The 144,179-nt window shown below is 37.3% G+C and overlaps 7 protein-coding genes, 1 long non-coding RNA gene and 1 pseudogene across 10 annotated transcripts; 7 read left to right on the top strand and 2 right to left on the bottom strand.

Moving 5' to 3' along the window:
- The first annotated feature begins 39,935 nt into the window (after positions 1 to 39,935).
- On the top strand, positions 39,936 to 69,682 carry ppfibp1a (PPFIA binding protein 1a). 2 transcript variants are annotated; one of them, XM_058416761.1, is made up of 25 exons: positions 39,936 to 40,120; positions 48,439 to 48,511; positions 49,686 to 49,891; positions 51,908 to 51,997; positions 52,113 to 52,226; positions 53,282 to 53,392; positions 54,157 to 54,249; positions 54,572 to 54,689; positions 56,037 to 56,098; positions 57,338 to 57,422; positions 59,684 to 59,796; positions 60,119 to 60,204; positions 60,790 to 60,832; positions 61,437 to 61,608; positions 62,582 to 62,708; positions 62,809 to 62,937; positions 64,978 to 65,125; positions 65,215 to 65,326; positions 65,435 to 65,523; positions 66,789 to 66,911; positions 66,987 to 67,112; positions 67,204 to 67,392; positions 68,076 to 68,234; positions 68,354 to 68,419; positions 69,024 to 69,682. In XM_058416761.1, the coding sequence occupies exons 2-25, from the start codon at positions 48,448 to 48,450 to the stop codon at positions 69,102 to 69,104; spliced, it is 2,706 nt and encodes a 901-aa protein (XP_058272744.1). In that variant the 5' UTR covers positions 39,936 to 40,120; positions 48,439 to 48,447; the 3' UTR covers positions 69,105 to 69,682. The 2 variants fall into 2 exon arrangements, with proteins under 2 accessions (XP_058272744.1, XP_058272743.1); XM_058416760.1 differs by having other exon boundaries at positions 59,669 to 59,796.
- A 370-nt stretch (positions 69,683 to 70,052) lies between these two features.
- On the bottom strand, positions 70,053 to 77,927 carry LOC131369871 (NADH-cytochrome b5 reductase 3). The gene is made up of 9 exons (XM_058416763.1): positions 77,766 to 77,927; positions 77,273 to 77,398; positions 77,106 to 77,178; positions 75,915 to 76,021; positions 74,574 to 74,703; positions 74,264 to 74,347; positions 72,954 to 73,039; positions 72,706 to 72,805; positions 70,053 to 70,990 (listed from the first exon to the last, which is right to left on the bottom strand). The coding sequence occupies exons 1-9, from the start codon at positions 77,784 to 77,786 to the stop codon at positions 70,818 to 70,820; spliced, it is 900 nt and encodes a 299-aa protein (XP_058272746.1). The 5' UTR covers positions 77,787 to 77,927; the 3' UTR covers positions 70,053 to 70,817.
- Positions 77,928 to 78,073: 146 nt separating this feature from the next.
- On the top strand, positions 78,074 to 81,582 carry LOC131369873 (uridylate-specific endoribonuclease C-like). 2 transcript variants are annotated; one of them, XM_058416765.1, is made up of 3 exons: positions 78,074 to 78,198; positions 79,740 to 79,839; positions 80,763 to 81,581. In XM_058416765.1, exons 1-3 carry the CDS (start codon positions 78,188 to 78,190, stop codon positions 80,985 to 80,987), a joined length of 336 nt encoding a protein of 111 aa, XP_058272748.1. In that variant the 5' UTR covers positions 78,074 to 78,187; the 3' UTR covers positions 80,988 to 81,581. The 2 variants fall into 2 exon arrangements, 1 of the variants encoding a protein (XP_058272748.1); XR_009207349.1 differs by lacking the exon at positions 78,074 to 78,198 and adding an exon at positions 79,252 to 79,589 and having other exon boundaries at positions 80,763 to 81,582.
- Positions 81,583 to 82,648: 1,066 nt separating this feature from the next.
- On the top strand, positions 82,649 to 89,686 carry LOC131369872 (uridylate-specific endoribonuclease C-like). The gene is made up of 7 exons (XM_058416764.1): positions 82,649 to 82,758; positions 85,251 to 85,350; positions 86,159 to 86,270; positions 86,690 to 86,811; positions 86,922 to 87,034; positions 88,238 to 88,388; positions 88,817 to 89,686. The coding sequence occupies exons 1-7, from the start codon at positions 82,748 to 82,750 to the stop codon at positions 89,075 to 89,077; spliced, it is 870 nt and encodes a 289-aa protein (XP_058272747.1). The 5' UTR covers positions 82,649 to 82,747; the 3' UTR covers positions 89,078 to 89,686.
- An 8,001-nt stretch (positions 89,687 to 97,687) lies between these two features.
- Positions 97,688 to 101,986, top strand: LOC131370484 (intraflagellar transport protein 46 homolog). Its single transcript, XM_058417826.1, has 12 exons — positions 97,688 to 97,893; positions 98,809 to 98,905; positions 98,985 to 99,061; positions 99,396 to 99,541; positions 100,095 to 100,169; positions 100,273 to 100,366; positions 100,512 to 100,640; positions 100,811 to 100,929; positions 101,110 to 101,176; positions 101,437 to 101,497; positions 101,578 to 101,663; positions 101,831 to 101,986. The coding sequence occupies exons 1-12, from the start codon at positions 97,891 to 97,893 to the stop codon at positions 101,984 to 101,986; spliced, it is 1,110 nt and encodes a 369-aa protein (XP_058273809.1). The 5' UTR covers positions 97,688 to 97,890.
- Positions 101,987 to 102,042: 56 nt separating this feature from the next.
- Positions 102,043 to 108,758, top strand: LOC131370483 (nucleolar protein dao-5-like). The gene is made up of 18 exons (XM_058417825.1): positions 102,043 to 102,084; positions 102,320 to 102,441; positions 102,540 to 102,645; positions 102,816 to 102,934; positions 103,146 to 103,212; positions 103,659 to 103,792; positions 103,891 to 103,996; positions 104,167 to 104,285; positions 104,462 to 104,528; positions 104,755 to 104,815; positions 104,896 to 104,981; positions 105,149 to 105,245; positions 105,326 to 105,402; positions 106,637 to 106,773; positions 106,872 to 106,977; positions 107,148 to 107,266; positions 107,478 to 107,544; positions 108,753 to 108,758. Exons 1-18 carry the CDS (start codon positions 102,043 to 102,045, stop codon positions 108,756 to 108,758), a joined length of 1,638 nt encoding a protein of 545 aa, XP_058273808.1.
- A 3,088-nt stretch (positions 108,759 to 111,846) lies between these two features.
- LOC131369768 (uncharacterized) lies at positions 111,847 to 120,068 on the bottom strand. The gene is made up of 4 exons (XR_009207328.1): positions 119,568 to 120,068; positions 116,073 to 116,209; positions 115,862 to 115,958; positions 111,847 to 115,576 (listed from the first exon to the last, which is right to left on the bottom strand). It is a non-coding gene; the product is annotated as an uncharacterized LOC131369768 (long non-coding RNA).
- Positions 120,069 to 123,702: 3,634 nt separating this feature from the next.
- On the top strand, positions 123,703 to 130,106 carry LOC131370482 (intraflagellar transport protein 46 homolog; annotated as a pseudogene).
- Positions 130,107 to 133,645: 3,539 nt separating this feature from the next.
- Positions 133,646 to 137,984, top strand: LOC131370481 (intraflagellar transport protein 46 homolog). The gene is made up of 12 exons (XM_058417824.1): positions 133,646 to 133,875; positions 134,789 to 134,885; positions 134,965 to 135,041; positions 135,376 to 135,521; positions 136,075 to 136,149; positions 136,308 to 136,401; positions 136,547 to 136,675; positions 136,846 to 136,964; positions 137,145 to 137,211; positions 137,434 to 137,494; positions 137,575 to 137,660; positions 137,829 to 137,984. Exons 1-12 carry the CDS (start codon positions 133,873 to 133,875, stop codon positions 137,982 to 137,984), a joined length of 1,110 nt encoding a protein of 369 aa, XP_058273807.1. The 5' UTR covers positions 133,646 to 133,872.
- The last annotated feature ends 6,195 nt before the right edge of the window (positions 137,985 to 144,179 follow it).

Raw genomic sequence — 144,179 nt, 5'->3', positions numbered from 1 at the left:
AGCACTGCTGCCTATAAACTTCATAAATCATGGCTCGGTCTTTCAGTCTCGGTTACTGTTTGGATGAAGGTCTTCCCAAGTCAGTCTGGGCTTCCTCCACATTCTTTTATATCATATCACTATCCCAAAAAAAACAACATATAGGTAGGTGGCTATGCTGGGGGCAGTAGTGGTTCAAGTGGTTAAGTCTCTGGGTTGTTGATCAGAAAATTCGGGTTCAAGCACCAGTACTACCAAGCTCCACTGTTGGCCAATTGTGCAAGGCCCTTAACACCCCACCCTGCTTCAGGGGTGCTGTATCATAGCTGCCCCTGTACTCTGACCCCAACTTCATCAGCTGGAATATTTAAATAATTCCACTGTGCTGTCATGTATGTGTGGTGATAATAAAGGCTTCTTGCTTCCAGTTCTTCTTTTTGCCCTCTCCTTAATCAACCCTAGGTGTTAATGATTGGGGGATGTGGTAGCTTAGTGGTTAAGTTGTTCTACTACTGAAGGTTGTGAGGTCCACCTAGCTGCCACTGCTGGGCCCTTGAGCTAGGCCCTTAACCCTCAATTGCTCTGTTGTATAAAATGAGATAAAAATGCAAGTCGCTCTGGATAAGGGTGTGTGTGTGTGTGTCTGTTCTGCCTGATGGACTGGCATCACGTCACAGAAGATTTCCTCTGCATATACTTTTACCCATCAGATTTGGAGTAACTATGCCAAAGCTCACAAACTAACTGCTCCATCCAAAGAACCTTCATTTGCCACCTGTTTCCATTCAGAACATTTTCAAAGATGATTGGGTTATACTGGTTTGAAAGAGAACCAATATATTGTAGATAAAGTTATTTCTAACCATTTATTATGTTCCATGAAAACTAGAAATTCTTAGACTGTCTGCTATATATAAAAATAACTGCAAATAATGATTTGCAGTGGGTGGCATGATGGCACAGCAGGTAGAGATATTACTGTCAACACTATCTACAGATAACGTCTGTGCAGATTCTTCCATATGCTCAGCATGTCCACTCGGGATTCCTCTGTGTTCCCTGGTTTCATCCCAACCCCCAAAACATGTATCTTCCAATCCAGGGATAGACCTCATTTACACCCTGACCCTGACCAGGAATAAGTAGTTATAGAAGATGAATATATCAGTTAATTAAAAATAATAGATGGCATTATTTAATTCTGTGTCCTAATGAACGAAATATATCAGGGGAGAGTCGTGATGTAAGAAAATACAAAAATATAGCACATGTTCCAGTGATTACGCAACCTCTTAATTAACTGTGTCTGTACTGTATACTGCATCTAAAAGGTTAAATTTCAGAAAGTTTATCTGTTCAATCTTTGAAAAAAATAAAGAAATCAGTGCTCACCCATAATTATTTTGAGCTAACTGGCTAAGTGCGCTTGTTTTGATCCCACTCCATCTAACAGATCTGTGTGCGATGTGACCACCATTATAGGACTAAACATAGTAAATGTGGAAACCCTGCACAAGAGCTTACAGCTTGGATCAAGGGGTCAAATCTGAGTTACCCTGAACACATCCTGAATGCTAATGTGCATTGCTATATTTCACATCCATGTTAAAATGCACTGTGTCAAATGAATGCTACTAAATAAATAAACTGGGTGATGGAGTGAATAAATGGGTTGACCTATCTCTTATGTGTTTGAACACAATGTGTGTGAAGGTGTGTATACATGCATGTGTGGGTGTGATGGTAGGCACTCATCATTCATCAGCTGTGCTGTTTGATTGCACTGTTACCACAGCAACCCTGTTACTAGTCGATAGTGGTGGGCTTGAGGGGTGCGGTGGAAGGGTGTTGGTTGTGTTCCTTCCGCTTCACACGGCTGTAATTAAACCCCAATTAGAGCTGGCATCCATCACAGACCTCTACTACAGCCTCCAGTGAGACGTGTGTGAGCAGCAGTCATGTGGAAACAGGAATAGCTTCAAATGAAATAGAATCGGGGATGCAGATAATGGATCTGGATGCACTGCAGGGTTCTCTTACAAAAGTTAAAAAATGAAGAAGGGTCTGAATTTGAATTAGTCATATATGGCCTTGGAAAAGACTTCATATGGTGAAATTTTGTGGAAAAGGAACTACAGGTGATCCTAAACTTTTTCATTTGCAAAGTTTTTTTTTAAGTAGCATTTTAAAGTCTGGTTTTGTCCAGAAGTTACATGGGTGAAAAGTGCATTTAAAGATTCTCATATTATTTTATATAAAAGCAACTGCTATTTAGTGCCATTTCATTAAATCTGATCTTTTTACTAAGAGATATTCATTCATTCATCCATCCGTCCATCAATATATTTCCCATATATATATATATACCTTCATTCATCCTCAGTAAATGCTTTATCCTAGACCGGGTGTCACTGTGGGATCCAGAGCCAATCATGGGAAAATTGGATGCAAAATGGAAATAAACCCTGGATGTGACATGAGTCTGAAGCAATTCACACGCTGAGACAATTTAGCGTACCCATTCCACTTAAAGACATGTCATGGAACAACGTGACAAAACTGACGATGACGAGAAAACACCAGGGACACAGAGAGAACATATGAAACTCAGTGCAGACAGTCACCTGAGTTCAGGATCGAACACAGGACTCCAGAACTGTGAGGCATCAATACTACTGTCTACGGTGACCTGCCAGACTTACCTGTATTACGTTTTCAATTCTTCAGTATTCCTAATATGTTTTTCCATTTTTTCCAGTTCCGATTTCTTTCTAGTTGTAGGTGTTCTTGTTGCTCTATGATTTTGATTTTAGTATGATTTAACTTTGAGTGTTGCTTTACTGACAGTGTCTGACTAATTTTGAAAACCCATGAGTGGCATAACTGTAAACTAAATAAATGCACAAAAACTATGGAATCTTTTTAATAAGCATTTTTTTCTGGGTTTGACTGCTTTTTAGCATGCTGTGCTCAATAATTTAACCAGTTAAACACTGAAACGGAAAACAGCACTTTATCTGCAATCAGTAGATTCTTATCCTCCTTAGAAAAGGACTCATAAAGGATCTTTTATGTGTTTGACTGGTTAAATTGTTGAGCACAGTATGCTAAAAACTCAAAAAAGGACTCTTTGGCTATGGCTTAACTTTGCTAAACTAGATTACTAAATTAGACAATTTAATTGCCTGAACATAATAACTTTTCAATCTCAATCGGAAATCTCAAATTCTAATTTCTTTCATTCATTATAAATTACGTATTTTATGTTTTATTTTACACAGATAATATTAAACAAAGTGTGACCTTAATATATCTAATAATATAATTTATAATAGTAAACTAAAACTAAAAAAACATTTAAAAAGTGAACACTTACGTTGGCTGACACAACTTCTGGCTTGACGGAAGACAGAAGAGGAGGGTGGGTGTGGAGGAGGTTATTGCGCAGAGGGAGAGCCCCCCCATATCCAGGTAGGGGAAATCTCGTTCCGGAGATTCATCTCTTCTGGGGTTTTTTTTTTTTGCACTTTTAATCACAAACTTATCCAATGTCTGTTGCCTTTTCCTTGCTAGCATAACTGTTCTAAAATGATTCATTAAACTTTCATTGACCATATTGACGATCCTGTTCATAACAAATTTGTTTGGATGGTACAACTCAAGAAAACACTGGACATCACTCCACTTTTCCATTACTCAAGACCGAAATCAAAAACAGACTAAGCGTGGGTGGAAGTGCGTGGGAGATGTACAGTACCCTACAATAACAAGATGGCGGCCCCCATAGCGGCTCGGATGCACCCACATGAGATGCGCGATTGCCCACATTTTTCAAATTTTGGCCATCGGACCATGTTCGTGAATCAAAAATGAGTTAGTGAATCAAACAGCATTTTTATATATATTTTTGTTCGTGAATCAATTTGTTCATGGGTTAATGTGTTCGTGAATCAAGGTCCTACTGTATTTAGCAAAATCATTATTTGAAAATTATGTTTGTTAGAGGCTGGTCAGGTTGGTTCTCCAGATGTTTGGGTGTAAAATTTTACATAGCTGAGTCTAAGTTTTATTTTTTACATTTTTACTCATTCACTTTTCCTAACTCCAATTGTAGTCCTTTTTGTATGGAAGTAAATTTCCAGGCACATTTCCAGCTTAGTTACCACAGCTCCATTTTTGTTTTCTTTCATATTCAGTCCCTTGAATTTCTCCAGCTCTTGATAGTGCATTCTTTTGATGTTACCATCACTCTAGATTTACACATCTATCACCACTGCTGTTTTCTTCTCCTTATTTATTATAATTGCATGTGGTTGGACTCAGGGGCTCCTTTGCACCCATCTTGTTACACCTTTGGTCTTGTTTGATGTGACCCTTATTTAACTAATTTAGCGATGAATGCTTGTTCTTGTTCTGCCAGGATTAATGCCGCTGTGCAGTCTTTCAGCCCTGCTTTGTCCAGCTACTGGTGTGATTTTCCTGTTTCAGCCACCTCTATTATTTGTCAGGGTACATTCAGTAGAAAGCCTTAACCTGTTATGGCATTCTATCTGTTTGCACATTATCCACACCCTAGTTTATTTTCTGAGTATCTCACCCTTGGGTACCATTTTTGGTTGTACTGGGGGATGTTATATTTGATCTAAGACATTGGATTTGACACCCTCTTTTTTCAGTCTGGATGTGTGGAAAAGTGCTAGATGCATGATGACAAGCTTCTGGGTCTTGAGAGCAGCAGCTTAAGGTTCTTCTGTTGACCAACATATTTTGCTGGTATATGATGACTGACAGGTCATACACATTATTTTAGCATATATCTTACTCTTTCTGTTGATTTAACTCTTAAAGGACCTGCTTTACTCTCTAGAGATACCCTGTTGTTTCTGTTTTTCTACTTTCTATCTCATGGCCTTCATGTGATTAAGGAATACCTGTGATGATTAGATTGTGAGGGAATCTAAAGAAAACCCAAATATTGGTATTTCTATTTGTTCTAAATGTCTGTTATATGGTATTGTTTAATTCCAAATAATCACTACATCTCTTTGTACTATCAAATGAATATCCTTTTTGCAGTCTTCAGGTGAATAAGTGTTTCTGTCTCTGTCATCCATGTACAAATGGTTGATTTGTTGCCCCATCTGTATCCAAACCATCTCTTATTAGTTATTTTGTTGAGGCTTGTGTTGAATAGCAGTGTGGATAGTGCATTTCCTTGGTACATGTCACACAGTTATGATAACCTGAGCGGTTGTATTGTAAATGACAGGTGCAGGTTGGTCCAGCTGATCCTGTAATCTTAAAGGGTGGCTCTGGATGTTAATGGCTGGCTGTTTGAGTCTCCAGTGTTGTTTTCAATGGCCTTCTGGGCAGACTTTGTACAACCTTCAACCAATTTCGGCAGAAATTGACAGTGCCCATCGACCAGTCAGCTTTCCTCTATCATAAACACCTACCAACTAGAGGGTGGGTGAGGGCAAAAATGTGCTTCCTCGAATACAGGTGAAGCCACCACAACTTTTCAGACAGTTGTTTATGTTACATCACACGTCCAGTAAACAAACAAGGTCTATTTGCAAATATACACATCATGCCAGACAGAACCTTACACCTTGCTGAAATTATTGCTCAGTAGTAAGTTATGAGGCAGGGATGGCTCAGGCACTAGGGCTCTGGCCTACTGATTATTAGGTTGTGTGTTTGAATTCTGACACTACCAAGTCTCTACTCTTGGGTCACTGAAGGCTCCTAACCTTCAACTGCTAAGCACAAATCTAAGTCATAGTAGAAACTGGATAGTGCTAGCTCCTTGTTGGGGGATTTCATGACCTATAGTACCCTAAACAGCCAGGCTCAGATCCTTGAATAGGTGAAGGTTTATTTTATACTACTGGGTGGTCATAGAGAGTTGTTCAATACTTTGGCAGTATCACCCCAAACCCAGGTGCTATTTAGTGCATTTTGGTTTTGATATGTTAATAGATACCCACTATTGTGATGGTGATTGACCATGGGAGATAGTGGTGCTCTTCAGCTTTTTAGGTTTGAGGACATTGTATGTTATGTAATGATTCTTTTTACTAAATGCTAGTCCAGTGCTTTTCTGTTTCAACCCAGATGCCAATCACTACAGGTGCATTGCTGGAAAATAATTGAGAATACTGTAATTGGGTAGTACTATAGTGAAGACAATCCACTTACCATTCTTCTGACCTTCTTTCATGTACAGTACAATGTCTTGCTGGTGTCTTTATCCAAGTACACATGATTTCAGAGAAGATATTAAATCTAGTTTGGAGGTATTGTCATGTATTTTTATTTCTGCTCTGGCATCAGTTGTTTTTTTAGTTTCAGGAAATATCTATCTATCTATCTATCTATCTATCTATCTATCTATCTATCTATCTATCTATCTATCTACCTACCTACCTACCTACCTATACATGTAATCTTAACCAGCCTCACAGATCTAGCAGCTGTAAACACAGGAATGTAAAAGGTATAAACAAACTACAGGCACTGCAAAAATATCATAGTAATAACCCCTATTTAACTGCTCACCCTCTCTTCTTTTCATACTTTGCTCGGTAAAACCCTGCTTGGATCATCCACCGAAGTTTTGCATGTTTTTCATGGTATTCTTTATCCTCTACTATTTTTTTTAATCTATACAGAGAACAGGCTCAGTGAGGCTCATTAGACAAGGCTAAATGTTGCTGGAGAATTTGATTTCCATCCATCAAATAGGTTCTAGTGACACTCGTTTTCTTGCCAGGGTCTTAGGCCAGAATACCAATTATTCTCCATTAAAATGGTCTTGTGAGACCTGGTCAGGGTTTATTAGTTTGGTGCATGGGTGTTATTTCTGGGGAAACTGAGACTGAAAGAATTAATGCTCCATCTATTCCTCAATGAGTGTTATGCAACCAGATACACCACGTTATATAATAATATAACAGGAAAATCCTGACATAAGATCTCTGAACTAAAGGATGGTGAGTGAAGCTCAAGCAGATATGATTTATGCCAAGATAAAAGGAAAATATGATGGCATTTTTCTTCTTTTTGTCCTCATTGACCAGTGCTCTATACCCCAACTCCCCAACCTCCCAATATCTCTCTCTCTTTCTCAACCAATCTCTCTCTCTCTCTCTCTCTCTCTCTCTCTGTCTCTGCAAGTCTTTCTGATGCCTTGAAGAGTGTCTGGCTTTAACAGGTAAGAATTCACAGAATAAAGTTAACAGAGCTTTTAAGACATACACACACACCCACTTCCCCCACCCAAAAAAACACAGTGCACAGTGTCTAATGGAACACACCTTCATCCGTTAGCTTGTCTCAGCTATTTGTTAATGGGCTAATTAGCATATGTGTTATTACCTCCTTGTCCACCTGTGAACATTGTGAATTGGTCTCACAGGACTTCCCAGGTATGATCCTGAGCTCAGTTGTCTGTCAGTGAAATTGTGTGCATGTTCTTCCAGAGTTTCTGTCTGTTATATATAGTAGGTGATGTGTATTATATGATTACTACATATATACTATGTATGAATACTGTATGATATGATACAATACAATACAATTTCTATGTGAAACAAATTATTAACTTGTCGTAAGCAAGCTCCTTTAAACTCATCATCTTCATCAGGTATGGATACATAGGGTATATATAAACCCAAGTAAACCCAAAAGTACTCTGAATGTGATACAGACTGGTAGAATTTGTGACAAACTTTTACATTATGGTATCTCTGTTGGACATGTCCCCAGTGCAATATCAATATCTCCAGATGGCTGTGAATGATCCTCTTGTCGCCCTCTGTCTATCTCCACTGACCCTGTTTGACAGACGATGTTATCATTCTCATTTCTCCCGCCTTCTGCATTGCAGCTAACATTGAGTAACAGTCGAAGGCATGGTGTTTCAGTACTGGAGTAAAAAGATCTAATAATTCGGGGGATTAACTTTATCTGATTTCTTAGTTTCATGCACGGATAGTTTCTGGTAGAAAAGAGCACTGAGTGAGGCAGATGGCTGTCTGCTTTACAGCTTCTATTTACTTCCTGCTGATTATAGAGACCACAATCTAGATCTAAGGACATTTTAAAACCCATTTACTGTTGAATATAAGCTACAATATATCCATCCATATATCTATACATCCATATATCTATACATACATCCTTCTATCCATATATAGTATACTTGCATAATTGGATGAATGGGTACAAAATACATAAGACATGTGCTACAGAAAATAGACGTATATGCCATTTCATTGAACCCAGAGGTATGAATCGATGCAGCTCATTTACATGTGGCAATTCAAAGAACATCTTAGTGACCTCTCAGTGCACATGTAGGCAGAATAAGATAGAATGCACCACAAATCTTGCATTGATCTCACAAGCCTGTCCCCGTAATTCAGAGCAAAGGGACAATCTATGCACATCTGAGACATACATTCACCCAGAACTGAAGACCTACAGCAACTGGAGATAAATGAAATAGGGTCTCACAGAGAGAGGTGAGGACAAAGCATCTGGGACAGTCTAAGCCTCTATCCAGCTTTCTCTTTTTGTTACCATTCATGGGGCATAAAGCAGCGGGACTGCCGAATGTCACCCCTGCAGTGTATCAGGTTCATTATCAGCTGAGACAGCATACTGAGAGCCAAGAGATGAGAGTCACACCTCACAAGTAGCAAACTAAGAAGAGACTGGATTTTTTTTTTTCAGCCTTCAGAGTATTCTTGGCAAGCTTTCATGTCTTTTAATAGGAATTTACAGCCTGTTAAAAGGCCAAAAAGTAAAATAAAATAAAACTGAGTTTGGTTTTAAAAAGGGGGGGCTATTTTCTGTCACTTTTGCTGTTTGAAATGTAGCATTCAGCAAAAAAAAAACCAAACATCGTGAACAAACACAATGTCATCTATTTTTTAAGTAATGTATTTATTACATGTTAAATAAAATAAATCCCAAAATGGCACTAGCCTTTAGGCAACCATTGTGTGTATGTGTTTCACTAGAGCTAGAATGAAATCTTAAAAATGTAATTTTCTCCCCTCTCTATTGTTTCAAAATACACCGGTGGCCAGGTCACAACAACATGCTCTATAAATGATAGTTATTGACCAGAAACTGAAAAGACCAACATGTCACATAGACCATTGTTAAACAGTCAAAGCTGTCCAAGTAAGCTTAAAGTTCATTTCCTGTTTTTGTTATAATGTTTAAGGGTAGTGTTCATCATGCTATATAGCACCTACATGAGCCCTCCTACAAACTGTACAAAAGTACATAAACCTTTATAAGGAAAAACTCCAACAAACTTTCAGCTGATGATGTCAGGTACACAGGGCATCTAATTAATACAGAATTATCATAAGTATTTATAAAAATTCTCCCATTATTTAAAGGGCAGGAGAAAGTATACATTACTATGTAGTTACAATGTCATTACATTGCAATAACTGCTGCAGTGTCATTACATTGCAATAACTGTTACTCTGTAATATTGTTATATGCCAGAATTTTATGCTAATTACAGTATTTCTTCTAGGTAGTCTCACTTGGTAATTTGTTTGTCACATCCTCGCAATTATAGTATGTAACTCTGATATAACAGGTTTTATTTATCTTTACTCATCTTTAGCAACTGCTGAAGGTGGGAATGCAGGAAGGACTGATGGAATGTCAGTCCATCACATGGCACCATGCACATAAACACACACACTCACACAACATTAATATAAATTTAACCAATCCCCTAACTGCATAAACTCGTGGAGTTTAAACCCCACACAGACAGTAATTTGTGCTTAGCATAAATTAGCTGCCATGACATTGTAACTTGGGTGAGCCCAAAAAGTGTCTTTATAAATACTCATGTAGGTTTACGTCAGGTGTCATGTAACCTTATGAATACTTCATACTTAAATTAATAATTATCATTCTTTTTAAATGAGCATCATTGTGTTCCTTAAACTACAATCCTCTCTATTCATAATGAATAATATCAGTTTTTTTATTCATATACTTTTCATATACTTTTTATATATATATATTCATATACGATTTAGGAATGGTGTAGGGGCCAGTACTGTATCAGCTCTCTTGAAATATTGTAATAAAAACACAGTTGAGAAAAATGCACCCTGAATAACCGGTCTTCATGACCAAAGCTGCACATGCTTGGTACAGTCCCCTGCTGTGCTGACCCTCATAGTGTGAATAGAGTGAATAGTGTTCAAGAACAAAGGGTTCCTTGAATTTGGACCTTTACAGCATGAAAGAACACAAAGTTAGCATGAGGTGCTCCTGCTTTAACCTGAGCTCAGGGATCCTAAAGAGGTTTAACTGCCTCCTTCATTAGTGAAGAGGATGGCTTGAGTGCTGAACCGTTTGATTTAGATACAAATACTGATTATGAGCCATCTGAAAATGGTAATTAATGGTAATTAATAGCTAGTTATATATATGATTGAAAACAGATGCATGAATAGATTCGCCTTTGGGCAGTATGAGCAATGGGGAGTGGGAATTAACATTTCAGCTGCCAGTGGGTAGGTCTTATTTATAATTCACTATAGTTGAATTGACATCGATATCATATCATAAGAGCTGTTTAAAGAAGCATGGATTGTGAGTCATATTGTATTGAGTCGTGCTCTGAGTCAGCATATCATTAAACACACACTCTTATGGAGACTGATCAGCAAGGTGGAAGTGTATTCACAGCAATACTCATATGAGAACAGCTCATCCGGACTCATGATGGAATGATCCCACACAGCAAAGTGATAGATGAAGTTATATTTAGGCATATCATCATCTCGTGTCTGAAGGAGTTCTCTCAACAGAATATATTTCCTGTAATACCAAAAGAAGTATCCAATCTTAAAACAGATCAAGTGGTTCATGTCACAGTTCTGACTTTGCTAATGTATTTGAGACTCAGCACCTGCTGCTCCCTTCCTGTCTGCCTGTAAATTACTCTAATGTGTGGTTTAAGGATTAGCCATTAACTTTCCTGATTAGCCAGGGTCTCAAATTAGAAGCAGATCTGCTATAATGAGTTGGTAGGAGCCTACTAATCCACAATTAAGCTTTAACTTGCTAAAAATGAAATATTAACATTTCTGAAGTTAAATGATGAAACAGCCTTTATTTGTCACATATACATTACAGCACAGTGAAATTCTTTCTTTGCATATCCCATCCTTGGAGGTTGGGGTCAGAGCGCAGGGTCAGCCATGATACGGCGCCCCTGGAGCAGAGAGGGTTAAGGGCCTTGCTCAAGGGCCCAACAGTGGCAACTTGGCGGTGCTGGGGCTTGAACCCCTGATCTTCCAGTCAACGACCCAGAGCCTTAACCACTTGAGCCACCACTGCCTGATGACTCCTTTATAGCTAATAATCCCTTAGTTGTGTCTATAATCCTGGTAATAATACATAACATCCAACTCACTTTATTTTGCATAATGCAATATGAAAATAAATACGTCTGAAGCTAAAGCCTAAAATCTATCAGTACCTCTAATAATATAACGTAATGAATATATGTAGTAAATAATATAATGTTTTTGCTGAATTCTTAATGAAATTCTAGAGGAATTGCCAAATTGTCAAAGTTTTTCCATGGATCGGATTTGTTTGTCCAGCACATCCCACAGATGCTCGATTGGATTGAGATCTGGGGAATTTGGAGGCCAATTCAATACCTCAAACTCGTTGTTGTGCTCATCAAACCATTCCTGAACCATTTTGCTTTGTGACACAGCGCATTATCCTGCTGAAAGTGGCATCAATGAGCCTTGGTTGCCCATGACCCTGACACTGGTTCACCACTGTTTCTTCCTTGGACCACTTTTGATAGATAGTACTGACCACTGCAGACCGGGAACACCCCACAAAAGCTGTAGTTTTGGAGCTGCTCTGATCCAGTCGTCTAGCCATTACAATTTGGCCCTTCGTCAAACTCGCTCAAATCGTTAGGCTTGCCCATTTTTCCTGCTTCTAACGCATCAACTTTGAGGACAAAATGTTTACTTGCAGGTGCCATGATGAGGAGATAATCAGTGTTATTCACTTCACCTGTCAGTAGTCAGTAGTGCTGCTTAAAAACCTTATGAGCTTATGTTAGGTCTTCAGATGACTTGTCCATCGTTTCACATGGCTCAGCTTGTTTGGACAGCCAGGAGAGCTTCATTTCAGTCTTCCAGGACAGATTGTTGATGAGTGTTTTCCTTGTATCTTGAAGGATGGCGGGTCAAGTCCCGGCGTGCTGGAGTCTTGAAGGGAGTGTGGTGCAGAGCAAGATGCGATAAGTGTCTTCAGGAAGCTCAGGGGCTGATTTTGTCTTGTGTCTCCGTGCACGAAATCAGATGCTGATTTTGATTTTTGATCTTTAGATATTACAGTAAACTGAATTAAAATTTTATTTAAGTTGTTGCAGCAAGGTTTCGGTCAAGATATGAATGGGAGAAGGAGTTGCAGGGAACAAGTGGGTAAGGAATGAATGCACACACAATAAAAAAAAATACCGTGTGCTTTGTGTCTTGCAATAAGCAGCTGAAAAGCTGGAATGGGAGAGCCTGTGTATGTGCTATTAAATTGCTGGTGTTTTCTTTCTTTCTTTTCTTTCTTTTTTTTCTTTATTTTTTATTCCTTTCGAGAATTTCATAAGAGTGCTGTGCTGAAAGGCATGTGAAGATAAACTTGAATAAATAACCCTGCATTTTGACGTCTGCCTCCAGAATATCAATTCCTTCACACCCACCAGGGTATCACTTCAATTTCATAGTGAATTACAGTAATCTTTTAGCAGCAGTTTGTCAGAAAACTGCAAAAAAAAAAAAGCAAAGTAATAGCATGCTGTGTAGTAATTACAGTTAATTAACGGCTACAGTTAAGTGAAGGTATTTAATTCAAAGTATTTCTAGTTTCACAGTAAATATTTAAAGTGTGTGTGGGGTTTTTTTTTTTCAATCTGTTATTTCCATAGAGAGAGAGAGAGAGAGAGAGAGAGACAGAGAGAGAGAGAAATCCGGAACCTTTTCATTATTGTATACTGCACACTGGTTGCTGTTGCCTATATCTACCAGTTTAAAGGTTAATTAATTTCCCCTCATCACTGACAGAATTCACCAGAATAGTGGCATGAATAATGCAAAGGGAGCTGCACTGAGTTCAGGTACATGCTGCGGGGTGTTCACTGGGACCTGACAGTGTACAGACCATTGCGAACACACTCCTCTACTCATGTGGATAAAATCGTTTTTGATATTTACACATGCAGACAGAGACACAGACATACACACACACACACACACACACTTGATTTTCTGACTCAGTGAAGACACTCTATTCAGGAGATTAATTTAGAATGTCTAGCTAATGTATAACTAATTATTTCCTGCTAGCATTTAATCCTAATTCAAATTTCTAAGTATAACTAATGCTAAGCATGACTTTCACAAATGAAGTATGTCAAACCATAACCATGACTATAAACAATCAAACAGTAGGCCGTCAGTGGCCGCAATCCCTGTCACATCTAAAAGACGAAAATCTTGCCCTTTGTGCTGCGATTAAAAGGTCAGCACAGCCAGCACTACTCCTGTAACAGGGTAAGAAAAATGTCACAAACAAGGGTAGCAGATACTGAATTCGTGGTGTTAGGTTCCTGTGACTGATTTCTAGCTTCATACACTCACCTGCTTTTGAGCTCGGTGAATTCATCTGTAGAATCAAGCAGCAGGTGATCTTGCCAAATCAATTGCTGAGATATATGGTAGCCGGTTTTAAACTGAATGGGAAATATTATGCTTTTACATTTGACTGCACAGGCTGCAAAGACAGACACAGAGCTTTACAAAAAAAGCAGGGCACAGATAAAAGATGCGTGACAAGCATTGAGCCCTGGCCAGCCAGTGGAAAAGCAGGGAAAAGAGGGAACAGAGAGACACACACCAAGCAAATTGATTTTCTGACTCTCAACACCTGGAGCATGATGGTGCATGATGGGTTACATAAATGCCTCAGTGCCATGAACTAGCACAGTGGGAAAAGTTCCTCTTGCAACATTGACAGTGAAGCTGGAGTGCAGTGGCTTACATGTAGCCAGTGAAACACATCTAATCTTGCTTATGACAATGAAACAGTAGCGAAGCATGAAGAAAATGTAATTGTGTGGAAAATGTCTGGAGCTTTAATGCAGAATAATGCCAAATGTCAGGCAGGAGGTTGAATGTACTTAAATCAGGCAGGGGGTTAAATGTACTGAAATCAGGCAAGGGGTTAAATGTACTGAAATCAGGCAGGGGTTTGAATAAACTCAAATCAGGACGGGGGTTAAATGTACTCAAATCAGGCAGGGTTTTAAATGTACTCAAATCAGGCAGGGGGTTAAATGTACTGAAATCAGGCAGGGATTTGAATGATCTCAAATCAGGAAGGGGGTTAAATGTACTCAAATCAGGCAGGGTTTTAAATGTACTCAAATCAGGCAGGGGGTTAAATGTACTGAAATCAGGCAGGGGTTTGAATAAACTCAAATCAGGAAGGGGGTTAAATGTACTCAAATCAGGCAGGGTTTTAAATGTACTCAAATCAGGCAGGGTTTTAAGTGTACTCAAATCAGGCAGGGGGTTAAATGTATTCAAATCAGGCAGTATTTAAATCAACTCAAGCAAAAAGGAGCTACAAAGAAAATATTTAAATTCGGAAGAAAGAAATTAAAAGAATTAAATTAAATACTTTTTTTTAGACCTTTAATTATTTGCTTGAGTAATTTACATACTTATTCATGAAAGATTTGAATGCATTTGAAGTATTTGAATTCAAAACAATGCCATTAAACCACACCTGTATTCAGAACATTAAAATGTATTATTTTCAAAACTATATAAGCACATAAATTTATTTGTATCTATGTGACATCTTTCTAATCTCCTGTTACATAAATCCTGAGTGAACATGTATCCCAAACACCTTTTCTTTAAATGATTATTTATTATTATTTACCTGAGCACTGTTTTATATTTGAATATATATTTTTGCCTCCCTTTTCAGAATGATTTTGGATTGTGTTTTGGATCCATAATTGATTTATTTTTTATTAAGCTCCCTAAACTAGCTTAGTAGCAACTCACAGGTTTATATTTTAAAATTTTATATATATATATATATATAAATTTAATATAATTTTAATAATATAATATATATATATATATATATATATAATATAATATTTATATAATATAAATTTTTAAAAAATTTATTTTTTATTTTTAAACTGGAACAAACGGAAACAGAACATTTTAGAAATTTTGAAATCTTAAAACAAAGAAAGTAAATGCACAATTCTAGTTCCGTCAAATGTCAGCCAGTGTGTGATATTGGTCATGTTAACTGCTTTGAACAAAAGGTCAAATTCTCATCTATAATATAAGTGTGTTCAAGTTCAACTTCAACTCCATTCAAGCGCAAGTGCACACTGTTATTAATGCAATAAGGGGAAATAACAAATACTGAAACAAGAAATGTTTTTAAATATATATGTATATTATTTACGTTTTAAGTAAGTTATTGCTGATAATTATTGCTGATAATCATTTACAATAAAAATAAATATTTAAAATTGTTGATTTGAAAATTGTTACATTTTGGTCCACATTCAAATAGATTTTTTTTCAGCGTTCACATAAAATAATTCAGTTTTCCGATATTTAACCAGTCAAATGCAGTTCACAACTTCAGTACTAAGCTTTAATAAGTATATTTCAATGCTCTGAATTTAGTGGTGTTTCATGTTTAAGAATGTAGTGGCCTTTAACAGTAACATTTTGTCAATTTTATTTTTCTATCTACAAACTTCATGTTCACTGATATAAAATAAAAAAGCAGAAAAATACAAAGGGCAAATAAAGAATCAAAGTTATATCCAAGCAATGGTTTTTGTAATCAGCAAGTGGGACGGAAAATGCAAAGCAAACTCAGTAAATTAAATAAACAGCACCCAAACCTGAACATAGAGTCCACTCCATAATACAGGAAGCGCAATCCTTTGAAATAAATTAAAATTTGTGGTGTGTATTTGTACTGAACCAGTGCATTTGTGACTAAATGTATGGGAACTGGAAATGGGTGATGTGATGGATCAGTTGATAAGCGTTGTAATTTTTAGCAGTTGGAGGATTTCAGGAAATGGTGTTTGTGATAGAAAAGGACTAGGGGTTTTACAGACTACATATTTTAAATGAATGTTCCTGCAATGAAAAATTTAATAATCAGAAAAAATTGCATTTTACCCAAATAAACCCAATGTAAAATGTCATCACTGCTCCAATTTTAACCTTACCAGGACCCCTGTATCATGGTAAACCCTAGACAAAATTGAAGGTGACCTGCCACACATTAGGAAGGAAATGAAATCAAGTAGGGGAAAAGTAAGCTGTCTCTTCATGACAGGCAGTACAAATGAAAGGCTGAGCCTGCGTTCCTGCACTCTTTGGCTGTTTGAGTGAAAAGCCTCTAGACAACCGCATTCAGATTTTGACGTTCAGCTTGACAGACACCTGGCAAAGAAGAATGTCAGGGTCCCTTAGTGGCCATCTATCTGTCTAACGTGGAGTGGCACTATAACACAGCTGCCCCTAAGTGCCTTGGAAGATGAAGACTACAGGATGAAGGCCACAGTCTGGCATTAGGAAGGATTCAATCAGTGCTCCTGTTCACAACGTGGTATTTACTGAGGCACACATTTAATGTCAGGGTTAAAAATACATGCAGGGGCACTATTCTAAGCATGTTTTGGGACTCAAAGATTACAACACAATAGAGGGAGGATTGTGCTTTTTGCTTTAACCCTTTAAAATCCCAGTTAATTATTCAATTCCTCATATTAAATCATATGGATCAGTAACTGTTATGAAATACAAGGGAGCACAGTTAAATGCTTTAATCTGAAAGGTAATGTATTATAGCATATCCGAGCGTAGTTCCATTTGTAACTGAAGCGACAGGCTTTTATTAACAAGCTTGTTCTAATACATTGTCGTTTCTGTAGTAACAGTTTATATACCATACATTGGATGCACCACGTAATCTAAGACTAATAATAAATAGATTTAACAAAAGTGTTGTTGCTTAACAAAGTAAAATGTATAATTGTGGATATGGTGATATATTTGTTAGGAGACATTTATTTTCAAATCAGTCCCTCCTTCATTTCACGTTTTTTTGTGGTCACAGAAATTAATACATCAAGCAAACTTCGCAATATTTTCTGCCAAGAAATCTAGGTCAAGATGCATGGTGCGACATCATCACAACACACATTCAACCAAAGCTCTCTTCCATTAATGTGTATGAACATGAATACAGCTCTCATAGAAAAGAATTTCACATGTGTCTTCATTGGTCGGAGTTTAAAAGAATAAGCCTGTGCTTGCAGATTTGCCAATTCAAGTAGTTTTCTGCAAAAAAAGCCCCAAAAGTCTGCAAGTTGCAGTACAAATTCTTTTAAAAAGGCACACAAACACACACACACTCAACTATTCGAATTGAACTGTACCGAACTCAAACACACACTCATTCAATATACATCCATGTCTACAGCACCACCCATATTAAAACTGTTTACATGCTGTTTTTGCACATGCTGTCTTGCACATTCACTCAATTTTTATTGAATGTGCACACCACATTTCATTACTGCCACCAACTGCTGCTATTCCATAAGTGTATATATGTTTACAGAAACTCTCCTTGTTTACAAGCCTCATATTTTTTGCACACTATACGGAATGTACAATGGTCACTATTGCACACTATTATTATACTGTACACACAATTTTGTGTAACTGTCCTGTAGTGTTTTGTCTTGCACTGGTTGTAGATGATGCACTTTATGCTTAACTTACTTTAAGTCCATAGCTCTATGTTTTTGTGTGTAGCACATGGTCCATCTCACTATGTACTGCATCAGCTACATATTGTATAAAAGCTTCTTGACTTGACCTGAAAATCAAGCATTTTTGGGTATTGTTGGCTGCAAAAAAAAAAAAATCACAAAAAAATTTAAGCAAAATCCTGTTGGGACAGTGTAATGACTATGTAATGTTGTCACACCCTTCCAATAAGCATTACTTTCATATAACAGGGTGGTCTGTTGTTATGTTATTTATAAACATACTGTGTACTGTTTATACATGTACAAAGCAGAATAATTAAAAAGAAAACGAATCCATGTACACTAACAATTTAGGTCATCAAAATTTAACAAGAAAGAAGGAATCTCAGGTCATCCCTGTCTATGAAGAAAGATAGAAATTACATCCTAGATAATCCTAAGCATCATAAGCATGGCAGATAATCACAGATTGTGTAATGTGTACATTCATTTTCATTGCCATTATACTCAGAAGAATAGCAGCATAATTACACAAAGACATGAACAAACAGTGGTGTTCAAGTTCACACACATTCACTCTCTCTGTTAATTAACCTTCCGTCTCCCCTCAGATCTATCCATCCTCCAGGGAATAATCTATGGATAACCTGTTGTTGCAGCACGCTCTCCCATGATTGGCTGGCTCAGCACTTCCTTGGTGACAGATGCCTCGGCAAATGTTAATGAAGGCAACTGTCATGGCAGCACTGCTGCTATGCACTGATGGGATAATGGAACATGTTCTGATTATAATGGTGCAAAAACTGTAAGACATTTTTGAGGGTATGGCCATAAATATAATCATCACAAGAAGTGCTATAATGTGATATATTCCAGGATTAGATTCCTATAATTTGCCTAATGTGAATCCGTTTTACCTTTTATTGTCCATTTATCTTCTCTGTTGCTAGTGCATATCTAGCAGCACTCCTGAGCTATTAGAGTAGATTGGGATCTGGGGTTAATTGTGGGGTAGCTTTCAGGAGCATGGGGACTACCACCAATTACTGCCTCTACTGTATATTATGGTGTCGAAATGTATGAAAGAAATGTGGATGAGCTTTACTGTAGCAATTTGAATCATGCTTACAGATGATTACAGAAAGTTGTCCCAGTGCAAAGCCTTTTGGAAATCTCATTATTTGAATATGCAATATTACTTAAAAGTGTTGCTTGTTTTTGCCAACACTTTTTCATTGTGCGCTGAACTAAGGAAAGGTAAGGGAAAGGGTAAGCATGTTCTTTTTGTCTTCCATAACCTTCTGCCATCATTGCATTCCAGGCATGATTAGATTATCTAAACTAAACTCTAAAATGCATCTAATCACTCAAGCACTTGGGCCAAGCAAAGATAGTTCAAGGACACAGCCAGATTGCATTAAAACGCTAAACAAAGTTTGAGAGATTGTTAATCTAAATTCCAGTGCATGAAGGCTGTGTGTGTACATTTCTGATGCCTAAAATATTCTGTAGAGTGTTTTAAGTTCCACTAACTGCAAATAAATTTACATTTGATGACAAGTGCAATCATGAAATTCATTCATCTTCAGAAACTGCTTTATCCTGGTCAGGGTCACTATGGGTGTCAAGCTCTCGCAGGAATACTGGGTACAATGTAGGTATGCAGCTTTTAGATTAGAATTAATTTCCTTCCATATATGTGTGGATTATATGGTCAAAAAGTACAATTATGTAACCAAGTAATTAACTCTAGTTTTAACATGAAGTCTATCTTGAAGTTGAAGTTATCACCTGTTCACTGATGGAGACCTCAGAGCAAAACTGGCCATGGCAATTGCAGTCCAAATCCTTTTTCATGGTTTCTAAGTAGAGCTGTGTGAGATTTAGAAATGTCTACAAAAAAATGTATGTTTGAAAGGTTGGACCTAAACAAGGGTGTGATTTTAACGATATTGTCAGGAACTGCTGGATTGTTCCCTGCCAGGCCTGAGGAAGGCGCTGGCAGGTGAACCCGAGAAGCCTGTTTGTTCGTGTGTCTTGTGATTACCGGTCCTATTGTTCTCTCCCCTGATTGTCTCACCTGTACCCAGTTTACCCTAATGTCTAGCCCTATAAATAGGGATCCTTTTGTGCCTGTCTTTGTCCGTGATTGTTTTACTGTTACTTGTGCCGTGGTTCCAGTCCGTCTCTTCTCCTGTCCGTCTTTAGTATTTTCAGTTAACCACGCCATGTCTCGTCACCCGTCTGTTTCCCCATGTCCTGTCTTTATGTAATAAAGCAGCGCTTCGCTGAATCTTGTGTCTGGGTCTGCGTTCAGCCGCGTGCTAGCGTGGGCACGCACACCACGGACGGCCTGGGTTCGAGCCCTGCCTAGGGCGAGGATCCCGGCCGTGACAGATATACACAAGAGAAAGTAAAATATCAAACCTAGTTTCTAAAAAAAAAGATTTAAGTGAGTGTAAGTGAGTGAAACTTCAAGTGTGTGTTTGTAAAAAGCAAGCATTACATTAACTATACTGAATGATTTTCTGACTCTAATTATATAAATTGAAATAGATCATTAGTGTGATCATAGCTTTATACAATGTGCAGTACACTGTGAGATGAATCGTAGCATAAACACTCCAATAAAAAGAACATGACAATAAACCATTACAGTTTAAGGGTCTTCCCCATTCGTTCTTCAGCCATATAGGCCACATTTTAATGCTCAAAAAAGGGTGATTTTCCTTTAATGACCATAATTAATTTAAGTGAATACAGAATTCAGTGGTAGTGTTCTAAGAAGATAGGAATAAGATAAAACTTATAAAACCCCATTCAAGTGTGAAATCATATAAAGAAATTTTATTCCCTATATGTAGCTTCAGCAGAACCTGCACATACAACCTGACTAAAAAGTATTTTTCTACACTCAGTCACAGTGTCCTTGAAGAGAGTAGACACAGATGCAAATGCAGTTCAAAGCTTTCAATGAAGATAAAGGCAGCGGTGTCCAAAACGTCAAATACAATCAAAGTCAAAACACAGGTGTGGGTCAGGTGATGAGCAAACAGAATGGACTGGGCAAAAACTATTTGTAAAACCAGAATCAGGCAAAAATCCATAAAAAAAAAAGAATGGCAAAAATTACAGGCCATTCAAATGATTGGGGATTGTACCACTGATTGTACTGATTGTGGTGTCTTCTGGGCAGTTCTCAGGGCTCTGCCCAGAAATATCTTTAATAAATAAACATAAAAAAAATATATAATATTCATACTTGTCATAGCAGAAAATGAAAGGTGACTGGTACAGGAACAAATTTCTGGCATTTAATCCATAAAATTATATTGCACTATAGTTTTTTCAGCTTACAATCAGTATTTTGATTAAAAATGTTTTGTTTTTTATTCATGTTGGTTAACATCAAATTCAACCAAACCTACCACATTTATAATATGTAACAATTTTAATCAAGTTTATTATAGAAGCTTTCTGATTATTGTAGTTTGGCATAATTTAGCTACACTGTCCCATCATTAAGAATTAATACATTTTATTATTTTATATTTAACTGGTGGATACATGCTTCTGAAAATTTAATACATACTCTCCAGATATATTAATTTAATACATCCATTATGCTGTGAAAGAAACTGTATATTTCTTATTACTAACATTAGTACTTGCGAAGGAAACAGCAAACAGGAAAATACTAGATCAGAAGAAATCAGCCCTGGTGGTCTTCATGTCAGTTATGGAACCATGGCTACATGCACAATGCACACATCCAAAAGAAAAGTATTTATAATAATAAAATAATAAAGTAGTAATAATAATAATAATAATAATAATAATAATTGGCAAGATATGTTTTTCACAGTGACGCTAAAGAAAGCTGAACTCATCAAGTTAAGTTCAACATTTTGCAGGAATCAGGTGGGAATTTGAGTCAACAAATTGTATTCATTGCATGCAGAACTGTTCAGAGATCTACTTTACACTGATGAAACCCTCTTGACTCATCAACCTCATAGACATTTGCAAGCCAAACGTAAAAAGAGAGACAGCTGCATCGTCTCCTCATGTTCAGGTTTCCCCAGACTCAGGCAAGAAAAAATGTCCTCCAGTAATTTGGCTCAGTCTGCTGTTCTATCAGAAGCGGATGGTGTCTAAATTCCCAGTGTAGAAGTCTGCTTCTTATGGAGTAAATGAGATATTGCATCCCACAAGACTTATACTGTGTTCTCTCCCAAATGAGAAATGAACACTGATGATCCTGATGCTACAGCATTTGGTAAGTGCTACCGTTCTGCCTTGGACTCTATTCAACCTAAGTCTACCTTGAAACATGCTGATGTTTTCACCATCCCAAGACAGCTGTGACAGCCTTTTAAATGGTTTACCCTTAAAGAAATTGTCTGTTCCTCAAATCATATGAGGCAAATATCCAACCAAATTATTGGTGAATCCAGGAGCTGAAGCTAGAACACATTCTGAACAACTGGGATTCGTTCAGCCGCAGAGCAGCAAAGCAATCATCAAGCAGAGCTGCAAGCTAAAGTTACTAAGCTAATAGTCAGTGTGGAAAGGCCAGAATTCACACAGATCTCAAGGTTTTGCTTATTTTAAACTAAATATTGATGCAGCTAGTCATATTCAGTCAAAATACAGTATACAAAAGACATACATTGTTGTCAAAATTCAGTATAGTGTTCTTCCTCCCATGCATGAGTTTTCCACTAAATTTGTGGAATCTTCTCAATGAGATCTGAGTCTGTCATCAGAAGTAGGTATATAAAGCAAAAAATATATAAAATAAACATATATATGTATATGTATAGTATTTGTGTAGCCTTTACATTTAAGTATTTGTTCATATATGTCATATGTAATATACCCATAGTATATATGTGATACAGTACATGCTTTTATTCGAAGTGTACAAAATAAATGGATAAGTATGTAAAAAAATATCTGGCAACGTTTTATGAAGTTGCACTGTATATATGTTTGGAAATATTACAGCACATGTAGAGGTATGGGAAGATAGTTTTACAACATGAAACGTTGACCTTTTCTATTAACTATAAATGGGTATAAGATATCTTCAGTCTTTAATCTTCAACACATAACAAGCAGCAGCCACTACTATACCCCTTTCCACATGCTGAAGTGTAGGCTTAATGCTCAGACTACACAACACATAACAAGACTTTATGTGCTTTGATAAATTACAACAAGGTGCTCGCAAGTCCAAGAGCAGACACCTGCTGAATTATAGATGCCATCATGCCTCGCTTACAAATCCACTCAATTACAAACCACCAGCTTCCCCTCCAGGCAGGATCAATAGAGTCTCTGCCAGGAGCATATCTTCCACCTGGGTACAACATGACTCTCAACCTGCAACTTTACCATCCTTTCCTTCATCTGCATATTAACATATATAAAGCAGTCATTTGTCCCAATGTGAGATAAAACTGATACATCACTAGATATACTTTAGTTTTATGTGTTTGTCTCTCCTCATCGATTTCTCTTATATGTGTTTAAAATATCCCCAAAGATAACCAGACCCTCTCTCTTGATTTCTTAAAGCTGTATAAAGCAGATCGATGCTAGCAATACAAATGTTGTTTTTTAGTTACAACAAATATTATAAATATAAAAAAAAATCTAGAACATTTCAACTGCACAGATTTTATTAACCAAAACAGGTTTGGTTTCCAAAAAATAACTAGAACTAACATAGAACTAAATTCCAGTGTTATGGAAACTTTCTCTGTTTGTTGGGTGAAATCCTGCATATACTTACAAATTCAGTGGATTCTAGGATTACTGTGTCTTTCTGATGTTTGTTTTCTGATCTAATCTGCACATGTCCTTCATGGATCCTTGACCCATCCTGCTGTTCTAAGTTCAGTTTCACCTCTCCATATGTCACTAGCCTGGCAAAAATCCTTGATCGACTAACACAACCAGCTCAGATACTGCCCAGAATCTACTGACCTTGTATTGGTTCCATCCAGATTTAAAGCCCTGGTCATGAATAATAAAACAGTAGTCAAAAGTGCAGCTGTGTTTCTGTTTAATATAGCAAATCTTTATGTTTGACATTCCTAGACATTCAGCTTGACTTCGTAAACTAGTGTGTTTCACCCAATGAAAAATATCAATCCTAACCATCCAACTAAATCAATCAAATAGAAAAGTAGTTCTATGCTGATAGATAGATAGATAGATAGATAGATAGATAGATAGATAGATAGATAGATAGATAGATAGATAGATAGATAGATAGATAGATAGATAGATAGATAATGGTCACACAATGCTCAGTGACTGAAATACAATATTATATACCTATATACCAAGACTTTTTAGTCACTACTATATTATTCAAGAATTAGAAATGTCTTTAAACTGAAAACAGTAACATAAATCAACCTCCACATTTAAGAATGCTGTTTCTACCAAAAAGAATTAAAAAAAATTAAGCTCAGTTGTATGTTTTACATGTATTTGATTAAAAAGTAACATAGAGCATATAAAGATTTAAAATGTCTGACCTTTATTATTAACATTTTCTCTATATAATGTATGGCCTTTCAGATTGCTTATATGTACATACTCTATTACACAGTTTAACAATAAGAATTATATCCATTATCACTTTCCATCAACATTCGTTTGCACGCTTGCATCCGCCCACTTTGAGTCTATAGGTTTCTTTATACTTCACTTTGCTTTACTTCCCAACTATGTTTTGAATAAATTGAAGATATTCAGAACTATTCCTGGTACATAAATGCAAATGCTGTACTATAATCATCCACACTGGAAGAAATGGTTTTGAATGGAATACAATTTCAGAATCATGGTGCTAAATACACAGCATACAGAAAAATGCGGTAGCTAAAATGATAAAAAAAAAAAAAAAACATCATTTCAAGTTCCACCCAGATTTTGAGAAATACTTTAAATTCCAATCAAGATTCTAATTCAAGAGTACGATGTTCCTGAAAACAGAGATATAGAGTACAATTTTTTATATGTATATAAACCACAGGGTCGGCTGAGTTCAGAGTCATCATCAGGACTTTGATATGCATGAAACCTACAGTTAGACTGTATGTTGTGAATAAGTTACCTGCAGGATAAAATGGGGGATGATTTCAGGTTCTTTTCAAACCTGGACTGTTACAGATGTTTAAAATGAAAGGAAGATTCTTTTTGAGGTGGCCATATGTGAAGAAGGTTAATGTGCAGTTGCCCTGTTTTATGGCACTTGTGATTATTCTCAAATGAGTCTACTTAGTCCCAGAAATGTGAAAGGCATGACCTCATTGACTGAAATCATGCTCACTCATTAATATTCTTTTCATGTTGTCATATGCTGACATTTCAAGGATCCAACAAGCCAAAACTTATTAAACTATAATAAAATGCTCCATGAACCAGTAAAAAATACATAGACAATTTGTTCATGTATGATCCACAAGCATGATCCTGCATGGAAGCGTGAGTGACTATTATCAGACATTGACCTCAGAACTTAAAGTTTGCTTAACTGAAATTCCAGGTAGCAGACTTCAGTTTTTTACATTTCAGTGGGGAAATAAAAGAAATGGACTAGTGATCCAACAGGATTTGGTGTCCTCTAATATTTCATTCGGCACAAAAAAAAAAATGGCACAAACTGTACTTTCTCTCTGTCATCAAAGCAAAATCTTACAACAAACAGTGAGATGAAAAGTTTTATGTGGGGAACATGGGCATTTTTACAGAAGCAGAAAATGCTAGCAGTAGTAATATGTAACACAACAGTTTGGTCATTTTAAGATATCAGTGACATTTAATATTTTAGATCCACAAAATAAGTTAATCACTATGTTATGCTGTATATAACTTTTACTAAATATAACTTATGAGACATAAACAGACTATAAACGGTTGTTTCCTCACCAGCTTCTTTTAAAATGCAACATAAACTGTCACTGAGAGAAAAATTCCCTACCTTGATGTCTCCCTTGACTGTTACAACATTGCACATGACGTATTTCATGATTTTTTCCTCACAGTAAATTTCTTGTAAAGTTTATATATACACCACCAGTCAAAAGTTTGGACACACCTTTTAATTCAATGTCTTTTGTTTAGGGATTTATTTTCTCCATTCTAGAACAATACTGGAGATTTCAAAACTATGAAATAACACACATGGACTTGAGTAATCCATATGTAACGACAACAAAAAACAGTCAGTTGTTATTTTAAGACACGAAGGTCAGGTGTTCTGGAATAGTTCTTGCAAGAATAGTATTGTCAAGTGCATTTGCAAAACCAAGCACCATGATGAAACTGGCTCACATGAAGACCATCCCAGGAAAGCAAGACCAAAACTGACCTCTGCGGCAGAGGAGAAGTTCATTTAGAGTTACCAGCCTCAGAAATCACCCATTAACATCACCTCAGATTAGAGCCGTTATGAAGGCTTTACAGAACATCAGTAGCAGACATATCTCAATATCCACTGGTCAAACGAGATTATTGTGTATTTCGGCCTTCAGCATTGTTTTACAATGTAGAAAGAAAGAAACATCAGGAAAGACCATGGAATTAGAAGACTGGTAGTGTACTTTTTTTACGAACGATCACACAAACTGGCCAATTAGATTTGAGAACTCAACAGTGACATGTCTTATACTATTAAAGCACAGGGCTGTTTTAGGGCTGTATGACACATACAAAAATGTTAATAATAATAATAATAATAATAATAATAATAATAATAATAATGGAATAACAGAGCTACACTATACAACCAAAGAATGTGATTGTATAGAATGACTTGGTTTATTGTAGCCTTAAGATTTCCTTTAACTGTAACTAAAGTTTTGGAAGCCAAACATAACAGCTTAAAACAGCTTAAAGCAAGGTACATAAAGTCATGGCTTGCCAAAGTTGCCATGAAAGAACTCGAGTGTCCTGCACAGATTCCTGACCTAAAGTGTTCAATTTTAGGATGAACTGAAACCCTGATTGTGAGCCAGACTTTTGAGTCTGACCTCACTAATGCTCTTGTGGCTGATCCCCACAGTCAAACTAAAAGATCTTCTGGAAAGCCTTCCCATAAGAGTGTAGCATTAAATCTAAAGTGAGATGTTTGATTAGCATATATGGGTGCACTGTAAAAAATAAATAAATAAATAAATTGTGAAAAAATGGAAATATTCCGGCAGCTGGGGTGCCAATAACATTTTGTAAAATAACAGGAAAAAACTATCTTATGAAATTACAGTAATATTCCATTCCATTATTAAAATACAGGTTTTTTTGGTTTAATTTTACATGAGATATTGTGTATTTTTGTTTGGTGTTTTTTGTTTGGTTTTTTATGTTTAAAGAACAAAATTTCCTCATGTAAAAACAACAGAGGTGGACGAAGTACACAACTTCCTTACTTGAGTGAAAGTACAAATACTACTGGTCAAACATTACTCCATTACAAGTAAAAGTTGTAAAGACAGATTTTTACTTAAGTAAAAGTACAGAAGTACTGTAAGTATCAAAAGTAAATGTGAACGCATTGTTTTATTATTGTTGCATTGTTGTATGCAATACTTACTAGCAACCTTATTTCTTGAAATTGTGATGATTATGGCTTACAGATAAGGAAAACCCAAAATTCTGTGTCTCAGAAAATTAGAATATTACATAAGATCAATAAAAAAGGATATTTCAAAGAGAAATGTCAGACTTCTGAAAAGTATGTTCGTTTCTATGCACTCAATACTTGGTTGGGCCTCCTTTTGAATCAATGCGGCGTGGCATGGAGGCAATCAGCCTGTGGCACTGCTCAGGTGTAATGGAAGCCCAGGTTGCTTTGATAGCAGCCTTCAGGTCATCTGCATTGTTGGGTCTGGTGTCTCTTATCTTCCTCTTGACAATACCCCATAGATTCTCTATGGGGTTCAGGTCAGGCAAGTTTGCTGGCCAATCAAGCAGAGTAACACCATGGTCATTGAACCAGCTTATGGTACCTTTAGCAGTGTGGGCAGGTGCCAAGTCCTGCTGGAAAATGAACTCAGCATCTCCATAAAGCTTGTCAGCAGAAGGAAGCATGAAGTGCTCTAAGATTTCCTGGTAGATGGCTGCGTTGACTGTGGTCTTCAGAAAACACAGTGGACCAACACCAGCAAATGACATAGCAGCCCAAATCATCACTGACCATGGAAACTTCACACTGGACTTCAAGCAACATGGATTCTGTGCCTCTCCACTCTTACTCCAGACTCTGGGACCTTGATTTCCAAATGAAATGCAAAACTTACTTTCATCTGAAAAGAGGACCACTGAGCAACAGTCCAGTTCTTTTTCTCCACAGCCCAGGTAAGATGCTTCTGACATTGTCTCTGGTTCAGGAGTGGCTTGACACAAGGAATGCGACATTTGTAGGCCATGTCTAGGATTCGTCTGAAGCTCCCCCAGATTCTTGAATGGATTTTGCCTGACAATCCTCTCAAGGCTGCGGTTATCCCTTTTGCTGGTGCACCTTCTCCTACCACACTTTTTCCTTTCAATCAACTTTCTATGAATACGCTTGGATACAGCACTCTGTGAACAACCAGCTTCTTTAGCAATTACCTTTTGTGGCTTACCCTCCTTGTGGAGGGTTTCAATGACTGTCTTCTGGACAACTGTCAAGTCTTGAGGTTGTTTTGAGGTAATTAGCTGATTAGGGTGTGACACCATGACTTTCCAATATTGAACTTTTTCACAATATTCTAATTCTCTGAGACACAGAATTTTGGGTTTTCCTTATCTGTAAGCCATAATCATCACAATTTCAAGAAATAAAGGCTTGAAATATTTTACTCTATGTGTAATGAATCTATATAATATATAGGTTTCACTTTCTCATCTGAGTGACAAAAAATATTGACCTTTTTCATGATATTCAAAATTTTGAGATGTACCTGTACACATCTATGTGTATCCACTCATGCACATTTCAATCAAATGGTCTGTAAATGAAGACTGGTCAGAAAAAAAAATCTAACCTGCTTTAAAACCCAGCTACACAACTGTAGCTGTACAACCACCCAATAGCAACACTGCTTTAACAAAGAGTTATATATATTTCCACAATTCATTTACACCGTTTTAATATGCATTTACACCATTGTCCAGGCTCCTCCCTCCTGTGGGCAATGCGTTGTGGGCAATATTACCCGTTAGAGTGTGCATTGTTCTGCACTTTGAATTTCTACCGGAAGTAGTAGACCATCCAGGAATTTTTGGAATACTCTTTTCAGTATACTGCGATTTGGAGCATACTAGTTCTATTTTTGAATACTATTTAGGACACATAGTATGAGAATTTGGACACAGCATACGTTTTTGTGTGTTAACTAACATCATTACCAATGCGTTGGTGGTGTATAATATACAAAGCATATCTTCGTCCATTTTGTCAGAAATTGATCAGTTGAGCAACTGAGTTAAAAAAATTATGGAAAACCACTGAACTTTACAACACGTGATGCTACAAGAGTGAAAAAAATCATCCTATGATTAATGTAAATAATTTCTACTCAATGACCTTGCCAGAAATGTAGTGGAGTAAAAGTAGAGTATTTGTCTTTCAAATGTAGTGAAGTTAAAGTAAAAAGTATCCAGAAAAAATAATACTCAAGTAAAGTACAGATACTCAAAAAGTGTACTTAAGTACAGTACTCAAGTAAATGTACTTCTTTACTGTCCACCTCTGAAAAACAATGTGGTTAGCTATAAATATGGTCAAACACTGCTATAATACAAATAATGAGCCTTAAACAGTGCTGTAATTAGTTGGGTTTTAAAAAACGTATATTTAATCAGTATATCCTAGGTTTACTGAGTTTTTCCTGTAATTTAACCTCTGTCAGGTGGGTTTGCTGTGATAGGGATGATGTCACCTGACAGAAAGTACATTAAATAATGTTCCGATTTTTAGATTGCATTTATTTTAATGCATCCATGTCCTACATAAACTGTATTTCATCCATATTTAAATGATTTTGGTTAATGTAGATAGAAAGCAGTGCATAGATTTCGAGTTTCCTAAGCATCTAGGAATGTTAGATTAGACATTATAAACTAATAAAACCACATTTATTCAACGTTTTGTTGTGAAAACATCTACGTATAATAATACAAGATGCCTGTCAAATATGAAACAAATCTATGTAAAATTATAGAACCATTATTTTTTATTGTTAATTGTCACTAATTGTATCTTATTTTAAAATGTATTCCAAGTATACAAGTAGAATATAACATTTTTTCTGTTAAATAAAAAATAAATATTTGTGAAATTCTGATACATTTAAGATGTATTTTAACATTTTAACAGTGTGAAAGAAAACAAATTTCTTTAAAAAAAAATGGAAATTTTATTGTTATTCACAGTTACAAACTTTCCGTGGTACTTTACCTTAGACATGTAAATTCACAGTATATTTTTGTAAAATTAATAATATTCTGTGTATTTCAAAAATACAGGAAAAATCTGTAATAATTAGCAGTAAAAATTCTGTAAAAGTGCAATTTTTTGTGTGTGTGATTGGTTAGATGTCCACACACTTTTGGCCATATTGTGTAGGTCTATTTTTCTCAATCTTAGCTTTCTTAACCTTAATTAGAGTTGGGTTTTGACACGAGCTGCAAAATCAGTTGTCATGATGTTCAAATGGATGTCAGCCTGGAAAATGTCATCACACAACCTTATGTCAACATAAACCTATATGCCTTGACTTGGGTGTTATGTCAATCTTATAAAATCAAAACAAAAAAAAAGTCTTTTTTGTCAGCTAACACACAGAAATTAGCCTTTATAAACGCTTCTTTTGTCATATAAGCTTTCATAATGTCTTTATTTGTCACATCAAATTAAAATTGGTATCAGTTCCTAGAATAATCACTACCAAACTATAGAATAAGACTTTCAATCATTGTTCAGAACAAAGAAACAGTTTCAATCTTTGAGTCTAGACTGAAGTTCAATTTGTTTAGTCAGACATTTTATAGTAATTTCCTTTTAACTAAAGGCACCAATCTCACAAAGAGATTGGCCGAAGACAGTGATAAATTATTTAACTTTTCTGATTCTGATGCTCCCTACACTCACATGCAGTCATTCATGTTTGTCATTCATGTTTGTCATTCATGTTTGTCGATGGTTGACTGCTGATGAGGTGACCTCATGCCTTTGTTACTCTTTGGCTCCCTGTTTGTAGTGCTACCAGTAGCTAGACCTGATAGAATCCCTGCTTGTATCATGATATAAATGTACACCCTTTTAAACCACTGTCGAGTAAAAGCACACCCTCTCTCTCTTTCTCTCTTACTCTGTCAAGCTCTATGTGCACTCCTGCTGCCTGATGTGATGCCATTGCCAGATCTTCACCTCTACTGCTGTGACTCCTTTCGTCCTCATTGCCTGCCTGATTCATCCTAATGCTCTACTGCTGCTCAGAGCTCCTTCATGTCCAATCTGCCTCTTCAACGAATAATCTCCAGTATGTACTAGGCACTGGGTACTCTGGTACAGGTAGTGTAATCATAAACAGTGTCCTGCAATCATCCCAGGACTTTTTTTTTTACAATCTGCTCATACTGAACATCCTTTAATGATGCTAGGTGTTTTGACTATGAACGCTATTGCATAATTAATATACATAATTCAGGAGATAACATGCAGTTTATAACAGCTCATGCATCACAACTAAGAGGGTTAAATTATATGAAGCTACCTAAATCCTCTTATATTTGCAAGACTTTTATAAAGAATTATAAAGCAGGTGCTTTCTAGGGAAAACATAGTGAATGCCATATGAAATGAATGAGTCATATCAAATTATTCCAGTTAAAATTTCTGTTTGTTTTTGAGCACCAGTATGTTGTTTTTTGGACATATTTTTTTTTCTTTCTAAGAAATAGATGAGCCAGTTCTGTCATTACACACAAATGCAATCACCCAAACCCATAGGAATTCTTTCATACAAATGTCACAATGTCATAAAAGCCACAACAATCATGACCTTTCCTCCAATCATGCTAATTAAATGCAATGTACTGAAAGGATTAGACCATGATTTGAGAGGAATTGTGCACACATAAGATTGAAATAACATATGTCTTATGATCCTCAGATAAAAGTGAAATATTCTGGGACATTTCTAGGTTTCATATTTTTTTCCCCCTCAGAATAATATTGTCCACACATAATCACTTTCTCACCTTTCTGATCCATTTTCACTGATATTCTGAGGTAAATTTGTTAGCATGTCTAACTATTTGTTTCTTTCTTTGTCTTTTTCTGAGGCAACTCGGATGTCCGTTATGTTTCTGTTGATCATTCTGAGGTAAAATATTAGCATTTCTGTGTTTCCTCCAGTTACACTGTGCTAATTTTTTAGGCTGGCAATGTTTTATGTTGCTTATTCTTAGGTACCTTGTTAGCCAGGTATGTTTCTGGGGCTTTGTGTGAGACAAACTGTTATCCTGAACTAGGGTATAGTGAGGAAATAAATAACATACAGTAGGTATGACATGCTCAGGCAGTTCCAGTGAATGTCACAGAGAAGTGTTATTGGTGATGACATGGAGTTATTTAATCTTTATTTAATTAAGACATTTTTCATTATCCAGCCGAGCATATTTTGAGGTATCTTGTCAGCTAGTTATATTTCTGTTACTAATTTTGATGTTAAAAATAAGCCAGGATTACAGCATTATGTTTGTGATCATCAGCCCAAAGTCAAACATTTAGTGACAGCTTCAGCTTTCATATCTTTTCCCCTCTGATGTCCGTGCGTGATTACTTTCTGATGTGCTAAGAATCATTTGAGCTGACAGGTAACACAATATCTGAGCAGGTGGCCTAATCTGCACTCTGAAATAAATATAATTATATTTATTATGTGCTCACATAAGCATGGATAACTGCTGCTGTTTCATAATGTAAGATAAATCGTTTCGACCTGTGCAGACTAAGTGAAGTTGCCGTTCCATTACCGTCCCTTACAAACACAGTCACAAAAACACCAGACTGTGTGACCTTGCGACAAGGTTTTCTCATAAATAACATAACATTACTCTTTTACTCTCTAAAGGAATAAATACAATACAGGATTAGTGCCACGTGGCACCTTTTTTCATTTGTTGCAAATAAGGGAGTTGATTAGAGGTTTACAGAGCTGAATGTATTTTAGTTGCTTACCAACATGAATTTAAGATAAACTGACTGAAAGTGTGTGTGTGTGTGTGTGTGTGTGCTCAGAAATTCATCAGAGGAACATTACATTGTCTGCTGTTCATGCGCACCTAGCAACAGATATTTTCATTTCATATTCTCACTTCCGGGCAGAATATACCTTCAAGCTAGACACTTCTCGCTGGTTTGCTCACATTTGCTCTAAGTGTCCTGCTTACATTACTAGCTGTTGTAATGTATAATTAAATAATAACAAATAGCAAAAACAAGCAAAATTAAAGTTGAGTATGATTGGTTTAAGGTTGTAATTATGTTACAGTTTTAACAATAACCATCCTGATCAATGCACATAATATTAATCCCATTCTCATGCCTCAACCTCTTTTCTATAAATGTAGACAACCTGATGGAAGCCAGTATAGACATTGGGAGAACATCTGCACAGCCAGTAACCCAAGCTCAGGATCGAACCAAGCAGTCAAGCTATTTTTTTTTTTAACTTTCTTTTTTTAAGTATCTGCTTACGTTGTTTATTACGTATACTGTTGGTGACTCTCAGTAGTAATTACAATCACTCTTACTCTTAAGTTGATCCATTAAATGAAAAAGAAATGATGCAGGAAACAAATAATGCACAAATTGGAGTCACTTAAAGTAAAAATATGTTCCACTCTAGGTGTCAGTGTGACGCAGAAACAGGAAGGAAGGAAAGAAAAGGAAAACAGCTTGAACTTGAGGCAATGACATACTAACTACATAAACATGAGTCATGGCTTGAGTCACTCCACACTGTATTGTCTCAGTCCTCAGGGGAAAATTCATTCACAATTCAAGTGGCTTAGAATAGCTAATAATGCAATATACACATGTCATGATTGCATACGTGAATTGATTTCCTGTCCAGCTGTCTTTAATGTCATTGACAGTTGAGGGCATAATTGTTATGCGACACTTGAAGATGCAAATGTGAAGATAAGAGAATTTGAAGGGCACTTAGGTAGTGACTTTCTAGCACAAATAATGTGTTGCAATTGGAAAGTTGTGGAAATTACAGCGTTTTGGGAGTTATCTAAAAATATCTCATTTAATTTCTATAGAGACATGAATAGGAACTCAAATGCTCCCGCAGGATAATTATGCATTGTTCTATAAGACATGTACTATATGAATCGTATAGGAATGGTTTAGGAATATAATATCATATAGGAATCCTATTGTTTTTGTCTGAGGGCATTAAAATAATTTATACCACAGCAAAGATTTATGCAAATCTTGTGAATGTGTCATGAAAGCCCTTTATATAAAACATCACAGATCTATTTTACTTTAATAGTAAAAGATTAGTACAATATTAAAGCATGGGCTGATTAAAAAGCAAATAATATTGATGCAGTGACTGGGTGTTGTACCTCAACTTCTCTGAAAGACATTCAAGTCCTCAGTTTCAGTGCTGCTCTCTTTATCTAGTGCCTCTAAATGCATCCCCTAACCATTCATTCCTGCCATGCTACGGCTTCTTCACCAGCTGCCAGTTACTCGACATAATTAAAAGATGTCCTGTGGCCTTCCATGGCATGGACACTTTTTATGGTGCCTGAAATGTTTCCACTGAAGTGGCTTTTTTAAGCTGCACTTTTCTTAGAAGCATTAAGCAAGAATTGTTCCTCGAATGTCAAAACAGACCTAACCATCAAAGTAGTCCACCTCCTCCCTTCACACGGATGTGAAGTTACTATTTAAGTCCTTGTTTTCTTTTCTGATGCCTAGCTAATAACACATTAGCAAAGATTACAACCCATATTCATTCTTATATACTTAATATATACTATTCACATATAGTCACTACCACTACCTAGCTCCAAGCATTGTTTAAGTCAAGGTATATTTGTTTCAGCAGACTTTGTTGCAGCAGAGTTGCCTTCTTTTTGCTTGTTTATAGCAAAACTGCATTTTTACAGCACTGCATTTTAACTACTGTAATTGTATAGTTATATACACATATCCAAATACATAATGCCAAATGTACATGGCAAAGAATTTTAAAACATCCGAGAAACAACAGCTGTTTTAGGTCCATAACAACACTTCTGTCACTGACCAGTCCTCTGATAATAGGTTTAGCTTAGAATATATAGGTCATCAAGTCAAAAGTCAGTTTTTAAGATGTTTTTATTGTCATTTCAACTATATACTACTAGTACAGTAGACAGTAAAATGAAACAATATTCCTGCAGGACATTTGGCAGACACCCTTATCCAAAGCGACTTACAATTTGTCTCATTTTATACAACTGAGCAACCAAGGGTTAAGAGCCTTGCTCAGGGGCCCAGAGGTGGCACCTTGGTGGACCTGGGTTTCAAACTCACATCATTTGGATCAGTAGTCCAACACCGTAACCACTAAGCTACCACATTCTAAATACAGTACATATTTCTACATAAAGTGCATGTGCATACAGTGCAAGAGAGTTCAGTATGAAAAATGTAAATAGTAAAAAATGCTGCGAATGTAAACATATATGACAGTTAACAGCAAAAATGATGCAGGTGGTCTATACAGCAGGGTCACATGCTCATATACAGCCAATATTACTTCCTATCCCACTTACATAATATATAGTGCTCATTGAAAATAAATTGAACAGAGTGTTATGTTGGTATCCAGTTCTGCCAAAATTCAACTGTGGTGATCAGGTTCTTTTGTAATGAAGTACAATAGAATGTGTTTGAGGGCTATTGTCACATCCCACAGACCAAACTCATTGAAGGCATATAGATACTTGTCAGTAACTTCACAATCCTTCAATCAGTTAAGATATCAACTTACACAATAAGAACTTGTGAAAGCCAACATCACAATATACTTACTTTCCATCATATCATCCTATTTTAACATCAGACCATAGCTGAAGTTGATTCAAATGTTCAAGACAATTAAGTCCAAGACAAGCCCCTCACATTGTCAAGCTTTGATTGGCTGCTGTATAGAACCATCCTAGAAGATTTCTGCTTTTTCTGCTTAAGTCATGCTCAAATTAGTTCATCCATCTTTTCTCCTCTCCTATCAGAGCAGCTCTTATAAACCAGCTGCACATAAATCTCAGCAATGTTGGAAATAAAAAACCTCTACATGTTCTGTGCCACATAAATTCTTTTTATTTTTCACTGATAATGAAGGTTGTTTAGATCTGAATTCCAGGCAGAATAACCTGAACTTTTGCTGCAGAGATAAAATGATTAATTTTCTCAGTACGGTCGCTGTTTTCATTTAACAAATTTGAGCATCCTCTGTAAGCATCCACAACAACCCATGACAGCACTTTGTTAATCTATATCCATTATCCAGACATCACTCATGGGGCCTATAACCAGGGGACACAAGGCACAAGGCATGAGACACTCTGCACAAGCACAACCACACACATTCACACACTACAGGCAATTTAGAGATGCTAATCAGCCTTCCACACATGTCTTTGCGGAAATCCCCAAAGTATAGGGAGAACAGGCAAACACTGTGTACACAGGGCAGAGGCAAGAGTCAAACCCACAACCCTAGAGAGGCAAGGTAAGCATGCTACTGTGCCCTCTATGTTACATAAAGCGATTCATTTCTAAACTTTACAGGAACAGTACACAGAAGGACAGTGTTGATATATTTGGGTAAATCTCATTCAGTCCAATGACCAGCCAAACAGGTTAATACCTAGATGAAATCATTCATTTTTAAATCCTAGATCATACTTTGAGAACAACTAGTTTGAGAACAAAGGATTGACTAAATTGAGCAATTGCTTCTCTGGCTTCTAGGCTAATTTCCTACTCCATCAGGCTAGCATTTATGCTTCCTTTGATTCCTTTATAGCCTATACTGTGCACATGTAACATAATTCACACACATTGAGAACAACCTCATTACAGACCAGACTCCTGGTCAGTCTGTAACACCAGGTTATGTTGAAATGAGTAGTCAGATTTCATTTTTGCATTTTATTTCAAAATCACAATTCTTCAAGTATTCTCAGACATCATGCACATCTTATCACAGACAAACACAAAGCCTCATTTTGTTTCTCCAGTGCTGACTCAGACAGCTGTTAATTAACCTGCTTTCAGCCGTAAATAGCAACAAAAACTGTAATAGAAAGTGATCTCTAGAGCATATGTACCAAGAGAGAAAATAATGGAGTGAAAAGTGTGTGGTCTAAACCAAGGCGAGTTTTCTTCTAATGAGGGGTTCAGTGACTTCGAGAAATTAGAGGCAGTGAGTCATAATGCCAGTCACCTGGTGCTGAGGTAAAACACTTTGCCTACCAAATACCACTCAAAGCCTCAATACTTGCAGTCGTAAACAAGAACATTTGAACGGTAATTCCACTACCATTTAATACATGAGTAGAACAGGAAAGGTCAATTGTTCCAGATAATTAAAGGTTTAAGGCACAGACTAACTGTCATATCTGCTCTGGACATTTAATTTTGTGCTGTTTCTTCAATAAATGTTGACCACTGAAGGGTAGTCAATGTCATTATGTATAATGAGCACTTTCCAAATGTGACATCTCATCAGCTCCTGCTGTGTGCAGCTCAAATATTACTACCTCTCACTCTCCCAGGTAGACATACTGACCCAGACAGGTCACAATCTCTGGTTCTGGTACAAAAAAAGAAGCTTTTCATTTTTCAGAGATATACAGATCTCAGACATGATGCCATTTTAATCAGTAAATAGTATCTGGCATTATTTATAGTTACTGATAATGACATGAGAACAGGACTGACATTACAATGTCAGATCAAAATGTCATCTGCACAGGTAAAATCTGCTTTAATCTAAGTCAACAATCCTGCTGATATTGTCTCATTTTATTTAAACCCTTTTACAGCATGGTAACTGTCCTACATGTTAAGTGAAGAAGAAGAGGAAGAAGAAAAGGAGGTAGAGGAAAAGCAAAAGAGGGAGAAGGAGGATGATGACAAGAAGATGAAGAAGAAGAAGAAGAAGAAGAAGAAGAAGAAGAAGAAGAAGAAGAAGAGGAGAAGATGATGAATTTCGACAATGGGAGGAAACATTGAGCAGTGAATGAACATAGAGGAGGACAGGTGGAAAGATGAGGAGGAGGTGGCAGCAGACAAGAAGTAGGAGGCAATGTATTGCTTCAAAATAACTTTTAGTAATATTAGTTACTTATAGAGACCAAAACGACAAAAAAATTCCACAAAAATGGTTGGGCTTGCTGCAAAATAAAAATTGTGTTTGTCTGCCATCTAGTGCACATATAATGCATTGATTTGTGGGTATTTGCATAGGTTGTAGCAATAATAATAATAATAATAATAATAATAATAATAATAATAATAATAATAAACACCTATAATGCTAATGTTCATTTTGATGATCAGCATCATTCACATCAGCATCTGTCTCATCACCTGTAAGGAATTTGACAAACCAGAATTTTTTAAATCATTTTTTTCAGAAGATAATGTTGAACTGAACAATGTTACATTTTTTCCAGTATTCATGTAATCCCATGTAGTAATTTTGCTTGAAAATAATTGCCAATAAGTGCAGCTACAAAGTAGGTATGCAACATACACCGATCAGTCATAACATTCTGAGCACTGACAGGTGAAGTGAATAACACTGACTATCTCCTCACCATGGCACCTGTTAGTGGGTGGGATATATTAGGCAGCAAGTGAACATTTTGTCCTCAAAGTTGATGTGTTAGAAGCAGGAAAAATGGAGAAGCGTAAGGATTTGAGAGAGTTTGACAAGGGCCAAATTGTGATGGCTAGACGACTGGATCAGAGCATCTCCAAAACTGCAGCTCTTGTAGGGGGTGTTCCCGGTGTGCAGTGGTCAGTATCTACCAAAGGTGGTCCAAGGAAGGAATAGTGGTGAACTGGCGAAAGGGTGATGAACAGCCAAGGCACATTGATGCACATGGGGATTGAAGACTAGCCCGTGTGGTCCGATCCAACAGACGAGCTACTGTTGCTGAAGAAAATCAATTCAATTCAATTTATTTGTATAGCGCCTTTCACAATGGACATTATCTCAAAGCAGCTTTACAAAAGAAGAGAAACAGAGAAAGGAGAGAAAAAATGATTAAAATAAATGATTTAACTATTTTATCCCTATTTTGTCCCTAATGAGCAAGCCTGTGGCAATGGTGGCAAGGAAAAACTCCCTGAGATGATATGAGGAAGAAACCATAAGAGGAACCAGGTTCAGAAGATATCCCATCCTCATTTGGGTGACACTGGACAGTAAATAACTGAACCAATTAATGTCCTTTCTACAACAGCAATCAAGGGCCCAAGAGGAAATATTAGGTCACTGTAGTTTCTGAGTTCATTATAGTTATTGCTGGTTCTGATAGAAAGATTACACAGTGCATGAAGGGTCAGGGCTGTTTTGGCAGCAAAAGGGAGACCAACACAATATTAGGTAGGTGGTCATAATGTTATGCCTGGTCGGTGTAGACTGTATAGTGTAGCGTGGAGTAAATGTGGCTCTCCTACACGACCTCAAGAGGGAGCCATTTACCTTCGAACATCCAATAAAAAAGAAAACATATAGACTAAAGAAAATGTGCTGGGTTGTTAGCTGGAGGTATAGCGTAAAGTTTATTTTCAAAACAAACAACAACAACATAAAAAAAATAAAATAAAAACAGGAAACTCAAACCTTGAAAATGCGCATGCGCAGTTATCAATTAAGGAGTCGGGGGGGGGAAACATTTTTTCCACTGATTTGCTGATTCGGCGCATGCGCAGAAAGATGCTCAGAAACTTTCAAAGTAGCGCGTAGTCGGCAGCAGGCTGCTTTTTCCGAGTGCCAAAAAGAAATAAATGACTATGAAGGAGCTAGAGGTCTGCTGGAGAAAATCTGACCAGACAAACGGATAAAACGTCGGAGAGTCTTTAAATATAATCAAAAGCCAATCTCGGGTGAAATTCAAAAGGAAAAGGTGGGTCATTTCCTATGATTGAAGTACTTCTGAAGTTTAAATGGACTTCTGTATAGGTCAATCATATTAATCAGCCTTACTAATGGTCCCTATTGTGATTTAGGGGTAGTTTAATTAATTAAAGTGCTTTCCGTCTTTTATGCTACAAAATACAGGATAAGTTAGATCTACTGGATCAAACTCTCGTGGACAAGCACGAGATATTTGGTAGATTTAATCGCGCGCGACATAGTTATGGTTTAACCATGAACAGCTTTGCGTGTCCAATATCCTTCAGATAATCTAACACTAGGCTTTTAAACGCGTTTTGTGGTTGTTTTCTCCACAACTCTAATCTGTAAGGTTCATAAGCAATTTCTGATGAAAAAGCAGTGCATTATATGTAGAGTAGGCAGAAATGTCTAACGGTTCACTAACTTTACCCGGTGTTGCTGTCATGATTTAGTACTAAGACAAGCATTAGAACAAAGCAGATGACCAGTGTCCTGACCTGCCTCTCTTCTGTTTCCTCATTATCTTTACACACACTGTCTTTAAACAATACTCATTGCTGAAAGGGTTTTCTGTGAGCGACCGTCAACACCGAACAATATACATTGTTTCTGCCCTTTAACCATTTTATTTTTAACCGGGGAGCATTATTACTGATCTCGACTTGTTTTTATTTCGAGTCACTTATAATGATTTATTAGAAATGGATATAGTCACAAAGCAGCTGTACAGAAATATGAGTTCGAGCTATACATTTTAAATGTCTGACTTAATAAAGATGAGACTGGGGCAAGGAAAAACACTTTCTGAGACGACCTGAGGAAGAAACCTTGAACATTAAATAATTCAGGCAAAGGGTGTAATTTTCAAGAATGTTTAGTTTTCATAGTATAATAACTTGTCCTAAATCTTATCTTGCAAATGACTAAGCTGCTGTAACAAGAATTTCCCTCATGGGATCAATAAAGTATATCTGTCGGTCAGGCTGTCTGCCTATCTATCTGTCTGTCTGTCTATCTATCCCTCTTTCTGTCTATCTATCTTTTTGTCTATTTTCTATCTATCTATCTGTCTGTATATCTTTCTGTCTGTCTGTCTTTTTGTCTATTTTTCTGTCTGTCTGTCTGTCTGTCTACCCTTCTGTCTATGTATCTCTCTGTTGGGCTATCAATCTGTCTGTCTACCTATCTTTCTGTCTATCTGTTTATCTATCTATGTGTGTGTCTGTGTATCTTTCTGTCTATCTATGTAGCTAGCTAGCTAGCTAAAAATATCTTGATTATATAAAATGCACAAGCAGGTGGTGAGGATTTACAGAAAACATCTTTTTGCACATCCTTGTCCACCAAAAGGAGCAAATGTATCAAACTGTTCTGAAATCTTGAAAAAAAAATATATATATATATATTTTTGAGAGCAATGTTTTCCATATTACCCTTTATTCTGTCAGCATCTATCACTTGGTTGTTATTCAATTGAGCGAGCAGCGTTGACAAAATCCAGTAGTTGTTTCCTTTACAGTCAGCATAAAGTTCTGAACAAGAAATGACAGCAGAAACACTGTTTACTACAGTAGCAGATTGCACAGCCAAAAGGCTTTAGCCTACATCCCCTAGAGGAGAAACAGAGATTGCTGTAATATGATTTAGGGTGAGTCCACAGGGAGAGGAAGGGAGTTGCGAAATTCAAGCTACATTTTTCAGGAGTCACTACAAGTCACAAAAAGGATGAAACACTAGAGTAAGGAATGTGATGGTAATAGATGAAAATGTTTTTCATTTTGAAAAAAGTCTATAGTTAGGTTATTCTCCAGTCCTACACTATATGTGTATGAATCTATGACACAATCCAATGCTAATACAGGTCAAAATGGAACTATTTTTAGCAGCATGTGTATGATTTATCACTGCAGTGTTTAGCACCGGTTTGAACTAAACGTCTAGTGTGGTGCAAGGATGAACCAGGAATAATTTGGGGAGGTTTGGGGTATTTACCAACAAATGCTGTGATGATATAGGGAAATAATCAGCGCTGTGATATGGCCTAAAGTTACCACCCCAAAGTAGCACCTACAAATAGTTTTTCTCTTAACAGCATCTATTTGTTTTGATTCCTTTAATAAAATACATGATGCATTTAAAAATATAATATGTACATAAGGATCCCTAAAGAAATTCTTAACTGTAGGAAACAATTGCAACATGTTTGTTGTAACATAACTGAGATTGTCTTTGGTGTTTTGTATAACTTGACTACAGTAGTTTGCTTAAATCAGATAAGACCTAGATCAGTATTGTATTAAATATTTAAAATGGGGGACCTCTTCAAGACTAATCACAGAACAGCAAGACCCCAAATTATGGGTTCCAGTCCTTACATGGGTCCGAGAGGGCGAAGTCAAAGTTTGATGCTGGTTCACAGGTAGACTAATGATATGCTGTGGGGTTTTTTTTGCAATCGTTGCAAAGATCATCATGGCTTTATAGCTTCTGTGACAATACAATTCAAGACTCAATCAGTCAGCACCGTATTCATATTCATGTTTTTGCTTGTCAAATTATACTACCAACCAACTCTACTCTTATTTCATCTCATTGCTCTTTTTTTTTCCTACACGTGTGTGAACAATTTTGAATACACTAGCCAGCACCATGTGCCACCTTGACTTCCGAGACAACAAACGTTCCATAATGACTTCCTTTTCCGGGTATGTTTAGGTTTCGTTTGGGATGCTTATGCTGCAAATTGTTAAGTGCCGTGTAACTTCATAGTTTCTTTCAACTCTACAGTCAACAAAAGATCACTGCATTTGCCGTATATTGATTTTAGCCAAGCTACAGTGCCATGGCCCATTTGGGGAGGATTAGATTACATGCTTCATACACACCTACATAAATTACACATCAGGCTTTTCCTACCTAAAGCCCATGGGCAGATGGAGGCTGCGTCTCTCTCTCTCTTCCTCCCTCTCCCCCTCTCTCCCTCTCTCCCTCTCTCTCTCTCTCTCCCTCAGCGCTGCTCAATCAGCACTGAGAACAGAATGACAAACTTTATCACTTTATTGAGTCACCTAAAATTATTAAGTCAGACGCCCTTAATGTCTCTTGATTCCAAGGGCGAGGGAGTGGGTCGCTGCTTTTTTAAACATTTACAGTAGCATAATGTGAATCTCTTGGCTTGAGAGACTAATGGACGGCTGTTTGACGGCTTGTTGCATGATTCCACACAAAAAGCAACTACAAAGCCTGGTTTGGAGTTTTTACCAAACTCTTGCGCTGTGTCTGAAATAATCCTCTCGCTTAATTTGATATTTAAAAGATAGACAGTTCTGAATCAAGCACTTCATAGGGCAGCAGAGTGGAGGCTAAAGCATCAGCCTGACCTGCCAAACCTAATCTAAACTTCTTTACAAAAGTATTAAAAGCAAATTTTTGTATTAAATACATTACTAACAAGTACACGGCTTTACTAATCAGTAAACAGCTTTTTTTTTTTACCAGTTTACCTAAAAAATCACTCTTCTTTGGAACTGAATCAAATCAGTGTGTTTCCTTGCTTTTTTGTTGCAGTAGTGTACACTGATTTTGCGATTTGTTGTACAGTAGGATAATATAATCAACTGTTCAGGAAGTTTGGGAAACTCAAATCATGCACTATATGATAAATACCGAACAGTCGGACACAGCGTTAGTTAATTGCTGTGTTACTGCACACCACAGCACAGCCATAATAGGAAATACACACTCGCGCAGACAGAAGATTAATTACGTCACTTGGCCAGGCTCATCCTGTCTGACCTCAGCTTCTGTTTGGGATCGTCAGGTTTGTTTTCCAAACACCTCTTTTGTCCGTGCATTTTGTTCTGTGTGTGATGTTTGACGGCATTCACGCTCCATTTATCCCCTGCTTTCACAAGAAGGAGCAGAACAAGAAAGTGAGCATGAGGAATAAAAAACCTCAACACTTAATGAACTTGATGCCTTGTTTCTTTGAACAATTAGCTGAATTTCTGTGTGACATCTTCAGTCTGTCTGTGTGAAATACTTTATTTAGATGTCCAATTAATAGCGTATGTAACAGGTGTTACATTTTATACAGTAAAGGACCCCTTTAAACTATAATCAAAAATCATTTTTTAATCAATAACTCTTTCAAAATATAATGCATATTATTACCTGTTTAATAATATTTTGGCTATTTGCTATAGAGACAGAGCCCCCCTCCTCCTTCTCTTTGTCATCCTCCTTCTTTTCCCCCTCCATTCATTGAAACATCATGCACTGTGGATGGGGGTGGAGTCTTCCTGGAGGAGACCACTCCCATCAGAATAGAAATGTTTTATTATGGACTAAAGGTGATCAGTCAGAATAATGTCTTTTTCTGTTGATTTGCAAAAACTCTTTTCTCCAAGGGAACACATAGCACCACCCTCAGCAGATATCGTTATCTCTATTAAGTACATATATGTTCTATGTATATGTTCTATGTTTTGTACAGTCAGTGAAACATCATGCAGCTCAGTTTACATTCAAATGTCACATCTGGAAGGAAGCTCTTGCTCCAAAGAATTCAGTTATTCCTCAGACATCACAAAACGAGATAAGACATAACCATTCACAGGAAGCCCCATAGCATGTCTACTGGAATGCAGATGATTAGCTAAGAGAAAGGCTCAAGTATAAGATATTTCTTTGCTTCAGGTCACATATGTAGCACATCTGTAGTTTTGTTTAACATCAAGCTCAGCATGTACATGTGAATGCCTGCGACACAGAGCAGCGTGGGGTAATGGCGGAGCTAGTGGATTGTTTTTCTTTCAAACTGTCCTCCCTCTCGCCTATCAACACATCTGGCCAATGTCAAACTATGTAAATAAACCAGAAGTAGATCCACCTTTGTACTGTTTGGGGCACACAGGCTCTTAGCCAAATCGGGCTGTCTGATTTATGTTATAGTGAGAATTCCTTAGCAGGCAAATGGGATATTGTATTAAAACATTTCGATTGCATTAAAAAACTCTGCGTCGCTGTGAGGGTTGTGTGCTATCTGTGTTTATATAAAGTGGGGGGCCTACATGCAGAGTGTGTGATTTGTAAGGTATGTGAGCAAGAGCACATCTGGAGGAGTTTTCCAGGAACCCTGAGGGGAGGGGGGAGGTCTCTGTGTTAGGAGAGCAGGTCGTACGGGTGTCAGAGAAACCGGTGCATGGTACTGAGCTCAATCAGAGCCCTAATCAGTGAAAGACTCCAGATTCCGCCTCTTTGAATGGGGAAGGCACCAGTGTCCTTTTCACTTCTTGGAAACAAGCTTGTATTATGCGCCTTAATAACGTCAAACTTTTTGTATCAGTGGAAAGTATTGTTCCAAGCCAGAGATCGCTCAGCACACTTAAGATGACTCTTTCATTTGAATAATTTTTCCATTGCACACTTTCCTGGAGAGCTAAAAGGCTTTTTATAGCCATGCGCTCACCGTTTAATTTTTTTTTTTTAGTTCTGCTTTAACTTGGTTGATTTTGAAGGCAAATCAGTCTTTCCCAGAAGGTATGCAAGTCCCTTGTTTCTTTTTAATTCAGCCTGACATTGTCAAAACAGCCTAAAGCTATTCCATTTGAAAAAAGACCTTGTATTCGTTGGGGGGGGAAATACCACGTTTAAAGGTTTCCCACAAGGATATCAGTCTGGCAGCTGACCAGAATGTGAAACGAAGTAAGAATTTGACCAAACACCTTGAATAAATAGCAGAAGGAAAGCCACAGTGTTTGGGTGAGAAAGACCTCCACCCAAAACTCCAGACTGAATATTGAATATGTTTATGGTATCGAATCATATGCCATTTAAGTACATACCTTCGACCTATTCTGTTGCTTATTTTTGTGCTTTCGGCTTGTTGTACACCAAGAGATCACATGTTACCAATGCAGAGTATTGACTTTGTTTTGAAAGCAAAAAAAAAAAAAATGGGACTGGACAGTTCATGGGAGCTTTTATTTGCTCACTTGTTTGTGTTCTCTAGCCTTGCAGTAAAAGAAAGGTAAACTAGTATAGTAAGACTTTCAATACTGTGATATAATAACATTGTAGTGGATTAAATTCTATGCATCATTATATGCAGGTGTCGATGCTTTTGTACCTTGTTGTCACTCACAGAAAATGTAACTGCTTTGACTTGAGACAAACTAAAGGGAAAAAAAACTTTTCTCTGTTTTATTTTTATTTTTTTAAAATAATGACTGGAATTTAATAATTACTGAACCTTGAACTGTAGCTCTTGTTGGTGCGTTGCTTGCCACATAATTGATTATAATTAGTTCACATCTGTTGAGGATGTAATCCAGCCACAAGAACATTTTGTTTGTGTTAATCATTTGCTTTAAACCAAATCAAAAGGTCATGTGCTGTATTTTATATTCTACATTGGTTTTCAGTGATTTTGATCCAAAAGCTGTATATTTCAGCTTGTCATAAAACCACTGCACTAATAATTACAGGATGTTTGGATATCTGATCAATCAGGACACGAGGGGAAGTAACCACGCTTCCGTGGCGTATTAATCCCAGGGTGTCCGGAAGCTAGGAACGCCATCACCATGCTTTATTTTGGAGAACGGTTTTCTGATTGTTACAGCAAATAGAGAGTTCGGTTGCTTAGTAAGCACAGAGTAAAGCACAAGACATTTTATAAAAGACGCATCATTTGATTGGGGGAATTAAAAAATTCGTTGCAGGATAAAGTATTTCAGAGAAGCAGATTCATTCACATGAATAAAATGAATAAAGGTTGCTCACAAGAAACCTTTCATATTTTGTTTTTCACCGTCATCTACAGCTCTGGGAAAAAAATTAAGAGACCACAAATCAGCATCTCTACATGTATGGCAGTATTTTACAAGAAAAAGTATAAAAACCACTGCTGTTGTCATCACTATCCTCTTCCAGCTGAATGGCCAAAACAGTGCTAGTAGTACTTCTAAAGTAATTGGAGTCAAATAATAACTACTGACCATGCCAAAAGAGTTGTAAAGAAAAGTTGTAAGAGGAAAAGAAAGGTTCCATTTTGGCTTTATTTGCAGAGGGATACAGTGAGCGTCAGGTTGCTTCCATCCCTAAAATTTCAGACAGTGTTTCAATGTAAAGCTGCAGATATTGGGGACAACAAAGCTACAGACCAGCAGAGGGCGAAAACAACTCTCCACTGACCGGGATGACCGCCAAACTTATTCGCATGTCACTTAACAACCATAGGATGACATCAAGTGACCTGCAAAAAGAATGGCAAACAGCAGCTGGGGTGAAGTGCATGGTGAGGACAGTTCAAAACAGGCTTCTAGAGAGAGGGGTGAAGTCATGCAAAGCTAGAAAAAAGCTTCATCGATGAGAAGCAAAGAAGAGCTAGGCTGAGGTTTGCAAAAGACCATAAGGATTGGACTGTTGAGGACTGGAGTTTAAGGTCATCATCTTTGATGAGTCCAGTTGTCAGATTGGTCATTTGATGGGTAGACGGAGACCTGGAGAGGCCTACAAGCCACAGTGTCTCGCACCCGCTGTGAAATTTGATGGAGGATCAGTGATGATCTGGGGGTAGCAAGGGTGGAATTGGGCACATTCGTCGTTGTGAAAGGTTTATGAATCAAGCCACGTACAAGGTTGTCCTGGAAGAACATTTGCTGCCTTCTGCTCTGATAATGTTCCCCAACTCTGAAGATTGGTTTTTCCAGCACGACAATGCTCCATGCCACAAATCCAGGTCAATCAAGGTGTGGACATTTGTCATGGCCAGCCCAATCTCTAGACCTGAACCCCATTGAAAACCTCTGGAATGATATCAAGAGGAAGATGGAGCTGAGCAGCTTGAATTTTTGTGCCATGAGTGGCATAATGTCTCTCAACAGCAATGTGAAGATTGGTGGAGAGTATGCCAAGATTCAAGAGTTAAGACTACGTTAAAACAATAGTATTGTGGTGTTTAAAAATGAACACGAGCTTGTTTTCTTTGCATTATTTGAGGTCTGAAAACACTGCATCTTTTTTGCTATCTTGACCAGTTGCCATTTATCTGCAAATAAATGCTCTAAATGATGATATGTTTATTTGGAATTTGTGAGAAATGTTGTCAGTAGTTTGTCGAATAAAACAAAAATGGTCATTTTACCCAAACACACAGTACACAATAGTAAAACCAGAGAAACTGATAATTTTGCAGTGGTCTCTTAATTTTTTTTCCGGAGCTGTATTTCATATAGTTCCCTATGCTCCACGAAATCTTCCACTGGTATGTGCTTTGGTCTAATGGTCAAATTTCTAATGGCTTTTGCATTCACTGTGCAGGTTTGCAGGATGATGTCAGACGCCAGTGAGATGTTGGCAGCTGCCTTGGAGCAGATGGATGGAATCATTGCAGGTATACTATTCTTCAGCAATTAACTGCACAGATCTGTAAAAGTGTGTACAGTGTCTTCTGTAAGACACCTCGGCCACCTACCCTCACGGCCCCCTAGCCCTTTAATATTCTGTGCTGTTATAATTTTGAACTGAACTGGATTTAGGATTATATGCCGGTCTATACAAAATAGTCTATACAAAACAATAAGGTTTGTAAAATGATGTGATTGCACAAGTGTTCATGCTATTGTTGTGAAGTAACATGATTAGTTGAATGGAAGCCCAGAGTTTGATTGATAATGTGCCTAAAAGTAGAGTATCATGAAGATTTTGGGTTAAAAATATAGCCCAAATTTTAAACATCCCACTGAGCATTATTGAATCTGTAGGTAATCCATTCATCAGCATTCAGAGGGGATTAGTCCGAGAATCAACCAAGCATGCCCATTTCAGTTCCATACTGTAACGCTACAATACATGGAAATGTTCAGGGGAGTGAATACTTCTGAAACGTACTGCCGATTCATGCAACAAATAATCTCCTCTGTATTTTCTCCAATGATATGCACAATTTTAAGTTAATGATCCATCAGTTATGAATTAAATGATGCCATTCCTCTTAATGTGGAAAATCCCATAGTAAGTAGATGCTCTGCATCAAGATCTTGCAAATGACTTATCTCAGAGGCAACTGAAGCAATGCAGTCACACTTTTAGTGGTCTGGCGCTAAAACCCTCTGTCCAGGCTTTAATGACTAACTGTGGGACGCGATGTAGATTTTTCCACTGAGGAAATGTGCTACTTATTCTCTCTGGCTACACAATATGGTCCATCTCTGGGAACATCAGCAAGGCTGCTGGAAGAACTAACATATTTGCTGTTTGAATTAGAGCTTTGCTGTGCGTCTGCTCTCCACTGGCTCCTGTAATTGCAGAGCTTGATCTGCCAGAGTGTAAATCATCTAGCCTTAATGACCGTAACGAGCAAAGGAGTGTTCAAACTGTTGTTTGCCATATTCACCTGGTCAGTCTTCGCTCTTTGGTTTAAAAAATATGAAGCACAAATTCCCAAAATTTCATATATGCTTTTTCAGTGCTTTTGCATTTATTTTGATGGACATTTTGATTCAAATGTTTTTTTTTTTTTTTTTATGTTTTCTTTGCGGATGTGCCTCTCTCTCCGGCCCCAATAGGCTCCAAGGCCATGAACTACTCTAACGGTCTGTTTGACTGCCAGTCTCCCAGCTCGCCCTTGCTAGGCAGCCTGCGTGCAGTCCACCTCCTAGAGGAACTGCGGGGGTTGCTGGAGCTGATGGACACAGATGAGAGGGAGAACCTGCGCAGCCAAGTCCCAGAGAACACCGCTGAGGGCTTGGTGGAGTGGCTGCAGACCAGGCTGGTGAGTTGGAGAGAGGGGGCTCTGAACGTCACAATCTGTTACTGGAATCATGAATGAGAGTTTAATGAAAGGTCCCAGATCAGAAAAATTTTGTACTGTATTTTTTTCTTTTTTAATTTATTTTCATAATGGTTTTTCATGCATGCACACTGCCCCTGAGTTCCATTCTCAAGCAGCTGCCAAAATAGACAGCACTTTTTGGCCATTTGAGTCAGATTTATTTGTTATTTTGGCCACATTTCAAAGCAACATCGCACATCTCGTTTTTGGAAAAATGGAATATTTATGTAAGCCGACACAGACCCACATTGATATGAGGGGGAAGAACATTGTTCTTTTTAACATTGTTATATTTAACAAGACTCTGTTTAAAAAAAAAAAAAGCTAGGTTTACTTAAAGGTCAAGCTAAAAGAAGTGTCAGCAGTTCAGTTTTGTGGCCTTGAGTTGTTTCATTATATTTCTTACTTGGACGTAGACATGTATTTTTGGTGTTCACCATTTTTTGCATTTTGCAATTTAGGCAGTTCTTCAAGGATTTCACAGACTGTTTTGAGATTGTTGCAGCAGCTTTAGATGCGATGCAACTTGCAGATTTGTTGTGCTTTTTTGCAGCAAGCCACTTGAATTGACAAAATTGCAAGCACTGGATGCTTTGTGATGGCACAAATGTAATTCATTTCTATGGTATTTGTGCTTGTGTTCAAAGCATATGAAGCTAAGGGTTTTGGTTGAATGCAAGTTGTGATGTTACGTGACTCATCTTAGGCCAAATCTGCAGAAAATCTGCAGGGCTCTTGAAAAATTATACTGAAACTCCTCTGAAATATTGTGGAGCTTGTTTTGAAGATAAATTTCTGTGATCATAAAATTGCAAAATCTAATATAATATAGAGTTCAGGCCACACATAATTTGTAGCCTAAAGCATTGTTTTACTTTCTAACAATTCAGTGATCATTACATATAACTTCATCTATGTTGGATTAGTTAGAAACTCTATTTTGGTAAACCATCAGTTCATCTATTCACTTAGAGGATTATTTAGAACTTTATATTTTGCTAGCTTATATATATATATATAATTGTATATATATATACATATACATATATATATATATACATATATATATATATATATATATATATATATATATATATATACACATATATATATACACATATACATATACATACATATATACATATATATATATATATATATATATATATATATATATATATATATATATATATATATATATATATATATATATATATATATATATATATATATATATAAAATTCATTTTTTATATTTATTTACTTACTTATTTATTTATTTTTTATTTTTCTTTAACCCTGACGTTTGGACAGGACATTTCCTAGAAGCACTACATGTAGTATGCATCACTCTTGTATAACACGCTGCTTGGATCTGTGAAATCTCTTATTAGTCTGAAGATCCTTATAGAACATTTTCAGCACTAGAGTCAGAAATACTTTACTGCCGTCTGACCTGCACATGACCTGCCTTCTGTTAAACCAGTGCTGAGGCAAGTTAACTCTTTAAATGCCTTTGGGTAGATTTTTCTGTGGTAAGGTGCAGTTTGATAGCTGATGTTTAATTAATGATTGATAACTTTGCTGTTGCTGTTCATTCCTTTTGACCTCAGTTACTGCTCATAAGACTCACCGTATTCAATAAGATGGAAAAATCATCTGAAGTCTCACATGTTGCTCGTATTACACTCTTGAAGCATCATAATTCTACACACACACACACACACACACAGCCGTTTTGTTGGTTTGTTTTTCCTGTTTACCCTTGCATGTCAAATGCATTTTATTTCTTTATTGTCTTTTAATCCTTAACTTAATAAGAAAGTAGGTAAAGTATGTAGAGGTTATAATAATAGAAATTGCATACAGATTGTTACTAGCATTGTTAGAGAATCATCTTGTCTCGTGTCCCTGCTTTTTAATGTACATGTGGTTCACTATGTGCTTTTGATTGTAGACTAATGGTCATGGATCCTCAGCAAGGGATTTGGCATATCAGGAGAGACTGTCTCGGCTAGAGAGCGACAAGGAATGTCTGGTGCTGCAGGTGGGTAAGATGATGGGAAAATATGTTAGAAGTTGTTCTATAATTGTCTAATGGGTTTACGTGATTTTTCTGTGGGTTTTTTTTTTAATTTTTTTAATGTTCAAATTTTTCCTAGGTAAGCGTTTTGACGGATCAAGTAGAGGTGCAAGGAGAAAAGATAAGGGACCTAGAGATGTGCCTTGAGGAACACCGGATGAAACTTAATGCTACAGAAGAATTACTTCAGCAGGTGTGTTGAGTGTGTGAGCAAACAACAAAAAATGCTTCAAGAATGTACAGTATTTTTAGTGTTTCCTATTGAATGATGAATGTTTCATTTTAAAGTATGAAATGATTTTATGTATGTGTGTGTATAGGGGCTATTTTAGGTTTTTTTGTTGTTTTTGTTTTATTTCTTTTTTCTTTCTACATCAAGTGTCTTCCAAAAGGGGATGGGTTCCTCTCAAGGTCTCTTTCTGAAATAAATCCATACTAGATGGCACTCGGTTAAAGTATAGGGAGAGATATGCAGTTAGGCAGTTTAAATTGTGGGTAAGTGAGGAATAAAACACAAAATGACATTTAGTTATAGGTAAAGAATCATGGGGTGATTGGGTGGTGTGATCTGGCCTGTCACGAAGCATATATATGACATTTACAGCTTCAGAAATTATTTTTATGTGATCAGAATTGATTTTTCTGTTTGTTTTTTTTGTTTGTTTGTTTTTTTACTTAATAATGTCTTTAATAAACAATCAGCAGGCACTCAGTTAAAGGACAATAATCACTTCAGGGTGATTAGAAAAACAGTGCTTTGTGTCAGGCCACATCACACCACACTATCATTGATTATTTACCTATAACTAAATGTCATTTTGTGCATTCAGTATTGTACTGCAATGTCTGGAGCTGCACTAAAGAATTTCACTCACTTTTACACTTGTGGTGATGGTGACAAAGTGATTTGATCTGATCTTTATCTAGACGTTAGTGAGCCCATAGCAATCACCTGATAAATCCAGAGGAATCCATCCTCCTCTGAGTGACCCCAAATAGTGTGATTTGTAAAACATTTCTTTTCTCTATTTTTATTATTCAGAGTCAAGCTGAGTTGCTAAGTATTGAAAAGAATTTCACCATGAGGCTCACTTCTGATTTCATTACGGTTTACATCTTTTGTATCACAGTGAGGTTCAGTGACTGAGACTTGAGAGTAAACTGTGAATAATAATAAAATGGATCATTCAACAGCAGTGTGAGCCGAAATTAATTGCTTCATTAATCTATTTGTGTTGTGCTTTTTAGGAGTTGCTGAGCAGAAGCATGTTAGAGACCCAGAAAATGGAGTTGTTGACGGAGGTATCCAGCCTGAAACTGAAGCTTACAACTGCTGATCGTCAGAGCAAGGGAAGTGAGGTAACAACTGTGCATCATATAGAATCATTTGGATCAGCCAGAAATGTTTTTCTCGAATAAAGTCACGTTATTTTTATACTTTGAGCCAAAATTTGACCAGTGATGACCAAACTAAAATGATCATTTGCTGGATTTGTGCATCACACACTTTCCCAAACTTCTGTCGTACCATTCATTAGCTGTTCAGAACATGGCTTTTAGGTTTCCTAGTTTCAATTACAGATTAAATTTAATGATGCTGTTACGCAGTCATTTAACTCACACACAGGCGTTAACTAAAATTTATAGCCTTTAATAATTCATTTAGCAAGTTTAACATGCTCACGTTTCTCCAAAACATTAAGAGCCAATATTAGATCTGGCCATCATGCTGCTGTTCCTATACAGCCATGTGTAACCACTTAAACCCTTAACTCTGTCCAGGCATTGAGCTCTCGAGCCATTTCCTGCCATAAAGCTTAAACTGAGACTACACTGCCACTATTCAACTCGCCAGAGACATACGGGATTTGTGCTCAAAATTGTGGATTTCATTAAAACAGCTTGGGGTGGAAATGGAGTTCTAAATACCAGACAAGGGAAATGTGGGTTATGAATTTACTTTATGAATTTATAATAGCAGCTTTATCTCTTATTAGTCAGAATGTGAGGTGAATGCCCCTTTTCCTCTCAAAAGGCATGCGTTTTCGTCCACTTTCTTCCCACAACTCTGCTCCTGTGCATTCTTGACCTTTTACCTCCCTGATAAGCCTCTCTTCCTCCAGGCTCTTTATCAGGAGCTGAGTGAAATGCGCCTCAGAGTGGCTACTGCAGAGACGGAAAAAGTACAGCAAGAAAGAAGCCTGGAATCAACCAGAGTACGAACATTGTGTTTTGTTCCCCCCACTTTTTTTTTTTTTTTTTTTTGAATATATCACAAAAAAGGGCACATACTATTGTCCCAGTAATTCTTTTTCATGATCCCCCCCCCCCATTAGTGCTCCGTACTATATTCTTGCTGCTTATGTCATGTGACTCCTGTACTCTGATTAGCTCTACTCTGATCTATTTTTGGAAGGTTAACATTTATAAGCTTCCCTCAACAATCAGTTCAAAATTAGCCTGTGTGCATGACTGGCAGTAATTTCTTTGCATTGCTTACAGTTAGTGTATTTTGTACATGTGGTTCTTATTTGTCAGGAAGAACTGGTGGCACTGCAGAAGCAGCTTGAGGAGCGGGAGCAGGAGCTGAGGAGGCTGAAGGAGCAAGCCGGAGCTGAGGTCATGACCTCGGATGGAAGCCAGAGCCGAGAGAAAGGTCTGCGCTGCAGCATTTTGGTCGAAAAATAGTCTCGCCTGAGGGAATTCTCTCCACACTATACACACTCTTACTACTCTGGATAAATTATTATTCTTATTTTCTCACTGGCAGGTAGTTAGGGAAGCACTCATTCTGGGCTCGGTATAGTAGAACCTTATGAAGGTAAAAATTCACAGTGAACAAGTCATATATTAATGTTTAGAATTAACATGTGATCTTCGATGCGGTCCAAGATTTATTTTATAACTTAACTTTTTATATAAACTTCCTTCATTGATATTTTACTCTGTGTTCAAGTATCAACAGTTTTCTAAATTACCCACAATGCCATTCGATTACCTGCTCATAGTAGTGCAGTCAGATTTGGTCATCATTTCATCTCTGTCTAGATCTCTATAAAAGCTGGTTATACAAATGATAAATAAAAGCTTAATTAACTGGTCACATTAAACTAAAGGTTTAGTATAACACTACAAAGTATAAATAAGGCAGCTGTAGTAAAATGAGGAAGTTCTGAAACACCAGTAAGTTCTTGACTGGCGCAACACCAAATTGTTCACCTTATTAATGATGCCACAGCAGAGAAAATCAGCTCTGTGGGTGGGGATGGATGGATGACCTCCTGTATCACTCCCAGCCACAGAAGACAATGTCAGGCATATGTGAGCTTATAAGGTGTGTTTTCCTACCTGCAAATGTGCAGTTATAGCTGACCTCACACGTCACAGAGGATTGGAGTGGAATGTCCAGAATAAAAATGTACACAGTTGTGCTTAATATTAAATCTGTCCTGTGATCAGTAGAGGATCCATGGGAATTCTTTTACTCTGGCACAACGGCTTCCTGGATGCAATCAGTTTGAGAACTCCTGCATTAAAAGTTTTTTTTAAAGAGCATTTTTCTGCTTAAGAAAGTTGTTTATCAACTATTAGAGCACCTCTTGATAAACTCTCCCTTCCAGGGTGTATGCAGGTGGGTTCATGTTAAACATGTCCAGACAAGCGTTTTAAAGCTGGAGAGTGTTTCACTGCCATCCTGCATTCTTAAATCATATAGTAAGCATGTTTGTTCCACTACCTGTAGCACTTCTGTATGATTAGGGTTATGTATGCTGTTTATGGAAGACTTGAATCAACTTGCTAGATTCTGAATTGACCGTTCTGTTTAACTTTAAAGATCCAGTTCATTCTGAATCACACTGTAACTCCACACTCTGCTATATAGGACATGAGTTTGTTTTTTTTGTTTTTCTTTAGCTGAAAATCTATACTTCCTAAATCATTTTTTTTTTGTTAAGTGTGTATATCAGATGCATTGTGGGTATATTTGTTTTTGTTTTTTCAGATTTAGAAGTGCAGAGAATGAAGCAGGCTGTTGAGACTTTAATGGAGTCTAATAATGAGAAGGTAAATTCTCACTATAAATTAATCTCACGTTTCAAGGGTCAAAAAATAAACCAGACAGATTTATTAAAATGTAAACTATGTCAAAAATTCTGAAGATATTTTTGTGATGGGTATTTTATGTTAATTTTGATAAGAGTCTAAGGCACTTTTCGACAAAATAAAGATAAGTGCTTGACATTTTACATACGTGACACACAATGTGTGAGTAAAATAAAATGGATTAAAATAGTATTTAGAATTGAAACTTATCTGCTTTGAAGGTTCTTATTGCATAAAATCTTATGAAAGCACAAAATTGTTAGCTAGAACCTAATATTGTAAATACAAGAAAAAACTATTAAAATTGTTTTTTCCTTTAATAAAATAAAATGTACTTAATGAAGGGGAAATTGAACTGGCACATGGATCATGTGTTAATGTCTAATTGGTACAGTGAGTAACAGTTAAAGATATAGAAGCACTGACATCTGCTGATATCTTTCATACTATATAGGAAAAATATATCTGGAAGTTAATTAAAGTGAAATAAAACAAGTGGATGCCTAAAATATTTAGATTATTTTCCTATAACAGCATTTCCCAAAACATTTTATTTTTATTATAGTGAGCAATTTGCTAACAGTTATATAAATTAAAGAACATATCATACTTTTTTTATCCATTTATAGTTACATTTAATTTACATTCTACGTTTCTGGCATCCTTATCCAGAGCAACTTGCATTTTATTTGATTTTATACAACTGAGGGTTAAGGGCCTTGCTCAAGGGCCCAGCAGTGGCAGCTTGGTGGACCTGGGATTCAAACTCGCAACCTACCAATCAGTAGTCCAACATCTTAGCCACTAAGCCACCACATCACACTTAATGGTCACTGCAAAACAAATCAGTTGCTGTTGATAATTGGGTTATAGCAGCTATAAATACTCATTCCCTCTCTTTTGTCAAGACTTTCCCATGAAGGAAAACTTACTGACATTTACAAAGTGCTGACACTGAAGACTCCATCAGTAAACATTGAATAATCGTTTTCTTACAGAAAACGTCCCCCTCAGTGTTTGTTTTTATTGGTTAAATAATAGCGCATTATTTGAACAGACCCCTGTGTATGAGGGGCTACTAAGGAAACTATAACACATTAGAACCAGTGCGTTAATATAATGATATTGATGCATCACACAGGACTACTACTACTTAGTACTTGTGCAAGCATTTGCTCACAGGTTTGGTATTTTCCACAGGATCGTAAGATTGAAGAGTTGCAGCAGTCCCTGATGTGCAGTACGAAAGTCCAGGACGTGGTGATGACCGTGCAAGAAGAGAAAGGTGAGAGATTATAGTCAGGATTTTATCTAAAATAGTAAACAGCAGATTACATAGTGAGTAGTCTTGTCCTGGGTTTAGGTTCAAATCGATCTTTTCTTGCTTTGTGACTTAAGATTTAACTTAAACTGAATTTTGTGTTCAGTGTCTGCTGTATATAGGCTGTGTTAGTTATTTCAACTTTATGTTAAAAGTCAACCAACACGATGGTCTTCTGCAAATTCATTAAAGTCAGCCGGAGTTCCACAGATAAATGAAATCATCATTCTTTATATAGGATGTGATTTAAGAAGCAGTGCAATACTTTACACGTGACTGAGTGTATCCACTTCTGTAATATTGTGGAACCCTGGTGTGTGAGGGTGTGAAGGACAGTGTGGGAGAGAGGAGGAATGTTAGCTGAGCCTTGGGCTCGTGTTTATTCAGTCATTGCTTTCACAAAAACAGCTTAGCAGAAACAGACCTGCAGCTTTCGCCTTGTCAGGTTCAAGTTCATGCTCTCCCCGTGTGTGTGTGTGAGAATGTGTGTGTGTATGAGAGAGTAAGAATGTGTGTGTATGAGAGAGTGAGAAGGTGCGCGCGCGTATGAGAGAGTGAGAAGGTGCGCGCGCGCATGAGAGAGTGAGAAGGTGCGCGCGCGCATGAGAGAGTGAGAAGGTGCGCGCGCGCATGAGAGAGTGAGAAGGTGCGCGCGCGCATGAGAGCGTGAGAAGGTGCGCGCGCGCATGAGAGCGTGAGAAGGTGCGCGCGCGTATGAGAGAGTGAGAAGGTGCGCGCGCGTATGAGAGAGTGAGAAGGTGCGCGCGCGTATGAGAGAGTGAGAAGGTGCGCGCGCGTATGAGAGAGTGAGAAGGTGCGCGCGCGTATGAGAGAGTGAGAAGGTGCGCGCGCGTATGAGAGAGTGAGAAGGTGCGCGCGCGTATGAGAGCGTGAGAAGGTGCGCGCGCGTATGAGAGCGTGAGAAGGTGCGCGCGCGCATGAGAGCGTGAGAAGGTGCGCGCGCGTATGAGAGAGTGAGAAGGTGCGCGCGCGTATGAGAGAGTGAGAAGGTGCGCGCGCGTATGAGAGAGTGAGAAGGTGCGCGCGCGTATGAGAGAGTGAGAAGGTGCGCGCGCGTATGAGAGAGTGAGAAGGTGCGCGCGCGTATGAGAGCGTGAGAAGGTGCGCGCGCGTATGAGAGCGTGAGAAGGTGCGCGCGCGCATGAGAGCGTGAGAAGGTGCGCGCGCGCATGAGAGCGTGAGAAGGTGCGCGCGCGCATGAGAGCGTGAGAAGGTGCGCGCGCGCATGAGAGCGTGAGAAGGTGCGCGCGCGCATGAGAGCGTGAGAAGGTGCGCGCGCGCATGAGAGCGTGAGAAGGTGCGCGCGCGCATGAGAGCGTGAGAAGGTGCGCGCGCGCATGAGAGCGTGAGTGTGTGTATGTGAATGTGAGAGTCAGAGAGAGATCTCCACCCACTCAACCATTCTCTCTCTTTATGGCTGTCATTGAAAGCACAATGAGACAAATTAGTGAACTGCCATTTATGAGACAGAGGTGAGAATCTTCACTCATTACCTGCCTATTTGCCCCACCTCCTCTCCATTTACAGGTGATTCTTGGCCACGCCCCCACCACCACATTATTTATATATATATATATATATCATCTCACTCAAATCCTAAAATATCAGCAAACTATTTTTTTAGGACTATTGACTAACTGGTTTATGGAACTCAAAGACAAGAAATCAAAAATGGTGTTATGTTAAAAAATAATGCAGTTGAGATTATTTTTCTTATTCAAATGTAGCACGTCCCCCACTGCAAAAAATTTTTTAAGATCTTAGTACTTCTATGGTTAGAGATTTTCTTCAACTGAATATTGCTATTGCGTTTCTGTTATCAGTGTCTTTACTTTCCTGTGCATCTTGTTCTTCAATCTAATCTAGCTGTTAAAAATGAAGATATGATGCAGCCTTGTATCTGTCCATTGCTCTACTCTTTATTTACAACTTTTGTCTTGGAGCTTTTCTTTTCATACACATACCAGCAAGACATAAATTGTCACACTTTTTGGCTTAACTGTGGTTGAATGAAACAGACCATCCATGTTTGAATGGAAGCTTATTTATTTATAAAAGGAACTAAGAGCTGCAGAGAGAATTAATAGTCTCATATTCAAGCACTTTTTAACTTAGGTCTGCTTACATAATCAGTCACTAGTCTATTTGACATTTATAAGTGCTGCATCTGTAACATGTTTAAAAACCAGACCGTGTGTCCTCAGACAGAGGCGATGAAGAGGACACGGAGATGGGACAGTGTGAAAGTTCATCCAAGTCCGCAACCACTACAGTTACTGAGTCTCTCTTCCTCCCAGGGGCAGAGGAGACTGATGAGGTATGGCTTAAACTATCTCAAAGCCACTAAAACACACACACACACATACACAGGGTGTACACAGGATGTCCCGCAGGCTTCCTTTCCGACGGCCATGTCCAACTCCTTTGTCTTTTATTTTAGGGAGTATTGCTCCTCACTGTGAACTGTCATGGAAGTTTAAGTGGAATTTTGTGCTTTTTTTTTTTTTTTTAATAAATTTCCAATATAAATCACTTTTACATCAGTTTTATTGTTTGTTTTTGTTTGACAATTCATAAGCTCTTGTCTTTAAGGACTATTTTTCTGTTTGTTTTGTCTTTCTATTCTTGCTCTCCAACAGCCTCAGGTGATTCCCTGCACTGAGTTTCTCTCCGAGTCTGAACACAAATTAGCAGCTGATGCTGATCCATTCCTTCTTACACACAGGTCTGATCCCTTTCTAAAGCTCCTCATTTCCTCAGAATTCACTTGGGCAGGAGTAGGATTTTGATGGTGGATTTAATGAGTGCTTAAAGTCAGTTAGGTGTATTAGATTCATATACAGACAGATTACTGTAGCATTTTTTTAATCCTCTTGAATGAACATCTTTGAAATGTCTGAGAAATACTTTATATTTTATTTCATTATATATATATGTGTATATATAGCCAATTCGTCTTGTAGGAGATGCTCCAGGAACCATAATGTTATCTTGAAATATAATCATTTATCGTCATTTTATCTTGAAAAATTGATAGCTAGAATGCAAAGGCTGTAATTGCAGTAAAAGGTGTTTTTTTTATGAAGGCAGAGTTCGAAGAAAACGTTCAATATTTCCATCAAAATCATTATTTCTAACTCTGACATTTTTTGTTAATATTAATATTTTCTATTCAGAGTAATTTCGTGTGTGTGAGAGAGAGAGAGAGAGATGTTTTGCTTTTGGATAAGCACATTTAGTACAAGTAGTTTCTGCTTTAAGTGATTTGAAAGTAATCAGTGTGTAATGTTTCTTGTTTGTTTGATCGCAGTTCATCTGAGAGGCTTGGATCAGACTCATCTAGTAGAGAAGAGGTACTGATGACCATTTTGTGCATGTCTGTCTGTCTTTCAGTGACTGTGTGTATTTCAGTCTGTGTGTATGTGTGTGTGTCTGTTTCTATCTGTGTTTGTTTTTGTCTTTGCATCTCTGTTTCTGTCTGTCTGACCTTCCTGTCTGTCTCTGTCTGTGTTTCTGTTTCTGTCTGTGTCTCCCCGTTTCTATCTGTGTTTGTTTTTGTCTTTGCATCTGTGTTTCTGTGTGTGTGCGTCTTTGTTTCTGTCTGTGTTTGTTCTTGTCTTTGCATCTCTGTTTCTGCCTCTGTGCAACTGTAATGTCTGTTTTAATAAGCAACACTGAGTATTTTCTGATGACAGGGAATTTTAAGTCTTTAGCGCCCCCTGCTGTTTGTAAAAGTAGCCACAGTCAAAAAACAGGTCTATAAAATATATCTCGTGTGTGTGAGGTGAATGATCAGCAGCTCTGTAAATTAGTTAACACATGGGTTTGGGTGTGATAACTGAATCACAAGCTCTTGATTTACATTACATGTCGCCATCATCAGCATTACAGACAGTAGTTCTATATTATTTATATTTAAATGATCGTTATATTGATAATAGTCTTTCTGTCTTTCAGGCTGAGCTTGGTGAAAGGGCAGATAAGAAAAGCAGCTCTCCCACAGTGTCCCCCTCTCAGTCCAGCCCAGGCGGCAATGAAAGTTTTGGCACCAAAAAAATACGCTCCTCGTTTGGACGGGGTTTCTTCAAGATTCGGGGCGGAAAGAGAACAGCCAGCTCTCCTGATCTAGGTGTGCATTTTTTTTTTATCAGAAAAATAGTGGACCTGAAGTAAAGGCTTATACTTAAGGCTTCTTAATTAGAAGAGCATGCTGATAAAGCTTCACAGCACAAGGGTGTGCTTAATTTAATCTCAGGCACAGAGTGAGAGCCATTTATTTATAGATAAAGAAAATTACAAACAGTGGTTAAGACTATTGGTTCTTTGTACAACTGATGCCGTTGATACAATTACAGACTACTGGTATGCTTTAGTGAGAGCGACTCCAGTCCACTGTATTATTTGGTGATCTTTATAGTCTAGATCAAGAGAATCACTTTTTTTGGTTTCCTCAAAAATAAGTGCATGTAAAATGAATATTTGGATTTATTGTCAGCTATGTACAAATACATCTTAGCTCTGAGATTGTAATGATGATTTAATAATTTTCAGTGTAGCACAACACTCAAACTTTTAATTGTCAATAAATCTGGCAAGTTATGGAGTCAGCTATAAGGCGGGTCACAGGTTTATATTCATGAGCTTGCTCTAATGTTGTTGCTATAGTAACAACTCCTGACCTTGTATAGCCCAATCTTCATGTAAACACATTTTATTTAAAAAAAAAAAAAAAAAAAAGTGAAATGTGTGCGTGTGTTTTATGTCAGGTATTTTTGGAAGGAGTCTCCTCTAATAAGTAAAGCTGTAATGTTAAGGTTTCATGGAAAAGTGCTCTTGCCAATGTGATGAGCTGTAGATGTTTTGTTTTGTTTTTTTGTAAGAGAGAGAAAATAGAAGCAGGTAATGGAAGTTGAAACAATTTGTTTCATGGTCCATCACAAATTAAATGTAACTATAATTGGACCAAGATATGTTGTGATGTTCTTTAGGAAAAAAGAAAAGTGTGGTTGTTTGTTATTTGGAATGAAATCCTTCCCGTGCATGACTTTGGCTCACTAAAAAGATCTTCAAACCCCATGCAGTTTATTGGTCTGTTTGTGCAGGTGAGGCAGAGAGAAAAAGGACAGAGCATTTGGATCTGGCTGGATCTCAGTCTCCCAAACCAAAGGAGCATGCAGTCTCACCTGAAAGCAAGAAGAAAGCTAAGGGGATCCGTAGATTCTTCGGAATGTAAGACTTCATTATTCTCTTTGCTTATTTAACCCAAGTAGCCTTTACAGCCCAAAAGCCAACTATTTCTTCCAATATCACTTTCGTTCTTTTTTCCAAGGATGAAGAGGAGCCAATCTACTTCGCTGAACCCTGATGATGCTCCCGATTCTGAGTTCAGGAGAGGCGGCCTTAGAGCCACAGCCGGCCCGAGACTCGGTTGGTCACGTGACTCGCAACGCAGCAACAAGTCAGTCGTCATTCTTAAAGCATATGTTTAACTTTGTATCTAATGACTTACATTATACTCCAGAATTATTAACCACCTTGTGGAAGTCATTTTTTATGAATATGATGTCTAAAATTTCATTTTAAAATTCACATTTTATTTGTCACCTACACAACCACACGTTCACTTTGCGTTTTCCCTTGGTCCTGTTTTTACAAACAGCACCTTTTTCCCCCCAAACATTAAAATATGAGCATGTAGGGAATCCTCCTCAGGGCAGAATAACAACTTCCCCCTGTCATGTCTAATAAGGTTGGAGACACTTGTGGAGGATCTTGAACTCTCCGCTATGCAGAATTTGAACACATTTTTCAGCAAAGAGGAGCGTGAACTTCAGTTCAGACCAGTAGGGATCAAATTCCAAGATGGAGAAAGTGGCTGTAAATCATTAATTCCCTGTTCCTGCATTTCTATGTTGATTTTTAAGAATTTATTAAAAACTTGACTGGAGCTCCTGAAGCTACAGTTCCCAGGTACAAAACAGCCCCAGAACATCAGTGAGCCACTAAAACGGCTTTTGCTTGAATTCACTTTGGTTTTAGTCTCATCTGACCACAAGACACATTATATTCTCCTGCTTATTATTCATTACAGGAACTAGCTATGCTTACTGTTTAGTTGTTAATTCATTTTTTTAAAAACCTGTATTGTGTATATAATAGGGTCCAAAAGTCCATTAAAGAAAATGCTTCAATTATGCTAGTTTAAAAGAATTCAAATTTAATACAAAATATTCAATTGCAAATCATATCAGCAATAACCTGAGTATATAGTACAATTTTACTGGATATTTACATTATTGGATATTTACATAAGTCTGAATCTGAATTTCCTATATTTAAATATGGTATTTTGTATAGTTATTTTTTGTGTGTGTATATATATATGTGTATATATGTGTGTGTGTGTGTGTGTATATATATATATATATATATATATATATATATATATATATATATATATATTTATAGATAAATATATATTTTTATATATATATTTTATATATATATATACATATATATATATATATATATATATATATATATATATATATATATATATATATATATATACATGTGTGTGTGTGTGTATATATATATATATATATATATATATATATATATATATATATATATATATATATATATATACATGTATGCATGTATGTATGTATGTATATATATATATATATATATATATATATATATATATATATATATATATGTATATATATGTATATATATATATACATGTATGTATGTATGTATATATATATATATATATATATATATATATATATATATATATATAATGTGTATATATATATATATAAAATATATATATAAAAATATATATTTATCTATAAATATATATATATACATATATATATATATATAATTTGTGTATGTAGTATTTAGTCCTCGAGCTAGTATGGACTGCACAAGTTTGTGCATAACCTTATCACGCACTTTAGATCAAATTGATCGGCATGTCAAGCTTCAGGAGAAGAGATTAGCCATGACAGGAAGAGTGAATTCCACTGTTTAATAAATTATTCAATTATTTAGTCCTTTAAATGTATTTATTTTTATTAATATTTACATTAAACGTTTTGTTCTGCCATGTAGTGCTGTATGTTATCAGTAGGTTGCGGTTGCTAAGGAACATAATGGCCAAGGATTATGGCATTTTACAGACAGAATAATTGGTGCATGAATACAGATTTCCAATTTTTTTGACACAGGTGCACTTGTGTAAAGGATTTTATAATGCCATGAAATGAGTCATAGTCAGATTATGGAATATTTCTGGCTGTTTTTAAATATTGCATTTAGTGTAAATAGTGTTTTAAGTCTGTCAGTAATTTTGCTGCATGGCATTTTTATATAATTCATAATTTTATTAAAATAAATATTTTCCTTTGTATCTTTGTTTTGGATGGTGCCAATAATTTTGACTGCATAAGTTACTCATTTCTCCCATCTTTGTCATTCTCTGAAGTGAGAACACCTCGTTTGCAAGCTGGAGTGCTGAGCAGGTGTGTGAGTGGCTGCAGGAGCAGGGCTTAGGCCTGTATGCAAATCAGGCTCAGCAGTGGATCCGCTCAGGACAAATGCTACTAAACGCCTCACAGAATGATCTCGAAAAGGTCAGATCATCAAAGAGATTCCTTTTTGCACATTAAATGGCTTAACTGTGATTAATTAGTGCGTAATGTACTGTGTGTCTGTGTTGTAGGAGCTGGGCATCAGGCATCCTCTACACAGAAAGAAGCTCCAGTTGGCGCTTCAGGCTCTGGGCTCAGAGGAGGACGATGCTAAAAGCAAACTGGACTTCAACTGGGTTACCCGTAAGTCACTGGCACGTAAAGAAATATTATGATCAGTATGAGTATAATGCTAGCTGCTAAAAGGAGGGTCAGTGCAACATGAGAGCTGACTGTTTCTCTCTGATTCAGGGTGGCTGGATGACATTGGCCTGCCTCAGTACAAAGCTCAGTTCGATGAGGGCCGTGTGGACGCACGCATGCTTCACTACATGACCGTGGTATGTCATGTAGGGTTGATTCACAAATTTTCACTTGGATACCGAAAGCAAGTAAATAATGAAATGATACTATTGCAACAAAAAAAAATCTAAATAAATACATAATAATAATAATAATAATAATAATAATAAAATCTGTGATGAGACATATTCATAAAATTCATAATAAGGTCAAAGCATTATTTTATACTTTGCAACTATTTTTTTATTGATTTTAATTAATCTTTGGTGTACTTTATGTAACCTTTTACATTACCGATTGGTGCCACAAGCATCATCTCACATACAGTATGTAACATAATAAAGTATTTGCGGCAGTGGTAGCTCAAGTGGTTAAGGCTCTGGGTTGTTGATCTGATCAGATCAGGGTTCAAGCCCCAGCACGGCCAAGCTGCCACCGTTGGGCCCTTGAGCAAGGCCCCCAACTGTCCCTGCTCCAGGTGCACTGCATCATTGTCGACTCTGCACTCTGACCCCAACCCTCCAAGGATGGGTGTCAGAACTCAGAGTCTGCCTCACAGTGGACATTTCGCAGGATGGTCCAGGGTCATCTCCAGTTTCCTATTATTTGCTATTTACTTGCCATTTACTAAATTAAACAACCTGGTAAACAAAAAATGGACTCCTCAGGCTTGGATGAGAAGGAGCAAAACTTGGTTTATTACAGTCAGATAATTCTTCAGAAGATATCTTCAGCAATAAGTCACCCACCAAAAAGACACGAGGGTCAAGCTCGGTGCATTCGAGGTCAAAGTCCCATAAAAATCCCCTCTGTTTATCCTGGTGCTACTAAGCACCTTTTCCCTTTTTTCTTCTTTCTTATAATTTCATTCCTTCATAGAATTTCATATACAAAGAAAGAATGTCACCATGCAGTTATGTATATGTGACAAATAAAGACTACTTACTTATTAAATATAATAATATTAAGTACTAAAGTAATCATAAATAAGTAGTTCATACATACAACTCCAAATTAAATGCCTTGCTTCAAGGTCAAATATTGAATTGTTTGTTCTTGAATAGTTGTCTGCTAATAACTTTTACTTCTCTGGTTATTAAAAAGACTTTTTTACTCAGGTGATGATTATTATTATTAAAGCCGGTTTTAGATGCTCTATATTTCATTTAAATGGCACACATTTGCTTTTAACACACAGTGTCAGTTGTTTTAGTCTTTTGATAATTGACACTAATAATAACTGACTCCCTGTTCTTTGTAAATAACAAAGTTTTGTTTACACTGTACTAAAATTTTGTGTCAGGATGATTTGCTGGGTCTGAAAGTAGTCAGCGTGCTTCACCATCTCAGCATCAAGAGAGCCATCCAGGTGCTGCGCATCAACAACTATGAGCCCAACTGCCTCCGACGCAGACCGTCTGATGAGGTTCTACTCATCCCTCCACATTCATTTTGCAAGATATGCCAGTACGTGTTATTAATTCTAAAGCTCTGTGTTTAGAATAACATCACACCAGCAGAGGTGTGCCAGTGGACCAATCACAGAGTGATGGAGTGGCTGCGCTCGGTAGACCTGGCAGAGTATGCACCCAACCTCCGAGGGAGCGGAGTGCACGGAGGACTGATGGTATGCCGAGAACAGGACGAAGACCATACGAGTTTCATAAATTAAACTTGCGTAGCTCCATCTTCAAGTTTTTTGTGTTTCATCGTCACAGGTTCTGGAGCCTCGGTTCAATGTTGAGACAATGGCTCTCCTCCTGAACATCCCGCCTAATAAAACGCTCCTGAGGCGTCACCTGGCCACACACTTCCACCTTCTGATTGGTGCAGAAGCAGAGAGACTCAAGCAGGAGTGTCTCGAGCATCCTGACTACACGCTGCTCAATGCCACAGCGAAAGTGAAGGTAGTCATTATATTCTATTTACTGAATATTACAATTGTCCAAAATGTTTATTTAAGGATACCAGTAACTCTTTGTTTCTTTTTACTAATGTGATTCAGATCATTTAAGACTACTTACTTTTACCAATACGTTAATACCAACGAATTTCACATTTTAGGAATATTTAGGAACACAGACACTGTAGCTTAGTCTGCCTCGCATCTCCAGGATTGAGGGTCCTCAGCCCAGTTTTCTCCCTGTGCTTCAGGGGTTTCCTCCTCCTCCTCCTCTCCAGAGACAGATATTATAGGCTGATTAGTTTATCTAAATTGTCCGTTGTGTGAATGTGTGTGTGTGTGCGTGTGTGTGCGCGATTGTGCCCTGCAATGGTTAGTGCCTTGTGCCCTAAGTGTCCTGGGATAGACTCTTAGTTCCTTGTGACCTTGTGTAAAAAAGTGCATATTTTGCCTATTTACTAATGCTCAGTACTTGATTCTTCTTTCCATATATAGCCAAACTGTTCCTTTAACAATAAAACTGGGCAAAGAAAGAAATGACCATTTTCCAACTTGTCCTTTACTACACTGGAAACCTGAATAAGAATAATCATGTTAAAATGTAAATGCTCACACATCTGTACCTGCCAGTCACAGTGATGGATATAAAATAGGCCTGAACTACTGTTCTTGTCCTATCCGGTCTAGCCGAGACGTCTGTCCTTCGGCGGTTTTGGAACGTTGAGGCGGAAGCGACAGGAGGACAGTGAAGAATTTCTGTGCCCTCTGGAAGTGCAGGTGCCTCAGAACGGCAGCTTCCCCAAGGAACAGCACATCAGCAAGGATAACCTGGACCAGCTGGAGCAGGTGCTGCACCTTCTCACTTTAAACTATATTATTACAGTTCACCTTATGGCCTTATAGTAATATTTAAACATTGTCTATTTTGAGTTTTTATGTACCTTTTAATATGTGTCTACTGGTAGATGGACACCTCAGAAGGCACAGTGAAACAGATTGGAGCCTTTTCAGAGGGGATCAACAACCTCACTGTAAGATATCCATCCAATTCTCATAAACACCATAAACAGCTGACGTTCCTGCAAGTGATTAGTGCAGTCGAGTGCAAAAGTTTGCACACCCTCCGGACAAAATGAAAAAATTCAAGTAGCGTGATTTTATTTTTTTTTTGCTTCTTTGTTACCCCTTCATTATTACAAGTAGCAGAAAAAATGATCAGAGTGAATGTTAAGAAGATATTAAGATATTTTCACTTTTATTTGCATATTAGCAGCCTGCCACCTCTTTCATTTCCTTCAAGCCGTTTTTTCTGTGTCTGCTTTACACACAGAGGACCTTTCTTTTTAAAACTGTTTCTCTGTTGATTTGATTTCATAATTGTCTGATGTAGAACATATACACTTTTTACATTTTTACATTTACATTTTTATTTTTATTTTTTTAAATAAATTAGACATATTTTGAATCATAGGGTGTGTAAACGTTTGCACTTTACTCTGTCTGACATTTTAACTTAGAATTTTGTTTCGTTAGGGTCAATCCTTTGTACTGTATTGTGTGTATTTATTTATTTATTTATTCATTCATTCATTCATTCATTCATTCATTGTGTGTGTGTTTGTTTGTGTGTTATAGAGCATGCTGAAAGAGGACGAGCTCTTCAGGGAGACACCAGCTAACTCTCCTGATGCTACACACACCGAATCCAGCACATGAGATACATAAATAATCCTGTGTTAGCAAACGACCCCAGAGAACCAAACGTCTGTCCCTTTACTGTGATCTATACCACATATCAGCTTCTCACAGCTCCACCCATGACACTCATTTACACATTTCCAGCTCCATAAGCCTACTGGGATGGTATTGCTGTGATACTATGTTCTAGTCTGACAATCAAAAGCCATCAGCAACAGTGGAATGTTTAATTTATTTCTTTTTACTGTCTACAGCATAATGTGTTTCAGTGTAACTGACAAAATGCACCAAAGACTGCAAAAGATAATCCAAAAATATATTTTTTAATCATGTTTTAGTTAGATTGCATCCTTATTCTTATTCTCTGCTTTAATGTATACGTCGACTCCTGCATTATAATCGCATGTTGCTCTGTACTGAATTTCGATGCTCACTGCCTGGCTGATACATTGGGAGTATAGAGTAATAATATTCTTATTTGAAACATTGTCTGCACATCACTGGATAGTTACACCTTTAAAACAAGGTCCATGTGTTGTGTGTTTGCTTTTATGAATTGAAGTCAATAAAATTCTGTGAATCTTGTTAATCTGTTCCATATTGTACTGATGAACGTTTTTTAGACGCTTGAGTGTATTCACTCTTGAATTTATTTATTAGCGCCGTTTACATTTTTTTAATCCCTCGAAAGCAACATTTTTTCGAAATGTCGATTAAGACGTTTTTGTTTTTAGTAAGTTGACTGACCAGTAAAAATAAGCTAAGGGTCATTAATCTAAAAGCCAAAGATAAAAGCAGGAAAAAATGTTCAGAAAAGGGACTACAAATTTGTTTTTACTCTTGATATTTTGTTTATTTTTATTGTTTTTATTATCTGCTTTAATGACAGAACCTGTCTGAAGTGAATATACATTCTGGTTTAATTAGGTTTCTCTGTGGCTCTTATTTTCAAACAGACCAAGAAAATCTGTTCATTAATGGATGCAATCCTTTATTCATCAAAGTCAAAGCAATACAATACAATACTATATAGAATACGTGCTTGGTTATGTGACATCTATGTGGCAGGTGACATCTTTGCACAAAGCTGGATTACTACGTCGATCTCCGGTGACTGCATTTTGGCAGTTTAAATGATGCAAAGAAGCAGCTTTTAAATGAAAGCATGCTACTAGATTGAATAGATTAAATAACCGGTCTTTCGCTATTGCACTGTAATGCACTTTGACATTTTTATTTTTTATCTTAATCTGAAAACATTAAAGCCAATAAACTGTATTGTCTTCTACAGTAAGGTGCTTGGTACTAAGGCACTTTCCAAAAAAAAAAAAAAAAATTCCAAAATATATAACGCACTAAATGACAAAGTAAAAAACTTTGATGCATTTCAATTATTGGCATATTTAACAAATATCAAAAAAAATAGGTTTCAGAACAAGTAAAATAATCCATCAATTGTTCTGCTTGTGATTTTTTTCCTAAATAAATCTTGTACTTGAGAATATATTAGTCATGACAAAACAGCACACACAGACTGGTATGACAAAGTCCACATGAGTGCCAATTCCAAAATGGGCACAATTACAAGTGCTAATAGTTGCATATCAAAATAAACGTGTACTCGGAGACACTACTGTGATAACGCTGTAAGCTGAGCCTTTTCAGCACCAGAGCCGCTTGACCAGGTGTCCAATAATTAGTGCAGTGGGGTTTTGTTTTGTTTTTTCCCCTTTAGAAGACGAAGCGTCTGCTGGGGGAATGGCCCACTTTGTCCAGGTTGGGGTTGCAGGCAAACTGGATCATGGGTGGAGGACCACACATGAGGATGAGTGTGTCGTCGCCGGGGGGAGGAAGGCGGTTCCGCACCATCTGCTCACTGATGAACCCCTGGCTGTACTCCCAGTCTGTCACATGAAGAACAAGAACAGTGGTTGTGTGATTGATTGAGTCAAATGATCTCTGTTTATAACACAGTGCTTTCTATTCTGGATTCTGATTGGTTGGATGATGAGTATTGAGGGTTTTTTTTTGTATAACAGCAGCTGACAGTAATCCCAGCACCAATTTAAGACTGCAATTTAGATGAAAATACACTGTCACTACAGCCACTTAATCCATATGTAATAGTAAACATCTTTCTAATATGGAAAAAAGGTCATTAGTTATAGCCACTAATATGAAGAATGTTGGAAAAGCAAAGAAGCTGGAGTTTTTTTTTCTTAAGAACAGTGGGAAATTTAACTGCTTAAAACAAACAAGGGACTCAGTAAGGACCATCACAGAACATTAAAACAGTTCAGGTAACACCATAAAGTATTAAGAATAGAGGGGATGTAAAGTTTTGAACTGGATCTTACTGTGTCATAAGGATTACATGTAAACATCTGTTATGTGAAATAGCTTATTTGTGGTATTTAAACTTATGAGCTCAACTGTACGCATGTAAAATGTCTTCTGTTTTGTTACAGTAGGAGTTTCTAGAGTCAGTGCTTTGTAGCAGTCATTAAGATTTCCTCCATGGGCTCTTGGAAACTTTTTGCTACTTTCTGGTTAACATTACAAACTTATTTGTTTTGGTCTTGTTAACTAACTCACAGATTCCCTAGCCTGGTCCTGGAATGACCCCCATCCTGTACATTTTACTAACCACTTCAAATCAGAAAGGGTGGATAAGCTGAATAATAGAATCAGGTGTGTTGGAGGAGGAAATAATGAATAGGAGGAATATATAGGACAGGTTGTAGCCCAGGAGCAGGTTTAGGATCCTATAAACTAAAGGACAGCTAGCTGGTAAATGGAGAGCTGCTACATCATACGTGAGAAGAGCAACTCACTTGCAGATGTTCCACAGCATTATAAGTAACTAGAAATGAACAAAAAGTACAACTCGTCGTTCTTATATAAACAAAAAAAACTTGCCAAAGAAAACATGTTGAGATGTAGTGTTACAAGAAAAGAATCAACTCTGAGGTTACATCACCACACCACCATGTTAGTGATTAGGGCTGTTCACACTGTGCTTAACCTTAGCTAGAGAAACATTTCTCATTTGTAATTTAGAGGCTGGGTTAGCTCCACTATTTCCCAGAAGTTATAAAACCCTGCTCTGAAGCAGGCCTAGCACCACTTTTGCAGCAAACCTATACAGATTGAATTGATGTGGTGTTAAAATGCTATGCCTAGATGCTTAGCAAGACATCCAGAGTAGTAAACAATGACACTACTGAACAAGTAAACACAAGTCTCTTAAAAAGTATCCACATAATTAGCTCCTGTGTGTTTTCTCTTTTTGTCTTTGTTCATCCCAGGAGGCTTAAAACAGCCAAAGAGCATTAAACTGGTGGCATTTTTTCTATACTGGTGCAAGAGAGACAGAGAAGCCATTATTTAAAGCAGTTGCATGCTGTATTTATCCAATCATGGCTGTATTTATCCAATCATGCTGCAAAAATGCAAATAAGAACGTTAAGCCAGGGTTAACTGTTTCAAGTGTGAAAAGCCATGTTGTTTTCCTGTAACAGCACGTAAAGAATTTTGCAGCATTATCTCCTTCTCACACGGATATCTGCAGTGTTATGTACTACATATGGAATGAAAACAAGCCAGGCTCTCTACATACCATCAGGAACCTTGTCAAGTGTGTACCATAGGTTGAATCGGTCTGGGTTAGTAGCCTGGATTTCCTCCAGCTCTGTACGTAGCAGGATGTCTTTTTCTGTCTGTTTGAGGGAGTAACACATTTCTATTGTTTAGTCATTTCCCCCTGCATTAGTCATCAACTGTCTGTTTATTAATCGGAAATTGTAATTCTGGCACAAAAAAAATAAAGCAAGAAAGAAAGAAATAAAAACGCTGGCATCAACTTACTTGATTAGCAAACAGCAAGTAACAAACGGTCTTGTCTTTGGGATCCTTCATTATTGCCCGGATGATCTGCAGCATGGGAGTGATGCCTGTAGAGATACAAGAATAAGCTTGGAAAATCAATTACAACATCTCTTTGCATAAGAAAATCTACATGAATGTTGTTTTGTGTATAATGTGTTCATTATGATATGATAGTGTTTTTGTAGTAATGACTTTAAAGAGGACTTATGGATGCTGCACAAAATCTAAGACTAATAATAGCTGAATATTAAAAATTGACAACAGGATGAAGCTTTCTGTAAGGAGATATTGATATAACATTTAGGAAAGGAGTCTCAAGTAGCAGCACTTTGGAAGACTTTGCACATTTTCCACCTCAGTAGAGTCTACAAGATAGGAGTTTGCAATTTCTGCTTTCTCAGTAATACAACAAGAGTGATTATATGAGTTACTCCTGGCATTTTAAACCAAATTTGCCATGGCCTCCCTCATCAACAAGGCGTTTCCACCCACAGAACTGTCGCTCACTCAATGTGTTTAGTTTTTCACACCATTCTGTGTAAACTTTTGAAACTGTTGTGTGTGAAAATCCCAGGAGATCAGCAGTTTCTGAAATACTCAAACCAGCCCAGCTGGCACTAAGAAGCATGCCACGGTTCAAGCCACAGAGATCAAACTGTTTCCTCATTCTGAGGTTTGAACATTAACTGAAGCTCTTGATCTGTAATCTGCATGATTTTAAGCACAGAGCCTTTAAGCATCGGCTGATTAGATACCTGCACGAACGTCCTGAGGGACAGTGAGTGTATATGCTGAAGCTTTCTGTAAGGAGATACTGCTATAACATTCATGACAGGAGTCTAGAGTCTAGATTAGTCTTTCTACCATGGGAGTCTACAAGATTGCAATTTCTGGTTTCTTAGTCACATGTAAAACGGTGTGTTTCTATAATTATTAATTTCAGGAGAGACGAGAAAACATTAGGCTTTTCAGGGCGCGACCGCTAGAATATATAAGTGGTAACGGGAAAAAAACATGAAAAACCCGTTCTTTAATGAGAAAATATTGTGAAATTGCTGTGATATTACAGGTAATAAAGCAGTTATAGGTGTGATGTTACAGAAAAACAATTAACGCTCAGCTGTTAAGGTTCCTGTCATGTTTTATTGCCTGTATTTTCCTGGCATGTTTTCTTTCTTATACAACATTCACTACTGCAATGACAGTACAAATATTTCTGCATATATAGTGTCTTACTCAAACACAGGGGTGTTTAATAGGAATAATAAATCAATAAATAAATAAATTACCTGTCCCTCCAGCGATCATTCCCAAATTTTTCGCAGTCTTTACCTCAGGAGGTGACTTCTTCTCAGGTTTGATTTCAAATACTCCTAAAATGTGAAATCAGTCAGTAAACATTATTTAACAACAAATTAAAAAACAACAGACAGCAGAAAATTCACTTAGCTCCTACACTAGCAGATACTGTACACACCTGTCATGTTGTGTACTGTTATATTTATTTACCATCTAACCCTAATCCCATAATACACATCCTCCTAAATCAGGGAACCAGGAACATGTCCAGACTGTGCAGTGCTGAGAGGAACTGCTTACCTTGTCCTTTGTAAACCAGCAGTCCACTCGGCCCTCGGAAGTCAATCATGTCACCAATGCGAAGGCTGTCCAGGTACTGAGACATCTTTCCACCTTCAGGAAACTTTGGATGAGTATTTTTGTAGTATATCTAAAAACACACACACACAAAAAAACAAAGAAGGGCTTTAGTGTTTTATAGACCAGGATTATTTTTATTTTCTAAATAGGCACAACTGGAACTGATCATGTTCATGAATAGGTTTAAGGATGATTTTTTTCTGTAGATCTTGTTCATTTGCTTTGCAACAGGTTGCGCCACATATATGACTGTGTGCCTTCTCACTCTCTGGCACTCCCCAAGGCTACACAAATATTGCAGCAGGACACGGGAGATTTGAGCACACAAACTTCACTTCAAGGCAAAGAAACAAACAGGCTGCTGAGAGAACGGTTGCAACGTTTCACAGACATTCCACGGCATTACTATAAATTAGGTGTATACTGCAAAGTCACTGTCCATCTGTCCAGTGCTCTAAATATCTGTAATCTGATTTCAACCAAACCAGGGCGTGGCCTGAACAGGAAGAGTTTTTATTTAAATATTATTATATCAACTGCCCATTTAATGAAGACCTAACTAATTTAATCCTTTATTATTCCATTATCATCCTACTTCAGGCTGCACACCTCAGGGAGGGACTGTGTTTATGTGCGTTTTGAGTTCTGGAGTAATTCCAGAGGTAGAAATGCAGTGCAGGCACCATAGCCTGTGAATTCTCTTTAATCAATTCTCATCTCATGACTCGTTCTTTATTTTAGTTCATACCTTCATGTAATTTTTCTAATACAATTAGTCGTTTCTATTTCTCCAAAATATAATGAATTAGTAGCCTAGTTTAAACAATGGAGTCTTTATTTGAGCCTCATATCTGACCACATGTTTGTGCCCACATGAACAGACAAAAACCTCTTCCTTGTGTAACGTTTTGTTTTGTGTGTTGTCTATGAGATCGCAGTCCTCATATATTCATATCAACTAAATGCTCTGTGAACCTTTTCGGTAAATAAAAAATACTAAAACACTGACATATCTTTTAGATTTTTCCTATTGCCCTCTCCATCACTTCAAAATTGTCCACCCCGTGTTCAATCCTTAAGATCTTAAAGCTAAAAAACATTCAATTCATAAAATCTGAGCTCATCTTAAACCTAATTCTTTGTAACAACTTTGCATCACCCAAAATCTTGAATATGCATTATTAATATTCGCTTTACGAGTCAGATCTCTGAGCTGGGTCTGTTCCAGATAAAAGATTGCTTAAAAAATGCACAGTTTCAGTATAATTTAACAAAACTCACCTTGACCACCAGGTCCACAAATCCTTTATCATCATCACTAGACACTGGAGTGTAGGGCCTCACCACCAGGGCACCGTCTATTCTAGCAGACAGGTATATGTGTTGACCTGTAAACATGGTAGATATATATAAGGTTTGGTGTGTTCTGCGATATGATCCACTGGTGTATTTTAAGCCATAAAGGCATTTTGTTGACTCATACAAGGCAGAACTTGAAAACTGCATTCCCCGAAAACAACTCAGAGCTGTCAGTGCTTTGGTGGATAGTCTTAGTTGCATACTGCACACTTGTACCCATCTTCTATAATCACAAAAGACGATTCTGTACTCATCCAAGGACTGTTATTCACAGCTTGCTTACAGCCAGCTTCAACCATAACATTATGAGCAGTGAGAGGTGAAGTGAATAACACTGATTATCTCATCATCATGGCACCTGTTAGTGGGTGGGATATATTAGGCAGCATGTGAACATTTTGTCCTCAAAGTTAATGTGTTAGAAGCAGGAAATATGGGCAAGCATAAGGATTTGAGCGAGTCTGACAAGGGCCAAATTGTGATGGCTAGATGACTGGATCAGAGCTCCATCTCCAATTCCTAGTCTACAGTGGTCAGTATCTATCAAAAGTATCTAGTATCTTGTAAGTGTCCTTTAAGTAGCCTCCATGGGCCACATACCACAGCACATATTCAGGACCAGTCCATGCCTCGACGGGTCAGGGCTGTTTTGGCAACAAAAGGGGGACCAACACAATACAGGGCAGGTGGTCATAATGTTATGCCTGACTGGTGTGTACTGAACACCACTTCAACACAATTAATACTACTGGCCATGTCTTTGGCACTGTAATGATTTATAATCACACTGTCACCTGGAAGAGGATGATCTGATTACTCTTAAGGTTTCCTCCTCAAGTTTTTCCTTGCTAATGTCTCATCTGGCTTGCTCATTCGGGAACTAAATGCACAACTGGATTACTATAGCGGGTCGGTAACAACGTTGACTGTTAAAAGTCTTTTACGTATAATATTAAACTGAGTTAACAGAGGCTTACAGAATAATCTCGGTTACTAAGACTCAGAGCTCTGAGAGCAGTATGGTATAGAAAAAGAAAGAGAAAGTGAGGTCAATGGTCATGTGCAAGTATACAACGTGGCATTTGTAAGAATATTCAAATATACTGAACTTACCGATAGGAAGTCCCAAAACATGGTCTGGAGACCTCAGGGCAAAGCGAAACTTTCTGGTGTCATGACTAATAATCTAAAAGTAAAAACAAGAGTGAGTGGAACGTTTTGATCACATTCAACATAGATATTCCACACAGGTTAAAAGATTCACAGGAGTTCACACTGACCTCTTTATCTATAAGGCGTAAGGGATATTTCTCATTAGGATCCTCCAGGGTTATGGCAGGTCTTCTTTTGAAACCCAGAAGCCTCATAAGTAAGGCAAGTATGTTGTCAAAGCCACCGCGAATGAGCTGCAGACATTAGTACAGAGTTAAAGGGCTGCAAAGCAAGCTGCACGACTGATGACTGGAATCTCCCACATAGCTGAATGAATAATCCCAGAAAAATGCGCATGAAGGCAAGGCTGCAAATAACAAGACCATGGACATGGCCCACAAGTTTCTGCGCAACACATTGCATAAAAAAATATCTACATAACCTTTAAACACTGTGCAGTTAACACTCGATTTCGATCAATATGCAAAAGGACATTAAAACAGACTGCATATAGATAGAGGGGAACATGCAAAAACCTAAATAGCGATACAAAAATATAGCTAGCGTTAGCTATCCGAGCTAGCTAACGTCACTTTATACTCATATTAACATAATACATACACCAATGATGTAAGACAGCATCTTGTCAAGTAGTCGATATATATATATATGTATATGATATTAATATAAAGTTGTATTAGATCAACTCTTGAACTATTACAATGCAACTATCAAGCTAACGTCTGCTACTCCACCCTCCTCTGGGCTTCCGGATTCGATAGGGAAAACCACGCCCACCAGACGCTATATACCGCCTTACTAGACTCTTTACAGCCAATCACGCGTTGTCATTTACAATACTGGGCGGGCATGTCTGATTTTTTTTCTTAACTCCTATTGGTCCGATTTTACAGTAATTAACATTGAAGGACAGATCAACTATCTTCCCTATCTTCCTGCAGTGATATACTGTATAAATGCAGGTAACAAAAAAAGGACGAACCTGAAGAAGAAAAAGAAGTAGAAGAGGGATCTTATCAACAATGGCAAGACAGTAAGATTTACACTACCAGTCAAAAGTTTGGACATATCTTCTAATTCTTCCCTGATGTTTATTTCTTTCTACATTGTAAAACAATGCTGAAGGCCGAAATCCACAATAATGTCGTTTGACCAGTGGATATTGAGATATGTCTGCTACTGATGCTCTGTAAAGCCTTCATAACGGCTGTAATCTGAGGTGATGTTAATTGGTGATTTCTGAGGCTGCTAACTCTAAATGAACTTCTCCTCTGCAGCAGAGGTCAGTTTTGGTCTTGCTTTACTGGGATGGTCTTCATGTGAGCCAGTTTCATCATGGTGCTTGATGGGTTTTGTAAATGCACTTGACAATACTGTTCTTGCAAGAACTATTCCAGAACACCTGACCTTCGTGTCTTAAAATAACAACTGACTGTTTTTTGTTGTCGTTACATATGGATTACTTAAGTCCATGTGTGTTATTTCATAGTTTTGAAATCTCCAGTATTGTTCTAGAATGTAGAAAATAAATCCCTAAACAAAAAACATTGAATTAAAAGGTGTGTCCAAACTTTTGACTGGTAGTGTATCTTTATGACTTTTTTATGCAGAATAGTAACTTATAATTCAGGTGTCTGTGTGTGTGTGTCTGTGTGTGTGTGTGTGTGCATTTGTTTTAAAAAATATGTTGTGTGTTAACATTTTATAACATCTTATACCAGGTGTAAAGACTGTAGCCAAAGGGGTTTGGTTTTTTAATTTTAAAAATAAAAATAATAACATAGCTATATGAGTGCTCTCAATATGAAATCATTTTACATGTACATTTATGGCATTTAGGGCATCCTTATCAATGACTGAGGTGAAGTCAGGTCACAGACTATGGATACCATGAATCTAAAAAGTCCCCTGTTAGGAGTAAATATATCACACAGAGGCAGTTGATTTTTTTTAAGACAAAGTAAGTGCTAATTTAAGTATTTCAGGAAGAGGTAGGTCTTCACCCGTTTAAGACAGCCAGTGACTCAGCTGTTCATACATCTAGAGGAAGTTCATTCCACCAGCTAGATGCCAGAACAGAGAAGAATCTTGATGCATCACTTCCTTGTACCCTGAGAGACGTTGGGTCCGGTCGAGCAGAGTATATTGTGAAAACCCCTCCTTGGTTAAATGAAGTGGTTTATACAAACACTAGTTATGGCTTTTTATTTTTGTTTTTAGTGATTTTTCATTATTATTTATTTGTTTGTTTACAGAAAGTTTTGCTATTCAAAATATAATTTAAAATGTAAAAAATAAAAAATAAAATATGGAGAGTTGCGAAAAAAATGTAGTCAAATTAATTTGCAAAAGGGAAGAAAGACAAGGAAAGATAAAAACAAGAGGTTGGCAAGAGAAAAACTGAAAATCTGAATATCGTATATCGTAAGTGAAAACATTAAATGCATCTATTAAAGGATAAAGCATACAACTTGAAAAACGCTGCTTGTTTAAACAAGCTTAAATATAAAAAATTTTATTTTTCATACAAAGTAAAAGCTATACATGTTAAATGTCATATTTGGTTGATTGCAGTCTTGCTGTAGATCAGGAGTTTTCAGCAATCCTGACTGAGTTGTGGAAGCTGGACGTGAACCGCGTGAAACCGGGAACAGACTACACCATCAATCTACAGGTGAGGGTTTGGTTTGAAACGGCACTGTGTTAATGTAATAAACCTCCTACTTCCACAAATATACACTAAAGTTGACACTTGTTTATAGGATTTTAAATTGGAAAGTTCGCATATAGCTGTTTCATGATTCGTGTGCACAGGAAATTTCAATTACATTCAAAAAGGGGAATGCAAGCCACTATGATAATAATGTACACTGTTGACCATTTTTTATTTTTTGTAATAATTAAGGACCATCTATAAAAACCTAACCTTCAGCAAAAAGATCATGGGCCTTCATAACTGGGTTCAGTTTTACCTGCAGGAGAAGCTGAACTGTATCGACTACAAGGGCTACCAAGGTAGTGATAAAGACACAGTACGTTGGTCTTTAACAGAGTTTCCTAATAGCACAATCTCATTGTGATTAACCTAATAGAAAATTATATGCAGTAATAATGGTTTAAATCAGCTCAATATACATTATTATCATTATTGGACAACTAAACTGATTTGTTGGTCTGGTTCATTTGACACTGGACTAAATTTAATGTGGCTTTTTGAAACTCCTGGTATATCAACACCATATACATTTAGCAGACACTTTTATCCAGAGCAACTTACATGCTATCTCGTGTCATACAAAGAGCAATTGGGGGTTAAGGGTCTTGTTCAGGGGCTCAGTAGTGGCAGCTTGTTGGACCTAGGATTTGAACTCACAATCTTCTGATCAGTAGCCCAACACCTTATTCACTAAGCTACCACATTCCCATGTACAAGGCCAGGCCAATCTTATCTTAAGAATATTTTAAAACTTGGCTTAAGATTGATTACATTGAAATGTTACATTAAAGGTCACACAGAATCTACTGTGTAACAGCTAACATTGTCGTCATTAAAACATGAAATTTTTCACCATGTCTCACCGTGTTTAATTCTTACAGCCAGATGTGAACAATCATGTCATTAGCCTGCAGTTTAGCTGGAAAAGCCTGGTGAAGCCACTGGGAAGCTCCTCCATTGGAGTCAGCCCTGAGTTTGAGGTGGCACTCTTCACCATCATCTTCCTCAAGAGTAGCGAGCGTGTTACTAACACTATTGTCAAAGTGGACAAGTACTTGCTGGAGATTGTGGTGTGCCGACATGGAGGTGCCATTGGAACTTCCTAGCCCAAACTACTCGACCAAACACCAGGGATTTGTAGTTTTCCTTCTAAACAGTTTAAGAAGATTTAAGTTTCTTCCATATAGCCTTATCGGCATCATTTTGATAGTTTCAGAAAGCAACATTTAGTCAATTGGAATTTAGTCAATTGGAATTTTTTACATGATAAACTGTTACTGACCCGTACTATAGTGCTATTTTCAAAAAAATGTTTACAAACTTTATAACCAAGTGGCTATCTGAATAAACTGTTACTCATATATAGTTCATTAAAATACAGGAATTACACATCTGTAATCCTTAAAGCTGCCACTACATTTTTTTTGTATAATTAGTTGTATAATGTCCCATGTTTATTTAGTTTAAAAGCAAATAAAAATATAGTAAGTTGTAGCCATGTATATTTGCTTATTGTGGTGTCTAAATTTATAGTGAACTGTTTAATACCACTTTATAACCTAAGAATGCTATTAGGTAGAAAAATGCATATTGCTGTTGGTTCGGCATGTAATTTAGATGTTCAGAATGTCTATCTATATTTTTAAAAAATAATAATAATAAACTGAATGTGTCATTAAAATGTAAACATTTCAAGTTCAAAGAATGCCTTGCATGGTTTACAATAAATAAATAAATGACATTTTGTCTGTTATGGACACCAATTTGGACATCATTCAGAATTGTGCTTAGAAGTATATAAATATGTTAAATATAAATATACACTTATCAGGCATAACATTACTGATGCACGTGGGGAGTGAAGGCTGGCCCATGTGGTCTGATCCAACAGACAAGCTACTGTTACTCAAATTTAATGCTGGTTCACCTTTAGTGATTTAGTGGAGTCCTGCTTCGACGGGTCAGGGCTGTTTTGACAGCAAAAGGGGGACCAACACAATATTAGGCAGTTGGTCATAATGTTATGCCTGATCAGTGTATTAAATGTAATGTGGGCCTGCAGTTAGTAGTAATTAAGGGTTCTTTTGGTTTTCCCTTTGTGAGACATCTATATAGATGACAAGTTGATGATAAAAACCCAGATAAACTCTGAAGATCATGTTCTTTTCTAAGAGGTCAGTGCAGCATTTTGGGTCTTTGACCCAGGCTAGAACTGCCAGTTAATGGTAACCAGATTTCCGTGCTGTAGATTGTGCGTGTCGAGGAAGAGGAAACTCCTGAAAGTTTTCAATGAGAGGAAATAAAGCTCACAAAAACACCCTGATGATGGAAGCGACACTAGTGGCAAAAGTGCCGTAAGTGTATATATTCTCAAATGAGAAAAAGTAGCGCAAGAAACTGCGCGACCAGAGTGCTGGACGCGCTCTTTTTTATGTCTCTTCATAATGCACACGTGCGTGATGCGATTTTCACCGTCCTTGTATGAACAGCATTGTGTAGCGAGTCAACATTCAGGAAGCAATGTTAATTCAGTGTCTAACTGTGTTTATTGTGCGCTAAATACAACTATAATGATCTAACTAGCTCGCTTTTTTAATGCGTTGAACTTTTAAGCCACTGACACGAACTGAATTCTCATTGTTTTTCCGGGTTTCTGTGTCAAAGCCACGCCCTACTTCTTTTATACCGGAATCTTTCAGCCAATCACGTGTTAACAACGGATGTCTCGAGTGGGCAAGTCTTACTTTCCTAACTCCTATTGGTCAGAATTTATAGTTAGAAAAATTGATGGACAGGTCCACTAACTTCCTGCATAAACTAAATAAAAGCAGTGCTAGGGGGTTAAGGTACGCATCTGTCTGCAATAATGGCTAAACGGTAAGATGTTAATTTATTAATACTTTGCAGTAATAAGTTTACATTCAGAATACAGTTGAACAGTGTTTATAATACAGCTTTGCATGTGTGCGTTTGTTTTTTGAAACGATAATTGTTCAGTTATTCGTTACCTATTAAAATAAATCCATACCAGATGTGATGGCTGTCGCTTGTTGCAAATGCAAGCTTTGTTTTTTATAAAATAAGTAATTAAACGGCTGCATTTCTTATATGAAATGCATCCATCTATGCGTATTTAATTCGACGGGGTTTTTTTTAAATTATTATTTTAGTATGACAAATTAAAAGAATAGAAAAAAACGAAGGAAAATGCCAGACAGGTGTTTACCAAAAGATCTGTTATTTAATACAAAATACTAAACGAGATGATTTTATTAAAACTATTTAAAGAGGTTTGTCTGAACATCCGGTTACATGTTTTGGCGAGATACATGTTTTCTGCAGGGGGGGTAGAGATGCTTGTAACAGAGACCCTGTTAATTTTCCTGTCATGTGAAGCTGTGGGAAGTTGCGTGAGAAGGAGCGAGTGGGTAGAAAAGTCGAGAAACCACGTTTAATCACTGAAATATGACACATAATTGTATTTTGTTGTATATCTGCATTCATTTAGACAGACACTAGTTAGATTATATCCAGAAGTCGACAGCCAGAACGACTTAAAGTGCCTCTAGGGGAAATTCAGTTCAACAGTTGCCTGAAATAACTGCGAAGTGTCGCAACAAAAACTAGGTATACGACACCTGGGGCTAGGTGCAAAAGTACATACTAGAGTTTTGTAAGTGTCACAGGTGGCATTGTTGTCTATAAAGCATTGTTAATAATGACCACAGGTCAGATTTACTTTGGGCAGCCGAGACAGAATAATGGTATATGATATGACCAAACCATACTTGTCAGGTTAACACCTGATTTAAATCAAATTCCTTCAGGGGTTTCCTTCAGGTATTCTGGTCTCCTCCCCCAGTCCAAAGACATGCTTTGTAGGCTGATTGGCATTTCTAAATTGTGTGTGTGTGTGTGTGTGTGTGTGAGAGAGAGAGACACAGAGATTCCCACATTATGACCCAAATTCCCTGGAATAGGCTCCAGGCTCCTCATGCCAACAAATAGTGCTAAGTATTATCAAGATACTTGGTCACTATGATATTGAACTACACAGTACTTAAACGGTACATCACATTTTTAGATTTGAAAACAGCCTACTGCTACGTCTTGCTAGAATCTAAAGTTAATTGTAGGCATAAAATCCCTGTTATGTTTTAAAGGTAGTGTTTGTTTTAATACCCAGCTGTAATATGATGGCGTAATCTACAGGCGCTCAAGACGTGTTGGGAAACACTTAAACTGTGGTTAAGGTGGAGTCTCTTTACACCACACAATAGCAAACAGACACAATATTAAGTTAAATATAATTCATATATATATTATGTTTTTTAATCTTTTTTAAAGGTTGTCTGAGTAACAGTATCATTTCCCTCTGGATTATAAGTCAGAATTTGTTATTCCATAGCACTACTGAATTCTCCAGTCAGAAGGTGTTGATTAGTTGTCTATGACAGTCGCTCTGATGTTAGTGCTGACTGTAAGGCAAGTCACAGGTTTGTGCTAATGTTCTAATATGTTTCTATACTAACAACGTACACAGGACGTTGTATAGTAGATCTTCCACGTAAACAGAGTTTTAATAATGTATGTAAGTATTCATATGGTTTATTATCCTATGAGGTTTTTGTTCATATAAGTGTTGCTAAAAAGTTTTTTTCAACAGGAAAGTCATCAATATGGAGGTCTTTGTGCTTTTTACTAACATGACAAGCTGCATTTTTTTTTGTATTTATAACTGTGAGAGGCAAAAAGGAGAAGCTGGCGAGGAAACGGCTGTTGCTATAGGAACTGTTTTGTGGACATTCCACAACAATAAATGTAGCTATGAATGGAAATAAAAACTATGACGTGATTCTTTAGTAAACTAAAAATGATGTAAGTTAGCCAATTCACTGTGGTATGAAAGGATTAAACACTTGAATGTTGACAGGAGTAAACAACAGGATCTGCTGCTGTTGGAAAATGGATATGTTTTGGGGTGGTAATATCTTTCTATGACATCCCAATCGTTGGTCATTTTCCCATAACAACACACTCTATCATGTTTTGCAAGTATGAGAACTTTTGCCGAACAAGAAAAACAACATTTTGCGGTCATGTTTACTAAAATATGAAACCTGATACAGGAGCGGTGCTATTCATTGACTCTTCTGTTGCCTATTCATTTGTCTTTTTTCCTGCTTTAATACAAAAAAAAAAACATAGTAAAAAACTTTAATAAGCCAGCAAGGGAGACAGCAAGAAATCACTACTACAAAGGAGTAGAACTGTGACTGTGATAAATGACATCACTTGTGTAAATATTCTGGATTGAGTAAATGCATAGTTAGAGTTGTGTGTTAAATGTCATGTTTGGTTGATTCCAGTCCTGCTGTAGATCAGGAGCTTTCAGCAATCCTGAATGAGTTGTGGAAGCTGGATGTGAACCGCGTGAAGCCGGGAAAAGACTACACCATCAATCTACAGGTGAGGGTTTGGTTTGGCACTGTCTTGATGTAATATCAGTAACAGTGGAATAGTGCCAAATGTACAGTTAAGTGCAAACCTTTGCACCTTTTTCATAGGTTTTGAATTGGAAAGTGCACATGAAGCTGTTTTACAATTAAACACTGCACATAGAAATTATTAGAAAACATTAAAATTACATTCAAAAAGGAAGTGCTAGCTTTTTAAATAATATTTTTTACAACTATGATCTTAACATATACTGTTGACCACTTTGTAAGGATTAAAGACTATCTGTAAAACTGAATCTGTTTCAGAATTAGAGCCAGTTATAAAAAAACATTTTTGATTTTTATTTTAATTATTACATCTTATATCTTAATATACACTAATTGACCATTTGTGTTACTTGTAGTTATGAACATCTGTAAAACTTAGCACATGATTTGAAACGAAATTCCTTTGTCTTCTTTAAGGTAGGGCAATACACATCACAGGATCTCCATTTTTAAAACAAATATCTTTCAATGCGGTAGGTTTGCATTGGATTCCAGTTATGAATTTCAATGCAAAGTAAGGTGGCTTAGTGGTTCACACATTTGCCTCACACCTCCATGGTTAGGGGTTCAAAGTTTGCATGTTCTCTTCATAGTTCAGGGGGTGTTTCTCAGAGTACCCCAGTTTCCTCTCCCAGTCCCCGAGCCTTGTGTCCAAGTCTACAGGGACAGGCTCCCTCCCGGCTATCCCAGGATAAGTGGTACAGAAAGACGATAGTCAGAATGTAAAGTTAATTGTTCACTGTGAATTGTGTTATTCTTTATTTTCTCAGGGCAAAGCTGAATACGTGGCCCAGGGCAGTAACAATGCTAGAGACAAAGCCAATGCTTCTCTGTTTACGTACGTCAATGAGAATAAACTTAAAAGCATTGCCACATATGCTAGTAAGTACTGCCTTGATTTTAATAACTACATCTAACATGAAAATCAACACCTTACACATGATTTGTACCACATTTTGTTTGCTTGTTAGGAAGATGTATTTTATCAAGAGCTTTTAACATAGCTTTCGGTTTATTATATATGCTCAGTACATGGATGGTGATGACATAATGGCATTATAGTAGCTATGAACGATTTTATTTGCTTAGTTAATTTACTATTTGAGATTCAGCCTCATAAAAGCTCGTCTTGAACAATACGTACAATCAGTGTATGTGTTTCTACCTCAAGTTTGAATCACATTTCTTACTGAGAGTTATAAAAAATACCTTGACATATTGTTTGGGGTGCATTTATTTATAAATTGTGAGAAATCTCCTAAAGGGTTTTCTTAAATATCAGTCTAACTTTCTCTCTTTAGGCTTCATAAATCTCTTGGACAACTACGAGATGTCTACAGGTGTGGCTGAGAAAGTGACTAGTGAGGAAATGGAGGAGAATAACATCTTCCTCAATGCCGTCCTACAGACTCAAGTCATGAAGGTACACTTCCAACAGATTATGTGCAAGTGCTACTGATATGAGCCATTTGTATACTTGTCCAAAAATGTGTCCTTTTCCCAGTGACTGATTTTCATCTGTTTATCTTTCAGCGTGCACATGGGTATTTAGTCAGTAAAGGACAAGCCTCCCCTGATGTAGCTCAGTTTAAAAGACAGCTCTTTGACATCTGGTTCAAACTCTATCACAGAGACAGAAGTGGAGGGTGAGTACAAAATAGAAAAATACAGACCTCAGACTTTGAGGACATCAACACCACAAGTCCGCTTCAGTGTTAATTCACAGCACAGTGATATTGTCAAATATTATTAGTAAAAGAACCCTCAAAAGGTTCTTTTGGATAGTTAATGGTTCTTCCTAAATAAAAAGGTTCTGCTTGGATTTGTAAGTTGTATTCCATGTGAAACAAGAATTCAGATTTTCTTTCTTTCTTTCTCTCTTTCTTTCTTTCTTTCTTTCTTTCTTTCTTTCTTTCTTTCTTTCTTTCTTTCTTTCTTTCTTTCTTTCTTTCTTTCTTTCTTTCTTTCTTTCTCTCTTTCTTTCTTTCTTTCTTTCTTTCTCTCTTTCTTTCTTTCTTTCTTTCTCTCTTTCTTGCTTTTTCTTTCTTTGTTTCTTTCTTTCTTTAAAAAATTCTTTTAAACTTTCTTTCAAACTTTCCATTTTTCTTTTCTTTCTTTCTTTCGAACTTTCTTTTGAACTTTCTTTCAAATTTTCTTTCTTTCTTTTGGACTTTCTTTCTAATCCACTTCAAGTATGTTATTTAGTTGCCATGAATCTGAAACTTCCACTAGATGGCATTATACTACAGATGAAAGGCACAAGCATGTACAGAGAGTTTTGCTTTTTTCTTAGTTGTTGACAGAACCATTTCAAACTGAATGTGTAAATTCTTAAGCATTTTCTTTGGATGATTTCTGAGTGTCTTAACATTTTAAAGTTTTCTGCCTCTAATTCGTGGACATATTAATTTTCATGTTGTCCAGCTATCATTAGGGCAATATCTGAAGATTGAGTGGTTGGGTATTTGAAAGAATTATATGTACTTGTTGTAACCAGCAGATTAGATTTTGAAATTGATCCAAACAAAGTCAAAGTTACCACAACATCAAATATCTGGGGGGTTTTTCCCCTCCTTCCTGTTTGTCATTCAGAGATGCCTCATATACATTCATGTTCAGGAACTCATGTTCACTGTTGCTATCAGGTTCAACTTGTTGTAACTGGATTTTTCATTGGAGCTTTCTTTTCTAAAATGAAAGTCAACAGCAGTCTTAAGAATAACAGTTCATATATTATTACTTTGGCATTTATGCCAGGATCTAGTTTACACCTTAATGCTCAATAAATATGTAATACATTTGTGTTTTATATGTCAAGGATGTTAAGAGTCTCTTTGCCCTCAATACAGTGAAGACTCGTGTGGATTTGAACACGTGTTTGTTGGTGAAACCAAGTACGGGAAAGAGATCATGGGTCTTCATAACTGGGTTCAGTTTTACCTGCAGGAGAAGCTGAACTGTATCGACTATAAGGGCTACAAGGCCAGAGATAAAGACATGGTATGTTGTTTATGAACATAGTCTACTAATAGCACAATTTTACAGTGATGAACCTAATTGTGGTTTAATGCAGTAGTGACAAACGTGACAATCTAACACACATATTTAGAAATCAGACTATTTGATTTGAAAGACTCCAAATAGGGCTAGTCTCGGTTAGTCCACTAGGGGGTAAAATAGAGCCAGGGTCATCCCTGGTAAATTCATTTACATATTCAGAAGTGCTTCAGGTTTGTATATTTTAACAGTTTGTAGCAGTAAAATGATCAGGTATTGTGGTGATGATTATGATTATTATTATTATTGTACCATAAAAGTCCAGCAGCAGGTAATTACTGAAGTTAGTTGCATCATCATCAAAGCAATCACTATGTTCTGTCTTACTCACTCTCTCATCTAAATGAGTTCCTCGTGTTTAATTCTCGCAGCCGGACGCAAACGATCACGTCATTAACCTGCAGTTCAGCTGGAAAGGCCTGGTGAAGCCATCGGGTAGCTCCTTCATCGGCGTCAGCCCTGAGTTTGAGGTGGCTCTTTTCACTATTATATTCCTGAAGAGCAACGAGCGTGTTACCAATGCCATTGTCAAAGTGGATGAGTACTTGCTGGAGATTGTGGTTTATCGACATGGACGTGCCATTGGAACATCCTACCCCAAACTACTCAGCAGCAACAACAGGGATCTCTAGTTTCTCTGTGAACCAGGCTGTAAGAATCTTAGATTCTTCCTTATTGCCTTAAAGTAGGTCATATGTTCACAAAACCTTACATTTCAAAAGAAATCATTTACATGATAAACTGAAGTTGATTAGTGTTATTGTGCTGTTTTTAGTTTCTATACCTAAGTGCATTTACAGATTGCCTCTGAAGAACCAAAACTGTTCATGTATATAAAACATGTTATAGATATACACTCTATAGTATATTATATACTGCTTTGAATGTAAATTCCAGGATGACTGACAAAAAACTTACAATGTTTAAAACATTAAATCAAGCTCAAAATTAGCATGCATACTTTAATAATGTTGACAAAATCCCAGTGTTTGCACAGTTTGGCTAATTATGGTTACAATCAGGCTTATGTTTTTTGTAGTGTTTTGCTTTTTTAAGAATGGAAGTCATAAATAATTTTAATGGTACTGTTTAGTACTACTTAATAACATGACTATCTTCAGGTCCCGAAATCTTCATTGCTGTTGGATCAGTATGTAACTTATCAGGATGACAAGTATGTCAGTTTTCAGAATGCCCAGCCATATTTTGAATGGAAATAAACTGTTTTTTGTTCATTATAACATCTGTTTTCTATTTCTGTTCTGTATTCTTTGAACAAGTTAAACATGATCAAAAATTCTGCATATAGCTTATTTTGTGTGTGGATTTCATTTGTTACCACGATTCACATCTTTTTATCTTTTTTTATTTCCTGAGATGTCACACAATTGCAAGTCATTAGCTGTCCTAAATTTTAATTCCCTCTATACAAACACCACATCTGTGTGAAGACACATATTATGCAGTTAACATGTCAATTTGTCATAATGTATATATTATATGGATGTTCCAGTCAACCAGGTGGACCAAGCAGGTTAAGATTATTCCAAAAAAAAAAATGTTTATGCATCCTGAAGATCTTCCCGGAGAAATTTCAGCAGCCATCTCACTGCTCAGTGCAGGTAACCTGCAGGTCAACTATCATCTGAGCTGAATAAGTTGATTGTAGGACATTTTATTAGTACTTCATGTTGTGTTTTAAAAAATGGAAACGCATTTATTTGTCTATTTGTTTATTTTACCATTCCTAAGAGGTCAGATCTGCATGACGTGACTAATCCATTAGGAATTTGGCTAGAGAATCAACAACACATTGCATTGTGGGTAACTGCATAGATTATAGTGAACTCAGAAATACTATTCCAAAAGGAGGTTAAATAAATGTCTTCATGTCTTCAGTTCTCACCGTGAAGTTAAGGTTTGTTGAGAGTTTTAATTTTTTGTCTCTATTTTTTTTAAGTTAGCAGTGTTGCATTAAGCTACTGAAGAGTTAACTCTCAGGGCCAGTCCCAAGCCTGGATAAAATGGAAGGGGTTGCATCAAATTCAAATTTTATTCGTCACATACAAAATCATACAAAGTACGAGTAGTGAAAGTAGTGAAATGCTTATTACGACTGTCCTACATTTGAAGAAGAGTATAAAGTAAAGTGTGTGGACAAGGAAAGGATAGGGATATAGGTAATAAAAATATAAATGGAAAAATAGGAAGAATAAAAACTATCTTAGTAGAAATTAAAGACATGATAAATTATGAAAAACACCAATAGTTACGTAAAGCCGATTGTGTATCGGATATACATATACAAATATGTGTGTATATAAAATATCAATATATAAAAATGTGTACATAGTATAAACATAATAATATAATACAATATATTATACACAATATATTATATGTAATACAATAATAAAATAATATGATAGTATAATAATATAGCTATAACTATAATATGATAATATGTTTATGTAATATTTATAAAAATATATAAATAAATTATATATATATATATATTACAACCATCTATAATATATAAGATTATAAACATCTATAATATATAGTATATACATGTATGTAGATAGATAAAGTCAAATATAAATATAAATGTAATGACAATAAATAATACGGTATGTAAAGTGTCGGTGCAGTATGCACACAAAGATGTCCAGGGTATACAAGTAGTGCAATTTGTGTGTGCAACAATCAGCTGAGGTAGAATGTAATGTTCATGTATGGGGTAAGTCTAGAAAGTCCAGGTACTAGGTCTTCTGGTTGAGGGCCCGAATGGTCTGCAGGAAGAAGCTCCTCCTCATTCGCTCTGTGTTTGCCTTCAAGGAATGAACGTTTCCCTGACCGCAACAGAGAGAAGAGTCCACTGTTGGGATGGCTAAGGTCCTTCGTTATCTTCCTGGCCTTGGTCCAGGACTGCTTGTTGTATATAGTGTCCAGGTCAGGAAGCTTGGTGCGGATGGTACGCTCGGCTGATCGCACCACCCTCTGGAGAGCTTGCCTGTCCTGTTTGGTGCTGTTTCCAAACCAGGAAGTGATACTTCCCGTCAGGATGCTCTCAGTGGTGCAGGTGTAGAAGGGCATCTGGTGTAAAACCTGTGCCAAATTGAAACATGTGGACCAAATGATCTGCAGTGGCAACCCCAAACAAGGAGCAGACGAAAGAATGACAACAACAACAACAGTTAGTGAAGTTGCATTAAATGTTTTGGAATTGATTGATTTATTTATTTTACACATTTAACTGCTAATAGATTATAATAGCTTTCTTAGGTTGCACTAACCTACAAAAACACTTTATACTGGGTTAAATTCACTGTGATACTGTGCACACTGCTGGTGATATTCTGTCAGCTGCTGGCAGAGGTGGACAGTAAAGAAGTACATTTACTTGAGTACTGAAGTACACTTTTTGAGTATCTGTACTTTACTTGAGTATTATTTTTTCTGGATACTTTTTACTTTAACTTCACTACATTTGAAAGACAAATACTCTACTTTTACTCCACTACATTTCTGGCAAGGTCATTGAGTAGAAAGTAGTTACATTAATCATAGGATGATTTTTTTTCACTCTTGTAGCATCACGTGTTGTAAAGTTCAGTGGTTTTCCATATTTTTTTTAACTCAATTGCTCAATTGATCAGTTGCTGACAAAATGGACGAATATATGTTTTGTATATTATACACCACCAACGCATTGGTAATGATGTTAGTTAACACACAAAAACGTATGCTGTGTCCAAATTCTCATACTATGTGTCCTAAATAGTATTCAAAAATAGAACTAGTATGCCCCAAATCGCAGTATACTGAAAAGAGTATTCCAAAAATTCCTGGATGGTCTACTACTTCCGGTAGAAATTCAAAGTGCAGAACAATGCACAATCTAACGGGTAATATTGCCCACAACGCATTGCCCACAGGAGGGAGGAGCCTGGACAATGGTGTAAATGCATATTAAAACGGTGTAAATGAATTGTGGAAATATATATAACTCTTTGTTAAAGCAGTGTTGCTGTTGGGTGGTTGTACAGCTACAGTTGTGTAGCTGGGTTTTAAAGCAGGTTAGATTTTTTTTTCTGACCAGTCTTCATTTACAGACCATTTGATTGAAATGTGCATGAGTGGATACACATAGATGTGTACAGGTACATCTCAAAATTTAGAATATAACGAAAAAGGTCAATATTTTTTGTCGCTCAGTTCAGAAAGTGAAACCCATATATTATATAGATTCATTACACATAGAGTGAAATATTTCAAGCCTTTATTTCTTGAAATTGTGATGATTATGGCTTACAGATAAGGAAAACCCAAAATTCTGTGTCTCAGAGAATTAGAATACTGTGAAAAAGTTCAATACTGGAAAGTCATGTTGTCGCACCCTAATCAGCTAATTACCTCAAAACACCTGCAAAGGTTTCCTGAGCTTTTAAATGGTCTCTCAGTCTGGGTCAGTAGGCTACACAAGCAGTTGTGGAGAAGACAGTCAATGACACCCTCCGCAAGGAGGGTAAGCCACAAAAGGTAATTGCTAAAGAAGCTGGTTGTTCACAGAGTGCTGTATCCAAGCGTATTCATAGAAAATTGAGTGGAAGGAAAAAGTGTGGTAGGAGAAGGTGCACCAGCAAAAGGGATAACCGCAGCCTTGAGAGGATTGTCAGGCAAAATCCATTCAAGAATTCGGGGGAGCTTCAGACGAATCCTAGACATAGCCTACAAATGTCGCATTCCTTGTGTCAAGCCACTCCTGAACCAGAGACAACGTCAGAAGCATCTTACCTGGGCTGTGGAGAAAAAGAACTGGACTGTTGCTCAGTGGTCCAAAGTCCTCTTTTCAGATGAAAGTAAGTTTTGCATTTCATTTGGAAATCAAGGTCCCAGAGTCTGGAGTAAGAGTGGAGAGGCACAGAATCCATGTTGCTTGAAGTCCAGTGTGAAGTTTCCACAGTCAGTGATTTGGGCTGCCATGTCATCTGCTGGTGTTGGTCCACTGTGTTTTCTGAAGTCAACAGTCAACGCAGCCATCTACCAGGAAATCTTAGAGCACTTCATGCTTCCTTCTGCTGACAAGCTTTATGGAGATGCTGAGTTCATTTTCCAGCAGGACTTGGCACCTGCCCACACTTCTAAAGGTACCATAAGCTGGTTCAATGACCATGGTGTTTCTGTGCTTGACTGGCCAGAAAACTCGCCTGACCTGAACCCCATAGAGAATCTATGGGGTATTGTCAAGAGGAAGATGAGAGACACCAGACCCAACAATGCAGATGACCTGAAGGCTGCTATCAAAGCAACCTGGGCTTCCATTACACCTGAGCAGTGCCACAGGCTGATTGCCTCCATGCCACGCCACATTGATGCAAAAGGAGGCCCAAGTATTGAGTGCATAGAAACGAACATACTTTTCAGAAGTCTGACATTTCTCTTTGAAATATCCTTTTTTATTGATCTTATGTAATATTCTAATTTTCTGAGACACAGAATTTTTGGTTTTCCTTATCTGTAAGCCATAATCATCACAATTTGAAGAAATAAAGGTTTGAAATATTTCACTCTATGTGTAATGAATCTATATAATATATGGGTTTCACTTTCTGAACTAAGTGATAAAAAATATTGACCTTTTTCATGATATTCTAATTTTTTGAGATGTACCTGTACTTTTTTGTTGGGGGTGGTAGGAGTGTTAAATTAAAAATGAAAATGATTATACCTGTCTTTTTTGTCAATTCAGTTGTTTAATTTCTATAGGTTTTGTAACATTCTAAAAGCCCTTAATTCCACAGATACTACAAACTGGTCAGTATATTCACTAGGTTGCTACAAAAGGTACTGTAAGTATTGCATACAACAATGCAACAATAATAAAACAATGCGTTGACATTTACTTTTGATACTTAAGTACTTTTAAAAACAAGTACTTCTGTACTTTCACTTAAGTAAAAATCTATCTTTACAACTTTTACTTGTAATGGAGTAATGTTTGACTTCCTCAAGTAAGGAAGTTGTGTACTTCGTCCACCTCTGGCTGCTGGGATGCTTTTTCAGTGGCTATGAAATCATAAAATTAGAAAATTAACTTAAAACCAAATCTAAATATATTTTAAAATGTATTTAAATAGGCAGTATAAGCAAAGAAAGAAAAAAGAAAGCTGAGCAGAGAAAATGTACTTTCAAGAAGTGGATGAAGTCTACAAACTCAACTACTGCTGCAAGTTTTGATGATAAGTTTAGTCAGCAAACCCGTTGTGTTGAATCAATTAACTCGACTCAACAATTAATATGCTGATTATGTGAATTTAAAATGATTTATTGTGAAATATGACTGTTTGACACAGAGATTTTTTTTAAACGTCACACAAATAATAAGATGTGCAAATAATATAACACGAGTAGCTCCTGGCCACCTTCATTTTGTCAAAGACTGGAGACTCCTGAATTAAACTCTTACAGATCATCAAAATATGAACATATAACATGTATTCCACCTTTATCAAAATTAAAAGAAATAAGACTTGGAAGGGAACAGAAATACAACTAGATATTACAACACAACGGTTAAATATGGTACTGAATCAACATTAGAGAGGTTAAATGGTTGCCTAAAACACAGACAATAAATAAGAGGTTTTAATTACTTCAACGTAAATGGTTAATGAGAAAGTACATAACTCCTGTTAAACTTCATCATCTCTGCTAATATTCCAGATGTGTGTGCTAAATGTTTGGATTAGAAAGGTACAGTGTATCACTGTTGTTGGGAATGTCCAGAAATTCTAAATTTTCAAAATGTCTGGCAGATACATTTAACACTAAAATCCCCATAGATGTTAAACTCTGTGTTCCTAGAATATATTCAATGGACTTTATACAAACACTGAAACCGAGTAAACTTCTAGACTCCTGATGTCTCCAAGCCAGTAGAGTATAGTGATTGCATTGTGCTGGAAGAGTATGAAGATGCCATCTTTGAGAATGTGGATAAGGGAGATATCGAACTGTATTGGGTTGGAAAGACTAACTTACATTGCTAAGGGCAAGCAGAAAGTTCTGTTCAGCTCTGGGAACCCTACATGAGCATTATTATTATTGTATTGTATTTTGTTTTATTTTATCTTGTTTTATTGTTGTTGATTTGTTTCATTCAAGTCATGCAAGTGTGATCAGTAGGAGATGTGCAGGGTGGTTGTTTCCAAGGTATGATGAGGTATGATGTCTGTATGATGAGGTGTGGTGGAAGAAAAATATGACAATGAACATATAAACATATTGAAAAATAAAAAACATACTGCTGTAATCATAAAAACTGAGCTGATCCTGAGAATCTTATTCACAATATGCTCATACTAGTGACGTTAGGTAAGCTTTGTGCTCAAAATATATTTACAAATATATGTGAATTCATTGGAGTTGGAATTAGAGGTAAGCAGTGGTAGATTCAAGCACAACTTCCTTCAGGCTATCTTCCTATGGTAAATGATCCACTCTGAAATATAGTTTTGCAGATCACTTTTATAACTGAATATCAGGGTAATAGCTAGAAACAGATGCATTTGAGCACTTAGTATCATCAGCATTTGTTTCACCCCTGTGGACTTTCGACATAAATACACAGATATCTCCATTCACACAGACAATTAGCATACTTTCTACAACACTGATCAAAGTTCTGGTAGTTGGCTACCAAATGTTGAGCAACTGAACTTTTCATCCATATATTAAAATTCATTTTTCATTTTTTTCATTCTTCTTTGGTATTAGAAAAGAAGTATTTTTGGTATTTACATTGATTATTATCACCTATTAGATGATACTAGCAGATTTCAAATATATTCAATTGCTGCAAATTTTCACCACCTTTATGTATTTCACTGGATACTGGTGTTGTGGTAAATGTGATGATTATGATTAATTGCTTGAATGGAGGAAACTGTATTTCGGTTTCAGGTCAACAGACATAAAATAAATGCTTATGATGACTTACAGCTGAAATGTGTCTCTTTCATTCATCAATCATGAAAGTGGCCTGCAAAACTATATTAAAGGGTGCCATCTTCAATGTGTAGTTCATCGGAGCAAAGTTGAACAACTTTGAACCACTTTTTGAAGAACTAGAAGGCTGTTTATCTCTGTGTAGGCAACATGCTCAAACACTGTAGCAATCTAACATTTGCTTTGGGTATGTTTTCTGGCTGCAGAGAGGATCATGTCAGCTTGGAGTCCTCAAGATAAACTAGTGACAGTATGTACTAGTGTATTCACATAAGTCTGGACTCAGTGACTAATTCCTCTTGTTCAACCAGGGCAAATTAGCCCTGATACATAATGTTTATTTTGTGAAATTTTAATGTGCATGAAAGGCCCATAAATGTGAGTAGACTTTTTTTGTCATTTCACGGAATTTAAGGTGTCATCAGCAGGATTTTCATGGGGGGGGGGCTCAGACCCCAACGAGGGTAAATAATAAAAAATAAATAAAACAAAATAAAATAAACGTTTTACTAACACGATAGGACGGTAAACTTATTGCAGCATTCTATTGTATTGCACATGTGCGCGCGCGCACACACACACGTCCTCTGATCCTTGCCGCGGTCTGCGGATTGAAGAACGCGCTGAAAGACGGGGAAGAGCCGAAGTCTGCCGCCGTTTTCATATGAAATTTAAAGGGGACTGAGGCGATCAGGAATTTGTGTAGAGTTTATGGAGGCTTATGGGGGCTGAGTAGAAATGTTAGGGGGGGGGCTAAAGCCCCCCAAAATGCCTAGCGACGCCCACGTCATCAGAATCAGAACGAGAATTTAGAACGTTAGCAACGTCAGAGCGACAAACACACCTGCGTTGACCACACGAAGATCACGAAGTTTTATCAAGTGACCTCGTTTTTGAATGCGTAAAGTATTTATAAATATATAAATATAACTTCTATATACGATTCTATAAAGGATTATAGTTTACCTCGACAGCTGAAATGCCCTTTTTCAAGAAGCTGCAAGCTAAGAGGTGGAACTTGAAGTTCAGCACCTATAAGAAAATCCAGTCTGAGGACTATGAGGTAAAAAACGATTTTTAATTAAAGTTCTTTCTTATTTTTATACTTGATCCAAACGCTGCTGTGAGAGATGTTGTCCTTTTCTGTGTGTATGTAACGCGCTGAGTTAGCATTAACGTATGGGATCGCTCCAATTCAAGTTGCAGCAGTAATCAGAAGGCACTTCACATCTCGAGCTGTATTCTACTGGACACAGCGTTACTTATTTAAAGAACACAACTTAAATAAGCAAACAGAAATGAAAATAAAAACACTGGACATCCGGCACACATGCGGTACTCGAGGCTCAAGTGACTGCAGACTGTTCACAACAAAAACAAAAACAGCTTGCTGATCTTAAAGGAGCCACATCTTATTTCACTCGTTACATGTGAAATGGTCAGTAATGAATCAGTGGTTTATTTCATGTATGTATGCCATTTCGTGTTATTGCTTAACTAGCCTGCTATAGTGAGTACTTAAGCATCGCCTAGTCACGTGATTGTCACATGATCTCACTGCATTCAGAGAGCTATTGTGGTCAGTCAGTATGTCAGATTGCTATCTTTACTGATTTTGGTAGACCAGTTGAAAATGTTGACTTTTAAAATATTGGTGTAAATGAGGAAGTATCATACTCTCTGGATCAGTGAGGAGTTCCAGATAAGAAGGTTGTAAAGTGGGCATCTCTTGGACCTGAAAGTTGTATAAACATTATATACATATGAATGTGAAGATTTTATGGCTTATTATGACAAAGCATGAGAAATCTTAGATATATTTTGTATACTGAAAAAAATTGTGTCCAAAATATCCAATATCACCTTTACAAAAGCTTGAGTCGCCACTGGCTAGTAAATGTTTTATTTTACTCGCCAGACTTTTTACATGAAATGCATGAACTGCAACTGAAGAAAATAATAATAAATTAAACAAAACATACTTTATCTGTCTGAATTATTCTTTATGGTTGCATGTGGCTTTGCAAATTCTTCACAAACTGTCTTAAGTTCTCTGTGGCTCTGTGGGCTATCAAATGCAGTGTCATTTACACGACTCACAAAGCTCACCTCTTTCAAACTGTTTGTTTCATCTCCCTTTCTACAGTTGACAGTATAGACCTGATAAATGGTACATACTGTATGAGTAATAGCAGATACTTTAGATATTACGAAGCTTGTATCTACTGAAATTCACATAGTGTATTCATTTGTTAATGTTAGTTTTAGTTTGGCTCTAACACGTAAATAAGTATTGGTCTTTTATGTTTACTGCAGTGTGACATTTAAAAACATGTCTGTGTGACGTTTTCAGCCTGAGCTTCTTGATAACCAGCCCTACGACGAGACTCTGGACATCAGCAACTCAGAAGAGCTGGCCAGTTTGGACACACGTACTCCACGGCAAGCAGGTCAGCTGAGGCTCTTAATGCTGTACATTTCAATGCTAAACATTTCCAGCATTGCTAAAGTATATTGTTATGTTTCCAGTCTTAAGGAACACAAGCCTACAGCAGCTGAATTACATGGCCAGTAGTGGCAATGATGAGTCTGAAGACAGTATCAAGGTAAATGAGTCTGCTATAAGCTGCAGGAGATCGCATAAAAGAAAAAAAAATGCCAATAATATGATACCAACATCAGAGTTTGAGTGTCATCGTATACTGATTTGATCCAGACATTCCTTTAGTACCCAGGCAAACTTTCTGCAAGCCTTAAGAAAATTGCTTTCGTATGTGTTCTTCATTATACTGCTTGACCTGTCATTTTTTACTGCACACATTCATCACATTAAACGATTTTAGGCTAGTATTGACCCTTGTACAAAGATTCTGAGATTTAAAGCATTGAGTGTGAATGGATAAAATGAACCTTCTTTTAATTCATGGTGAAATTTCACAGCAAAAAAAGACAGGACCACCTGCTAGACCATGTGAACCAGCTGAAACTGATGATGAGGATTATGATGAAGAGGATGATGATGAAGAGGATTCTGATGACACAGAGTCAGATGAAGATGATGGGGAGCCAAGACCAGCTCCAGAAGGGTAGGAACAGTGAAGGAAACAACATAAGTCAGTAACTCCTTGCCTGCCATCAGATTTAACTGTAATTTGTTTTTTTCCCCATAAAAGCTTCACCATAAAGGCAGGTGATTTGTGGTGTTTTGTACAGATTATGATTAGTATTAAACATTCAGGCTAACATCTGGCTTTGAAAATGTTGAAGTTTAGAGGTATATTGATATCCTGCACCTTTTCAGAGAGTGATTTTCTTTAGAAAGCCACAGGGCCTCACCTATTGGAGCCAAAAAAATGACAGATAATACAGATGAATGAGATAAAATTTCAACAGCTCTCACTCACCGTCATTTAAAGTACTAGCTGGAGAATGATGTTTTTGAGGGCTTGTCGGTGCCATGCCTCAGAGAGAGAAACCATATGATTCCTTAACAAAGCTATAAGGATATAGAACGGTTTGTTTTTAATAGACCTTGTATGCAGTGGGTTTAGAAATTAATCAGATTGTGATATAGATGTAAAATGAAACTGGAGCATAGGATCTGCAGTCATCATTGTGTGGGGGTATGTCTCCCTACAGGGCATATGATCCATCAGATTATGACCATCTCCATGTCTCATCAGATATAAAAGACATTTTCCAGTTCATCACACGGTAAGCTGTGCGAATGTTCCTACACAGTTCGACATAAACCATAGACATTTTTCTTATAATCTTAACATGAAAATGGATTAATATAAATGTTTCTTCCTTTCAGATACACACCTCAGAACATTGAACTGGATCATAAGCTGAAGCCTTTTATTCCAGACTTCATTCCAGCTGTAGGCGACATTGATGCTTTCCTTAAAGTAAGTGGATACTACTACTATTACTACTACTACTACTAATGATAATAATAAAATGTAAACATTATATGTTTTACGCCAATGTACTGTTCATGTGGATTAAAAGAAATGTACGAGGATTGCTGTTAAAACTACTGTATGTGTCAAGGTTCCTCGGCCGGATGGGAAGGTGGATGGTCTGGGCTTGGTAGTGTTGGATGAACCATGTGCTAAGCAATCAGACCCAGTGGTGCTCTCCATGGGGCTTTCTGAGAACCGTAAACAGCACAATGTCGCTGTGAGGACACACACACACTCACAAACAGTTCATCTGAAATACAGTGTAGAAATGAATTTCAAACTGTTTGATATATACAGAAGCATTATTTAAAGAAGCTAGTTTGTGTTGTATTGTGCACGTTGATAAGTCCTCATTCTTCACACACACAATAAAAATATCTTTAATAGGAAGTGAAGGTGAAGAGTATCGAGAGTGCACAGAAGAACCCAAAAGCTATTGATGACTGGATAGATAGCGTCAGTGAACTCCATCGCTCCAAACCTCCAGCCACAGTACTTTACACCAGGTACAAACACTAGCACACAGTGATTTACAGCTTGCAGTAACACACTATAAATTATAACAAACATTCACTTACAGTACACACAATACAGGATACATAAGCTTGAACAAACACTGTCCCACAACAAACAAAATTTCAATCTATAACTCAAGAAAGAAAGTAATGCCTTAATGTCTTCCTCAGACCCATGCCAGACACTGATACCCTGATGCAAGAATGGCCACCTGAGTTTGAAGAGCTTTTGGGCAAGGTTGGTTTTGAAACACTTTCATTAATGTGTGAAACCTAATTCCATGTATATTGTTTACATGAATGAAAGATCCAAGACTGTCAGCTTACAAATCTTGCCAGTCCACACTAGTGTCTCACTGTTTTTAAACAAGGATATTTCATGTTTATGAAGTGTATTTTTCAGTAACATCACACAAAATGAATGTACAGTAGAATCAGTCTCTCTCTCTCTCTCTCTCTCTCTCTCTCTCTCTCTCTCTCTTTCTCTCTCTCTCGCAGCTGAACCTCCCCACAGCAGATATTGACTGTGACCTGGAAGAGTACATCGACACAATTTGCGGTTAGTTAAATTGTCCTTATTTTATTTAATTTTTTTACAATCTGCTTTATAATATAATTTTAATAGATGAATTTCTATAGGTATCTTGGACATTCCAGTATACGAGAGCCGAATCCAGTCTCTCCATGTCCTGTTCTCACTTTATTCTGAAATCAGAAACTTCCAGGTTTGTTTTAATTCTTTGGCTTTCCTGTGCTCCTCTCAACGCACATTTTTTTTTGTTGCACAAAACTAAGTTAGCTCTCGAGCCAGCTGTCAATGTTGTCTAACTGTTAGTAGCGAATGTGTTAGCTGGCTATGCTGTTTAATTTAATTTGTGTGTGACGTTTTCAGCCTGAGCTTATTGCTAAGCCACCCAACAACAAGACTCTGGACATCAATGACTCAGGAGAGGTGGCCAGTTTGTACGCACCTACTCCATGGCAAGCAGGTCAGCTGAGGCTCTTAATGCTGTACGATTTCAATGTGAAACATTTCCAGCATTGCTAAAGTATAGTATTATGTTTCCAGTCTTAAGGAACACAAGCCAACAGCAGCTGAAAAGCATGGCCAATAGTAGCAGTGATGAGTCTGAAGACAGTACCAAGGTAAATGAGTCTGCTATAAACTGCAGGAGATTCACATAAAAGAAAAAATACCAATAATATGATACCAACATCAGAGTTTGAGTGTCATCAGATACAGATTCAATCCAGACATTCCTTTAGTACGCAAGCAAACTCTCTGCAAACCTTAAGAAAATTGGTTTCGTATGTGTTCTTCATTCTCATGCTTGACCTGTCATTTTTTACTGCACACATTCATCACATAAAACGATTTTAGGCTAGTATCGACCCTTGTACGCCAACTAAACATGATGAAGAGGATGATGAGGAGGAGGAGGAGGATTCTGATGACACAGAGTCAGATGAAGATGATGGGGAGCCAAGACCAGCTCCAGAACGGTAGGAACAGTGATGGAAACAAATTGAAATCCATGTTCAAACATTTTTCATATAATCTAACATGAAAATGGATTAATATAAATGTCTCTTCCTTTCAGATACACACCACAGACCACTGTGATGGACAAACCATGTGCTAAGCAATCAGACCCAACGGTGCTCTCCCCGTGGCTTTCTGAGAACCGTAAACAGCACAATGTCACTGTGAGGACACACACACACTCACAAACAGTTCATCTGAAATACAGTGTAGAAATGAATTTCAAACTGTTTGATATATACAGAAGCATTATTTAAAGAAGCTAGTTTGTGTTGTATTGTGCACGTTGATAAGTCCTCATTCTTCACATACACAATAAAAATATCTTTAATAGGAAGTGAAGGTGAAGAGTATCGAGAGTGCACAGAAGAACCCAAAAGCTATTGATGACTGGATAGATAGCGTCAGTGAACTCCATCGCTCCAAACCTCCAGCCACAGTACTTTACACCAGGTACAAACACTAGCACACAGTGATTTACAGCTTGCAGTAACACACTATAAATTATAACAAACATTCACTTACAGTACACACAATACTGGATACACAAGCTTGAACAAACACTGTCCCACAACAAACTGGTTCAGCTGGCACAGCTGTTCCGCACGAACAAATTTCAATCTATATCTCAAGAAAGTAAGTAATGCCTTAATGTCTTCCTCAGACCCATGCCAGACATTGATACCCTGATGCAGGAATGGCCACCTGAGTTTGAAGAGCTTTTGGGCAAGGTTGGTTTTGAAACACTTTCATTAATGTGTGAAACCTAATTCCATGTATATTGTTTACGTGAGTGTTTACATGAATGAAATAGTAGCAGTGATGAGTCTGAAGACAGTACCAAGGTAAATGAGTCTGCTATAAGCTGCAGGAGATTCACATAAAAGAAAAAATACTAATAATATCACACCAACATCAGAGTTTGAGTGTCATCAGATACAGATTCAATCCAGACATTCCTTTAGTACCCAAGAAAACTCTCTGCAAGCCTTAAGAAAATTGGTTTCGTATGTGTTCTTCATTCTCATGCTTGACCTGTCATTTTTTACTGCACACATTCATCACATTAAACGATTTTAGGCTAGTATTGACCCTTGTACAAAGATTCTAAGATTTAAAGCATTGAGTGTGAATCGATAAAATGAACCTTCTTTTAAATCATGGTGAAATTTCACAGCAAAAAAAGACAGGACCACCTGCTAGACCATGTGAACCAGCTGAAACTGATGAAGAGGATGATGATGATGAGGATGATTCTGATGACACAGAATCAGATGAAGATTATGGGGCCCCAAGACCAGCTCCAGAACGGTAGGAACAGTGATGGAAACAAATTGAAATCCATGTTCAAACATTTTTCATATAATCTAACATGAAAATGGATTAATATAAATGTCTCTTCCTTTCAGATACACACCACAGACCACTGTGATGGATAAACCATGTGCTAAGCAATCAGACCCAACGGTGCTCTCCCCGTGGCTTTCTGAGAACCGTAAACAGCACAATGTCACTGTGAGGACACACACACACTCACAAACAGATCATCTGAAATACAGTGTAGAAATGAATTTCAAACTGTTTGATATATACAGAAGCATTATTTAAAGAAGCTAGTTTGTGTTGTATTGTGCACGTTGATAAGTCCTCATTCTTCACACACACAATAAAAATATCTTTAATAGGAAGTGAAGGTGAAGAGTATCGAGAGTGCACAGAAGAACCCAAAAGCTATTGATGACTGGATAGATAGCGTCAGTCAACTCCATCGCTCCAAACCTCCAGCCACAATACTTTACACCAGGTACAAACACTAGCACACAGTGATTTACAGCTTGCAGTAACACACTATAAATTATAACATTCACTTACAGTACACACAATACTGGATACACAAGCTTGAACAAACACTGTCCCACAACAAACGAAATTTCAATCTATAACTCAAGAAAGTAAGTAATGCCTTAATGTCTTCCTCAGACCCATGCCAGACACTGATACCCTGATGCAAGAATGGCCACCTGAGTTTGAAGAGCTTTTGGGCAAGGTTGGTTTTGAAACACTTTCATTAATGTGTGAAACCTAATTCCATGTATATTGTTTACGTGAATGAAAGATCCAAGACTGTCAGCTTACAAATCTTGCCAGTCCACACTAGTGTCTCACTGTTTTTAAACAAGGATATTTTATGTTTATGAAGTGTATTTTTCAGTAACATCACACAAAATGAATGTACAGTAGAATCAATCTCTCTCTCTCTCTCTCTCTCACAGCTGAACCTCCCCACAGCAGATATTGACTGTGACCTGGAAGAGTACATCGACACAATTTGCGGTTAGTTAAACTGTCTTTATTTTATTTTATTTTTTTACGATCTGCTTTATAATATAATTTTAATAGATGAATTTCTATAGGTATCTGGGACATTCCAGTATACGAGAGCCGAATCCAGTCTCTCCATGTCCTGTTCTCACTTTATTCTGAAATCAGAAACTTCCAGGTTTGTTTTAATTCTTTGGCTTTCCTGTGCTCCTCTCAACGCACATTTTTTTTTGTTGCACAAAACTAAGTTAGCTCTCGAGCCAACTGTCAATGTTGTCTAACTGTTAGTAGCGAATGTGTCAGCTGGCTATGCTGTTTAATTTAATTTTTGTGTGACGTTTTCAGCCTGAGCTTATTGCTAAGCCGCCCAACAACAAGACTCTGGACATCAATGACTCAGGAGAGGTGGCCAGTTTGTACGCACCTACTCCATGGCAAGCAGGTCAGCTGAGGCTCTTAATGCTGTACGATTTCAATGTGAAACATTTCCAGCATTGCTAAAGTATAGTGTTATGTTTCCAGTCTTAAGGAACACAAGCCAACAGCAGCTGAAAAGCATGGCCAATAGTAGCAGTGATGAGTCTGAAGACAGTACCAAGGTAAATGAGTCTGCTATAAACTGCAGGAGATTCACATAAAAGAAAAAATACCAATAATATGATACCAGCATCAGAGTTTGAGTGTCATCAGATACAGATTCAATCCAGACATTCCTTTAGCACCCAAGAAAACTCTCTGCAAACCTTAAGAAAATTGGTTTCGTATGTGTTCTTCATTCTCATGTTTGACCTGTCATTTTTTACTGCACACATTAACCACATTAAATGATTTTAGGCTAGTATCGACCCTTCTACAAACATTCTAAGATTTAAAGCATTGAGTGTGAATGGATAAAATGAACCTTCTTTTAATTCATGGTGAAATTTCACAGCAAAAAAAGACAGGACCACCTGCTAGACCATGTGAACCAGCTGAAACTGATGAAGAGGATGAGGAGGAGGAGGAGGATGATTCTGATGACACAGAGTCAGATGAAGATGAAGATGACTGGATAGATAGCATCAGTCAACTCCATCGCTACAAACCTCCAGCCACAGTACTTTACACCAGGTACAAACACTAGCACACAGTGATTTACAGCTTGCAGTAACACACTATAAATTATAACAAACATTCACTTACAGTACACACAATACTGGATACACAAGCTTGAACAAACGCTGTCCCACAACAAACTGGTTCAGCTGGCACAGCTGTTCCACACAAACAAATTTCAATCTATAACTCAAGAAAGTAAGTAATGCCTTAATGTCTTCCTCAGACCCATGCCAGACATTGATACCCTGATGCAAGAATGGCCACCTGATTTTGAAGAGCTTTTGGGCAAGGTTGGTTTTGAAACACTTTCATTAATGTGTGAAACCTAATTCCATGTATATTGTTTACGTGAGTGTTTACATGAATGAAATAGTAGCAGTGATGAGTCTGAAGACAGTATCAAGGTAAATGAGTCTGCTATAAGCTGCAGGAGATTCATATGAAAAAAAAATACTAATAATATGATACCAACATCAGAGTTTGAGTGTCATCAGATACAGATTCAATCCAGACATTCCTTTAGTACCCAAGAAAACTCTCTGCAAGCCTTAAGAAAATTGGTTTTGTATGTGTTCTTCATTCTCATGCTTGACCTGTCATTTTTTACTGCACACATTCATCACATTAAATGATTTTAGGCTAGTATTGACCCTTGTACAAAGATTCTAAGATTTAAAGCATTGAGTGTGAATCGATAAAATGAACCTTCTTTTAATTCATGGTGAAATTTCACAGCAAAAAAAGACAGGACCACCTGCTAGACCATGTGAACCAGCTGAAAGTGATGAAGAGGATGATGATGATGAGGAGGAGGATTCTGACGAGACAGAGTCAGATGAAGATGATGGGGAGCCAAGAACTGCTCCAGAACGGTAGGAACAGTGATGGAAGCAAATTGAAATCCATGTTCAAACATTTTTCATATAATCTAACATGAAAATGGATTAATATAAATGTCTCTTCCTTTCAGATACACAACACAGACCACTGTGATGGACAAACCATGTGCTAAGCAATCAGACCCAACGGTGCTCTCCCCGTGGCTTTCTGAGAACCGTAAACAGCACAATGTCACTGTGAGGACACACACACACTCACAAACAGTTCATCTGAAATACAGTGTAGAAATGAATTTCAAACTGTTTGATATATACAGAAGCATTATTTAAAGAAGCTAGTTTGTATTGTATTGTGCACGTTGATAAGTCCTCATTCTTCACACACACAATAAAAATATCTTTAATAGGAAGTGAAGGTGAAGAGTATCAAGAGTGCACAGAAGAACCCAAAAGCTATTGATGACTGGATAGATAGCATCAGTCAACTCCATCGCTCCAAACCTCCAGCCACAGTACTTTACACCAGGTACAAACACTAGCACACAGTGATTTACAGCTTGCAGTAACACACTATAAATTATAACAAACATTCACTTACAGTACACACAATACAGGATACACAAGCTTGAACAAACACTGTCCCACAACAAACTGGTTCAGCTGGCACAGCTGTTCCGCACAAACAAATTTCAATCTATAACTCAAGAAAGTAAGTAATGCCTTAATGTCTTCCTCAGACCCATGCCAGACATTGATACCCTGATGTACGAATGGCCACCTGATTTTGAAGAGCGTTTGGGCAAGGTTGGTTTTGAAACACTTTCATTAATGTGTGAAACCTAATTCCATGTATATTGTTTACGTGAGTGTTTACATGAATGAAATAGTAGCAGTGATGAGTCTGAAGACAGTACCAAGGTAAATGAGTCTGCTATAAGCTGCAGGAGATTCACATAAAAGAAAAAATACTAATAATATGACACCAACATCAGAGTTTGAGTGTCATCAGATACAGATTCAATCCAGACATTCCCTTAGTACCCAAGAAAACTCTCTGCAAGCCTTAAGAAAATTGGTTTCGTATGTGTTCTTCATTCTCATGCTGTAATTTGTTTTTTACCCCATAAAAGCTTCACCATAAAATAGTTGGACAAATAAATCTAAGGAGATTTATGGTGTTTTGCAAAGCTTATAATTAATATTAAACCTTCAGGCTAATATCTGGCTTTGAAAATGTTGAAGTTTAGAGGTATATTGATATCCTGCACCTTTTCAGAGAGTGATTTTCTTTAGATAGCCACAGGGCCTCACCTATTAGAGCCAAAAACATGACAGATAATACAGATGAATGAGATAAAATCCAACAGCTCTCACTCACCGTCATTAAAAGTATTAGCTGGAGAATGACATTTTTGAGGGCTTGTCAGTGCCATGCCTCTGAGAGAGAGAAACCATATGATTCCTTAACAAAGCTATAAGGATATAGAACGGTTTGTTTTTAATAGACCTTGTATGCATGTATATTGTTTACTTGAGTGTTTACATGAATGAAAGATCCAAGACTGTCAGCTTACACATCTTGCCAGTCCACACTAGTCTCTCACTGTTTTTGGCTTTCCTGTGCTCCTCTCTGAAATGTCAGATTTATCAGTGTGCTGCCTACACAACCCCTGAAACAATTGGTGTATGCAAGGGTTTAATTTTATATGGTGTAAGTTCTTCTTATTGTTTATCTTAACACAGCTTGCAATTACGATACAGTCTGCATTACAATGCTATAATAGCTTTCTACAAATGGTGTAACAACTATTTATGAAGACTAACCTTGTCACATGGCCTTCAGAGCGAACGACTCTAGAATGTTCAGAGGAAATATTTGTAGAAAAAAAATCTGATAAACTACTTCTTTCTTGTGAAATTTTGAAGACTTGAATGTATATTTGTGAAACACCAGTTTTGCATCACAGCTAAGACTACATGACTGAATATTTCTATTATCTTGTTTCCTTTAGCACTAAGAATTTGGCAGAGGCAACCCTCTACGGACAGCTTGAGCATCATTGAGCATGAAATGTATGAACTGCAAATGAACAAAATTATAATAAACAAAAAAACATACTTTATCTGTCTGAATTGTTCTTTATGGTTGCATGTGGCTTTGGTTTGTAGAACCTAGATTCAAATTCTTCACGAACTGTCTTAAGTTCTCTGTGGCTCTTTGGGCTATCAAATGCAAAGTGTCATTTACACGACTCACTAAGCTCACCTCTTTCAAAACCCCAAGAAGTGCCAGCTCCAGTCTGTGACCCATACACTGAATGTCTATCAGTTTTGGATTGTCCACTCTCAGTTTTGCAACAACATCAGCTGTTTGGCCCATGTTCACATTTTTTGTAGTTGTGAGTGTTAGAGCATTTTGCAAACAAAATTATTCATTTTGGCCAGAGAGCTTTAGTTTCAGCCGGTGTTAACTATGTTAAATGTGATGTCATAGTGGACAAAAGCCAGGGGCGTAATTTCCACTGGGGACACTTGTCTATTTATTTATTTTACCATTCCTATGACGTCAGGTCAGCATGACATGACTAATCCATTAGGTGCTAAAGACTTTTTACACCTGCACCATTGAGAGCGTCCTGACGGGTAGCATCACTTCCTGGTTCGGGAACAGCACCATGCAGAACAGACGAGCCCTCCAGAGAGTGGTGCGTTCAGCTGAATGTACCATCCACACCGAGCTCCCTGACCTGCAGGACATCTACAGCAAGCGGTGCCGGATCAGAGCCAGGAAGATTGTGAAGGACCTCAGCCATCCCAACAATGGACTCTTTTCTCTGTTGCATTCAGGGAAACGCTTCCGCTCCATGAAGGCAAACAAACAGAGAATGAGGAGGAGCTTCTTCCCGCAGGCCATTCAGAGTCTGAACCAGGAAACACCTAGAACCTGATATGGATACGGGGACTGTCTCCGCTTTTTTTCAACACTTTTCATCTCGAACATTTGCACAAACAGACACTTTGACACTGGACTGGCACAAGTCACTTTATACAATTATTCCAGCACATGGACACTTTAATGATAAACACTGGATCACCTCAATATATGCATAAACACATACATCCCATCATGTTCATGTCTGCATTTATGTGTATATATGTGTGTATACCACTTTGTTAGTGTATGTATATATATATATATATATATATATATATATATATATATATATATATATATATACACACTATATTGCCAAAAGTATTCGCTCACCCATCCAAATAATCAGAATCAGGTGTTCCAATCACTTCCATGGCCACAGGTGTATAAAATCAAGCACCTAGGCATGCAGACTGTTTTTACAAACATTTGTGAAAGAATGGGTCGCTCTCAGGAGCTCAGTGAATTCCAGCGTGGAACTGTGATAGGATGCCACCTGTGCAACAAATCCAGTCGTGAAATTTCCTCGCTCCTAAATATTCCACAGTCAACTGTCAGCTGTATTATAAGAACGTGGAAGTGTTTGGGAACGACAGCAACTCAGCCACGAAGTGGTAGGCCACGTAAACTGACGGAGCGGGGTCAGCGGATGCTGAGGCGCATAGTGCGAAGAGGTCGCCAACTTTCTGCGGAGCCAATCGCTACAGACCTCCAAACTTCATGTGGCCTTCAGATTAGCTCAAGAACAGTGCGCAGAGAGCTTCATGGAATGGGTTTCCATGGCCGAGCAGTTGCATCCAAGTCATACATCACCAAGTGCAATGCAAAGCGTCGGATGCAGTGGTGTAAAGCACGCCGCCACTGGACTCTAGAGCAGTGGAGACGCGTTCTCTGGAGTGACCAATCGCGCTTCTCCATCTGGCAATCTGATGGACGAGTCTGGGTTTGGCGGTTGCCAGGAGAACGGTACTTGTCTGACTGCATTGTGCCAAGTGTAAAGTTTGGTGGAGGGGGGATTATGGTGTGGGGTTGTTTTTCAGGAGCTGGGCTTGGCCCCTTAGTTCCAGTGAAAGGAACTCTTAATACTTCAGCATACCAAGACATTTTGGACAATTCCATGCTCCCAACTTTGTGGGAACAGTTTGGAGCTGGCCCCTTCCTCTTCCAACATGACTGTGCACCAGTGCACAAAGCAAGGTCCATAAAGACATGGATGACAGAGTCTGGTGTGGATGAACTTGACTGGCCTGCACAGAGTACTGACCTCAACCCGATAGAACACCTTTGGGATGAATTAGAGCGGAGACTGAGAGCCAGGCCTTCTCATCCAACATCAGTGTGTGACCTCACAAATGTGCTTCTGGAAGAATGGTCAAAAATTCCCATAAACACACTCCTAAACCTTGTGGACAGCCTTCCCAGAAGAGTTGAAGCTGTTATAGCTGCAAAGGGAGGACCGACGTCATATTGAACCCTATGGATTAGGAATGGGATGTCACTTAAGTTCATATGCAAGTCAAGGCAGGTAAGCGAATACTTTTGGCAATATAGTGTATATTATATATATATATATATATATATATTTATCTACTTGCACCTATATTTTCATATTTTTACAACTATTTTTATATTTTATTTTATTTATCTATATTATATTTTATTTACTTGATTTTCTATTTTTATACTTTTAAGATACTCTAATTTTACTTTTATCTTTATTTTTTATGGATCTCTCTTTCTTAAATACTTTTTTATAAATGTTTACATGCTGGACAGTCGTGAAAAAACATTTCACTGCAGTTTTCACTAATAGATTATAATAGCTTTCTTAGATTGCACTAACCTACAAAAACACTTTATACTGGGTTAAATTCACTGTGATACTGTGCACACTGCTGGTGATATTCTGTCAGCTGCTGGGATGCTTTTTCAGTGGCTATGAAATCATAAAATTAGAAAATTAACTTGAAACCAAAGCTAAATATATTTTAATATGTATTTAAATAGGCAGTATAAGCAAAGAAAGAAAAAAGAAAGCTGAGCAGAGAAAATGTACTTTCAAGAAGTGGATGAAGTCTACAAACTCAACTACTGTTGCAAGTTTTGATGATAAGTTTAGTCAGCAAACCCGTTGTGTTGAATCAATTAACTCGACTCATTAATATGCTGATTATGTGAATTTGATTTATTTATAAAATGATTTATTGCAAAATATGACTGTTTGACATTGAGATTTTTTTAAAACGTCACACAAATAATGTATGATGTGCAAATAATATAACACGAGTAGCTCCTGGCCACCTTCATTTTGTCAAAGACTGGAGACTCCTGAATTAAACTCTTACAGATCATCAAAATATGAACATATAACATGTATTCCACCTTTATCAAAATTAAAAGAAATAAGACTTGGAAGGGAACAGAAATACAACTAGATATTACAACACAACGGTTAAATATGGTGCTGAATCAACATTAGAGAGGTTAAATGGTTGCCTAAAACACAGACAATAAATACGAGGTTTTAATTACTTCAATGTAAATGGTTAATAAGAAAGTACAGAACTCCTGTTAAACTTCATCATCTCTGCTAATATTCCAGATGTGTGTGCTAAATGTTTGGATTAGAAAGGTACAGTGTATCACTGTTGTTGGGAATGTCCAGAAATTCAAAATTTCTAGAAAGAAATTATAAAATGTCTGCCAGATACATTTAACACTAAAATCCCCTTGGATGTTAAACTCTGTGTTCCTAGAATACATTCAATGGACTTTATACAAACACTGAAACCGAGTAAACTTCTAGACTCCTGATGTCTCCAAGCCAGTAGAGTATAGTGATTGCATTGTGCTGGAAGAGTATGAAGATGCCATCTTTGAGAATGTGGATAAGGGAGATATCGAACTGTATTGGGTTGGAAAGACTAACTTACATTGCTAAGGGCAAGCAGAAAGTTCTGTTCAGCTCTGGGAACCCTACATGAGCATTATTATTATTGTATTGTATTTTGTTTTATTTTATCTTGTTTTATTGTTGTTGATTTGTTTCATTCAAGTCTTGCAAGTGTGATCAGTAGGAGATGTGCAGGGTGGTTGTTTCCAAGGTATGATGAGGTATGATTCTGTATGATGAGGTGTGGTGGAAGAAAAATGACAATGAACATATAAACATATTGAAAAATAAAAAACATACTGCTGTAATCATAAAAACTGAGCTGATCCTGAGAATCTTATTCACAATATGCTCATACTAGTGACGTTAGGTAAGCTTTGTGCTCAAAATATATTTACAAATATATCACTTTTATAATTGAACATCAGGCTAATAGCTAGAAACAGATGCATTTGAGCACTTAGTATCATCAGCATTTGTTTCACCCTGTGGACTTTCGACATAAATACACAGATATCTCCATTCACACAGACAATTAGCATACTTTCTACAACACTGATCAAAGTTCAGTGGCTGGTATATCTGGTAGTTGGCTACCAAATGTTGAGCAACTGAACTTTTAAAATTCATTTTTAATTTTTTTTCATTCTTCTTTGGAGACAACTGTATTTTGGTTTCAAGTCAACAGACATAAAATAAATGCTTATGATGACTTACAGCTGAAATGTGTCTCTTTCATTCATCAATCATGAAAGTGGCCTGCAAAACTATATTAAAGGGTGCCATCTTCAATGTGTAGTTCATCGGAGCAAAGTTGAACAACTTTGAACCACTTTTTGAAGAACTAGAAGGCTGTTTATCTCTGTGTAGGCAACATGCTCAAACACTGTAGCAATCTAACATTTGCTTTGGGTATGTTTTCTGGCTGCAGAGAGGATCATGTCAGCTTGGAGTCCTCAAGATAAACTAGTGACAGTATGTACTAGTGTATTCACATAAGTCTGGACTCAGTGACTAATTCCTCTTGTTCAACCAGGGCAAATTAGCCCTGATACATAATGTTTATTTTGTGAAATTTTAATGTGCATGAAAGGCCCATAAATGGTCTTATGGCCTTCAGTGAGTAGACTTTTTTTTTTTTTTGGTCATTTCACGGAATTTAAGGTGTCATCAGCAGGATTTTCATGGGGGTGGGGGGGCTCAGACCCCAATGAGGGTAAAAAAATAAAATAAAATAAACGTTTTACTAACAGGGTAGGATGGTAAACTTATTGCAGCATTCTACTGTACACACGTCCTCTGATCCTTGCCGCGGTCTGCGGATTGAAGAACGCGCTGAAAGACGGGGAAGAGCCGAAGTCTGCCACCGTTTTCATATGAAATTTAAAGGGGACTGAGGCGATCAGGAATTTGTGTAGAGTTTATGGAGGCTTATGGGAGTTGAATAGAAATGTTGGGGGGGGGGGGCTAAAGCACCCCAAAATGCCTAGCGACGCCCACGTCATCAGAATCAGAACGAGAATTTAGAACGTTAGCAACGTCGGAGCAACAAACACCTGCATTGACCACACGAAGATCACGAAGTTTTATCAAGTGACCTCGTTTTTGAATGCGGAAAGTATTTATAAATATATAAATATAACTTCTATATACGATTCTATAAAGGATTATAGTTTACCTCGACAGCTGAAATGCCCTTTTTCAAGAAGCTGCAAGCTAAGAGGTGGAACTTGAAGTTCAGCACCTATAAGAAAATCCAGTCTGAGGACTATGAGGTAAAAAACGATTTTTAATTAAAGTTCTTTCTTATTTTTATACTTGATCCAAACGCTGCTGTGAGAGATGTTGTCCTTTTCTGTGTGTATGTAACGCGCTGAGTTAGCATTAACGTATGGGATCGCTCCAATTCAAGTTGCAGCAGTAATCAGACAGCACTTCACATCTCGAGCTGTATTCTACTGGACACAGCGTTACTTATTTAAAGAACACAACTTAAATAAGCAAACAGAAATGAAAATAAAAACACTGGACATCCGGCACACATGCGGTACTCGAGGCTCAAGTGACTGCAGACTGTTCACAACAGAAGCAAAAACAGCTCGCTGATCTTAAAGGAGAAAAACCTTTGGCTCTCCTGTGCTCTTCTCAACCCACGAATTTTTTTCGTTGCACAAAACTAAGTTAGCTCTCGAGCCAGCTGTTTAATTTAACGTGTGTGTGACGTTTTCATCCTCAGCTTATTGATAACCAGCCCTATAATGAGACTCTGGACATTGACGACTCAGAAGAGGTGGCCAGTTTGTACACACCTACTCCATGGCAAGCAGGTCAGCTGAGGCTCTTAATGCTGTATGATTTCAATGCTAAACATTTCCTGCGTTGCTGAAGTATAATGTTATGTTTCCAGTCTTAAGGAACACAAGCCAACAGCAGCTGAATAACATGGCCAATAGTGGCAGTGATGAGTGGCAGAGAACAGTGATTCTGTTCCTCAGAAAGATGTTATTCTAGTCTCATGAGACTGAACTGAGCGTTCTCATTACAATATTGACTTTGTCTTTTCTGTTTACACACACACACACACACACTTATTTTGCAGATATACATATGTAAAATAAATAAATAGATAAATAAATGAAAAACTTAAATGTTCTAAATAAAAGTATATTGGGTAATAAAGTCAAACAAAATCTGGCAAATGAAATACTAAATGATATTGAAACAAAATGTCAACAATATTAAGTGCAATACTGCTCAAATTATTATTACTGCCCAAATTATGTATACTTTACATAAGTATGTATATATATTTAGTTACTTAAGTGAACTAAAATGAGTAGCTGGGCAGAAAACAAAACAATGGGACATCTGACCATCGTGCCATAACAACTTCTCCTGGTCTAAGAACGTCAAAATGGTGAATGGGAGCATCATTTTCATTCAAAATATCCCATGGTGTAAAGATTTTCGCTCTGTAGCCATCCTCAAAGTGCACAAGGCAAAATGTCCTGGGAACAAATCATAAAAATATATATTAGAAAAATAAATTAGCAAATACTGGGACCACAAATTTCCAGTTTATCCCATTTTTTCCAAGATGCTCTACCAAAATGTACTTTGACGCTTTGGTAAAGCATTTGAATAATTTTTATACACATCAAACTCATAAATGCACTGATATCACTTTAGTTTTATGTCTTTCTCCACCAAATGGCCTTTTCTACTGGTGCACCACTTAACCTATAAACAATGCTTTCTTTAATATAAAATGATTAAAGCAGTGTTATTTATACCTGAGTGATGATGTGTTGGAGATGGAGACTCTGGAACATCTCCTGCATTTTGTTTGTGGGAATTCTTCTTCTTTTTGAAGATTTCTGTGGCATGCTTCTGGAAACAACCACATTCAACAAAAGTATATTTATCAAGATAATCTTTCCACAAAAATGTTATTTATCTAATAATGTCGTAACATTAACTCACTATTACATGGTTTTAACTTACATTTTGGCTCCTAGTCGATAATAACTATGTTTATATTACTTCAGAAATTCGGCGGGAAAAAATTAAACCCAGCTTCCGTCTTCTTCTTCTTCGTAATTGATTTGCGGCCCGGAAAGTAGGTGGTGCAGTACTGCCACCTAAAGGAGTGGATGAATGATGCGGTAAAAATCATTTATCGTAATCATTGAAAGCGCTTGCAGATATCACGCCTTTTTGCTGTGTGTGGAAAAAAGTTCTCACTAACACAACAAGCTAACGCTAACGTTGGCTTAATAATAACAATAAAAATAATAATAATAATAATAATAATAATAATAATAACTAGAATGTTACATTTCCAGAAGAAAACGCGAGTGTGATTGCGAATATGTTGCTTAAACTATTGCAAGACATGCTCAAATAACATTTAAAAGCTAAAGTCACAGTTTAAAAAGTTTAAGGTAGTTTATGTGGCTATAGAGTAAGAATTCAAGCTGTAGGAACAGTTTAAAGACGATACGTCCTTAAAAAAATCTCTTCCCTCACTCTAGCTGATGTCACACACACACACACACAGTAGCGGTCTGAAGTCCTTGAAAAATACATTTAAAAATCCATCTAAAATAAACTATAAAAATACTATAAAATACTTATCAGCATGAAAAGTAATAGCACACTTAAGCACAACATGAGCAACATTTTGAGGAACTATATAATATATATATATATATATATATATACATAAAATGAGATATGCTGCTTAAACTATTGCGAGAACTTCTGAAATAATATATAAAGATAATATATAAAGATAACTCCGAGCGGGTCTCGAACCCGTGTCTCCAGCATGGGATACTTTACATGCACTACCGCTAGCCACCGTCAAATACACAATATACGATATACACGTTAAATATGCTTAAACTATTGCAAGACATTCTCTAATAATATAAACAAACTAAAGTCACAGTTAAATATGAAGTCTAAACGAACTAGTGTGTGCGCTGGGAACAGTTTAAAGACGATGCGTCCAACCTCTTCCCTCACTCTAGCGATATGTTATACTATTGCAAGTTTACATCACAGCACGTACGGCACCTAACGCAAGCCTCCGTTACATCTATAAAAACTATACATGCTGAAACTAAACACAAATTACAGTTACAGTTAAAATATGAAGCCTAAACGAACTGGTGTGTGTGCTCTGTTTAAATGTCGGTTTAAAGATGATACGACTTTAAAAAAAACAAACCTCTTCACTTACTCTAGTTGACGTCACACATACAGTAGCGGAAGTCCGTGAAAAATAGTATTTAAAAATCCATATAAAAAACTATAATACTTATCAGCATGAAAAGTAATAGCACACCTAAGCAGCATTTTAGCGCTGTAAGCATGTTTCTAGCTATTATATTATCGGGCGCTCTACCAAATAAGCTAAGCTGTAGCTTATAACACTACTGGGATCAGTGGAGTAATGTTTTACATGATGATAACCTCTTTTCGAGATTAAATATATAAATGAGATTCGAGATTAAATATATAAATGCTAAATATGCTTAAACTATTGCAAGACATTCTCAAATAATATATAAAAAACTAATATATACACAGTTATAATATGAAGTCTAAACGAACTAGTGTGTGCGCTAGAAACACTTTAAAGACGATGCATCTTTAAAAAAAAAACCTCTTCCCTCACTCTAGCTGATGTCACACACACACACACACACACACACACACACACACACACACACTAGCAGTCTGAAGTCCGTATTGCTTTAAATATTCATCTAAAATAAACTATAATACTTATCAGAATGAAAAGTAATAGCACACTTAAGCATAACATGGGCAACATTTAGCGTTGGAACCATGTTTCTAGCTATTACCGTTTAGGACTAGTAACGTTTTACATGCTTGTTTACGACAGCTCCCGAAAATCTCCGAGAAAAGCCGAACTGTGCGCGCTCTCCTTAAATGCCCGTGCGGAAACCAGGAAGTGAAGTCCGTAACGATCGCATTTAATAGTAATATAAAATAAACTACAATACTTATCAACATGAAAAGTAATAGCACACTTAAGAAACACATGATGAACATTTTAGCGTTGGAACCAGAATTTTAGCTATTACCGTTTAGGACTAGTAGTTCAGGAAACGGAATAATAATAATAATAATAATAATAATAATAATAATAATAACTAGACATATACATTTCCTGAAGAAAATGTGAGTGGTGCTTGCCGTGGCAAAACTCATCCCTGACGAATTTCCCCTCATTGTGCTGAGTGGTTTGATATGTCACATGTGTATGTTGCAGTAACATTAGCATGAACGTTAGCAATAGCATTAGCGTTAGCATTAGCATTGTCTTTAGCTTCAGCATTAGCATCAACGTTAGCATTAGCGTTAGCATTAATGTTATCATTAGCATTACCATCAGCGTTAACTTTAGCATCAACATTAGCATTAGCATAAACGTTAGCATTAATGTTAGCATTAGCATCAACATTAGCATTAGCGTTACCTTTAGCATTGGCATTAATGTTAGCGCTAGCATTAGCATCAACGTTAGCATTAGCGCTAGCATTAGCATCAACATTAGCATTAGCATGAGAATTAACCTTATCGTTAGCCTTAACCTGAGCATTTAACATAGGGTGCCAATACTTTTGTGATGTCAAAACTTTTGGAACCCTCCACCATTTATAATGGAGGTCTATGGGAAAAAATTATAAACTGGTCCATGGGACTAGTTAGCGGACAAAATTTGTACGGAAGAAGAAGAATTATAATAATAATAATAACTAGACATGTACATTTCCTGAAGAAAATGTGAGTGGTGCTTGCCGTGGCAAAACTCGTCCATGATGCATTTCCCCTCATTGTGCTGAACGGTTTGATATGTCACGTGTATATTGCCCTAATTTTGCGATTTCCCATAATTCCTCCCTAATTTTGCGATTTCCCATAATTCCTGGGGGTGTCATCTGACGTCACGTGACGTCATTTTGACACACGTCACTCAATTCCCCTCATTGGATTGAGTGTTTTGATGTCACGTGTATGTAGCTGTAATTTTGCAATTTCCCATAATTCCCATACAAGCCACACGATTTGACACAATAATTATATATAATTATATTAATTATAATATTGTAATTATAATATAATTCCTGGGTTAATGAATTTTGACTTCAACGTTAAGTTTACAAACATGCTGTACACATTGTGTCACGCTGTATTTCCTACACATCCCACGCATGCGCCTTGCACGCATACGCCACTGCAAGTTTCTCTACGATTTTAAACCTTTCTGATTCGATGTTACGCTGTGTGCAACAGCAACTGTAAACAATTTACACACAGTTTCAAAACATTATGCGGAATACGAATGTTACAGCTGTGACATGCAGAAAAAAAAGCTAGCCCGTATATTAACATTATTTAACTATACCTGAATAATAATCATACAATTACAGCATAATAACACATTTCAAATAGAACACTTACCGACACAACCTGTCCTTGAACAGTTATTATTTTGTTGAGACAGTTTTCACCATACTGTGACACCACAGCTGACGGTGGATTTATGGTTTCTGTGGCTTTCGTGGCGACATCCTCAGGCACGTTTACGCTTGATGTTCTAAACGCCATTGTGTTGGGTTTCATGAAAATTAGTGCGGAGCTGTTATGCTTTGCTGGTACAAAGCCATAGTTCCTTAACAGATATGTTCTGCCAACTTCCATGTCGGTTCCTATTTCCCGTAACACACTGTCGTCTGCGGTAACTTTTATTGCTTCTGTGTCGTCCGATATTCCATAGTGTATACTCTTTTTTTTACTTTCCCCATGGTCACTTGGTCACTCGTGAAAGTAAACTGAAGACATTTCGTTACTTCCCCCCGTTCGGTACGGCCTCCACGGTTCAATATGAGTATGTGAACCACAGTTTTTTCCTTAAAATAATAATAACCATGTGTTTTATTACTCTCTGAACCGCCTGTTTGTGTTTGCCTGTACTGTATGTCTACGCACTGAGACAGACACGCCTCCCTGCGAGTAAATATCCAATCAGTGAGCGCTAAAGTTAGGGGCGGTAACCATGCTTGCGATGCTGGTGTCAGATTTCACTCTAACCCTGGAGAGCGGTGAAGCGAGACAAATATGAGGAAGCAGCACTGTCTTTCAGATCTGTGGTATGGGGACATTTCGGATTTGTTGTGGACTATGATGCCGATGAAACAAAAAAAAAAATGACTGTGTTTAAGCACTGTTACACACGAGTTAGCTACTGACATGGAAATACTTCCAACATGACCGCACATCTGCAGCTCCATCACCTATAGATATCACTGTCTGGAAGCAGGATGGCAGAGCAGGTAACACAGGCATCCAAAAAGTAACAGTCCCCTAGCTGTTTCCTTCCAGCATTCAGACCCAACTGGTTCCGAGAGACACAAAAAATAACTATAATATCATAATCGCTAAAGATTTGCAGCCGTTTTCTGTGATCGGTGATGTGGGCTTTCGGCAACTTATAAAAGTGCTCGAACCGCGTTACACACTACCGACACATCCTTTTTTCCCCGATATCTACGGAAAAACGCGCAAAAAAATTTAAAACGGATTGGCTAAAGCACAAAGCCTTGCTCTAATAACAGATAGTTGGACCTCGGGGGTAACAGAGTTATCTCACCGTGACTGTTCATTACATAGCGGATTGGGAAAAAAGAGCGCCGTCCAAAGCCGTCCCCTGTAATAAAGTCATACAAGCGCTAATTTTTATATCTCACTATTTTCAGTACACTATGAATGTGTACAAGTTGATTTTTGCATTGCAGTAAAATAAAGAGAATTGCAACTAAAACCAGTTTTTTTCTTCTTAACATACTTACTGTTCCTCGGTACGTATTGAACCATGGGTTAACTGTATTGTTGCATCCCTAGTCATAACATTGCAACTGCAACTGAACAAATAACATGCAATTACTTGAACAGAATGTATAAACAAAACATTTTAAACCATCCAGCTGTAAGTATTCGTATTTGGTGAATGTCACTCACATTACTAACATGTTTTTCCATTAAAACGTAACAGTGGCAGTGTCATTTGCCTCAATTCACTATACATCTCTATAACATTGAAGAAGACATACTAAACGTCCATATCTTGTTCGAGGTCTACCTGCTGGATCCCCAACAGGAGAGGCTAAAGGAGATGGAGCTACCTTATTGTCAGGAATTTCATCTGGAGTTTGGAAGTTTTCCCTATCCTGATTGGGTGTAGATGGCCCAATAGGCCTAGATGCAGAGTTGTCTCGATAGACGTAAGGCCGAGAGCCTGAAAGTGCTGTGAGAGGTGGAGCTTCGCCTGTGGGTGTAGGGGGAACATGTGTTCTTGGAGAAGCAAGGCTAGGTGGCCATGGGGACCGATAAGGCTTTAGGCGGTTGTAATGAATCATTTTGGATTTTGCCCTAGGATCCAGCTGATCTTTGACTTCATAAGTCACTCCAATGTCACCTGTAGGTGAGCCTAGTCTACTCACAACCTTGAATGGACCAGCCCATTTGGGAGCAAAAACAGTCAGTTAAAGCTGGAAGATCAACCCACACCAGATCATTAGGGTGATAAGCCGTGTGCCATAACTGATGATCATAGTAGTATTTCTGCTGTGCTCCAGCAGCCTCAATGTTGTCTGCTACTGAGTTAAAGGCAAATCGCAACCGTCTGAGCATAGACTGTGCATACTCATTTGGGGTTCCAGATGTAGCCTTGGAAAGAAGATAATCAGCAGGGAGATGAGCTTCTCTACAATGAACTAAAAAGAATGGTGAGTGCTTAGTGGAAGAGCGGTCACTTGTGTTATATGCAAATTCAACCTGCCTTAAGTGTTGACTAGATCAGAATCAAACTGACGACCTTGGCCTGTCTGCAGACTTTGGGGAACACCATGACGACTCACATGATCATCAAACAAACATTTTGCCACAGTTGTTGCGCACTGATCACGGAGCGCATAAATGTTCAAATACTTGGTGAAATAATCCATTACCACAAGCATGTAAGGATTTCCTCTCTGTGTGATTGGTAACTCAGTCAAATCAGCTTCTACTTTCTCAAAAGGCATGCTTGTGACTATGTTTTGCATTGGGGCCTGTTGGTGCGGTGTTTGCGGCCTTCTTGCTTCACAAGCCTGACATTGGAGACACCATTGGGTTATGTCCCTAGACATGTTTGGCCAATAGTATCGAACCAGAGCACACTGTAATGTCCTTTACACACCGAAGTGGCCAGTGAGGGAATGCCCATGTACATTTTCAAATACCTTGCAATTCAGGTTGTTTGGAACCACAACTTGAAAAACATCACCTGGCGGGGGTCTTACCTTAAGACAAAGAACGAACTCAACCAAGATAAGCCTAGGGAATTCTTTACAAAAATGCCTTAGTAAAGGGGAGATACCCTTGAGCTCAGCTTATGGGGGTCTACATTTGACTAACACCCAATCATTCACCGTGCATAATAGGACCTACCATGGATGAAACCTGCCGAGATGCGATACCACCGCCAGCTAACTGCTGTCCGGGTTAAACCTGTGTAGGCTGTGAATCAAATAAATCAGTCTGGGTACAAGCTGAAACAAAATTCACAGGTGCAGCCTCAGAGGTAATGTCAATTTCATAATTTCTGACAGGTCGACGAGACATTGCATCCACATTGGCATGTTTGTGACCGTGTCTGTATTCAATTGTCCAATTGTACAAGTCAATTTCCAGAGCCCACCTTGCTCTGCAACCTGTGGGATCACTATCCAAAATCATCTTCCTGACACCAAACAGGGGCTTGAGATCTGTAATAATTCGAAAAGGGTGACCCATTAGGTACTGACAGAAGTGACGAATGGACCACACAATAGCCCACAGCTCCCTATCATAGGTTGACTATCGTCTCTCCGTGGGTGTCAAAATGTGACTGCCATATGCAATAACATGTTCCTTATTATCATCACTTATCTGGGACACAACACAGCCAATTGCTCTGTTTGATGCATCAGTAAAGAGCAAAAACTCTTCTATGAAAGAACTGGAGCATTGGTTAATGCTTGGCGAAGTGAAGCAAAAGCTTCCTGTTTCATGTCAGTCCAAGTAAACAATTTTCTAACCCTTTCTGAGTAAGGGCATGCAGTGGCTGTGACAATTGTGCAAACCTAAAGATAAACCATCTATAGTATGAACACAGGCCTAGAAATGCTCTGAGCTCAGTAGAATTTTCAGGAGTAGGTCAGTTCCTAACCTTCTGAACATTACTTGTATCAGGTTGTAAAGCAGTAGAGGACACAATGAGTCCCAGAAATGTTACCTGTGGTTGGGCAAAACAACATTTGGACGGTTTCAGCTTTAAATCAGCTGCTCACAACCGATCAAAGACTTCCCTTAGATGCTGCATGTGCTCACCAAAACTCTTACTATGTACAATAATATCGTCTGGGTACACAAGGCAAGTCGTCCAGGAAAGACCCTGTAACACAAGCTGCATGAGGTGTTGAAAAGTGGGAGGAGCATTAACAAGACCCATTGGCATGACTGTGAATTGGTATAAGGAGCGACCAGTGGTGAAAGCTGTTTTTGGTTTGTCTGCATCATGAAGCTGTACCTGCCAGTGACCAGAAGACAGGTCCATTGTGCTAAAAACGGAAGAATCACTAAGCGCATCCAAGGTGTCATCAGTCCTGGGTAAAGGATGTGCATCCTTAATAGTAACAGAATTCAAAAGTGTAGAGAAGGTCAAATTAAGTTCACCTGAAAAGGTTATAGTGCATTTTAGGTGCATCCTGAAATTTCACCTGAAAGCCAAATATCCTTAACTTTTTGTGAGTAGTGTATAACTCAAGAAAGAAAATAATCCACCCCCAGGAGTCCAAACCAGAAAGACAAGGTACATTTGGGAAATTGGTACATTTTTTTTATGTACAAAATCTTGAATTTGTAAATAACTAAAGAAATGGCTTGTGGGTACATTGAATTGGGTGGGTAACTGCTCGAAAGAGGCAAAAACATTATCAGTGTAAAGGTCTGCAAAAGATGCCAATCCAAGAACGTCCCAGTAAGCATAAGCAGTATCCAAAATAGAAGGGTGAAACAGAGGGTTGGAGTGGATTGGAGAAAGGAGGGGGGTATTGTGCAGACCAAAATGGCGTATAAATTGGGTCCAAATTTTGAGACTGTTTTTAACGATAATATTTTTTGCATTTTTTTTTATAGGTGACAACAGGTGCGTTTACATGGACACTTGTAATCTGATCATAACAGGACTAGAAGCACAATCAGATTAAAAAAGTGTCATGTAAACACGTCAATCGGATGGAATTTGTCACATCCGATTAAAATTTCAATCGGATGGTAAGGGGTGGTTTAAACCATTTTTAGTCCGATCGAGAGGACATGTAAACACTTAATCGGATGGAATATGTTCCTGGAAAGTTCTGCGCATGTGCAATGATGCAAGAATGATGTATGATGTACGGATGTTGATACGAATGACGTACGGATGTTTTCGTGGACTGTGCGCATGTCAAAAGATCTAATCCGATTCTAATCATGTGTCATGTAAACACGCATAACAACCTGATTACTTTATACCGCGTTCATGTAAACACTGCGATCGGATTTGTCAATCTGATTGAATTCAGTTCGATCTGATTAAAAAGTGTCCATGTAAACGCACCTATTGTGTAAGGCAGCCAGGGATGAGGGCTTACGAGAGGCATTCTCAATTTGAAGCCATGCAGACGGGTGGATTAATTTACTTGAATAGAACCAACAGAGAATAGAGCAAATAGCAGCTGCCCAACTGTCTGAATTATTCTTTATGGTTGCATGTGGCTTTGGTTTGTAGAACCTAGATTCAAATTCTTCACAAACTGTCTTACAGCTCACAGCCACAGGGCCTCACCTATTGGAGCCAATAACATGACAGATAAATGATGAATGAGATACAGATGAATGAGATAAAATTCTAACAGCTCTCAATAACCGTCATTAAAAGTATTAGCTGGAGAATGATGTTTTTGAGGGCTTGTCAGTGCCATGCCTCAGAGAGAGAAACCATATGATTCCTTAACAAAGCTATAAGGATATAGAACGGTTTGTTTTTAATAGACCTTGTATGCAGTGGGTTTAGAAATTAATCGGACTGTGATATAGATGTAAAAACGAAATTGGAGCATAGGATCTGCAGTCATCGTTGTGTGGGGGTATGTCTCCCTACAGGGCATATGATCCATCAGATTATGACCATCTCCATGTCTCATCAGATATAAAAGAAATTTTCCAGTTCATCACATGGTAAGCTGTGCGAATGTTCCTACACAGTTCGACATAAACCGTAGACACTGTGGTTCTGAAGTGATGGAACATTACTTAAGATAGATAGATAGATACTTTATTCATCCCAAAGGAAAATTTACAGCTTCCAGCAGTATCCACAAGCACAGGTAATAGAAAATAAAAAGGAATACAACAAAAAATACTAAAATGCCCAAATTTAAGGGTACAAAAATATAACAAATAACAAAACATTACACAATTTAACAAAATTAAAACATAACAAATTGTAAACATTGAAATGCATGTTCAAACATTTTTCCTATAATCTTAACATGAAAATGGATTAATATAAATGTCTCTTCATTTCAGATACACACCACAGAACATTGAATTGGATCATAAGCTGAAGCCTTTTATTCCAGACTTCATTCCAGCTGTAGGCGACATTAATGCTTTTCTCAAAGTAAGTGGATACTACTACTACTATTACTACTACTAATAATAAAATGTAAACATTATACGTTTTACACCAATGTACTGTATACGTGGATTAAAAGAAATGTACGTGGATTGCTGTTAAAACTAGTTTATGTGTCAAGGTTCCTCGGCCGGATGGGAAGGTGGATGGTCTGGGCTTGCTAGTGTTGGATGAACCATGTATTAAACAATCTGACCCAACGGTGCTCTCCCCGTGACTTTCTGAGAACCGTAAACAGCACAATGTCACTGTGAGGACACACACACACTCACAAACAGTTCATCTGAAATACAGTGTAGAAATGAATTTCAAACTGTTTGATATATACAGAAGCACTATTTAAAGAAGCTAGTTTGTGTTGTATTGTGCACGTTGATAAGTCCTCATTCCTCACACACACAATAAAAATATCTTTAATAGGAAGTGAAGGTGAAGAGTATCGAAAGTGCACAGAAAAACCCAAAAGCTATTGATGACTGGATAGATAGCATCAGTCAACTCCATCGCTCCAAACCTCCAGCCACAGTTCTGTACACCAGGTACAAACACTAGCACACAGTGATTTACAGCTTGCAGTAACACACTATAAATTATAACAAACATTCACTTACAGTACACACAATACTGGATACACAAGCTTGAACAAACGCTGTCCCACAACAAACTGGTTCAGCTGGCACAGCTGTTCCACACAAACAAATTTCAATCTATATCTCAAGAAAGTAAGTAATGCCTTAATGTCTTCCTCAGACCCATGCCAGACATTGATACCCTGATGCACGAATGGCCACCTGATTTTGAAGAGCGTTTGGGCAAGGTTGGTTTTGAAACACTTTCATTAATGTGTGAAACCTAATTCCATGTATATTGTCTACATGCCAGTCCACACTAGTCTCTCACTGTTTTTAAACAAGGATATTTCATGTTTATGAAGTGTATTTTTCAGTAACATCACACAAAATGAATGTACAATCAATCTCTCTCTCTCTCGCAGCTGAACCTCCTCACAGCAGATATTAACTGTGACCTGGAACAGTACATTGGCACAATTTGCGGTTAGTTCATCTGTCTTCATTTTATTTTTTTTTACAATCTGCTTTATGATATAATTTTAATAGATGAATTTCTGTAGGTATCTTGGACATTCCAGTACACAAGAACTGAATCCAGTCTCTCCTGTTCACACTTTATTCTGAACTCAGAAACTTCCAGGTTTGTTTTAATTCTTTGGCTTTCCTGTGCTTCTCAACACAAATTTTTTTCGTTGGACAAAACTAAGTTAGCTCTGGAGCCAGCTATCAATGTTGTCTAACTGAATGTGTTAGCTGGCTAAGCTGTTTAATTTAATGTGTATGTGTGATGTTTTCATCCTCAGTTTATTGATAACCCGCCCTATAATGAGACTCTGGACATCGACGACTCAGAAGAGGTGGCCAGTTTGTACACACCTACTCCATGGCAAGCAGGTCAGCTGAGGCTCTTAATGCTGTACGATTTCAATGCTAAACATTTCCTGCGTTACTGAAGTATAGTTGTCAGGAACTGCTGGACTGTTCCCTGCCAGGCCTGAGGAAGGCGCTAGCAGGTGAACCCGAGAAGCCTGCTTGTTCATGTGTCTTGTAATTACCTGTCCTATTGTTCTCTCCCCTGATTGTCTGACCTGTACCCAGTTTACCCTAATGTCTAGCTCTATAAATAGGGACCCTTTTGTGCCGGTCTTTGTCCGTGATTGTTATTAGTTCCGTGGTTCCAGTCCGTCTATGCTCCTGTCAGTCTTAGTCTTTCTTATTTTCCGTTAACCACGCCATATCCATCCTGTATTCCAAATAAGTAGTGTATTCAACCCTGAATGTCTATTGTGTCTATTGTGTTATCAATTTTCCCATCCTTCTGGGTTATAGAAGTAAGGATTACAGATGATTACTTCCTACCCTGCTATAATACAGTGTTGGAGGCATAAAAATGATCTACTTTACGTATTTGTGCTGCACAGAAAATTAGCAGCAGGAATGTAAATATTTTAATTGGTTCATTAACTAAGGGTGGTTGTTTATGCATGAGAGACAATTATTAAAGTAATGATCAACATTTTCATATAATTACATATTAATGTTGCTGCTGTCTATCTGCAAGTGATATTACAGAATAATGATGCAGCAGACACAGTTCATGAAAGCTTTTTGCTTTTTCCATTCTGAACACCTGGATGTATCTCTGACAAACGTCCTGTGCAACAAGTGATTTATTTTACATTTTCAGGTACAACGGTTAGTTTGAGATAAAACTTTATTTAACAGAGGAAATTGAGTCTCACATTATTTAAATTTTATTCACACACAAAACAGAACATTTTTGACTTTATAAAATGATTCTCTCTAGTCTTGGTGATCGGCCCCTTTTAAACAATAAAGAAAGTAAGGCATCATTTTTATATACATAGATTAATAGCCTTCTATTTTAGCCTTCTAATTTATCATTATAATCAACTTCATTATTTCCTGGATTTTGTATCACCATAGTCTCTAAATGTACATAAATGCAGGAAATGGGATTCAAATCAAAAACATTTTCCCCCATTTTGAGAAATAGCTTTTGAATTGAAATTAAGGAATTCACTATAACCCCCATTTATTTATTTGCCAAAGCAAGTAAGCACAAGTTTTTTTCTTAGACCACTAATAAACATTAGCTCTTTCTTTCTTTCTTTCTTTCTTTCTTTCTTTCTTTCTTTCTTTCTTTCTTTCTTTCTTTCTTTCTTTCTTTCTTTCTTTCTTTCTTTCTTTCAGTTTTACATGCAGGAGAAGCTGAACTGTATCGACTGTAAGGGCTACAAGGCCAGAGATAAAGACATGGTATGTTGTTTATGAACATAGTCTACTAATAGCACAATTTCACAATGATGAACCTAATTGTGGTTTAATGCAGTAGTGACAAACGTGACAATCTAACACACATATTTAGAAATCAGACTGTATTTGATTTGAAAGACTCCAAATAGAGCTAGTCTGTTAGTTCACTAGGGGGTAAAATAGAGCAATAAACTTGGGGTCATAAACATGGCTACTAGCAAAATGGCTAATGATTACTTTCTTCATTCAGCAAGCGAAAATATTTACATTATCCCAGGTAAATTCATTTACATATTCAGAAGGTAGTGCTTCAGTATTGTACTCAATATACAGTCCAATTGTGTATTCAGTATTTTTTAGTTAAATGTCAAAAAATATCTGTCTATCTATCCATCCATCATGGACTAAATGTAATGTGGCCCCTTACCAGATTATTATTAATTTGTGGGTAATAATTCAAAATGTCTGAACACTGAATTTAGTTCATGGATAAGATATAATGTAGCAGTAAAATGATCAGGTATTATGATGATGATGATTATTATTGTATTATAAACGTCCAGCAGCAGGTAATTAGTTGCATCATCATTAAAGCAATCACTATGTTCTGTTTTACTCACTTTTTCATCTGATTGAGTTCCTCATGTTTAATTCTCACAGCCGGATGCAAACTATCATCATCATTAACCTGCAGTTCAGCTGGAAGCCAACGGGCAGCTCCTTCATCGGCGTCAGCCCTGAGTTTGAGGTGGGTCTTTTCACTATTATATTCCTGAAGAGCAACAAGCGTGTTACCAACACCCAAAGTACTTGCTGGAGATTGTGGTTTATTCAGAATTATTCAGAAAATTATATTCAGAAAACAGTGCCCTTACATTACAACTGTAATCATTTACATGATAAATGGAATGTGATACCTAAGTGCATTTACAGATTGCCTCTGAAGAACCAAAACCATTGTTCATATATATATATAAAGTATATATATATATATATACTTTATTTTCTATTTTCTATTTTTATACTTTTAAGATACTCTAGTTTTACTTTTATCTTTATTTTTTATGGATCTCTTTCTCAAATAATTTTATAAATGTTCACATTCCGGACAGTCGTGAAAAAACATTTCACTGCATGTCGTACTGTGTATGTATATGTATGTGACAAATAAAATTTGAATTTGAATTTGAGGTATTTGGCTAGAGAATCAACAACACATTGCATTGTGAGTAACTCCACAGATTATAGTGAACTCAGAAATACTATTACTATAAATGTCTTCATGTCTTCAGTTCTCACAGTGAAGTTAAGGTTTGTTGAGAGTTTGAGTGTTGAGAATTTTTTGTCTCTATTTTTCTAGTTATAGTTAGCAGTGTTGCATTAAGTTACTGAAGAGTTAACTCTCAGGGCCAGTCCCAAGCCTGGATAAAATGGAAGGGGTTGCATCAGGAAGGGCATCTGGTGTAAAACCAGTGCCAAAGTGAAACATGTGGACCAAATGATCTGCAGTGGCAACCCCAAACAGGGAGCAGACGAAAGAATGACAACAACAGCAACAGTTAGTGAAGTTGCATTAAATGTTTTGGAATTGATTGATTTATTTATTTTACACATTTAACTGCTAATAGATTATAATAGCTTTCTTAGATTGCACTAACCTACAAAAACAATTTATACTGGGTTAAATTCACTGTGATACTGTGCACACTGCTGGTGATATTCTGTCAGCTGCTGGGATGCTTTTTCAGTGGCTATGAAATCATAAAATTAGAAAATTAACTTGAAACCAAAGCTAAATATATTTTAATATGTATTTAAATAGGCAGTATAAGCAAAGAAAGAAAAAAGAAAGCTGAGCAGAGAAAATGTACTTTCAAGAAGTGGATGAAGTCTACAAACTCAACTACTGTTGCAAGTTTTGATGATAAGTTTAGTCAGCAAACCCGTTGTGTTGAATCAATTAACTCGACTCATTAATATGCTGATTATGTGAATTTGATTTATTTATAAAATGATTTATTGCAAAAATATGACTGTTTGACATTGAGATTTTTTTAAAACGTCACACAAATAATGTATGATGTGCAAATAATATAACACGAGTAGCTCCTGGCCACCTTCATTTTGTCAAAGACTGGAGACTCCTGAATTAAACTGTTACTTCAAAATATGAACATATAACATGTATTCCACCTTTATCAAAATTAAAAGAAATAAGACTTGGAAGGGAACAGAAATACAACTAGATATTACAACACAACGGTTAAATATGGTACTGAATCAACATTAGAGAGGTTAAATGGTTGCCTAAAACACAGACAATAAATACGAGGTTTTAATTACTTCACCGTAAATGGTTAATAAGAAAGTACAGAACTCCTGTTAAACTTCATCATCTCTGCTAATATTCCAGATGTGTGTGCTAAATGTTTGGATTAGAAAGGTACAGTGTATCACTGTTGTTGGGAATGTCCAGAAATTCAAAATTTCTAGAAAGAAATTATAAAATGTCTGCCAGATACATTTAACACTAAAATTCCCTTGGATGTTAAACTCTGTGTTCCTAGAATACATTCAATGGACTTTATACAAACACTGAAACTGAGTAAACTTCTAGACTCCTGATGTCTCCAAGCCAGTAGAGTATAGTGATTGCATTGTGCTGGAAGAGTATGAAGATGCCATCTTTGAGAATGTGGATAAGGGAGATATCGAACTGTATTGGGTTGGAAAGACTAACTTACATTGCTAAGGGCAAGCAGAAAGTTCTGTTCAGCTCTGGGAACCCTACATAAGCAGTATTATTATTATTATTATTATTATTATTATTATTATTATTATTATTATATTGTATTGTATTGTATTTTGTTTTGTTTTATCTTGTTTTATTGTTGTTGATTTGTTTCATTCGAGTCATGCAAGTGTGATCAGTAGGAGATGTGCAGGGTGGTTGTTTCCAAGGTATGATGAGGTATGATGTCTGTATGATGAGGTGTGATGGAAGAAAAATATGACAGTGAACATATAAACATATTGAAAAATAAAAAACATACTGCTGTAATCATAAAAACTGAGCTGATCCTGAGACTCTTATTCACAATATGCTCATACTAGTGACGTTAGGTAAGCTTTGTGCTCAAAATATATTTACAAATATATGTGAATTCATTGGAGTTGGAATTAGAGGTAAGCAGTGGTAGATTCAAGCACAACTTCCTTCAGGCTATCTTCCTATGGTAAATGATCCACTCTGAAATATAGTTTTGTAGATCACTTTTATAACTGAATATCAGGGTAATAGCTAGAAACAGATGCATTTGAGCACTTAGTGTCATCAGCATTTGTTTCACCCCTGTGGACTTTCGACATAAATACACAGATATCTCCATTCACACAGACAATTAGCATACTTTCTACAACACTGATCAAAGTTCTGGTAGTTGGCTACCAAATGTTGAGCAACTGAACGTTTCATCCATATATTAAAATTCAATTTTAATTTTTTTTTCATTCTTCTTTGGTATTAGAAAAAAAGTATTTTTGGTATTTACATTGATTATTATCACCTATTTAGTAGCATATTTCGAATATATTCAATTGCTGCAAATTTTCACCACCTTTATGTATTTCACTGGATACTGGTGTTGTGGTAAATGTGATGATTGATTTCTTGAATGGAGGCAACTGTATTTTGGTTTCAGGTCAACAGACATAAAATAAATGCTTATGATGACTTACAGCTGAAATGTGTCTCTTTCATTCATCAATCATGAAAGTGGCCTGCAAAACTATATTAAAGGGTGCCATCTTCAATGTGTAGTTCATCGGAGCAAAGTTGAACAACTTTGAACAACTTTTTGAAGAACTAGAAGGCTGTTTATCTCTGTGTAGGCAACATGCTCAAACACTGTAGCAATCTAACATTTGCTTTGGGTATGTTTTCTGGCTGCAGAGAGGATCATGTCAGCTTGGAGTCCTCAAGATAAACTAGTGACAGTATGTACTAGTGTATTCACATAAGTCTGGACTCAGTGACTAATTCCTCTTGTTCAATCAGGGCAAATTAGCCCTGATACATAATGTTTATTTTGTGAAATTTTAATGTGCATGAAAGGCCCATAAATGTGACTTTTTTTTGTCATTTCACGGAATTTAAAGGGGGGGGGGTTGATGGCTCAGACCCCAATGAGGGTAAAAAATAAAAAATAAATAAAATAAAATAAACGTTTTACTAACACGATAGGATGGTAAACTTATTGCAGCATTCTATTGTATTGCACATGTGCGCGCGCGCACACACACACGTCCTCTGATCCTTGCCGCGGTCTGCGGATTGAAGAACGCGCTGAAAGACGGGGAAGAGCCGAAGTCTGCCGCCGTTTTCATATGAAATTTAAAGGGGACTGAGGCGATCACGAATTTGTGTAGAGTTTATGGAGGCTTATGGGGGCTGAGTAGAAATGTTAGGGGGGGGGGCTAAAGCCCCCCAAAATGCCTAGCGACGCCCACGTCATCAGAATCAGAACGAGAATTTAGAACGTTAGCAACGTCAGAGCGACAAACACACCTGCGTTGACCACACGAAGATCACGAAGTTTTATCAAGTGACCTCGTTTTTGAATGCGTAAAGTATTTATAAATATATAAATATAACTTCTATATACGATTCTATAAAGGATTATAGTTTACCTCGACAGCTGAAATGCCCTTTTTCAAGAAGCTGCAAGCTAAGAGGTGGAACTTGAAGTTCAGCACCTATAAGAAAATCCAGTCTGAGGACTATGAGGTAAAAAACGATTTTTAATTAAAGTTCTTTCTTATTTTTATACTTGATCCAAACGCTGCTGTGAGAGATGTTGTCCTTTTCTGTGTGTATGTAACGCGCTGAGTTAGCATTAACGTATGGGATCGCTCCAATTCAAGTTGCAGCAGTAATCAGACAGCACTTCACATCTCGAGCTGTATTCTACTGGACACAGCGTTACTTATTTAAAGAACACAACTTAAATAAGCAAACAGAAATGAAAATAAAAACACTGGACATCCGGCACACATGCGGTACTCGAGGCTCAAGTGACTGCAGACTGTTCACAACAAAAACAAAAACAGCTTGCTGATCTTAAAGGAGCCACATCTTATTTCACTCGTTACATGTGAAATGGTCAGTAATGAATCAGTGGTTTATTTCATGTATGTATGCCATTTCGTGTTATTGCTTAACTAGCCTGCTATAGTGAGTACTTAAGCATCGCCTAGTCACGTGATTGTCACATGATCTCACTGCATTCAGAGAGCTGTTGTGGTCAGTCAGTATGTCAGATTGCTATCTTTACTGATTTTGGTAGACCAATTGAAAATGTTGACTTTTAAAATATTGGTGTAAATGAGGAAGTATCATACTCTCTGGATCAGTGAGGAGTTCCAGATAAGAAGGTTGTAAAGTGGGCATCTCTTGGACCTGAAAGTTGGATAAACATTATATACATATGAATGTGAAGATTTTATGGCTTATTATGACAAAGCATGAGAAATCTTAGATATATTTTGTATACTGAAAAAAATTGTGTCCAAAATATCCAATATCACCTTTACAAAAGCTTGAGTCGCCACTGGCTAGTAAATGTTTTATTTTACTCGCCAGACTTTTTACATGAAATGCATGAACTGCAACTGAAGAAAATAATAATAAATTAAACAAAACATACTTTATCTGTCTGAATTATTCTTTATGGTTGCATGTGGCTTTGCAAATTCTTCACAAACTGTCTTAAGTTCTCTGTGGCTCTGTGGGCTATCAAATGCAGTGTCATTTACACGACTCACAAAGCTCACCTCTTTCAAACTGTTTGTTTCATCCCTTTCTACAGTTGACAGTATAGACCTGATAAATGGTACATACTGTATGAGTAATAGCAGATACTTTAGATATTACGAAGCTTGTATCTACTGAAATTCACATAGTGTATTCATTTGTTAATGTTAGTTTTAGTTTGGCTCTAACACGTAAATAAGTATTGGTCTTTTATGTTTACTGCAGTGTGACATTTAAAAACATGTCTGTGTGACGTTTTCAGCCTGAGCTTCTTGATAACCAGCCCTACGACGAGACTCTGGACATCAGCAACTCAGAAGAGCTGGCCAGTTTGGACACACGTACTCCACGGCAAGCAGGTCAGCTGAGGCTCTTAATGCTGTACATTTCAATGCTAAACATTTCCAGCATTGCTAAAGTATATTGTTATGTTTCCAGTCTTAAGGAACACAAGCCTACAGCAGCTGAATTACATGGCCAGTAGTGGCAATGATGAGTCTGAAGACAGTATCAAGGTAAATGAGTCTGCTATAAGCTGCAGGAGATCGCATAAAAGAAAAAAAAATGCCAATAATATGATACCAACATCAGAGTTTGAGTGTCATCGTATACTGATTTGATCCAGACATTCCTTTAGTACCCAGGCAAACTTTCTGCAAGCCTTAAGAAAATTGCTTTCGTATGTGTTCTTCATTATCCTGCTTGACCTGTCATTTTTTACTGCACACATTCATCACATTAAACGATTTTAGGCTAGTATTGACCCTTGTACAAAGATTCTGAGATTTAAAGCATTGAGTGTGAATGGATAAAATGAACCTTCTTTTAATTCATGGTGAAATTTCACAGCAAAAAAAGACAGGACCACCTGCTAGACCATGTGAACCAGCTGAAACTGATGATGAGGATTATGATGAAGAGGATGATGATGAAGAGGATTCTGATGACACAGAGTCAGATGAAGATGATGGGGAGCCAAGACCAGCTCCAGAAGGGTAGGAACAGTGAAGGAAACAACATAAGTCAGTAACTCCTTGCCTGCCATCAGATTTAACTGTAATTTGTTTTTTTCCCCATAAAAGCTTCACCATAAAGGCAGGTGATTTGTGGTGTTTTGTACAGATTATGATTAGTATTAAACATTCAGGCTAACATCTGGCTTTGAAAATGTTGAAGTTTAGAGGTATATTGATATCCTGCACCTTTTCAGAGAGTGATTTTCTTTAGAAGGCCACAGGGCCTCACCTGTTGGAGCCAAAAAAATGACAGATAATACAGATGAATGAGATAAAATTTCAACAGCTCTCACTCACCGTCATTTAAAGTACTAGCTGGAGAATGATGTTTTTGAGGGCTTGTCGGTGCCATGCCTCAGAGAGAGAAACCATATGATTCCTTAACAAAGCTATAAGGATATAGAACGGTTTGTTTTTAATAGACCTTGTATGCAGTGGGTTTAGAAATTAATCAGATTGTGATATAGATGTAAAATGAAACTGGAGCATAGGATCTGCAGTCATCATTGTGTGGGGGTATGTCTCCCTACAGGGCATATGATCCATCAGATTATGACCATCTCCATGTCTCATCAGATATAAAAGACATTTTCCAGTTCATCACACGGTAAGCTGTGCGAATGTTCCTACACAGTTCGACATAAACCATAGACATTGTGGTTCTGAAGTGATGGAACATTACTTAAACATTGAAATGCATGTTCAAACATTTTTCTTATAATCTTAACATGAAAATGGATTAATATAAATGTTTCTTCCTTTCAGATACACACCTCAGAACATTGAACTGGATCATAAGCTGAAGCCTTTTATTCCAGACTTCATTCCAGCTGTAGGCGACATTGATGCTTTCCTTAAAGTAAGTGGATACTACTACTATTACTACTACTACTACTAATGATAATAATAAAATGTAAACATTATATGTTTTACGCCAATGTACTGTTCATGTGGATTAAAAGAAATGTACGAGGATTGCTGTTAAAACTACTGTATGTGTCAAGGTTCCTCGGCCGGATGGGAAGGTGGATGGTCTGGGCTTGGTAGTGTTGGATGAACCATGTGCTAAGCAATCAGACCCAGTGGTGCTCTCCATGGGGCTTTCTGAGAACAGTAAACAGCACAATGTCGCTGTGAGGACACACACACACTCACAAACAGTTCATCTGAAATACAGTGTAGAAATGAATTTCAAACTGTTTGATATATACAGAAGCATTATTTAAAGAAGCTAGTTTGTGTTGTATTGTGCACGTTGATAAGTCCTCATTCTTCACACACACAATAAAAATATCTTTAATAGGAAGTGAAGGTGAAGAGTATCGAGAGTGCACAGAAGAACCCAAAAGCTATTGATGACTGGATAGATAGCGTCAGTGAACTCCATCGCTCCAAACCTCCAGCCACAGTTCTGTACACCAGGTACAAACACTAGCACACAGTGATTTACAGCTTGCAGTAACACACTATAAATTATAACAAACATTCACTTACAGTACACACAATACAGGATACATAAGCTTGAACAAACACTGTCCCACAACAAACAAAATTTCAATCTATAACTCAAGAAAGAAAGTAATGCCTTAATGTCTTCCTCAGACCCATGCCAGACACTGATACCCTGATGCAAGAATGGCCACCTGAGTTTGAAGAGCTTTTGGGCAAGGTTGGTTTTGAAACACTTTCATTAATGTGTGAAACCTAATTCCATGTATATTGTTTACATGAATGAAAGATCCAAGACTGTCAGCTTACAAATCTTGCCAGTCCACACTAGTGTCTCACTGTTTTTAAACAAGGATATTTCATGTTTATGAAGTGTATTTTTCAGTAACATCACACAAAATGAATGTACAGTAGAATCAGTCTCTCTCTCTCTCTCTCGCAGCTGAACCTCCCCACAGCAGATATTGACTGTGACCTGGAAGAGTACATCGACACAATTTGCGGTTAGTTAAATTGTCCTTATTTTATTTAATTTTTTTACAATCTGCTTTATAATATAATTTTAATAGATGAATTTCTATAGGTATCTTGGACATTCCAGTATACGAGAGCCGAATCCAGTCTCTCCATGTCCTGTTCTCACTTTATTCTGAAATCAGAAACTTCCAGGTTTGTTTTAATTCTTTGGCTTTCCTGTGCTCCTCTCAACGCACATTTTTTTTTCGTTGCACAAAACTAAGTTAGCTCTCGAGCCAGCTGTCAATGTTGTCTAACTGTTAGTAGCGAATGTGTCAGCTGGCTATGCTGTTTAATTTAATTTGTGTGTGACGTTTTCAGCCTGAGCTTATTGCTAAGTCGCCCAACAACAAGACTCTGGACATCAATGACTCAGGAGAGGTGGCCAGTTTGTACGCACCTACTCCATGGCAAGCAGGTCAGCTGAGGCTCTTAATGCTGTACGATTTCAATGTGAAACATTTCCAGCATTGCTAAAGTATAGTATTATGTTTCCAGTCTTAAGGAACACAAGCCAACAGCAGCTGAAAAGCATGGCCAATAGTAGCAGTGATGAGTCTGAAGACAGTACCAAGGTAAATGAGTCTGCTATAAACTGCAGGAGATTCACATAAAAGAAAAAATACCAATAATATGATACCAACATCAGAGTTTGAGTGTCATCAGATACAGATTCAATCCAGACATTCCTTTAGTACGCAAGCAAACTCTCTGCAAACCTTAAGAAAATTGGTTTCGTATGTGTTCTTCATTCTCATGCTTGACCTGTCATTTTTTACTGCACACATTCATCACATAAAACGATTTTAGGCTAGTATCGACCCTTGTACGCCAACTAAACATGATGAAGAGGATGATGAGGAGGAGGAGGAGGATTCTGATGACACAGAGTCAGATGAAGATGATGGGGAGCCAAGACCAGCTCCAGAACGGTAGGAACAGTGATGGAAACAAATTGAAATCCATGTTCAAACATTTTTCATATAATCTAACATGAAAATGGATTAATATAAATGTCTCTTCCTTTCAGATACACACCACAGACCACTGTGATGGACAAACCATGTGCTAAGCAATCAGACCCAACGGTGCTCTCCCCGTGGCTTTCTGAGAACCGTAAACAGCACAATGTCACTGTGAGGACACACACACACTCACGAACAGTTCATCTGAAATACAGTGTAGAAATGAATTTCAAACTCTTTGATATATACAGAAGCATTATTTAAAGAAGCTAGTTTGTGTTGTATTGTGCACGTTGATAAGTCCTCATTCTTCACACACACAATAAAAATATCTTTAATAGGAAGTGAAGGTGAAGAGTATCGAGAGTGCACAGAAGAACCCAAAAGCTATTGATGACTGGATAGATAGCGTCAGTCAACTCCATCGCTCCAAACCTCCAGCCACAGTACTTTACACCAGGTACAAACACTAGCACACAGTGATTTACAGCTTGCAGTAACACACTATAAATTATAACAAACATTCACTTACAGTACACACAATACAGGATACATAAGCTTGAACAAACACTGTCCCACAACAAACTGGTTCAGCTGGCACAGCTGTTCCGCACGAACAAATTTCAATCTATAACTCAAGAAAGTAAGTAATGCCTTAATGTCTTCCTCAGACCCATGCCAGACATTGATACCCTGATGCAGGAATGGCCACCTGAGTTTGAAGAGCTTTTGGGCAAGGTTGGTTTTGAAACACTTTCATTAATGTGTGAAACCTAATTCCATGTATATTGTTTACGTGAGTGTTTACATGAATGAAATAGTAGCAGTGATGAGTCTGAAGACAGTACCAAGGTAAATGAGTCTGCTATAAGCTGCAGGAGATTCACATAAAAGAAAAAATACTAATAATATCACACCAACATCAGAGTTTGAGTGTCATCAGATACAGATTCAATCCAGACATTCCTTTAGTACCCAAGAAAACTCTCTGCAAGCCTTAAGAAAATTGGTTTCGTATGTGTTCTTCATTCTCATGCTTGACCTGTCATTTTTTACTGCACACATTCATCACATTAAACGATTTTAGGCTAGTATTGACCCTTGTACAAAGATTCTAAGATTTAAAGCATTGAGTGTGAATCGATAAAATGAACCTTCTTTTAAATCATGGTGAAATTTCACAGCAAAAAAAGACAGGACCACCTGCTAGACCATGTGAACCAGCTGAAACTGATGAAGAGGATGATGATGATGAGGAGGATGATTCTGATGACACAGAATCAGATGAAGATTATGGGGCCCCAAGACCAGCTCCAGAAGGGTAGGAACAGTGATGGAAACAAATTGAAATCCATGTTCAAACATTTTTCATATAATCTAACATGAAAATGGATTAATATAAATGTCTCTTCCTTTCAGATACACAACACAGACCACTGTGATGGACAAACCATGTGCTAAGCAATCAGACCCAACGGTGCTCTCCCCGTGGCTTTCTGAGAACCGTAAACAGCACAATGTCACTGTGAGGACACACACACACTCACAAACAGTTCATCTGAAATACAGTGTAGAAATGAATTTCAAACTGTTTGATATATACAGAAGCATTATTTAAAGAAGCTAGTTTGTGTTGTATTGTGCACGTTGATAAGTCCTCATTCTTCACACACACAATAAAAATATCTTTAATAGGAAGTGAAGGTGAAGAGTATCGAGAGTGCACAGAAGAACCCAAAAGCTATTGATGACTGGATAGATAGCGTCAGTCAACTCCATCGCTCCAAACCTCCAGCCACAGTACTTTACACCAGGTACAAACACTAGCACACAGTGATTTACAGCTTGCAGTAACACACTATAAATTATAACAAACATTCACTTACAGTACACACAATACAGGATACATAAGCTTGAACAAACACTGTCCCACAACAAACGAAATTTCAATCTATAACTCAAGAAAGTAAGTAATGCCTTAATGTCTTCCTCAGACCCATGCCAGACACTGATACCCTGATGCAAGAATGGCCACCTGAGTTTGAAGAGCTTTTGGGCAAGGTTGGTTTTGAAACACTTTCATTAATGTGTGAAACCTAATTCCATGTATATTGTTTACATGAATGAAAGATCCAAGACTGTCAGCTTACAAATCTTGCCAGTCCACACTAGTGTCTCACTGTTTTTAAACAAGGATATTTTATGTTTATGAAGTGTATTTTTCAGTAACATCACACAAAATGAATGTACAGTAGAATCAGTCTCTCTCTCTCTCTCTCTCTCTTTCTCTCTCTCTCACAGCTGAACCTCCCCACAGCAGATATTGACTGTGACCTGGAAGAGTACATCGACACAATTTGCGGTTAGTTAAACTGTCTTTATTTTATTTTATTTTTTTACGATCTGCTTTATAATATAATTTTAATAGATGAATTTCTATAGGTATCTTGGACATTCCAGTATACGAGAGCCGAATCCAGTCTCTCCATGTCCTGTTCTCACTTTATTCTGAAATCAGAAACTTCCAGGTTTGTTTTAATTCTTTGGCTTTCCTGTGCTCCTCTCAACGCACATTTTTTTTTGTTGCACAAAACTAAGTTAGCTCTCGAGCCAGCTGTCAATGTTGTCTAACTGTTAGTAGCGAATGTGTCAGCTGGCTATGCTGTTTAATTTAATTTTTGTGTGACGTTTTCAGCCTGAGCTTATTGCTAAGCCGCCCAACAACAAGACTCTGGACATCAATGACTCAGGAGAGGTGGCCAGTTTGTACGCACCTACTCCATGGCAAGCAGGTCAGCTGAGGCTCTTAATACTGTACGATTTCAATGTGAAACATTTCCAGCATTGCTAAAGTATAGTGTTATGTTTCCAGTCTTAAGGAACACAAGCCAACAGCAGCTGAAAAGCATGGCCAATAGTAGCAGTGATGAGTCTGAAGACAGTACCAAGGTAAATGAGTCTGCTATAAACTGCAGGAGATTCACATAAAAGAAAAAATACCAATAATATGATACCAGCATCAGAGTTTGAGTGTCATCAGATACAGATTCAATCCAGACATTCCTTTAGCACCCAAGAAAACTCTCTGCAAACCTTAAGAAAATTGGTTTCGTATGTGTTCTTCATTCTCATGTTTGACCTGTCATTTTTTACTGCACACATTAACCACATTAAATGATTTTAGGCTAGTATCGACCCTTGTACAAACATTCTAAGATTTAAAGCATTGAGTGTGAATGGATAAAATGAACCTTCTTTTAATTCATGGTGAAATTTCACAGCAAAAAAAGACAGGACCACCTGCTAGACCATGTGAACCAGCTGAAACTGATGAAGAGGATGAGGAGGAGGAGGAGGATGATTCTGATGACACAGAGTCAGATGAAGATGAAGATGACTGGATAGATAGCATCAGTCAACTCCATCGCTACAAACCTCCAGCCACAGTACTTTACACCAGGTACAAACACTAGCACACAGTGATTTACAGCTTGCAGTAACACACTATAAATTATAACAAACATTCACTTACAGTACACACAATACAGGATACACAAGCTTGAACAAACGCTGTCCCACAACAAACTGGTTCAGCTGGCACAGCTGTTCCACACAAACAAATTTCAATCTATAACTCAAGAAAGTAAGTAATGCCTTAATGTCTTCCTCAGACCCATGCCAGACATTGATAACCTGATGCAAGAATGGCCACCTGATTTTGAAGAGCTTTTGGGCAAGGTTGGTTTTGAAACACTTTCATTAATGTGTGAAACCTAATTCCATGTATATTGTTTACGTGAGTGTTTACATGAATGAAATAGTAGCAGTGATGAGTCTGAAGACAGTATCAAGGTAAATGAGTCTGCTATAAGCTGCAGGAGATTCGCATGAAACAAAAAATACTAATAATATGATACCAACATCAGAGTTTGAGTGTCATCAGATACAGATTCAATCCAGACATTCCTTTAGTACCCAAGAAAACTCTCTGCAAGCCTTAAGAAAATTGGTTTCGTATGTGTTCTTCATTCTCATGCTTGACCTGTCATTTTTTACTGCACACATTCATCACATTAAACGATTTTAGGCTAGTATTGACCCTTGTACAAAGATTCTAAGATTTAAAGCATTGAGTGTGAATCGATAAAATGAACCTTCTTTTAAATCATGGTGAAATTTCACAGCAAAAAAAGACAGGACCACCTGCTAGACCATGTGAACCAGCTGAAACTGATGAAGAGGATGATGATGATGAGGATGATTCTGATGACACAGAATCAGATGAAGATTATGGGGCCCCAAGACCAGCTCCAGAAGGGTAGGAACAGTGATGGAAACAAATTGAAATCCATGTTCAAACATTTTTCATATAATCTAACATGAAAATGGATTAATATAAATGTCTCTTCCTTTCAGATACACAACACAGACCACTGTGATGGATAAACCATGTGCTAAGCAATCAGACCCAACGGTGCTCTCCCCGTGGCTTTCTGAGAACCGTAAACAGCACAATGTCGCTGTGAGGACACACACACACTCACAAACAGTTCATCTGAAATACAGTGTAGAAATGAATTTCAAACTGTTTGATATATACAGAAGCATTATTTAAAGAAGCTAGTTTGTGTTGTATTGTGCACGTTGATAAGTCCTCATTCCTCACACATACAATAAAAATATCTTTAATAGGAAGTGAAGGTGAAGAGTATCAAGAGTGCACAGAAGAACCCAAAAGCTATTGATGACTGGATAGATAGCATCAGTCAACTCCATCGCTCCAAACCTCCAGCCACAGTACTTTACACCAGGTACAAACACTAGCACACAGTGATTTACAGCTTGCAGTAACACACTATAAATTATAACAAACATTCACTTACAGTACACACAATACTGGATACACAAGCTTGAACAAACACTGTCCCACAACAAACTGGTTCAGCTGGCACAGCTGTTCCACACAAACAAATTTCAATCTATAACTCAAGAAAGAAAGTAATGCCTTAATGTCTTCCTCAGACCCATGCCAGACATTGATACCCTGATGCAAGAATGGCCACCTGAGTTTGAAGAGCTTTTGGGCAAGGTTGGTTTTGAAACACTTTCATTAATGTGTGAAACCTAATTCCATGTATATTGTTTACGTGAGTGTTTACATGAATGAAATAGTAGCAGTGATGAGTCTGAAGACAGTACCAAGGTAAATGAGTCTGCTATAAGCTGCAGGAGATTCATATGAAAAAAAAATACTAATAATATGATACCAACATCAGAGTTTGAGTGTCATCAGATACAGAATCAATCCAGACATTCCTTTAGTACCCAAGAAAACTCTCTGCAAGCCTTAAGAAAATTGGTTTTGTATGTGTTCTTCATTCTCATGCTTGACCTGTCATTTTTTACTGCACACATTCATCACATTAAATGATTTTAGGCTAGTATTGACCCTTGTACAAAGATTCTAAGATTTAAAGCATTGAGTGTGAATCGATAAAATGAACCTTCTTTTAATTCATGGTGAAATTTCACAGCAAAAAAAGACAGGACCACCTGCTAGACCATGTGAACCAGCTGAAAGTGATGAAGAGGATGATGATGATGAGGAGGAGGATTCTGACGAGACAGAGTCAGATGAAGATGATGGGGAGCCAAGAACTGCTCCAGAACGGTAGGAACAGTGATGGAAGCAAATTGAAATCCATGT

Source organism: Hemibagrus wyckioides, linkage group LG19, assembly GCF_019097595.1.
Source record: "Hemibagrus wyckioides isolate EC202008001 linkage group LG19, SWU_Hwy_1.0, whole genome shotgun sequence".
NCBI lineage: Eukaryota > Metazoa > Chordata > Actinopteri > Siluriformes > Bagridae > Hemibagrus > Hemibagrus wyckioides.
This window is presented reverse-complemented; position numbering and strand designations above follow the sequence as displayed.

What these genes read in the sequence shown, in the direction of transcription:
- ppfibp1a (XM_058416760.1), top strand. Translation starts at nt 48,448, where the DNA reads ATGATGTCAGACGCCAGTGAGATGTTGGCAGCTGCCTTGGAGCAGATG. An exon ending in AGTGGCTGCAGACCAGGCTG is followed by an intron (nt 49,892 to 51,907) that starts GTGAGTTGGAGA and finishes TTTTGATTGTAG; the next exon opens with ACTAATGGTCATGGATCCTC. An exon ending in ATGCCACAGCGAAAGTGAAG is followed by an intron (nt 67,393 to 68,075) that starts GTAGTCATTATA and finishes TATCCGGTCTAG; the next exon opens with CCGAGACGTCTGTCCTTCGG.
- LOC131369871 (XM_058416763.1), bottom strand. Translation starts at nt 77,786, where the DNA reads ATGCTGTCTTACATCATTGGT. An exon ending in TGTTTTGGGACTTCCTATCG is followed by an intron (nt 76,022 to 77,105) that starts GTAAGTTCAGTA and finishes CCATGTTTACAG; the next exon opens with GTCAACACATATACCTGTCT. An exon ending in ACTTGACAAGGTTCCTGATG is followed by an intron (nt 70,991 to 72,705) that starts GTATGTAGAGAG and finishes TTCATGTGACAG; the next exon opens with ACTGGGAGTACAGCCAGGGG.
- LOC131369873 (XM_058416765.1), top strand. An exon ending in ACTACACCATCAATCTACAG is followed by an intron (nt 79,840 to 80,762) that starts GTGAGGGTTTGG and finishes TAATTCTTACAG; the next exon opens with CCAGATGTGAACAATCATGT.
- LOC131369872 (XM_058416764.1), top strand. An exon ending in AAGCATTGCCACATATGCTA is followed by an intron (nt 86,271 to 86,689) that starts GTAAGTACTGCC and finishes TTCTCTCTTTAG; the next exon opens with GCTTCATAAATCTCTTGGAC. An exon ending in AGGCCAGAGATAAAGACATG is followed by an intron (nt 88,389 to 88,816) that starts GTATGTTGTTTA and finishes TAATTCTCGCAG; the next exon opens with CCGGACGCAAACGATCACGT.
- LOC131370484 (XM_058417826.1), top strand. An exon ending in ATTTTCCAGTTCATCACACG is followed by an intron (nt 100,170 to 100,272) that starts GTAAGCTGTGCG and finishes TCTTCCTTTCAG; the next exon opens with ATACACACCTCAGAACATTG. An exon ending in CTGAAATCAGAAACTTCCAG is followed by an intron (nt 101,664 to 101,830) that starts GTTTGTTTTAAT and finishes TGACGTTTTCAG; the next exon opens with CCTGAGCTTATTGCTAAGCC.
- LOC131370483 (XM_058417825.1), top strand. Translation starts at nt 102,043, where the DNA reads ATGGCCAATAGTAGCAGTGATGAGTCTGAAGACAGTACCAAG. An exon ending in CTGAAATCAGAAACTTCCAG is followed by an intron (nt 104,982 to 105,148) that starts GTTTGTTTTAAT and finishes TGACGTTTTCAG; the next exon opens with CCTGAGCTTATTGCTAAGCC. An exon ending in ACCTACTCCATGGCAAGCAG is followed by an intron (nt 105,246 to 105,325) that starts GTCAGCTGAGGC and finishes TTATGTTTCCAG; the next exon opens with TCTTAAGGAACACAAGCCAA.
- LOC131370481 (XM_058417824.1), top strand. An exon ending in CCAAGACCAGCTCCAGAAGG is followed by an intron (nt 135,522 to 136,074) that starts GTAGGAACAGTG and finishes GTCTCCCTACAG; the next exon opens with GGCATATGATCCATCAGATT. An exon ending in ATTTTCCAGTTCATCACACG is followed by an intron (nt 136,150 to 136,307) that starts GTAAGCTGTGCG and finishes TCTTCCTTTCAG; the next exon opens with ATACACACCTCAGAACATTG.